The 144179-nt window shown below is 35.8% G+C and overlaps 8 protein-coding genes and 1 non-coding gene across 17 annotated transcripts; 5 read left to right on the top strand and 4 right to left on the bottom strand.

Annotated features, from left to right (window-relative positions):
- Window positions 1-735: 735 nt before the first annotated feature.
- LOC127801861 (zinc finger A20 and AN1 domain-containing stress-associated protein 5-like) lies at window positions 736-1673 on the bottom strand. Its single transcript, XM_052337349.1, has one exon. The coding sequence runs from the start codon at window positions 1506-1508 to the stop codon at window positions 1002-1004; it is 507 nt and encodes a 168-aa protein (XP_052193309.1). The 5' UTR covers window positions 1509-1673; the 3' UTR covers window positions 736-1001.
- A 24680-nt stretch (window positions 1674-26353) lies between these two features.
- LOC127801860 (E3 ubiquitin-protein ligase makorin) lies at window positions 26354-45404 on the top strand. Of its 4 annotated transcripts, XM_052337346.1 has the most exons (10): window positions 26358-26656; window positions 27528-27615; window positions 27715-28508; window positions 37387-37456; window positions 42156-42244; window positions 42367-42426; window positions 43322-43387; window positions 43614-43668; window positions 43807-43881; window positions 45000-45404. In XM_052337346.1, exons 1-6 carry the CDS (start codon window positions 26646-26648, stop codon window positions 42401-42403), a joined length of 1089 nt encoding a protein of 362 aa, XP_052193306.1. In that variant the 5' UTR covers window positions 26358-26645; the 3' UTR covers window positions 42404-42426; window positions 43322-43387; window positions 43614-43668; window positions 43807-43881; window positions 45000-45404. The 4 variants fall into 4 exon arrangements, with proteins under 4 accessions (XP_052193308.1, XP_052193306.1, XP_052193307.1 ...); XM_052337347.1 differs by lacking the exon at window positions 43807-43881; XM_052337348.1 differs by lacking the exons at window positions 43614-43668; window positions 43807-43881 and having other exon boundaries at window positions 26354-26756.
- A 2885-nt stretch (window positions 45405-48289) lies between these two features.
- Window positions 48290-51366, bottom strand: LOC127801859 (zinc finger protein WIP2-like). Its single transcript, XM_052337343.1, has 2 exons — window positions 50662-51366; window positions 48290-49195 (listed from the first exon to the last, which is right to left on the bottom strand). Exons 1-2 carry the CDS (start codon window positions 51196-51198, stop codon window positions 48746-48748), a joined length of 987 nt encoding a protein of 328 aa, XP_052193303.1. The 5' UTR covers window positions 51199-51366; the 3' UTR covers window positions 48290-48745.
- Window positions 51367-58833: 7467 nt separating this feature from the next.
- On the bottom strand, window positions 58834-71134 carry LOC127801858 (uncharacterized). 5 transcript variants are annotated; one of them, XR_008023207.1, is made up of 6 exons: window positions 70844-71134; window positions 62360-62457; window positions 62216-62271; window positions 59612-59721; window positions 59285-59408; window positions 58834-59036 (listed from the first exon to the last, which is right to left on the bottom strand). XR_008023207.1 is itself a non-coding variant. In XM_052337341.1 (5 exons), the coding sequence occupies exons 1-5, from the start codon at window positions 70927-70929 to the stop codon at window positions 59396-59398; spliced, it is 363 nt and encodes a 120-aa protein (XP_052193301.1). In that variant the 5' UTR covers window positions 70930-71134; the 3' UTR covers window positions 58834-59395. The 5 variants fall into 5 exon arrangements, 2 of the variants coding, with proteins under 2 accessions (XP_052193301.1, XP_052193302.1); XM_052337341.1 differs by having other exon boundaries at window positions 58834-59408; XM_052337342.1 differs by having other exon boundaries at window positions 58834-59757.
- An 833-nt stretch (window positions 71135-71967) lies between these two features.
- On the top strand, window positions 71968-75547 carry LOC127801857 (ADP,ATP carrier protein 1, mitochondrial). Its single transcript, XM_052337340.1, has 4 exons — window positions 71968-72202; window positions 73775-74296; window positions 74378-74749; window positions 74932-75547. Exons 2-4 carry the CDS (start codon window positions 73787-73789, stop codon window positions 75226-75228), a joined length of 1179 nt encoding a protein of 392 aa, XP_052193300.1. The 5' UTR covers window positions 71968-72202; window positions 73775-73786; the 3' UTR covers window positions 75229-75547.
- A 7647-nt stretch (window positions 75548-83194) lies between these two features.
- Window positions 83195-114417, top strand: LOC127801856 (ATP synthase subunit O, mitochondrial-like). The gene is made up of 6 exons (XM_052337339.1): window positions 83195-83423; window positions 84279-84329; window positions 102383-102626; window positions 112656-112768; window positions 113941-114027; window positions 114109-114417. The coding sequence occupies exons 1-6, from the start codon at window positions 83292-83294 to the stop codon at window positions 114235-114237; spliced, it is 756 nt and encodes a 251-aa protein (XP_052193299.1). The 5' UTR covers window positions 83195-83291; the 3' UTR covers window positions 114238-114417.
- A 4242-nt stretch (window positions 114418-118659) lies between these two features.
- On the top strand, window positions 118660-120884 carry LOC127801855 (transcription factor MYB83). Its single transcript, XM_052337338.1, has 2 exons — window positions 118660-119260; window positions 119747-120884. Exons 1-2 carry the CDS (start codon window positions 118950-118952, stop codon window positions 120402-120404), a joined length of 969 nt encoding a protein of 322 aa, XP_052193298.1. The 5' UTR covers window positions 118660-118949; the 3' UTR covers window positions 120405-120884.
- A 4673-nt stretch (window positions 120885-125557) lies between these two features.
- TRNAS-GCU (transfer RNA serine (anticodon GCU)) lies at window positions 125558-125639 on the bottom strand. The gene has a single exon. It is a non-coding gene; the product is annotated as a tRNA-Ser (tRNA).
- A 10220-nt stretch (window positions 125640-135859) lies between these two features.
- On the top strand, window positions 135860-141795 carry LOC127801854 (uncharacterized). Of its 2 annotated transcripts, none has more exons than XM_052337335.1 (3): window positions 135860-136709; window positions 140851-141045; window positions 141252-141795. In XM_052337335.1, exons 1-3 carry the CDS (start codon window positions 136140-136142, stop codon window positions 141543-141545), a joined length of 1059 nt encoding a protein of 352 aa, XP_052193295.1. In that variant the 5' UTR covers window positions 135860-136139; the 3' UTR covers window positions 141546-141795. The 2 variants fall into 2 exon arrangements, with proteins under 2 accessions (XP_052193295.1, XP_052193296.1); XM_052337336.1 differs by having other exon boundaries at window positions 140860-141045; window positions 141252-141793.
- The last annotated feature ends 2384 nt before the right edge of the window (window positions 141796-144179 follow it).

Here is a 144179-nt window from a genome sequence, read left to right as displayed (position 1 = left end):
ATTTTTTGGAATTATCATTTTTACATATTTTTTTGTCACTTGTGTCTTTGATTTCAATTCTGTCATTGATTTCAATTGAAGAGATAAATTTCGAACAAACTTTTAGTCCATACTTAGACCGAATATCGAACTCGTGATCTATTAATACTAACTCCTAACATATCACTTGTCTACTTAACCTATATCACCCCAATACTTTATTAACTTCTTACATAAATTTTGCTTTGCCTTGCTTTGCTAGATTAAAAAAAAGGTCTTACATGGATTTTTAACTATTACTTTAAAAATTCTGGTTAGATAGTAAATAATTAAATATTAAAATAACGTTAGTAATTCACAAAAATATTCAAAAAAATTAAATAATAATCTTGACTCAGTCGTCGTTCATCAGAGAAAAAAAGATAAAAAGGGATTTGTCAATATGCCATTAAAATCGACAGCGGACGCATTCGTCTCAACTAACGGCGCGCGGACGGCCCACTCACGGCTCAGTGGAGCTGTGCAGCTTTCCAACCTGTCCAAATGATAGCTAAATATTTAAATTGACAAATATGCCCCTAAACTTTCCCCGAGTACACAACGCACCGCGTGGATGCAACTCGTCTTCGGAAAATATCAGGATTTTTCTCGGGAAATCACGAACGCAGAACATCCATTTTCATTTCCGTCGTTTCATGATGAGGAACCCAACACGGCAAGAAGAGAAAGTTTTTGATGAGCCAAAAGCAAATATCATCAGCTACAAATCCACAATTCTCTTTGATTTAAAGAAATAACAGAAACCAAACAGAGACAATTATACATAACGATTAGACAAACAGCAAGTATTTCATTATCATTTGATCATCACCACAATAATCTTATAACATGGCTCGACAAATCTACGCTTTCTCTCTCTATCTCTCTCTCTCTCTCTCTCACCTGCGGAGAGAAACGCGAGAGATCGAGAGGCTCGCTCGATCTTTGACTTTCATCTTCGTATCCGTATGCATATCTGCGCTTCAAACTCGGACGATCTTGGCCGCTTTGACCACCGGATTCTCCCTGCAGATCGCCTCGCGCCCGGCCGCCTTGTAGTCGTAGCTGCAATCGTGGCGGTCCGAGTAACGGTGGTTGCCACAAAATAAATCGCCGCACCGGCACCGGAATCCGGTCAACCCTACCTTCCTCCGGCAGCCGGAGCACCGATTCACCTCCCTCTTGGCTACAGCCGCCAGAGACCCGTTCGGCACGGCCTCTCGATCCTGCGCCGTCGGAATCCGGACGGCCTCCGCCGGAGTAAAGGACCTTTCAGGTGATCGCGAAGGCGTAGATCTAGATCTAGGACTCCTATCACCGCCGGAGGAGGAGGAGGAGGAGGAGGAGGCCGGGGTAGAGGCGTTGAAGCAGTTCTGGCACATGTTGTTGGTGGCGGGGTTGCCGGTAACGCCGCAGTTGTTGACGCAGGGCGTTAGGGTTTCGGGGACGGCCTTGAATTCCGTCTCCTCCTTCTCCGTCCTCTGAGCCATATAATTTTCAGAAATTTGATATCTACTTTTAGAGAGAGAAAGCAAAAATTCGTAGAGAGAGAGAGAGAGAGAGAGAGGAGGGGGGAGTTGGAATTGATTCTGGTGTGGGTTTGTGGGGGTGGAGATAATCGAGGGTGTGGGGGTGGAGAGGTGTTTTATGCAGGCGAAGAGCCCCCGGGGAGGGGGGGGTTTTAATGGCGCGATGGAATATGGACCCTGTTGAGACGCGTCTCAAACATGTTTTTTAGAGTTTCCAGTCTTACCGAAATGCCCTCTCATTTTACTCGCCTCCTTTTCCTCCACATTATTTTATACAAAACTTTATAAACTCGCTGTAATTATTCAGGTCATTGTTTTGTCGTCGTGTTACACTGCCAAGGGGCCGTTTGGATTTTGGAAAAACTTAAAAACGTTTCTTATTCAACTATTAATATTATTATTATAGCGTTTTTTTTTTTTTTACTGATATTTGATAATTATTATCATTGAAGTTATAATAATAATAATAATAATAATAATAATAATAATAATAATAATAATAATAGAGGGTAACATCCTTCCTTGATTTGAGAATTTATATCCCATTTTGGTGAGGTTTAGTATTTTTTTACTTGTTAGTCACATAAATTCTATTACTTCATCTTGAAACTAAATTAAGCCCCCCAAAAAACATAGATTAACCGTGTTAAATCCAATCGCGGATAATTAAATTAAATTAAACCACCACCACGACCAGCAGCCTCGCTTAACTCCAAAATTTTTCCAACCCGCAAGTTGGAAGGCCTTAGTCAGCTCCAGCTTGATTTGGGCCGCCCTATCTGACCCCCCCCTAAAGTCACTGTCTGTCATGCCGTCCCCACGCCGTGGCGTACACGTGTACCGCACACGTGGTTCGTACCGCTGTACACGTGGGATGTCTTCATTGGCCCAGCGGGAACACCCAACCACATAGAATCAACCAAACCGAACGCCACCACTTTTTAGCATCTGCTGCCTTGTCGCTTCGTCACGCGCCCCCCCCCCTCGTCCGCCATTAAAAAAGTGACCGCACGGAGTTGAAACGAACTCGTTTCACTTTCAGACACACGGCTGAACAAATTATCTTCCATCACCCGCGTTGTAGACGATTCATTCCCTCCGTAAAGCTGATTGCGAATGGGGCTAGGTGGGTCCCACTTGGCTCCAACTACCGCCGTTCATGCTTTTCTAATTTAAGTAATATTTATTAAAATAGGTAAGATAAAATTATATGAAGATAAATTATAATATTTTTAAAATTAAAATATAAAATAATTAAGATAAGATTAAAAAATATTTAATTTTTTTATTAAATTATTTATTAATTTTTTAAAATATATTGAGTAGTTATTTTTTTATTATTTATAAAATTACAAATAAATTTTTATAGATATTTGAGAGATAAATTTATTTAAATAATTCCAAATAAGAAGTTACATGATTTTTTTAGTTAATTATTAGATAAATTTAATAAATATAATAAAAAATATTTTTGTCTAAATTAATTTTTATATTTCACTTTTTCTAATCTTAAGACATAATAAATAATAAATTTTTTATTATATTATGAATTATATGTTATTAAATAAAAAAATTATTTTTTATATTTGACAATAATAAGTTGATGTTTCTACTAAATTATTTAATAATTATTTATGACTTTTTTATTATGTTATATATAAAATATTTTTTTAAATTCTATTTTATGAATATTACACAAACTTTTTTTTTATGTTGCACAAAAATGAAAACGAAAAATATTTTCAATATGAAATGAAAATGAGAAAATGTTATTTTTCTAAAAAAAAGTAAAAATAAAAAATACGGGGTAAAGTGTAAATTAAAAAAATAAATGAGTTTTTTTAAATATAATTATTAATATATAAAATTATAAAAAATAATTGTTTAAGAGATTTTAAATAACAATACAACATGTTAAAGTTAATATATAATTTTATTTTGATAATACATACACAACTAATATTGTCGACGTTTAATTTTAGTCGACTGTTATTCGTTTTGGGCTGCGGTGAATAAATTCAAAAATACCAAGAAGAAAAAAGGAAAACCAAAATTCCAAATGTGAGTTAACATCGAAATTTTTACGTGGTTCGGTCAAAACGATGCCTATGCCACAACTGCACTCTGATTATTCTCTCAGAATGGCGGTATCTAATTATTCTCCCTGTCCCTCATGATATCTACGGTTCTTATTTATACTGAGGGGCTTTTACAATTTAGATAACATAAAGAAATACAATGATTGTATAATGGGGGACAAACAGCCCTTATCGTTTATACAAAATCGAGAGTGGGATCCTCATTACGAGGGGCATAGGCTGCTGCAGATAAAGTGAACGGACTCTACTTCTGATTTTTCAGCAGCTTCACCACCTATGCGACCTGATGGTTTTAGGCCAGCGACCTGGGTGGTACAGCGAACTGAGGGTTTTATAGCAAGTCCGTTAATCGATCGTCGAGAGCTCGCCAGGGGTTTTACCAGGAGCTCGCAAGGTGTTTGCTTTACGGGTTTCGGGATTTGGTGGTGTATGGATTTCATTTGACGAGGTCGTCGGGATCTTCCGAGTTCTGGGTGATTGGGCCGGCCTATTGGGTTGAGCCTGGCCCATAAAGGGGTGATGCGAGAATAACGCATAACAAATATTAATATGATCATAAACAAACACAACAATCAAAGTAAGTAATTACTTAAATTTATAACTTTTATATCATAATAATAGAGCAAAATACTAAACTCATCTTCAATGATCTTTGTGTAAATACAAATTAAATTATAATAAGTCAAAACACTAAACATATATCAAGCAAGTTGTGGACAAATATTTTAAAAGAAAAATTACCCACAATCGGAGGTGATCGAGGGAGGGAATGATCGCATTTGATGAGGTTTGATCTTCGAGATTCGACGATGAGGGAACGACGATTTTCGATCAGGGAACGACTAGAAGCAATGGCGATCAAAAGTGAGGAAATGATGAGGGAGCAACAAGCTCTAATGCACAGTAAAAAATTTTGAGATTCAAAAACACAAATAATTAGAAAAAGAATAAGATCGAATATTGAAACTTGTGGCTAGTTAGAGAGGGAAGCAATTTCATCTTTAATATAATTGGTCGTCAGAAATGTATTTTTAAAGAATGATGAATTTTTATAAATTTAATATTTTTTATTTGTGATTTATTAAACTAATTTAAAATAAGAAAGAATGTTCTTAAAGAGTGCCTCGAAGACATTTGAATGATTTAAAGATAGATGTATTAATAATTTATTCAAGCAAATAAGTATGGGTGTGAAGTTGGATGTACAAATAACGTTCTCAAAATCCATTAATTTTCCCAATCATTATCAATCAAAACGAAACTCAATCTCAATTGATTTCCTTCACCATCCCGAGAAAATCTTGAAGGCATGCATATAATTGATATTCCAATCTCTATTCCCCTTGATTTTCTCGAAAATCGACTTTCGAAATCAATTTAAATCATCAATACATATGTATGCCTATATATGTTGCCGAAGTAGGGTTTCGTACGTGCGCGGATTTAATTTGTTTCTGGACGCGGAGCGAACTGTATCTAAATATCGAGGGCTAGCTAGGTAGGTAGGTAGGTTGCAATTCGAAGGAGTTATACAGTCGCCTGCGGCCGTTGCCGTAGTTTTTGTTTCCGGTTGTTTGAATCAGAGGGATAGCAACCGCAATGGACGGTGCGGATTCAGGTGATAATCGGATCATTCCGGCCGGGTAAATATCTCAGGCGATAGGGCGGGCGGCAAAGCTGCGGTAAAGACCTCCAGTTTTCTAACTGCTGGTTAAATGTTTTCCCCTTAGTATGATGTTCACGTGGCTGGGGAAAGAATAAGGTCTTGTAACTCTCTTGTTATATAAACTGGGAAGAAACTTGGCAGCTTAATTAGATCCAAATTGTGTTCCTTTTCCTTTCTGACTCGATCGGGGACTGTAGTAGTTTATAGTTCTGTCTCTTGTTTGCATGTGCTTCCACTCTTGTTAGATGGAACCTGGTAAGCTCGTTGGCTCAGGGCAGGAACCTAGTGGAGTCCCAGCCAAGTATAAGAGCAATAATGTTGCAGCTGGAGTTCCAAATTCATCATTTACTTTTATGTTAGCATTCTCAAAGCTGTGTTTTAATGGTTTGGTGTATCTTGATAACTTTATTATTATTGCAATGTTCATTATTCTTGAATGAATTCTCTGTAAGTATTGAAAATCGCCTTCTTGTTTCTCGGGATGCCCTCCCTTGTGGGGACTCCCATCGCTCGATACAAATTGCCTTCTTATTTCTGTTATTTGGAATGTTGGCTTGTATTTTATGCTCAATATTTTAAGATTAATCACTATTGCAATGTAATATAAGTGATTGGAATTTGAATTTAATTCAAATTCCTTTACGTTTTAAATTTTAAAAAGATATATCTATACATATTTATATTTGTGTTATATATATATATATTACATAAAAAAATTAAGTATTGACATTCAATTTTCTGATTACTCATACATTATTTTTGACATCACCATTTCGAGTCTTGAAAAGAAGAGGTAGACAAAAAAAAAAAAAAACTTTTATAGTTTTTTTTATTAGAGATTATTTTAGACAAATTGTGATTCGATTATTGCATTTCGATTTAAGTATATTTACATTCCATATGCTATTTTTATTAAGATTCTTAAGCTATTTTACACATTATTTGTATAAGCTTGTGGTTGTGAACTAGTGTGATCTACTCTCTTAACATATATTTCCAAAAAATAAGAAACATATTACATGTTCCAATGTCTAGTATTTGATGAGTTTTTACAAATATTGAGCTGTAGAACAGGGAATTGACAACTTGACAATGCTACATGGAAATGAAATGGTCTCCACATGACCAAAATCAGAGCTTGACATTAGTACCAAGTCAATTTCATGTTGCCCAAAATTGTCAACCTGAACAAAGGCATGCCATATGAACTTCTTGTTCTTGTAGTTAGGCACAAAAATAGTTTTGTGGGTACAAATCTTGAAAAACAATTTCATGTAGATTTTAGTGTGTGGATCGTCTTTTGTAGTTAATTAATCAGCTATGGTTGTGGTTGTTGGGAAGAGAGCTTGTTGAAGGAAGGAGTTGAATCAATTTGGAAGGATTTCAAGTGGGCTGAACATTTCCATGGGCTTCTCTGCAATGAAGGCATGACTCGTGTTCTTGTCAAAATTCTCAATATTTTGATAGTGAAAAAAAAAAAATGCTAGAGATTAGCATTAATGAACCTTTTTAATCTGTAAGCAAGTTCTATTGAGAATATTTGGTCATGATTTCCCCATATGATCAACATAGGCTATAATGAAATGCATTAGCTTTTTATTTGTTCATGGGATAATTACAAACCAAAGGATGGCAAGTGCTGGATGTGAGCTCACACTGTAATATATGAAATAGAAGAAAGTTCTAGAGTGAAACCGAGTGATGTTCGGAACCGGGGGGGGGGGGGGGGGGGGGGGGGGGGGGGGAGGGGATGGCGGCATGGGTCGGGCCCCAACTAAATAGTAAAAATATATATATAAATAAAAGCTCAGGCACAGTCCAACCCCAAGCCCCTCTGCATCCACCCCTAGTTGGGACGAGCTTTCTATCCTTGGAATGGCTTGAATCAGTTCTTTCTTCTCCTACTATAGTTTCTTGATTACAACAATAAATTTTTAATGTGAGAATAAGGCGTGCAAGGTTCAATGTGTTATTTGAGTGTCAAGTGATCATGAGAGTTTCAATTCTACTGATTCTGAGAGTTTCAAATCTGGGTGCAAGTGATCTTGAGACCTCCAAATCTGAGTGTAAATGATCCTAAGATTTTCAAATGATCCAATGGATTTAAGATGACCAAGTGGATTCAAAATGACTGATTGGGTTCAAGATAGCCAATTGGGTTTAAAATGACTTACTGAGTTCCAAATGACTTGAGAGACCTGCTAAGATAGAAGCCGATTAGGATAAGAAAGCGCGTGAGTATCCTCGTGTAGATCTTTTGATGTCTAAATTAGTCTCTAGAGAACGTTTGAGTGCAATGAGAATTCAATATTAGAGTGAGCATACTTAACACGCACGGCTGGCTTCTTGCAACGGCTCGCCCACTAGTTGCTGCCTTCCGCTTGTTCAGTTACACAAGTTGCTTGCCACTCGGTTATATATAACCGAGTGGGTTGCCCACTCATGGCCAATTTGTGCTTCCACACTTGAAGTTTGCGCGTACAACACCTTCATCTATTAATGACCGTTGTGCTATTGCCAAATCGCTTGGCACGGTGGCCCTAGCTTATCGGCCCATACTCGGTCCCTTCCAGTCATGAGTTTTTAAGATGGGTTGACCCAACGCATTGGCATTGCAGACCCATCTTGTCACACTCGAGCTTATTTACTTTGGACATAACACCTACTAAAATAGTTACCAAAAAACGTACACTCCTTCTTCATTCATTGACGTTTTACAATTATGCGTTTTGAAGTAGGGCAACCAACTACCATTGACAGTGAGTGGTAAGGGGAGCGACTCAATCGGCCACTTCAGGGATACGTAGGTAGGTACATCTATTTTCTATACTCAATTTTGCCTTAATTTTTCTTTATATTACTTTATTCAGTCTCTCATAATGCATGTAATGTAGTCATTATTTTCAGGAAATCATGGCAGTTGGCAGCCACCAGCCTGCACTATGTAGCCCAACAAGTCAACCAGTAGTTAACTAACTGTTGGGCTGGGTTTCCATCAATGTGAAGATGGCCCATTAGTTATTATTTAATCATTAATTAATAAGATAAAGTTCTAGGCATATGAAAGACTTAGGGGCATTTTTATCCAAAAAAGTATCAAGTATTAAAGGGTTTTAACCATTTCTAATGTTGTTGTCATACACATCAAAAGAAAAAAGAAAAAGAAAAGTGTAGAATTTTAAAAAAGAGGTGTAGTCCAATTTTTGGTTAGTTATTGTTATATGTAGCTAGTTATTGACAATTAGAAAAGACTTTTGTATATTCTTATTATTTGTTTGATAGTGAAAGATTTGGAAAGATTTCGATCATGTGGTTTTACTCATCGCATTAAAAGAGTTTTTCACGTAAATTTTTTAGTGTTATTATGATTGATTGATTGTTGCACTTATTTTAAATCATTCTATATCTGCTTAATTTAACTTCTTCTAGGTTCACATAAGAAATGAAATAATAAAATATTTAAATATCTTTATATTAAGTTATTGATTTGACCTTTTTTTCTTCTAACACTAACCAGATCATATGGGAGTTGTTCATACCCCAAGGCAGCACTTTTCAGGCTTTGTTGTTTTGCTGACAATCATTTTGTGTAATGGTCTAAGCTATGTTTTGTGTAGGCAATGTAAATGCTTTATTCTGTACAGGCAATGTATATGACTTCTCTTGTGCAAACAATCTACATGCCTTCAGTCTCTTGGAAAAACCACAATCACACATTGATTGGTTTGCATAATATGGTCCATTTGGTTAATGCTGTCATAGAAATTTGAGTGCACGGTGTGGTACATTAAGTGTGATTTTGTTAGTTATATTACCATAAAACCCATAAGCTAGTGCTCAAATTACCAACTCTATTATAATCTCAATTCTAGGAAACCTATATGGAATTATGAATGAATGATAGGATAGCGACCTAGACAGGTTCACTAAGTTGATTTACAAAAGGCAAAAAAGACAAAGTAATATTCACTAGTATGATATTCGGTGATGAAAATACAATTTTAAAACTATTTTATATTATGGTTTACTTCAAAGCAATAGTTATAAATAACAGTTCAAGTGCAAAATAGAAAACGAATGCCTCCAAACAACATTGTTTGTGCTAACCATGCAAGCCTTAATTAATTCTCAAGTCCATTACCATCATTACTTGCACCATTAGGTATTTCTTTCCCTGCACTGTTATTGTCAGCCTAGCAAACCAAAGATATTGGCCTACAGTACACCATTAATAAAATTTGCAAGTTCCTTCCTGACAATAGAAAGTACAATTTCCCAGGCTCTTTTGTAGACTCAAAAATTCTAACAACTGCTCTTGTTGCAAATGTTAGGAATATTTTTTGTGTTTACATTAAATCGCAGAGGTACCCCGTAAAAGTTTTCCCATTAAGTATTTGTTCGTTTTTTTTTAACTGCTAGAAGTTGTACAAAGTCTGAAGAGAAAAAGGAATGAAATACACACACACACACACACACACAAACAAACATATATACTTGGGACGAAATACTTTGATATGTATTCCCGGGTGATCCTAATGGAATCTGGTTGTTTATTTAGCTACATTTTTTATTCAGATTGGCTGCTGTTAGGTACAGATCTTGAAGAATTAGCGGGTACCCAATAATTCAGGCAACATTCTAGTATCAGTGCGAGTTGCTAAGCACATGGACCTATCTATTTTAAAGTGGGTGGGAGACCCACGGGCCTGCTAGGGTGGTCGGCAGAAGTGGGGCAGCCCAACATGCGCCCATCAAAAGATAGCCGTTTTAGAGACTAAATTACTCATCGTCATCGACAAAAATGGAACTAAAAAAGCAACATATATCTCTTTTAGTTACTCAGAATCATTGCATAACGATGCAGCAATGGTGATTCTGAAACTTGTTATTCATTTCAAAGTGGTGAAATGCCATTATTTTCATTAAATAAAATATGATTAATCTTGTTTTATTTGCGTAGAAGGATCACTGCTAATTACAATTCACACCAACCCATTGATCATTCAGAATTAAAGAAGATGCGAATATATTAAATTAGAATGAGGTACAACTGTAAACGTAATATTTTAATGAATATTGGCTGTCTTGATAAATTTTTGTTTCCAGATAAATTAATATATATATATATTCAAGTAATATCTTTCGATATGAAATTTATATAAAAAAAATAATTATTTTTATAGCAATGAATGTCTTTATTAAATTGATTACAAGATCTGAATATAATGGAATGCAATTGTATTGTGATCAAAATAAAATATGGATCCAAGAGGGAGGAAATGATGCCCACTAAATGAGAAACATGCAAGAAGAAGTGTATATATATATATAGAACTTGAGCAAAAATGCTCTTTTATTGAAATAAAAAGATATGAATTCTTACATCAGAAGGATTTTGAAAGCACAAATTAATCAATGGAAGAGAAGAAGAAGACAGTATATAAAATTAAATCTTGAGCTCAGCCTTATTCTCTTTCTTCGCGTCCTCTCCAAATATTTCTTCAATTAGTGCATGTAGGAGGCAAAGAAGGACAAGATTGAGGCTCCAACCAGGGCTCCTACGGCCGGCAAGACCGCGGTGGCGGTGGCGCCGCTGACAGGAGCGGGAGCCGGTGCATGGACGTGGCCTTCAATATTGGCAAAGGCTGCAGTCATGGAGGCAGCTGCCACGAGGGCGACACAGGCCATCTTCTTCATCTCCATGGCGAATCGAACAGTGGTAATTGATGAAGATGGAGACGAAGAAGAGGAGGAAGATTTAGAATGAGAGAATTAGTCGCTGGATTCCGCTGTGCCTTGGGGTGGTGGATGAAGGGGGTGCTGCATGGCCTTTTTATAGGGGGTGGGTCGAGGTTGAGAGGGCATATTTGGAGCTGGTAGAAGCCAGCCAATGATAACTGTCATTTTTCCATTATTATTATATTGTTAGAAAATATATATAAGTATATTATACGTGGCCGATTCTGAATGGGTTAAATTGGCTGCCTTGAGCGGGTCTTTTGCTGGTCTTTGCATGGCTAGAGTTTTCTTAATTCACTAATGGCCCAATGGGCAATTGGAAAAGAGAGAAAAAAATACTAATGGGTAATTAATTATATAAATCATCTTAATTAGTAAAGAAAAAGAACTAACTAAGATAACTCATGATCACCAAACTACTACTTGCTTATATACATTCTGTACAAATATAATTTAATTAATAAATAAATGCTAATTTTTGCACCAAACTGTATCTAGGCTAGCTATATAAAAAAATATGTAAATATCACTTGGTCATCCTGAGTTGATGTTACTAATTTAGAATATTGAAGGGGCAGAAAAAATCAACTCAAATTAATTAGTTATGTCTATTTGTTTACCTAAAACAGGAAAATAATAATAATAATAATAATAATAATAGACTTGGTAAAACCTTTGGACGATGACAAGGCTGTTTGGAATCAGAGATATGAAGCGCTAACATGGGACGCGCAAGGAACAATGACAAGTTATTAGTGCTTGGCATGTTTGGTTGAGTGATAATTTAATGGATTTATCTTCTAGAAAAGTGTATAATGGTGATTAGGTATCCAAACAAGACTTATGAATGTAAACAAAGGGAGAAGGAGTCTAATCTTTTGAAGTTGTCAGCCTCTCTACAGCTCGAGTATTGTATCAACTCTACTTAAATAAAGACCATCACATGGCCTGGCCTTCATAATTAAAGGACACACCTAACATCTTCCAGTACAGCTTACGGGGTCATGTCTCTAATCTCTCATTATTATTATATCCTATTTTCCCAATAAATAACAGTAATAACACTTTTCAATCTCATTACCCCCCCCCCCCCCCCCCAACCCAAGCCTACCAAATGAATTTTAATTTTTTAACTAATTATTATTATATATTCTATAAGGTCATTATATTATTTATTATTAAATTTTATTTAATATTCTTGTATTTCTTTTGATAAATTTTGTGTTACTTAGGCTGACGTGGACGTGAAACAATGTGAATTAATATCAGTAGTTATAAAAAAAAAAAAAAAATCTTCTTGCCATTGACTCGTACCTTGCCTCGTGGGTAATTTGGTGGGTGCTTGCTGAATATGGAAACAACCTTTGTCTTTGGTTTTGCATTTCGGCGAAGCAGAGGTTAGGTGGCGTCTCCATTTGACATCTGTTGTGTACTTGTAAGTTGAAGCTTTCAGACCTTGTACTATCGTGTTTACATATACATATATATAATCGGTGGGCCTTTGGGCCTCCACTTATATGACATTTGGCCCATTACCATTTATTAAGGGTCTGTACAGTGTACTCAACAATAATGCACAGTGCATTGAATGTTCTTTCACTAAACAGGGACTAAAAATTGAATAAATATTTAATAATGGAGTAGCTTATTAGCATGCATAGAAATTGGGTGAATTTGCAGAAAAATACTTCAAAAATCTCACAACAGAATGCAATTTAGAGAGAGTTGTAGCTTTAGGGGTCGCTCAATTCTCTTCACAAAAGTCTTTTTTTTTTTTATGATTAAATTGTGTAGGACCATAATTATGTGCCTCTTACTAAATGGAATAATTGACTCTTTAATTAATTTATTTACTCAAAAGAAACCCTGTTTTTGATATTAAGAAAGAAAAATAAGAACCATAAGAGGCGTGCGTGCAGGGGCAACAGTTTCCCTCTTTATCATCTTCTTGTCCGCGTATCAACGGTGAAAGCGTGGCCGCCCAAGTCATAGCTAGAGAACCTGAGTATGAAACAGCCTATGATTGATTATGTATCAATGCATAGACCATTCATGGCCATATCACAAGTTAGATTCAAACCGACTTTCCTAAGAAAAGAAATTCATTACAACGCATCCAACCAACTTCTCATTATTATTGTAACAGTGACGCTACTTATTTTTATCTGATGGGTGGTAAAAGTTAATTGCTTTATCGCACTAAAGGATTTAAATGAGTCTCTAATGGTTCGATTAACATATTTATTTTGGTAAATTTATGAATAAATCTTGCAATAAAAACGCACAGTTACGACCTGAATTCTATGTCAATTCAGAGTAAAGAAGCGTTCTATCTTGTGAATTGACATTGAAGATAAATCTTTAATGAAAATGTTATTTGAATATAAGATTTTGAGATATTTTACTTGACATTTAATATTATTAGTTAAAAAAATTGGTAATGATTATTTATTACGTAATAAATAATCATTACTGATAATTTTTTTAATATTAATACTAAATATCATACAAAATATTAAAATTCTATATATCCAAATAGTATTATGCATGAAACTTAAATTGGCAGCCAAGACAAAAGGGTTTAGGTTAGCCAACGCGTGCCAGATTGGCCGTCCATGCTTTGTGTTGGGCCAACGAAAACTAGCCGTTTCCTTCTTGGACTCCAGCCAGCTGCCTACTTTTCCGCGGGACCCACACGCCTCCACCACTCTCAAAACCCTTTCCCCCTCTCTATAAATTCCTCCCTCGGCACCGCCTCTTAGCACCACGCTCTCCGCCTCTTCTATCACTCGTCGGCGATTCAATTCACTCTCCCTCTCCCTCTCCCTTTATACATCACCGGTTTCCGATCGGGGATCTGCAATGGCGGTGAACACGAGCTCGCTCATGGCCCTGGCCGCAGTCTTCCTCGTGACGATCTTCACTGCCGCTACCGCTGCTTCGGCGCAAGGCTTGGGGATGGCGCCGGCGCCGGCTCCGGACGCCGGATCGGCGCATTCGTTGCCGATCTCTGGAGCCGTCGTGCTCTCGTCGGTGGTTTTGTGTCTGGTCGCTCTCATGAAGCATTAGATCTTGGAGCGATCGATTATGCATTTTCGTGCATAGGCTTGTATACATGTCCGCGTTTGTGAGGTTTTTGTTGTGGATCTGAGTTGTGAGGCTTTGGCTTTCTTTATTGGTTTGGCAGACTTTATTTGTTATCATTATACTATTATTTGTTACAGATTACATGGAAATAATAGCGTGATTTACTGACTTGGCGATTTCTCATCGACTGTTTATTATATTATTATCATGGCAAAATGAAGATGTGCATGAGTGTGAAATTTTGGGCAAAATGAATGATGACTATTGCCCCCCAACGATGTGAGGTTCTTGTTCTTTTTTATTTAAACAACTCATTTATTTAATTTGATCAAAAGATTCTTTTTTTATAATTCTCAACTGTTAAATTTAAAACATTGGTCACCTTAAATTAAACCTAAAATCACATGACATTTAGAAGGAATTTTTTTTCTTATTATTTTTTAATGACATTGGTTGCGCTTGGCCCCACATAAAACGATGAGTTGTTTGGTAAAAAGAACACTAAATGACAAAAGCCTTCAACGCTAAATTAGATCACAAAAGTGGTGGATGAAAATTACTAGTTTTTCTATCAATGATAATGATTTATAGTAGTAATTTATAATTATTAAAATTTATACTCTTATATATTAAAATGAAAAACAAAAAGAGATAGTTAATAGATAACCATTGGTTCCCATTTGTCACTTCATGATGTGTTGGTGTTATTTTTGTGTATTTTTCATATTCGAGTAGTCTTAGTAATCCTTGGATTGGAGCGTGTACTAAACTAGTTTTTTTTACAAGAAGATGAGAGGTAATGTGAATGATCAAGATGAGAACTTTAGATAGGTTAAGTGAACCATTTATGGGCCCTTGCTTGGGTCATAGGCTCTTATTTGGGGTGCCCTTGGGCTTACTATCGCAGGCCTTGAAGGTAGGCCTAGCTTCCTCTGGATCTTTTCTGTCTTGTGGCTTTATTCTCTATCTTGGGTTCATTCTGAGCTTTGTAATAATATAATAATACCCATTATTACATTATATTGATAGTGGTTTTTGGACATAATTTTCATACCAACGAAAGATAGTTCGAAGAGAAGTAGAAAAGTTGTGGAAAGAATTGGAAAAATGAAAGAATTTTATTATTAATCAACTGACCCTTACTAATCCAAAGTAAGTCTTTTATAAAGACTCTTACAACTGTCACCTAACAAATAGGAATCAAACTAGGAACAAGAAACACCACAACTCCCTTAACGTTAACATGCAACAATCGCGCAGCAAAAACGTAATGGAGCAATTTATTCGTAACAAAACAAACACATGCTACTTAACCAATTTAACAAAAGAGATACCTGACCAATTCAACAAAGTAGAAGACCAGGCCTATCACCAACCAAGATGCATGGCTTGCACGTAATATGGTGTATCACTCCGTCCCCCTCAAATAGTACTTGTCCTCAAGGACTAAAATCAAGATAGGTTCGCATGAAATGCCCTTTATTTTCCCAAGTTGCATCCTCAGTAGGGGTGTCCATCCATTTGGAGGAACTGGTTTTTGGCTTGGAGGAGGCCCACTATTGTGCTGGATTGGGTTCGCTGAAAAGGGGTTGCCTTTCGGGATCGAAATGCGTTGTTGTTGATGTTTTTCTTTTGCAATAAGTTACGTTCCTCAATTAAGTGTGCAACTCCAATTGTATTTGTCAGATTCTTTGGTTGCTTTACCTTTCACATCTACCCGAATATCATCTCGTAGGCCCGCAATGAAACATCCAACAAGAAACTGTTCCGAAAGATTGTTGAATCGGTGAGAAAGTTTTTCGAAGGCTTCTTAGTAGGCTTGAACAGTTGTAACCTGCTTGAGTCTGGAAAGCGCCTTTGACAAATCGTCATACTCGATTGGTCTGAATCTGTTGAGAATGGCCTTTGTGAATTCTTTCCAGGTGAGTGGTCCTCTAAACTTACTAAACCACCTATGCCATTGTAAGGCGATTCCCTCCAAATGAAAAGAGGCAAGTTGGACTCTTTGATGAGGAGCAATATTTTTAAAGTTGAAATACTGTTTTGCCTTATAGATCCACCCTGTTGGGTCTTCTTCTCCAAAAGTTGGAAAATATAGTTTCAATTGGGTTTGATTGCGATCTTGAGTACTAACGGTAGTGAAAATTTGGTTTGGATTTGAGGAAGGGTAGTTTGATGGTTCCCGTGAAGCAAAAGGATTTTCATTTGTGGTGGAATAGTTGGCTAGGGGATTGATCCAAAGCGTTGTAATTCTGCGCGGATGGCTTGAAATTAGAGATATCAAAAGGGCCGCCCGACCCGGGATGGACCAGGCTATGGCCTAGCCTGTCACTGTTTAAACGGGCTTGACCAAAAAATTTGGGCCTACGGCCTGGCCTGTGGCCCATTGGGCATGGCCCGACCCGTTGGGACCTTATAGGCATGGCCACTTGTTGGGACCTTGTGTTATTTTTAACGTTTTTTTCTCATTTATTTTTTTAACTATGTTATTTTTTTTATTAATTATTGATATTAGATGTTAAAAAATTTACATTTTACAATATATATAAAAAATAATAACCATCAATATATTTAAAAAAATTTATATATTTAAATTATAAATAAACATTCTCCTTCTTATATGTACATTATTTTTCATATCAATTCACAAGAAAAATTATAAGAGATATAGAATTTTGAAATATAAAATAATGAAATAATATTTAAAACTTAAGATAGAAAATTATTTAAAAAGAAAAGAACTTAATTTTTATATATGCATTATTTCGATATTTATATATGTATTATTTTTTAAAAAAATATTTAAAAAAAGAAAGAAAAAGAGACTGGGCTTGGTATGCCCGGCTTACCAGGGCCTGTGGGCCAAGCCCATTGAGCCCGACCCGTTAGGCCCTGTGGGCTAAGGCCCACGAGCACGCTGGGCCCACGGGTTGGCCCGGCCTAGCTCCCTACAAGGGGGTCGTGGGCGGCCCGTTTAAAAATCTCGTGGATCGATCCGGACTATGCACTTGGTCGAATCTATTTGTTAGGTAGTCAAAATTTGTTTCGTGTCAAGTAAGAAGTTCATTGACTTCGTTCTTGCATTCAACATTTGTTTTGTCATGCGTATATATGGAAAGAAATTGCGTTTTGATACCAAATGATAGAGGTTTTTCGGCATAATTTTCAAACCAGCAAAAGATAGTTCGAAGAGAAGTAGAAAAGTTGTGGAAAGAGTTGGAAGAAGGAAATTTTTTTATTATTAATTAGCTGATTCTTACCAATCGAGAGTGAGTCTTTTATAAAGACTCTTACAACTATAACCTAACAAATAGGAATCAAACTAGAAACAAGAAACTCCACAACTCACTCAACGTTAACATGCAACAATCACGCACTAATAACGTAATGGAGCAATTTATTCGTATTTCGTAACAAAATAAACACACGCTACTTGACCAATTCATCAAAGCAGAAGACCAAGCATATCACCAACTATCACCAACCAAGAAGCATTGCCTGAGCCTATTATGGTGTATCATATATATTGACTATGTGACTACCACTTCAAACATTTAAGAGTTTGTTTTTTAAGAATAATTATTGTTGGTCCCTTTTAAATTTTTTCTTAATTTTAATAAATATTATTGATTAAAAATTTTATTGAAAAATATATATTTGATAAATATATTAAATTATATTTGAGATTAATAATAAATGTAACCTACAAGATATAATAAAAATAAATAAAATAAGATATAACACAATTTATAGTGGTTCGGTATTTTCACACACATCTAATCTACTCTCTCAAGGTCTAACCACCCTTGGGATTTCACTAAATCAAAATCACTAAGGTTTTCACACTAACTCACATTGGAAACTAGATACACACCTAGATTACAATGGGTTCTAAACAACTACTACACCAAGATTTTGTTCTTAACTTATATTGGAAACTAGATTCACCTAGATTTTAATGATTCTAAAAACCTATACAATCCACAATGGTAATTTAAATGTTATAAATAATTTGTTTACAAGCAATTAAGAACAAATTATATAAGATGATAATATTTAAATAAATAAATAAATTTATAATCTCAAATGGAGAAGTTCTGATTTGTCGTATAAGACTTAAAGAACTTTTCTCCTCTTACTTTGTGGCTGTTCGGTGGATGTACAATAATACTTCGAGAGTCTTGAATTGCTTGGATGTTTTGCTTGAAAGTGTTTGAGAACTTTCGGGTGCTTTGGATATGTAATGGAAATATTTAGATACTCAAAAAATGAGTTTATGGGGTATTTATAGGCATTTTAGCTAGTTTTCTGACGATAAAGAATCTGACCATTATAGTAGAAAACTTAGTATAATTTAAAATTAATATGTGCACTCAAATACTTCAAAGAAAGCTTGTAGATAAGCTGGTAAGGGAAGGATTGGAACTTGTTGAAGACATGGGAGAGATGCCAGTAGTTTGTTATATTTTTTTTGAGTTACACATGGTATAAAAATATTATATAAATTAATCTAATATATATTTAAAATATTTTTAATAGAAAATAATATTTTTGATAATACATATGATATAAAAAAATATTTAATAAATTAATATTAAAAAATATTTTTAATAAAAAATAATATTTTTTATAATCCATATGCTATGAAAATATTTTTAACAAAAAATGATATTTTTGGTAACACATATATTATGAAAAAAATATTTTATAAATTAATAAAAAATAATTCGATACTACAATTAATATATTTAAAAAAAATACTCTTTTTATTAATCATCACAAATACTATTATGTATATATTAAAAATTTTCTTTTTATTAATCATCAAAACTTAATTAATATGAGTAAGTTGGCTCAATAATTACTTTTATAATAATGATAAAAATTTATAGGCACAACTAACTAAAGGTAAAAATAATAAAAGTATAAATTTATCGAATTCCTGTAATAATTTATAAATTATGTATATATAAACTTAATTTTTTAAAATATTTTTTTATATCTGAGAACACGATCATTAATTTTTGAGTGTGTTAGTATTTTAGCCTTATCTCTTGCCAGTGGATAAAAAAGTTATTCTGTGTTTGAGAAACATTGTCCCCCTAAAAACTTTGATTACCTCAGGTCCTCAACTTAAAAATGTCAGATGGGCCAAGCCATACCAAGCATGACTGGCCATTATTCCAAAGTCGTGCCAGGCTGCAGGCCTCGTGGCTTGCGTTCCGACTCCGACCCAACAAACACAATTGGCTGGCATGCACCGATGGACGGTCCTTCCCCACCCTCCTTTTGTCTTTGTTGCATAATAATGTAGCAAACATATTAAAAAAAAAATTTAAAACAAGTTAAGCGAGCTTGCAACGTGGATCAACGTACTAGTAATTGTAACTCATGTCGACTCCATATTCTCAAGGATTGACCCGGTCTAACTTATCCCAAGCTAACCCAAATAAACTGACTGTGCAGTATGCCTCTTTGGCACGTCTAGCTCGCACCAAAGATCTGGTGTCACTGGTACAGTACTTGGAACTCAGAAGTTTTTATTTATTTATTTATTTTTTTGGTTGGGGCTTACTTTGCAGCGAAGACACCCACGTTAGCTGAGCCAACAGGTGCCACATGCCCTAAAGCAAACTTGCCAGCCGGCCCTCGCCGTTTTCTAGTTGGACTTGGCTCCTGAGCTTTAACGTGCCATGCTTCGCAAGCCATGGCAGCTGTCCGCGCTTTCTTGGGCCCCACACGCCCCCTCTCTCTTCCTATTTATACCACTCTGTCCACAGCCAATTCACCCACCACTACATTCGTCGGTCTTCCAGATTCATTCACAGTGTCTTCACCTTGCGAGCCTCTTTCTCGACCTCTCAACATAATTTACCGGAGATTTTCGCTTCAATGGCGGTGAACATGAGCTCATTCAAGGCCATTACGGTTATTTTCGCCATGGCGGTCCTTTCCGCCGCCACTGCTTCATTCGCGCAAGATTTGGGGACGGCTCCGGCACCATCGCCGGACGTTGGATCGGCATCCTTGTTGCCGATCTCTGGAGCAGTCGCGCTGTCGTCGGTTGTTTTGTCTCTTCTCGCGCTTATGAAACATTAGATCTTCGCATCTTTCATTATACACACATACCTACCTGTCTGTACAAATACGATCATCTCGTATACATAATGCTTGTGCGCGTGAGTTGTTTCCTTGTCATGGATCTCATATGAGTTGTTAGGGATTCTTTATTTATTGTTACTGTTTCCTTGTCATGGATCTGATCTGAGTCGATAGGGATTCTTTATTTATTGTTACTGTATTCTCGTTACACTGTATCCATATTACACATATACGGAAATAACAGAGTGATTTGATATGCTTTTTCCATTTATTACATGAATTTCTCGTAGATTTGTCTATAACTTTGACTACTATCGCTTACTTTGCTTGTTTCATTTGCCATTCTCTACGATTTGCATCAGCGCTAGCGTGTGAATCATGAAGAACACTTTCGGCAACATTATTGATTGTATTTACATCTAATTTTTATATTTGTTGATGATTATAACTGTTTCAAGAAATGGAAAACTAATTTGTATGTCAATTTCCTGATGTAATTGAACTTGACAATGTTATGGTTGGCAACAGTATTTCAATCAGGTAAGAGCGAGGTTATACGAATCAGACAGAAGATTACGATTGGTTATATTTGCGGACTAAAATTAGTGAATGGGAGTGAGGTACAACAATAATAATCATTTGATTTGGTGAGATGGATCCGTGAAAATTTCATCTATTTATTAATTTCATAACGAAGCAAAATCAGGCTTGAGAGTTGAGCCCTCGATTCCATATTTGTGCCGGGCTTGGGAAATGGGAATGGCAAATTGGCAATGGCCGGCGATTAAACGAAGACTTCTTCTCGTCTCTCGCTGTTTCTGGTCCTCGGTATACTTTGTGTTTATGAGACATTGGGTAAATCCTTGGTATATTTTGTGTTCGTGAGGTACCGAAACTAAGGTGAGGGTTTAGTTATTTCGTCTTTGGGATGACCGCCCAAAGACTGAAATAACTAGAGCCTCACCTTAGTTATTTCAGTCTGTTATATATAATGAGTAATTTTGGTAACTGAACCAAATTAAAATTTTAAAATATGAACTTAAATCGTTTTCACTGAAATGGGGTGATATATCAATGCATATTCATTGAAATTACCGAAAGTAACTAAAATAATTAAATTTTATTGAAAATAACTAATATTAAGAAAGTTTAGTATGCATAAAAAAACAAAAGATTTAGTAGAAATTTAAAACATTTTACTGAGTGCAATTATAGTGATGAATACCAACATAAATTTACCAACATTGGCGATTTGTATATTAATTTTTTTAAAATAATTATATATTTGGACAATTTGATTAAAAACTGAAATATTGTTGTCAAAGATGAACCAAAAATTAAAAATTAATTTTTATTTTATTATTTTTCAAACCAATACCAAATTAAATTAGTTTAAATTAATCTGTTTGGTTTAAAAACTCAGTTTTAATAACCCCCAAGTCTTATAAATGTGAACTGGACCGGGCTACAAGGCCCCGACTCCCCAAGGCCTTGCTGCATAAATGTGGTAGATTCTGTTGCAACGGTGCAACTACTACATACATACATGCATATATATATATATATAGCACATTAATTTGGTTCCGTGTTCTAGCCCTAGATAGGAGATAATTTAACAGACAAGGAGCGAGACCCTAAAAAATAAAAAATACTTGTCGCCTTTACGTTTGCGGTTGTGTTAAGAGTCGAAACTTATTTGCTAAATTTCTTGATTTACTTCTTATATTAAAATCATGAGACCGAACAACGGGGACGTTCGTGATGGTGTGTTAACCAAAAAAAAAAAAAAAAAAACATTAAAAAAAAATAAAAAATAAAAAGGCCCACTTGGAAGGCCTGCAAGTGGATCCCGGGAAGGCCCGTCTTACGAAGCTAACTTAGCCCAACCCATTTGACAACTATAACCCAAGGTAAAACCCTCACAACACCCATAAAGCTATCTCGCATGCAAATGAGAAATCACATTGAAGGTACGAAACACTGTTTTTGCATTCTCATTTTTAAAATCTTACAAACAAAAGCAACAATACGATGGTTTAGCTTCATTATTGGCTACACGAATTATTCATCTTCAATAATTTTTATTTATATGGTTATCTTTTAAACCTTCTTTATAATTCACTTCATATTTAAGACTAAAAATAAAAAAAAAAACTTAAAAAATAGAAAGGATTTCAATTTTCAAACGGGTCTTCATCTTTAACTATGTCCACGTTAAGATTTTATATCCATCCCTTTCAAATGGATAAGAAACTTTGCCTATTCATAGTTATTTTAAATGTAAATATATTCAAGCACGATTCTAACATAAAGACATACAATCTTTAAACTAAAACTCAAAACTCAAAACTCAAAAGGAAGTTTAAATTAGAAAATTTTCTATGTATAGCCCATGGATCCCAATCTTTTGCTAGGGCCAATGTTGCGATGACATTAAGGGCTATTTGATTGCACTTATTTTTTATGAAAAATAAGTATTTTTCACCTAAATTCTAATTTTTGCAGTGTTTGATTGCACTTTATCTTCTAGGAAAATTAAGTTCCCATTTTCAGTCAAGTGATGTTATTTTCTCGCTTTTGCGGGAAATAATTTTTCTAGAGGGGGCTTGTTTTCCATTTTCAGGCAATTCAATCACCGCGCGCACAACACATTCGTTTCTGTCCATCTCGATTTCTCTAGTTTCTCTCCCATTCAAGCCGGCTTCGTCCCCTTCCTCTTCGTCGCCATCCATCGCCGAAGTCGAGCCCTAACTCAGACTTCGTCGCATCTCCGACTTCCTATGAGTCGCCATCCATCGCCGAATACGAGCTCCGTATTAGGCTTCGTCGCCATCTCCACAGAAAAGAAAGAGAGAAAGACTAACAGTGACGTCGACAACGTTGCGGCTAACCTAGATGGCGACGATGGGGTTGAAGGAGTCGATGGTGCAGAAGATCGACAATGGGGTTGTCAGCCCAATCTTCTACACCTTCAGAAATGCCTAGTAACAGCGGTGGCATGAGGGAGATGCAGGAGGGAGACAGAGAGGGTGAGAAAGTAGGTTTGGGGGTGAGAGAGGGTGAGAGAGTGGGTTTTGTAATTTTTGGGTTTATTTTATTTTATTTTATTGCTATATCTCATCACAAATTAATAAATAAAGAGTGTTTATTATTATTTTTAATTTTTTGTGATAAATATAAATGTATAGAAATGAAAAATAAAAATTATCAAATTTTACAGAAAATATTACCAATCAAACAGCAGAAGATGAAAAATAATATCATTTTCTAGGTATAAAATTATACCAATCAAACAGTTGAAATTTTTAATTTCAAGTAATTCATTTTCCCTATAATTCAATTATCTAGAATTTATTTTCTTTCCACCCAAATTCCAGCCTTGCAATAAAACACACCCTAAAAGTGATGTATTTAACACCAAAAAAACGTCAATCAAATATTTAGGAAACATAATTTTGCCAAATTTTTAATTAATTTATTTAGTGTATGTAATTCATAAGTTATTATATATATTCAAAATTTATCAACTGCACACTAAACAATAGGGCCTATTAATATTAGCAAATCAACCACAATGAATAACTTTCCAAGCTCAAATCTAATTTATATGAATTTATTATCTGAAAAACTATTTTCTTGTTAAATTATAAATTATTACAATTGAAACTTGTTGAGCTAAATTGCTCTAATCAACCTACTCTGTATTTTGATGTTTAACAAAACATAATTTTAGTAAAATTATTTTTGGTATATTTAAATCTCCTAATGAATTTTTGATATAACTTATGGTAGAAAACATATTTTAAGTATTATAGTATTTTGTGTATCAAAATAAATCAATAAATGTTATTTCTCTAAATCTGAAAGATTAGCGTATTATAAGAAGTCATATAAGAAAATGTTTTCATTTTGAAAAACTATTTTTTGGTATTTTGATATCTAATATTCATTGTTGTTAAAATGATTTTTAATGAATTTTTAAAAAAATAAAAGAAATATATTTTGAAGGTGATAAAATCGTTAAATTCCAAATTTGTACTTGTTGACGTTCAGAAATGGTCGACCGAGATTCGTCGGTTTGTACTGATCTAGTAATCACGAATACGAGAGGAAGAGAACAATAACACCATCAACAAACAATGCGCAAGAGTTTTTTACGTGGTTTGGCCAAAATGATGTTTAGTCAACGACTGTTCTTTGATTTTTTTTACAGAGTAACAGTATGTATATTTTTTTATGCATATACAATAGCTTTTGACACCTTATTTATAGTGTGAGATATTGATAATTTACACAAAGTTCAAAATAGTGGGGTCATATCGTGAGGGACAATATGTCATTATCTCCATAAAACAGGGAGTAAAAGTTCCGCACCATGTGAGGACTGGTTTCCACGGATAAGGACAGGTAGACATCAGATTCGGTTATTCTTCTTTGTGAGTTGATCGAGTTGACTAGCGAGCTACAGATATCATCAAGAGCTTGCTTGCTATCATAATCAGAGCTCGCGTTTTAGCAATCATGCGACCTCGCAGAGATAGCTTTGGCTTTAGGCCCATTGGGCTTCTAGAGGTCAGGCCTTGTTATCGAACCGTTTCCATCCCACTTTAGCCTCGTCAATAGCCCAAGGTAGTCCAAAAAATGACCGTAACAGTACTAAAACCAATTTTTTTTTTCTTATTGTTTTGGATTTTGATTTTTTTATATTTTTATTGAATATAAATGAATGGTATTTTCTTATTTATATTTATGTATTAGGGTGTATTTGATTGCATTACCTATAATTTAATTCTAGGTAATGATTGCCTAAAAAACAAAAATCACCATACTTTCTTGGAAAATGAATTTCATAAAAAAAAGCTTTAAATGCTTATACCATACACATTTTTTCATAGAAAAGTTAAGAGTGTTTGATTATTTCTCTATAAAATATGTGTAATAATTACACATTTTCTATGGTAAATGTGTGCAATCAAACACACTCTTAAAGTAAATATTCATATTTTCTTTAATTTATATTTTACGACATTTACTTAAACTAAATAAATATAAATATCTTGTAATGTATACATGTTATGGATTGTATCATCAAACAAATCTAATTTTTCTATAAAATTGGTTTCAGAAGTCGACTCTGGATTCAATAGAGTCGACTCCCTTTAAGCTAAAGTCGACTCTTGCAAAGTTAGAGTGAACTCAACCGAGAGCATGTTATGCAGAGTCAACCTGACAGCATTGGTATATTTCGAAGAGTCGACTATAGTAATAGATAAGTCGACTCTTATATTTGTCTTGTAATATTTGTTCTTGTATTTATATCTATATTAGTCCAAGTTTGTTGGACATATAATTGTTTATTTGTCTTAATTGTGGATTGTGAGTGGCCTCCTAGAGCCCAAGCAATCTAGATGTATTGTTGTAATAATTTTCGCGGTGAGCTAAGAAAAAAACCTCAGTGTTGTATAAAAATTTTCTAGGTGAATTTATTGAAAAACATAAATGTAGTTACAGTGGAACCTCAAATGTTAAGTTGACATTGAGAGAGTGGATATAGGTGTTAGAAACACCGAACCACTATATATCTTGTGTTAATATTATGGTTGTTTGTGTATTTATATTGCTATCATTTCCAAATAACATAGATATTTATAACAAATATTTTTTTTTGTATAAAAAAAACTCAAGAGTTTGAAAAATAAAGAATTCGATTTAATAAATTTTTATCATTCAATTTACCTCCCTCTTTAACTGCCATTGTGTGTCAAGAGACAAACAAAATTAAATGCTAAAAAAAGTTATGGCATGGGTTGCTTAAACTAATGTAAGGACTAGCTGGTTTGGTATAAATGTTTCATTATTATTAATAATTCAATTTAAATAATAAATAAATCAATAATAATATGATCATCTAATTGGATGTCTTGTGGGTGTCACAACATGTGCCCTAGGAGTAGATAGAGCCTAATCTTGTGAGAGGCTAGGAGTAAAATTTGATATCCTCTGCCTACAGAAAAAAAAAGAAAAAAGAAAAAGAAAAACATACCATAGTATATTCTGTCCAGGAAATATTCTGGGGTGTAATATGTCTCTGGAAATTCTACCATAGATTGCACTCAAGGGGTCTACTTCTTTCAATCAGGGCCTTTCCTTTCAAACTGGTTCCTATTCAGGCAACATTATTTGACACAAACACCCTCCAATTTCTTCGAAATTGCAGGGCCCAACCATTCGTACATCCCCGTGGAGGAGTGGCATTTCGGTAAACTCGACCCCCATTGCCTCTCCCTCCGCACACCTGACAGCATACCAACCGCCCAAAACCCTAAAAGTGGGTATCGGGACTGTTGGTTTACGTTTCCCCAGCTGAAGCTTTTAGGGTTTCAATCGGTTCTATTGAAACAATCCATGTCAAAGAGGTGATTCTCGTTTCTCGAATTTGATATGTTTGAATTCTTGGTTTTCTTGCCTTCTCAATCCTTTCGGTTCAATTTGCCGGCAAACCGCACAAGTTTCGATGTAGGTGGTGTTTATCTGATTGTATTCATGTTGAAAAGGCTATAACTTTTGGTTTCAATCTCGTACGTATGATATTCTGGCGGTTATTTGTCTGCAAACGAAATGCCTTTCAATTTAATCTGAATCGCTGGGGATTGGCTGGAATTTTTTATGCTTTATATGTTTTCTTAATTTTGTGACCTCCTCTTCTCGATTGCAAGTTGTTAGTGAATCGAAGGAGCTGGTTTAGGCATATCGTTTGATGATTCGATTTTCTCGGGAAATTTTCAATGGAGACTTCATTAGGTGGGATGTTTCCCGCAATTGCTTTTGCAAAAATCTTTTGCGATAGAGCTCCGTTTGGTTGACGAGAAGTGTAAGGAAAGAGAGGAAGTTAAAATGGTAGATGTCAACGAAGTCCTTGTTTAGTATTTGACCAAAAATTATGTAAATATCCCAAAGATTTTCTTGCACACTCAAACCTGCCCTAGAAGTTTCAATTAAGGTGTTACTTTTGCATAACTTCTTCATAAGATACTTGTGAGCAATGAGGTTGCAATTCTTTTGCCAATAGTGTATTTCCTATGCAGATTCCATTGTCAACTTGGCATGGATATGGCCCTGATATTTGGTTTACATAACTATTTTATTATTTCAATAACTAATTTTCATTTAGACCAGAAATCTTTCTTAATAAGTAATTTTAATTTAGACAAATATCAAATTTCTTGCTTGAGATCCTGTGTTTATGGTCAGGAATTATTCATAGTTTCCTGTGTCTATTTTGATCAGGGTTCTCTGCAAGTTCTTTGCACATGGAGCTTGTTTGAAAGGGGATCATTGTGAGTTCTCGCATGATTGGAAGGACCCGCCTAATAATGTAAATAATCTGCTACCTGCTTTGATGCTCAATTTATTCCATTGGTGACATCTTACTTTTGCTTCCTCCTCATTGATCCTTATTAAAATGCCATTTCAGGTGTGCACCTTCTACCAGAAAGGAGCCTGTTCTTATGGAGGCCGTTGCAGATATGAACATGTTAAAGTTTCTCGTTCACAATCCTCCACCACATCTTCATCTGCAAGTTCTCACCACTTTTTGGTTTCTGATTATGCTAGTCTAAATCGTCCTTCTGGGACTATGCCTGTTGGGTCAACTGCAGTTCCTGGAATTGCTTCAGAGCTTTCTGCTACAAGTAAACCTTTCGTTCCCCCTGCTGCACCGGCATGGGGCCAAACATCTGGGCAACAGTCTTTGTTAGATACCAATGATGTTTTTGAGACTAGGATTATTGATCCAGCCGATCATTCGATATGCTCATTTGCTGCTGCTGGTAGTTGTCCTCGTGGAGAAAAATGTCCTCATATCCATGGGGATTTATGCCCCACCTGCGAAAAGCAGTGCTTACATCCTTACAGACCCCAGGAGAGGGAGGAACATATTAAAACATGTGAGAAAAAGCAAAAGCACCTGGAAGCTTTAAAGCATAGTCAAGAAATAGAATGCAGTGTGTGCCTTGAGCGTGTTCTTTCAAAATTGACAGCAGCTGAACGGAAGTTTGGATTGCTATCAGAGTGCGATCATCCATTTTGTATATCATGCATCCGGAATTGGCGTAGTAGTTCCCCATCCTCTGGTATGGATGTCAATTCTACATTGAGGGCATGCCCAATATGTAGAAAGGTTTCATACTTTGTCATTCCCAGTGTCATCTGGTATTTTACAAAAGAAGAAAAGCAGGAAATTGTTGAAAGCTACAAGTCAAAGCTCAGGTATTATTTATTAGTTCATCCGTTCCTTGAGTCTCTTTGAAAGAAATAAGTAAGACATTCTTATTTCCTTTGCTTGTTCATCTGATCAACTTGAATATTTTGGTTGGTATGGACCTTCAAAGTATCGTAACTCCAAAATTAATTGATACAGTTACATATTTATTGATTGTGAAAGAGCAGTTGCATGCATGTCTCGATTAAGGCACTGATCTCTCTGCTTACTATGTCATATCTATTTATTGAGAGCTTGCGGTTTGTAGTTTCTTAAAGAGAACTATGGTAGAAGGACCCATTTGAATTCTTTAACATTTGCAGTTGCTAATGTGAAGTCTTAAACAACTTCTGTTATTTGTGGCCCTTCCAACAAACTCTCAGGCATCCTCCTGGTCCAAAAATATAAAAAAGAAATAAAGAAAGAGTAGAAAGAAATAAATAGGATGGGAAAGAAAATTATATGTGGCACATGTTCATTTTTTTTTTTGGAAAAAAATTATTTGCTTCTAATTTCATTAATTTTCTTGTGTGATTTATTAAGCAAAGCTCATCAATCATCATCAAATGCAGAGTACTGATCTGCATAAATTTCCTAATGATCTGAAATACATGTACTCCACTGATATGCACTGGTATATAGCTGAGAAAGTTGGAAGCATCTCTGTACCTCTTTTGCAAAATGAGAAAATGGCATTTTATGTTGTTTCTTAAATACTTTTTATGTGTTAGTGTGGTACTTTTTTAAGGTTTAAAAGATTTACACATGTCATATTATAAGGAATCCTTGACTGCATGGTATAAGGGGCACTACTAGATATTAGACTTTTGGGAGTAGATGTCTTTCTTTTGTTAGAATTTAGGTAATCTCCCCCTCCCATAGAATGTCCACCAACCTCATATGTTTTGTCTGCTGATAGACCTTAGAAGTTCATACTTGTTTATGGCTTTTATCCATTTTTAATGAGCTGTTTTGGTAGTTGAGGGGCAATAGGCAGAAATTTTAGGGTGATCAGGCTAATAAGCTATACTCAGAAATTTTGAGAAAGAATGATTGAATAAAGGTTAAGAAGATAAATCAGGGTTTTTGAAAACCAATTTTGTTTCGTGCCTTGTAGGTCAATGATTGAAGCTATCTAGTTGTTAAGGTGTTTGTTGGAAAGGTTTAAAGATTAATTGAAGGATTTTATATGATGTTTAGAGATGTCTTGTACCCACTGCTAATAAAAGGTAGTACCTTGTATAGGTAGTTATAAGCAATGAGTAGTTGTATCGGGTAGTTATAGCATTAATGGTTTGTACTCAAGTAATAGCTTAAGGTGGTTGTACCCTTTTGAATTTTGGCGGACTGTTGGCGCCACATGGGTGATGGATCAAAATATATACAAACTGACCACACCCAATTGTGATAATCTAATGTCAGAATTAAGATCTCTAATTTCCCACCCCTCTCTCTCTCTCTTTCTATCCTTCTACTATTCTTTGTTCTTCTCATTCTCCCTACATTTCTCCTATAATCTCCCCTCATTCTTCACGGGTTCTCACCACAATTGGTGAGAGTACCTTGTCAAATTCTTGGATTTGATATTTTGGTATCAAAGCAACGTCTGGGATGGCGATCTCCTTCAATGACTTCTCCACAATAGCCGATAGAACAAGGATGAAACAAATGGAGTCCCAATTACAACAAGTGACGGCGGTGGTAGCAGATAAGTAGATTTGAATGGGGACTTTGGAGGCGTCTGTAGAATTGGTGGCGGAGAGGAGGATAGAAGGAGCTATGGATTGATGGTGCGAGGACTAGGAGAATCGCAAACAGAGCAATCAATTGCGCAATCAGATGCTTCATCAATTGCACGAGCAAAACATGCAGTAGCGAGATTAGATGCAACAATTCATGAGGATGTTTATTAGCCAACATCCGGTAAGACTCTCTCCCGAGTTTCCCCCTACATAGAGGTTTGATCCGATCTTGTCTAGGCAGGGGATGGGCCATTGACTTGTAGGATCTTTAGAATTGAAGGTTGATCTGGAGATTATGGGTGAAAGTACATTAGATTGGAGGTAGGAAACCCAGGCTGCTCGTAATTAGCCCAACTTTCTTATGTCAAAATTGGAGATACCATTATTTGATGGTGAGAACCCGAGATGGTGGGTGAGATGCTGTGAATGGATGTTTAGTATGTATGTTGTGCTCAAACAATAGAAGGTCACTCTGGCCTTTGCCTATCTCAATGACGTGGGGGACACCTGGTTAAGGAGGGTGGTCAATGGATAGATTTTGTTGAAGATTTGTGTGAGAAATTTGGAGATAAAAACATGATGGATGTGGTTGAGGAATTCAACAAACTCGAACAAAAGGGGTTAGTGCAAGCCTACCAACTTAAGTTTAAGGAGCTAAGATCATTAATGTTGATCCATAACCCACACTTAACGGAGGAATACTCTGTCTCAAGTTTCACTAGTGGATTGAGTGATGAATTGAGATTGACCGTGAAGATGCTACAACCCCGGACTGTTAAGCAAGTCGTAGAAAGTGCTTGGTTATGGGCCTTAATGAGGAAACAAAGAATGCAAATGAAGGGGATGAGTTCCAATGTTTGGCAGGTGGGAAGCAAGGTGTTTAATAGGGTGACAGGGAAGGTTGGCCAGGGTTTAAAGGGACTTCTCACCCTTCTCACTCCCAACCTTGTGCATTCACCAAGAGGAAAGATTATTGAACAGAGGAGACAAGTAGGGTTGTGTTTCTGGTGTGGAGACAAGTATACACTAAGGCACCAATGCAAGAGGCAACTGCTGCTGCTAGAAGGTGAAGAGGTGGAATGGGAGGAGTTAGCAAACCCCTTAGAGATAGAAGGGGAGGATAATGAAGAGATTTCCTTACACGCCCTTACAGAGTTAGCCAACAACAAAAAATATCAAAGTGGAGGGTAAGGTACAAAATTGTAAACTAGTGGTCCTTATTGACAGTGGGAGCACCCACAGTTTCCCTGATGAGGCAATAGCCAAGAGACTGAACTGCAATTCATTGGCACTCACCCCCTATCTGTGATAGTGGCCAATGGTAGCAAAGTCCTCAACTAATCAGCTTGCATGGGATTCTGTTGGGAAATGCATGAAGAGGAGTTTGAGGCTACTTAAATTAGGGGGTTGTGACATAGTGTTGGGGGTGGATTAGATGAAGGAGGTGAGCACCATCAGTTTTGACTTCAACAAGATGGAAGTAACCTTTAAAAAGGATGGAAAGAGGAGAACCCTTACAGGCACCTTAGAAACAGGGCGTTATCATAGTCTTCCGCCTCACTTATTCAAATACTCAATTTTCAGGAATAATAGGAAACTCTCCACACATGAAAGAGAAAATAGAATAAGAAACGATAGACAATAGATGGACACACACAAGAAGACATAGAATTTATCCTGGTTCAGTTCTCTTGAAAGGAAACCTACATCCAGACTGCCTTAGGCCTCTTCTCCACTATCTTGAATCACAAGAATGATTACATGCACTGCAGAACACTCTCTCATAGCCCTATCCTCAGGCAATACAGAGTTAACACAAGAGTATAAAGTACTCAACAACTTTTCTCTCACACAGTACATACTTGCATAATTCTCTCAAGATACGATAAAAAAACAGAATGAGAATGAATGACCCCCGACCCCTTATTTATTGAACATGAGGGGCGGATCAAACAAGACATAACCGGCCGTTACAACCTTGGTTGTTACAACTAACTAATGAAATACCAAATACATCCTTGATCACATGGAAGAAACTAATACAAATGATTTAACACAGGGGTTTGTAAGATGATCACATGGAAGAAACTATAGAAGATGTTTAAGAAAAAGCTTTCCTGAATGGCATAGTTCTCCATCCATGTTGTTGACCACCTGGGAGAGAATTGGGAGCAAGAAGGGGATCTAAGGGTGACAGTGAGCAGTCAACTACATGATTAATGAGAGGTAAATGAAATTGACTCTCTTAACATACTTTTAATTAAATTTAGGGACCTATTTGTTGAGCTTGACTCCTTACCCCCTGAAAGGCCTTATGATCATTCCATTACCCTCAAATCAAATGCTGAACTTGTTAACATAAGATCCTACTGTTACCCTCCCAAACAAAAAAATGAGATTGAAAAATTGGTGAAAGGTATACTACAAAAAGCTATCATAAGGCCAAACCACAGTCCCTTTGCCTCACTTGTGCTACTTGTTAAGAAAAAAGATGGGACATGACAGTTTTGTGTTGACTACTGTCAACTAAACGCCATTACCATCAAAGATAAGTTTCCCATACCCATTGTTGAAGACCTACTGGATGAGCTAAAGCACGCCTCAATTTTCACCAAGCTTGACCTTAGATTCGACTACTGCTAAATAAGAATGAAGTTGGAAAATGTCCCCATAATTGCTTTCAAAACCCACCAAGGGCACTATGAATTTACAATGATGCCTTTTGGACTCATTAATGCCCTAGTCACCTTTTAAGCACTGATGAACCAAATTTTTGAACCTTACTTACGAAAGTTCATCCTAGTATTTTTTTAATGACATCCTTGTATACAACTCCTCCTTTGCCCAACACCTTGACCTCCTTAAGGCCACATTTGAGGTTCTTAGATTCAACAAATTGTAGGTCAAGAGGTCAAAATGTGCTTTTGCGCATAGACGGTTGGAGTACTCGGGGCACATCATATCGAGTGCTAGGGTTAGTACAGACCCAAGAAAGGTGGATGCCATGGTTACTTGGCCTAGGCTTACTACTGTCAAGGCTTTAAGGGGTTTCTTGGGGCTAACAAGCTATTATAGGAGGTTTGTAAGAAACTATGGAGTGATCAGTTGACCCCTCACTGAATTATTGAAAAAGGAAGGGTTCCATTAGGGTCCCAAGGCAGAAGAAGCTTTTGAGAAACTTAAGAAAGTTATGAGCGAATTACCAATCCTGGGTCTACCTGACTTCAACAAGCCTTTCACATTGGAAGCCAATGCTAGTAGCATAGGTATTGGGGCAATCTTAATGTAGGAGGACAGACCCTTGGCATTTCTTAGCCAATCCCTAGCCCCCTGGCACCTAGGCTTAAGCACCTACGAGGAGGAGTTGTTGGCTGTTAAAAAATGGAGACATTACTTGGAAGTAGGCTAGTTCGTGATTAGAATGGACCATGAAAGTTTGAAGTTTTTGTTACAACAGAAACTACATACACAATTGCAAAAGAAATGTATGGCCAAGCCTATGTGATTAGATTATGTGATACAATATAGAAAAGGGAAGGAAAATATAGTCGTAAATGCCCTATCCAAACATTTTGAAGAGGGAACCTCGGTTGCTATCACCTCCATTGTCCCTCATTGGTATCAGGAGGTCACAACAAGCTATGACAAGGATGACAACACTAAGGAGCTGCTGGAACAGCTGGTAATGAACCCCTCAAGCAGGCAGGGGTAGACCCTAACCAATAGGCTAATCAAATCAGGGAAAGCTGGTGATTGGGGAAAGTGATATGCTTTAGAGGAGGATCCTAGAGGCTTTGCATGAGTCTCTGTCAAGTGGGCATTCTGGTATACTGAATACATATTTGTTAGAAGGTTGTCTTGAGAAATTCAGAATATTTATAGTTACGATGCATTGGAATTTGGGGGTATAGATAGGTGATTTTTTTCCAGCTTGTAAATAGAATTGAGTTGGGGGTTAAAACCGGAAATCTCTATACCGGTTATAAATTTCTAGAAGTTAATGCCCTATTCTCTATAAATAGGACAACAGTCTAGGAATAAGGGTGCATTATTCATTCTCACGAGAAGCAGATAGAGGAAAGGCTGTGTGAACAGAATAGTCTTTTTAATCTTGAAGTCTTGTAATCGTGAGGGTGAGGGATTGTACTGTGATCATTCTAGACCAGAGAAGGCTGCTCTCGGGAGGTTTCAAGGCTAGATGTAGTGCCAATTCAATTGGCATGAACCAGGATAAAATTCTGTCCCCTCATGTGGTGTGCGAGTTTTCTTTCTTGTTTAAATTCTGTTCTTTATTACATGTTTGTGCTGTGGTGTGTTGGCCGGTGAGTTGTGAGTGTGTTGAGGGGTGTTTGATTGGTTTCTTTAGAGGGTTAAAGGCTACTAGTGCTCCCAATTTATAACAATACCACAAGGTGAAATAGCTTTTTTATTGGCCACTACTGCAGAAATTTGTAATGGAATTTGTGGTGGGTTGTGATGTTTGTAAGAGGTGTAAACACGAAACAGTAGCCAATCCTGGACTGCTGCAACCTTTGGCTACACCTGGGTAGTCATGAGAGAGTGTATCTATGGACTTTATTGAAGGGCTGCCCAAATCGGAAGGGAGAGCCTGCATACTGGTGGTGGTGGACCAATTCACTGAGTATGCCCACTTCCTAAGCCTAACCCACCCTTATACTGAGTGGTGAAGTTCCATGGCACCCCACAGTCAATAATATTAGATAGGGACAAAATCTTCACATTCTTACTGTGGAAGGAACTGATGAAATCCCTAGGGACCAAGTTACACATGTCCTCCACCTACCATCCAGAATTTGACTGGCAAACGGAGAGGGTGAGCCAATGCCTTGAGACCTACCTATGTTACCTACCTATGTTGCCTCTGTTTCTTGCAGCCTAAGGGGTGGCACAAGTGGCTTCCCTTGGCTCAGTGGTGGTACAATTCCAATGGCCACAATTCCATCAAAATGTCCCCCTTCGAGGCTCTATATGGATACAAGTCATCCCTCTTACCAGCCATCAAGACCCAACTATAGTGGCAGCCTTGGATACCTATTTGCAACAAAGACAACAGGTCCTATAACTGCTGAGGAATGAGCTAGCAACTTCCAAAAATTGCATGAAGCAGTTTGCAGATAGAAGAAGATGTAGAGGGAGTTTGCTGTGGGAAATAATGTGTACTTAAAGCTGAAACATGCCCACCTCAGGACACTATTGCAAGGGCCAGTTTCTAAGTTGAGCCCTAAGTTCTATGGTCCTTTTCCTATCACTACGCTAGTTCCTCTCTACCCCCTCTGCCTGCAGCAAACAATGTTCCCATGGAACCCGCAGCCATAGTCGACAGAAGGATCATCTATAAACAGGGAGCCCCGAAAACTCAAGTTCTAATCAAATGGTCTCACCTGCACCCAGACAACACATGGCAGTACCTCCCTAACCTGCTCAAGCAATTCCCTTAGGCCGCTAACTTACTCTGCATTTCTTGAGGATAAGAAATTTGTAAGGGGGGGGGGGGGGATTGTCAGGTACCCACTGCTAATAAAGGGTAGTACCTTGTATAGGTAGTTATAAGCAGTGAGTAGTTGTACCAGGTAGTTAAGCATTGATGGTTTGTACTCAAGTAATAGCTTAAGGCGGTTGTACCCTTTTGAATTTTGGTGGCCGCATGGGTGATGGATCAGTATATATACAAACTGACCACACCCAATTGAGATAATCTAATATCAGAATTGAGATCTCTAATTTCCCGCCTAACTCTCTCTCATTCTCTCTCTCTCTCTCTCTCTCGATCCTTCTACCATTCTCTGTTCTTCTCACTCTCCCTACATTTCTCCTATAATCTCCCCTCATTCTTCATGGATTCTCACCACAATTGGCGAGAGTCCCATGTCAGATTCTTGGATCCAACAAGAGACTTCAAAAAAGATTATGGTAGAGTTTCAGAGGAGTATTCTGGAGTGTTTTAGACAAGAACGGAGTTGACAGTACTTATATATAGGTTATTAAAGACATATTAAGGAGAAAAAAATTGTGGTAGTCCTTGCGAAACAGATACTAAGGTTTTTATAGTTACAATTGGATTCCATTAAGGTTCTGTATTGAGTTCTTATCTCGTTATTTTAGTGAGAAATCTACTTACAATGTACATTCAAGATGAAGTGCCTTGTATATTTTAGTTGCTGATGATATATATTGTTATTGTTTTGGGTGGATGAGACAAAAGGAGTGAGTATTAGAAATGTAATGTGGACTTCAACTCAATCTGGTTTTAATACGTTTGGAGAAGTTGAATGGGATGAAATATGGAGGTCAATAACAAACAAATTGTACTGTGCACCATAATCAAATCCATGACAAAGATGCTACATGAACATTTTTTGTTGGGATTTTTTTTGTCCCTGTTTTCTTTTTGTGATAGATAAATGTAATTTAAGCTGATGTTACTTTAGTTTGATTTAAAGATGATGAATTGAGTGTCCATTTTATGTTTTAAGAGATTCATGCCCATTTGTCTCTGTTTTGACTTGGGTAATTATTGAGGGGAATGAGAGATTCTTTCGAGGTATTGAGAGTTCAAATTCTTATCTTAAGTAAGAGACCTATTCTCTTTTCCTATTTTCTGTGGGCTAGGGTGGCTACTCTCTTCCATTTAAGGGTCCTTAATATATCTTTTTAGATGTTTATCCTTGTAAGTTATTAATGTGTTTCTCTTTTGTATGGTTTTTAGTTGCTTATTAAAAAAAAACGAAAATAAATAAAAAGAAAAGGAAGATGTATCTCAAGCTTTTTGTGTGCTCTAACCAGTAACAAGTGCATTCTACCAAGTTTGTTTTTCCTTCACTCCTTTCCTGAAGATTTGTATATAACTTTATCTAAGGTTTGGGTAGCCTCTTTCCATAGAGGAAGTATGAACATATATGTTGCATAATATTGGTTTGGGTGTATACCTTGTATATGCTTTCCTTTGATCATCTCGCAAGATTTATCTACAAAGTTCATTTTATTCATCTGCTCTTTCAGTTTGCTTGGGGGGCTGGGAAGGTTGAGGATTTGACAATATGGATATTATAATAACTGAGCATCTTAAGAAATATTTTTGTGGCAGTCTATTGGTAAGATCATTAAGATAAACTCCTTTTTGCAGGTCTATTGATTGCAAGCACTTTGACTTTGGAAATGGGAGTTGTCCCTTTGGGACTAGTTGTTTTTACAAGGTAAACCTATTACAGTTGTTTACCATATGGAGTTTTAGTTTTTGATTTTTTTAGTTTATGTTTTCTTTTTGTTTTACGTTGGATTAATGTTATAATCTTGTATGTGTGGAGTATTTTTCCTCATTTGTTAAGGGGGAAAAGAATAGCAAAATGTATGAAATACAAGGGACATAGCCGATGAAATACAATCACAGAATAGAAACAATCTAAATTCATGCTACTCTCGCAGATGATCCATTTTTGTCAATCCACCCATCGAACTATATAGAGAGCCCATTGCCTACCCATGCCCACAAAGATAAGATTAATGCTATTTTAGATTAACAGATTGTATTCACTAGGGATGGAAAGGTTCAGCCTTTCCTTATTCATTAGGTTGATTGCCCAATTCAGACTGTATATGGATTTACTAGATAAGAATTGCAGCAGACTGATCTAGATTTGTTGGAGTTCTACTGGAGTTATTAGGATCTTTAGCCAGCAGACACTGGATTTAGACCACCCTTTGGTATATAGTTGGTAATGGAAGAAGGCCATTCAACTGTTTACTTTACAATTGGTTGATCAAGTTAGGGATCAAGGAAGGAAACAGAGTATTATGGAAGTAGTGAAGAAGAACAACAATCCAAAAACAATTAGGATTTGGTTTATTTTATTTTCTATTTTAAATATTTTTAGTAGCATATTGTAAGAGAATTCTAATATTTGATTTTTAGTAGGATTGCATTTGTTTTCTGTATAGTAGATGAACAGTAAAGAGGAGAACTTAGGTTGATATTTAATGTTAAAAGTTTGAGTTTCTTCTCATTCGGTTTCTTCTCCATCTCAGATTCTTCTCTTCTTGTCTTCCCTGCCCCTATTTCTTCTTGTTCTTCCCCCTCTAGATTTTTTTTCTCCTGTTAGTTTTCTTCTTGTGTCTCAGTTCCACATCACTTTTGGGCCAGGTGTTTTAAGGCAGTTTTCCAAGCTAATCTAACTGCAAATGCCTCAATTTGATCAGGAACCCTAATTGTCTTTCATTCAACAGCTTTTGAGATATTGGGATGCAAGTGAGGCGGAATGCTGTTTTAACTCCAAAAGTTCTGATCAGTGGAATTTTTATTTGGCTAGTTCTAATGGTTATTGCCTGACATTTTGACAAACTATGGCCCCTGTCACCTGCGAGGGGGTAGATAGAATGAGTGAATGACAGAAACTAGAAGTCATATGAGACCTTGATACCATCCCCAACTGGGTATTATTATGTTCTCATTTTGACTCTTATTCTCAGGATTTTCCTCCAAGTACAGGAACTAGCCCAAGAGAGAGACTTTTGCAGGCCTAAACTGGTTCTTACCCAGGGGGTTTGATTTGTTCCAGTTTCCCAGAATGAAGGCTGATACGTCTGACGTAACAGCCAAATTCATCTGTGCTTATTGGTTTGATTCCAGTCTTGAAGCCTCTTGATTCCTAGCCCACCCTCATGTGAAGTTCTTGTGATCTCAGCCTGCGGTACTTGGATTTTGTTGACTCAATGCATCTCCATAGGAAGGCTCTCATGACTTGATTAATTCGCTGCAAAGCTTGATGGGAGTGTTCATGATTCCTTTTGATATTTTATTGCTTGATGAATTTTATTTGTTGGTTCAAGTTGGTTAGGTTTTCAATTCAGTGACATTTGATGAATTTGGAACCTAACTCTGCACCCTTCCAAGATTATTTTCTAGGAAAATTACCCATGGTTTGATAGCTCTATGTGCCTGCTTTCCAATTAATAGTTTTACTGCAATTCTAGCCTTTTAGAAGAAGTTATGCTCATTTTTCTTCAAAGGGCTGTGACTACCAAGATTAAGGTTTTTAGGGGTGCATTTTTATTTCCTAGGTTCATTGACGAGTCAAATAAGATGAAATCTGTAGATTAGTGAAGATTTGATCTACTCGTTGAATAGTTGTCCTGAACAGTGAAGATTTAGCTTTAATTGTCTTGAAAACTAAAGATTTAGCATTTACTCATGCTTGGAGGGTAGTTCCAAGTTTGTCTCATTAAACTTCCAAAACCATTTTGTATAATACAAATTTGAAATATTGAATGAAAACTAGAGTCTTTTTTACTTATTTATGGGTTCCAGTTGCTTTGATGGATTCCAATGAATGGTGAACTACTTTTAATTTCCTCTATTTATTAACATCCTAGACTGGTAATATTTTGATCACTTAGGTTTGGTTATAAAGTGTTGAATGTTGTCTTGTATCACTAGGGTTAGAGAAGTCAACAAGTGCACGCTTTCTTTTCTTTTTTTGGGGGGGTTTACTTTGAAGAGGTAGATACTGATAATGTTTCACCTATAATTATTGCAGACATTCTATAGTGCATGACAGGTGTGTAAAGGGTAATGGTTGAACATTCCAGTAAGTTGGGTTTCATGAGTTCAAGCAGTGTTAGTGCAAGAGCTATTGGAGTGGAAACATTGGTGCACAAGGACTGAGAAGTAAGGTGGATGGAAATTGTAGGAAAAAGGTAGAATACTCTGTATATATATACCACACACAAAGAATACAGCGTTTGAGTTTAAAAAAAGGGGTAAATTCTACCCAGACCCCTTGTCTTGTAGGTCATTTTTATAGAGACGTGGTTTAAATTTAGCATTTTTGATCTCTGCGTTTTGCTTTTTTTGTTTTGTTTTGTTCATTTTCTTAGATCAAGCTGCCAATGACATTAAAAAAGAGTAGGATAAATTCCACTCAGAACCACTATGATTTTGGTTTAGTTACAAAGACTTATGTGGTTTAGGTTTAGTTTTATGGAGACCCCTTTCCAGACTAATGGTATGGATGTTTGGAAAAAAAAAAAAAAAAGGAAACCGCTGGGATCTCAAATGCTAGATTTAAACCACAGGGAGTGTATGTAAAAAGACCCAAAGTCTAAGTGGAATCTATTGTAAAAAAGGGCGAGTAATGGCCATGTGGTAGATGGCCAAGGAAAGCCATTAAATAGCGAAAAGAAGCCTGGTCAATTAAGAGAAAAGCAAATTAAAAAAATATATATAATCAAGGGGGCCATGCAACTGAAAGGCACTAGACGACCCTTAGTGCAGATGACTGTTATTTATTTCTTTTTTCCTTGGAAGTTATTTTAAATGGCAAGGCACTCCTGAGGGAGGGGAGCTATGCCCCTGGATGTTAGGAGGCCTAGAGGAGGGGGCTATGCTCTAGAGGTGCTGGACAACCCCCAGGTCTGTTAGGTGCTCCAGAGTAGGGGGCTATAATCCAGGGGGCCCTAGGTGCCACATAGGAGGGGTTACACCCCAGGGGATGGCTAGGCAGCGTCAGGCCCTCAGGAAGTAGAGCACTCTAGAGGCTAGGCAGTGCCCCAATTCTAGCTGGGAAGTGGGGAGAGACAGAGTTGGGGGGTGTGACACCAAGACTCAAGGGCTGATATAAGTACCCAGTAGGATTTATTACCACCTCTACTCTGTTGATCTGAGTGATAGACCATTCTTGTTGTGGTACACACCAGAAGTCAAACAATGGGGATCATGGATTCCCAGTCACGCTATTCAATCCCCATGGATTCCCAGTCACGCTATTCCATGTTGCAATTATCCAAGTAGATGATATCTGGTCTAGACAAGATGTGAAATATTGGGTGTAAGGAATTAGTATCAAGGAATTAGTTAAAATAAAAAGAAAAAAATTAACCCTGTAATTTCGATAGAAAATTGACTATTTGTAATCAGGGAAGAGGTACCCCATACTTCAGCACTTTAATCATGCTGCTTTGGTATTTGTGAGGAAACTTCCTCTAATGATGCTAATGGCTACATGCTTTGCTTCATTTCCTGCATAGGTCCCACCCTGCAGTAGTAGAACTGGAGACCTGTAATGTTGAAGATTTAAAAAATGAACTCTCAATTGGTTAGGATATTGCTTTAGGTTAAGGCAGCTTGAGATTGATACAATTGTGCAGTAGTAGAACTGGAGACGTGTGATGTTGAAGATTTAAAAAATGAACTCTCAATTGGTTAGGATATGGCTTAAGGCAGCTTGAGTTTGATACAATTATCTCCACTTAGTTATTTGAGGATATATGCTTAGCATTTGTTACTACTTTGTCCATAGGACCTGTCTACTTAATCTAGTTTGATAACTTCAGAATTTGCTTTCTGGCTAAAATTTTGTGCCCAACCACTTTGTATGGTTTGATCTTGGCTCTTACCAACGTCAGAATTTTTGTGTGCTGTAACCAGCTTTTTTGATGCTATACTTTTTTTTTTGTGAAGCTGGGGATCTTGTGTTTATGATCTATTGGCATGGAATATATGTTGGCAGGCCTACATATGTATTGTGCCAGTTACTCTCTAGTGCCAATGGCTCGCATAGTACCTTCTTTGGGTGAATTTGGCTATTGTTATTCTTTTGGTGGTGGTGGTGGGGGGGGGGGGGCGTTAACTAACAGGTTACTCTCATGCAGAAATATGTAAATTGTTGGGCTCTAGCAGAAGTACTAGTTATAAGCCAATTTCTTTCCTGCTGAGCACCATGAAGTGAACATAAGTCTATTATTAAGGTTTTATATACCAGTTTTATATTAACAACTAGATTCCATGTCATTTCAATATGAAACAGAATCTCATCTTCACTGGTAATGTATATTTTTGTGGAGTCCTTTTAAATTAAATATGAAGGAATCTCATCTTCACATGATGTTCTGTCATTGCAGCATGCATATCGTGATGGTCGTTTGGAGGAAGTGGTTTTGCGCCATCTTGGGGATGAAGATGGACATACAGTGATTGCTAAGAATATTAGGTGTTGCCTTTTGCCTACTTATTTTTCATTTTTCTTATTTCACCTTCCATATTGAAAATTTCATTTGGTTGTGGAATTTTTTATTCATATTCTTTTCTGTTTCTTTTTGAGTGTATTTTTAGGCTCTCAGACTTCCTCAATAGTTTGCGTATAAGGTGAAGAAAATGTTTAGAGCTTCCAGGGTAAGTTTGAGATGATCATTCTGCTTGTTCCTTTTGCACAGGTATCTAGAGATGATATGATTTAGAGGCTGTTTATCTTATCTTATTTTATTGTCAAAGGGAGCTCGTAAGTTCATTGAGAGCTTAATTTTTTTGTTACCTGTTTGGCAAAGTTGGAAGAGCTTATAAGCTGGAGTTGGAAGAACTTATAAGCTACAAAGCTTATAATCTCTTCCAATAGCTTTTTCGAAAGCTGGTATGGCCTAGCTTTTTTGGGGGATAGCTTATAATCTGTCTCAAAAAAAGCTATAATTGATCAAGTAAAAGACCAAAATGGCCTTAAAATCTAAAATTTACGACAAAAATCGCTAGTGCTTAAAAGCTCAAAAGCTTATAAGCTCCCATAATTTTAGCTAAGCCAAACACCCTCCAAATCTAATATGTGTTTCCATTCTGTGATGTTATCTGCTACTAATGGATGTATGACGGTTGATTCCTCCCCTTTTGCTCCTCACCACTTAAAGTTCCCATATATCACTTGATTATATGGAAGATGCTAGACATCATGGTGCCTGCAGCTCTTGCCTCAAGCTCTAAGCCTGACAGCATATTAATTCACTTGTAGTCAATTTTAAGTATCCTTTCTGCTGTTTCTGTGATCTTATGACATGCCTTTGATTAGTGAATGATTTATTGATAGCCTTTTGATCTTAGTATGAGCCAAACCTTCTATAGGCATAACTGTAGTTCAACATTGTTTGGCACGCTATTGTGTGCCCAAACCATTAGCTATGTTGAATTCTGTATGGGCTTTATGGGCATATACAATTTTATTATCAGCTGACTGCTCATCAAGTTTATTTGTAAAGATATGACATCAACATGGTATTTTAATTGTGCATGCCCATAATTGCAGGTATTGCAATTTAATGTTGTCCCAGTTTAGGGAGCCAAAATCTTGAAGTTGGGTGATGAAATCCAGGTAATTTCTGATATTTTTTGATAAGTCATTCCAGGTTCTGTAATGTACTGTTGAATATAAATTCTGCTTGGTTTTTCATCTTTAATTTGGTTGTTTTTGAGTTTTTAACAAGATAATATCATTTAACCCTCAATTTTGATATTTCCATATGTATGTATTTGAGGTCATTTATCCACAAATTGCTATAGAAGTTTTTGTAATTCAGTTGTCCTCTGGGCATTTGTAGGCATAGTTTCTTCTCTGGCAGCTTGCCTGCTCAATTTGTGGAGAGGTTTATTAATGTAATCTCTATCAAGCTATATACAAATTTTTGGTTGATTATCCTATTTTTGCTGCAGATTTATTGTTTCATTACTTAAAAATGTGCCTCTTCTAAGAAATCCTTGCCATCCTTTCTCTTGCATGATCTCTTGTTCGAGTTTGCCAAATTCCATGTTGGAACGGATGCAAATAGTATTCCTATTGCCTTAGAGCATCAGAACAATTTGACTTGGGTTAGGCTCATACTGAGTTAATCATCTGATCTACACATAATTATTGTCATTGTTGAATTGCTTATTTCTCTACCTATATTGTAATGTTCTGATGTTGTTGCCTATTTATTTGAAGCCTGAACCCCTTATCCTATAGAAGTCTACAAAGGCCAACTGAGAAATATTGCTTAGCTGGGAAAACATGCTGATCATGTGCAAGTCAATTGAAAGAAACATATACCTCTGAGATTTTGGTCATCTTCATTATTTGTTTATTTTTCTGCTGGAGGCCCAAAGGAAATATAAGTTCCCAAGCTAATTGTATATGAAAAGCTTAGTTTGGCAAGACATTTAGAACGAAATAATGTATTGCATTTTCAAAAATTTTGTGGCTTTTTCTTTCTTTCTTTCTTTCTTTTTGGGTAAATTACACCACTCCCCTAAAATTTGGCAAAAAGACACCAACACCCTTGAGCTATCAGAAATGACAATGATCATGCATCATTTTCCCCCTTCCGTGAGAAAAGGACTTTAAATTTTTACAAATGCACCCCCCCCCCCCCCCCCCTCTCTATAATTATAGGAAAAAAAAAATTTGGTGGTGGCTGGCTGCCATTGACACTGGAGGAACCTAGATCCCTTCAAGGAACTCAAATTTGTGTTCATGTATAGGTAGAGAGAGAGAGAGAGAGAGAGAGAGCTTCATGGAGGGAACTTCATGACGGCCAACGATCCTCCTCCATGGCAGCGGTAACTCTCTCTCTCTCTCTCTCGGCATCATGTGGGGTTCTACAACCGCATTGATTCAGCAATGGCCAAACATTTTGCTATTGTAAACCATCGGTGTGTGAGAGAGAGAGAGAGAGTTTAAAAATTGGGGTAAAATAGTCAATTTGCACAATCTGTTAGTGGCTGGGGAGGTCATTGTCATTTCTGATAGCTCGGATGTTTTTGCCTTTTGGTGAAACTTCATTGGTGCCGGGTGTAATTTACCCGTTTTTTGCTTGTAATTTTCTGCCCTTTTCTGCTGCCTGGTTTTTTCTGTCACTCTCTATTTGGTTTTTCCATACCTTGCGGATTTCATCTGGATTCTGGTATCACTGATTTTAAATTTTGTGGTGTTTGGCTGTTTTTCACAGAACTGCTTTTGCTGTTGTGGATTCCAGGCGTTGGATGGAGGCTGGGAGCTAATGAACATGTGAATAAATTTGCATCTTATATTTTGGAAAAAGAAAAAAGGTTTTGAAGGGTTTGTATGATGGATAAATGAAGAATTATCGGGTGAACAATCATTATGTAGTAAATAAATAGTCGATGAAAATAAAGGATGTAAAATAGTCGGAATGCTATATTACCCCCACCCAAATCACAGCATCAGTGTGTTTGAAGAACTGTAAATATTCGGGCAACGGGTTTTATGATGATAGTTTTATATGTTTGTATCGAGTTTGTTGGGTTTCAATTTTGAGCATTGGGTAGAGATTGGATTTGTATTGTACTTTGTAAGTTTTTTCTGGTTAAAGTTAGCAACTAATTTGTGGTCACTTTCCTTTTGTGATCTGGAATCTGCCTTGGGTGGTTTGTAACTGAAAGTAGATGATGTTTCCAGCTTGTTTATGCTGTTCTGGGAACTGTATGCTTAGTTTCTCTACTCTATGTAGATTAAGATTAATTTAGGAAAATCTGACTGATTACTGGGTGTGTTTTTCTCGTAGAATTTAGGAACTAATTGTGTTCAATTTCTTTTTACCGTATGGTGCTTTGTGTGGTTTGCAACTGAAAGCAGGATGGCTTTTCAGCTTGTCTATTATGCTGTCCTTGAAAACTATAGGCTTAGTTTCTGAAAGCAGATGAAGATTAGTATATCTGAAATGACAGCTAAATGGAACTCCATTTAGTATATAGGTCATGACAAGGTCTCAAAAACATTAATATTTATTTCTCTGAGAATATTTTGCAGAGGTGTCTTGCACTTGGATTAGAAATTGAACATCTATAACCCCGAGGTTGGCATGATGATAAGAGCTGGCTTTTGTGTTCAAATGCATTACTCGTATGTCACCTAATACTTAAGAGGCACTTTATGATGGGTGCTTATGTCATTGAGATACCAATTAAATGATTAGTGATATAATCCACACAGATATGTGTGTAGATTAAAATTATATATAATTAATCATTTAGGGGTATCCTTTCAAAACTCCCTATTATATACCGTTATAATTGTGGATGCTAAACAAAATAAGGTACCAGGTGTATTATCAGTACAATATAGTACAATATCGGTATTGGAATATCATTTGGAAATATCATTATACACAAGTTAGTAATATTTATTATAAATAATATGTATAACTATAACAAAAATTTCAATACTAAATAACATGACAAATCCTAATTTTTATTTTGTTCTATTTGAATGAAAATGCTCAATTCTCCAAATCCAAAGATCAATTTTCAGTGTTAGACGATGAATAGTAAAATGTCATTTAGACATTTAGATGAAGAGATCCCTTAATTCTCTAAGTTCACAAATTAAATGTTAAGCAATGAATAGTGAAAGGTAATTTAGATAAGGAAACTTACACTTCCCCAAATTCACGGATTATTTTTTAATGTTACATAATGAACAATGAGGTGTAAACCAGTTACGTAAAGGAAAAGAAAGAAAATGCAAGAAGTGATATTATTTTAAGAAGACAATTTGATAAAACGATCTTTTGGATGACAAAAATTTCATCTAGGGAATCCGGGCTGATTTGGGCATTAAAAAAATAATAATAAAAGTAAATCGAAGACTTTTTAATTTTCAGAACTTGATTATGGACTCTCTACATTTTTTGCTCATTCGACTCTTATATTTTTAAATCTTTTTCTCTTATTTATATTATCAATTGAAAAAAAAATTACTTTCTAAACTTGAATATAAAAATTTAATCAATAATTTTACATCTTAAAAGACAAGTAAAGTAAATTTTAAATAATTTTTAATATCTATTTTTATTATTAAAAATTACTAAAATAATTTTTGTTTAGAATTACAAATATTCTTAGGTGAACCAAAATAAAGGCCACGGATAGGAGAGAACATTGGCACAGGCCAGTAAGGCCACGGATTTGATTTGATTTGCGGCAAGCAGATGCTATTAGCTAAGGGACTTGAATAAATTTTGCTTTGAGAAGCCCGAAAAGGAGCAAATTGGAGGGTTCACCAAGTTGCCTAACCAAACAACAAATTAAGCCATTACTAATTACTAAAGAGCCTCAAATTCACTGCCTTAATGTTTTGTGGCCATTCGATGAGAAATAGAATATACATTAATTTGCCAAAATTGGAGTTTATTGGTTAAACTCATGATATCTAGTATTTATTGAAATATTTATGGTGAGATATATATATATATATATAGTTGACCTGTAAATAGAAAGATTACTGTGAGATTTACTATTTTATAAGGCCAATATATAGGAAGCCGACATACATACTTAAACAGTAGAATGATTTAAGTGCATGCTCTCTCTGCTACTACTTACAATGTTACAGGATTTTACTCAGAAGTATTGATAATGTTTTCTTAAATTTATGAGATTAAATAATATATACTATAGACATATTCAATAATTTTGAGACTTATTTTTGTCTTTTTATTGAACACTTATACCTAAAGGCCATAAGGGCAAATTAAGATGCAGCAGGAAAGGGATTACATGTGCTGAGGCATATCTCAAGGCACACTCGCCAAGCTATCAAGAACTAGAGAATGGATCCAATGGGGGAGAGGGGATGATGACACCAAACATAAGTGCGACAGTAACAAAGTCAAGCAAGCAAGCGATCTATTGAAGACGCCAAACAAAATCTCTAACCCTAGAGAGAGATCATAGGCTCATGTTCCACTCTCTCCCTCATGTCCTCAGCTTTCTAGCTAGTAGATGGGTTAGTGACGTTAAATTAATTATATCTTGATAAATTCTTATAGTTTAATTTTTGATTTTTCATCAAAACATAAATTACACGTTTATATGTAATATTAATTGCGTAAGCCAAATAGGGTGAAAGATTTTTTATTTTTATTTTTAGCATCGGGCTAAACACGTACATTTAGCACCCACTCATCAATATTGGTGACTCAACTAACTCTGATGATAGCACCACGAGTAGTCTTTCAGCTAGCTGAAAATAACTATTGGATTTATATATAGGGGGATGAAGTAACGTTGCAAAACTATTGGATTATAGTTGAATATATATATCAAATGATTTTGTGAACCACTCGCAGTGCAAAACCTAAGAAGCCCAGCTATCAGTGTACAAGGAACTGCAGGAGATTAATGTACAAATAGTATTCAAATCTTTGTCAACAAGTTATAAGATCAGTACTTATTAACATATTATTTGAGTGGCTCGTGATATTACAATCTGAAATATAATGGAGAAAGTCTTATTAGCAAGAAGAAGAAGAAGAAGAAGAGAAATACAAGAGAATTGTTTTGCTGTATAGAAGGCGAGGAGCACCACACACCCACACACACACACACATATATATACACCCACTCCTAGCTAGGGTTTCTCATTTTATCAAGAAAAAAATTGGAAGGGGCAAATTAAGGAGCAGAAAAGATGACCAAACCCCAGCATATTTTTTTTCCCAATACACAACCAAATGAGTGAAAATTTCACACAAGAACACCATCAAATTCATATCAAATCCCTAAACCTATATATAACATCTTCAAGAAGATCATACAATATGAAGAAACAGCTTTAAAGGTGTAGGAGGAGGTAGAAGAGAGCAAATAAGATGAACTACTAATTAGCTAAATGGGCATGAATAAGTTCCCAAGACTAGCTAGCTAGTCGAAGAATAAGATTTTACATGCATGTTCAAGTGGACCACATGGAGGACTCACCTTCTTGTTCGATTTCGGAAGCGGCTTCATCCTCTTCCTCCCAGCAGTAGTCATCACCCACAGCGCCATGGCCATGGCCAAAGGCCCTGATGTGGTCTTTGAGGGACCTCTTGTGCTTAAAATCAGACCCACAAATGCAGTACCAGATCTTGCCACAGTTCTTCTCATGGGTCCTCCAATCGCCTTTCACTGCAAATGGCTTCTCACATTTTCTGCAGGCAAAGAGCTTGATCCCATGCTTCCTCTTGAAATGAGTTTGGAGAGTCCGAAAATCCTTGAGCGGCCTGGACCTTGGATGATCAATGTTGTGCTTGCAATCTGGCGCACAGCAATAGCAAGGCAGTCTCAGCATTGCCGTCGGTTGGATTCCCCTCAATGATTCAGGCCCTTTCCTGTACTGAGATCCGTGCCCCCACATGTGCATCTGCAACACAATCCACGCAAGATCTAGCTCCAATGGGGAAAACTAAATTTATAACCATTACTTCATCTGAAGTGTGAGAAAAAATGAGAATAACAAAATTAATTAATTTCATAGGGCTCTGTAGCCTATATGTATATATATATATATATAGTCACCAAACAGGAGAGCATCTAAAAGAAAGGATATATATATATATTCATATATATAGTACTTGTTCTTAAGCCCATAACCATTTTAGACCTCTTTTGTAGAGGTAATGGTATATATAAAGAGCTGTCTATATAATTACTTCTTGTCAGCTTTAGCAGCTACAGCAATCATTCTGACCGATCATGTATAATATTTACAGCTTAATCGATTCAATAGATATAAATAAATATATATATATCTGAGTACTCATGATGCAGATATAGTTAAAAATTATATCAGTTGGATGTTTAATTATGTACATGGCAAGAGACAGTTTACACTATATTGCAGACTGCAGGCATGAGATTTGTCTCACTAGGCTAGGGCTGCTGCAGCTTGCTGCCTTCAGCAGACCGGAAGGGGTTCATTATTAAAAGGTTAGTGAGGCATTGATATGAAAGTTCGTCAAAACCGCAAAGCTCTGTAAAATAGTATTTTACTTTCCCTTTTACCTGCCTGCAAAATGGGAATTTCACAAATTTCAAAGCACCCGCAAATGCACGAGACCAATGCATGAACAGTTAGTTTAGTCAAGTAGGAAAGCAACTCATCATCTCACGAGGAAGGGAAAGTATATCAACTTTTCATTCAAAACCCCCAACCCCCAAGGAAATAAAAGGAATTGGGAATTGGGAAGAAGAAAGAAATTAACACGTATAATATTACGGGAAGAAAGTAGAATAACTAAATAAGAAACCTTCAAAGGAAATGAAAAAAATACAAGAAGTAAATAGATTACCACAAGAGGATACCACCTGGAATTTTATATATCGAAGGCCATGACATATAATTAACTGGTGTTGAAAATGATTTTGAAAACCATCGAACCATTCTCAAATAATGCTAACAGAATTAACAGTCACCCAGCAAAACATTAATAAAAAAGATATAACATACTCTCAAGATCAAACTTAACCCTAAAAGATATAACACAGTATCCGTGAAAAGTCTGTGTAGAATGAATGGAAACCCTCGAAATTATGTAAAATTAAGACAATATCTCGCTTACTCCAAGACTAGAAGACTAGAGATTTGCCTTAAAAAATTAACTTTTGGTTCAATTATCCATGTGAAAAATAATAATATTCGCACTTGGTTTCCATAAAATATAGATCAATATCTGGACAATCAATTTGGATCGAGGAGACCTAACAGATAAATGATCTATGCACGCATCCACTTTCTCTGGAATAAGAAGCAAAATAAATTACAAAAATAAACTTAATTTTTAAGAGCCAACTGTTGGGCTTAGGGATTTACACATTATACAAGCATACCTGCAAGTTATTGTATCTGTTAAAGGTCTTAGAACAAACAGGACATGGGAACTGTGTAGGACCAATAAGAATCTGGGTGGCTGTAGGAATCCAGTACTGACGCTTGTTTAATCTATTCAAAGGGCACCCTGAAATTGCACCATCTGCATCATCTTCCTTTCCTGCCACCGCTGTGGGAGAGATCTTGGAGGGTACCTGAAATTTTGAACTAGGGCTTGGTAGCCCTAAATGTAGGGACACTGTCACACTCTCCTCCTCCTCATCACCACCACTATTCGAGAAAAAAACCCCCATATCTCTGGACTTGTTCCTTTCATCCACTTCCATGGCACTGCATGCTGAGGATTCTAATTGGTCTGGTGCTGGTGTTGTGTTTAGGTTGTTGAGAAGAGGAAGAGCTTCTACGAGCGGAGGTGAGGAAGGCAAAGATTTGTTGCTTATAAGGTTGTTTGAGTTGTGGGATTGATGGGAAAAGGAAAGAGAGTCAGGTGTGAAGTTGAACCAGTTAGTGTGGAAATTTGAGTAGGGTTCTGCCATGGAAGGTGGAATTAAGGAGCTAGATAGCTAGCTAGGCTGAAGAATTGTTGGAATACAAGGTTTGTCGTAAGATGACACAAAACATAGACACACGGAAATATGTACTGTGTGAATATGATGTATAGAGAGAGAGGGGGGAGAGAGAAGGGGATGAGGGAGAGAATATAAGGAGTGTACAAGAAAATCTTTCAGGATATTTAAAATGAAAAAACAAAGAAAGAAAGAAAAAGCCTGTACTGGAATGTGAAAAAATAAAGCTACTATTCACTGGCTTTGTTTGGAAATCAAGAAAATTACCCACTGCGAGACAAGAAGATAACCAAGGTAGAAAGGAAAAGCCGAAGGCAAAGTCTTTGCCTGCCACAGTTAGAGAGAGTGAACATTCTGTAACATATATCCTTTCCTTCATCAATTTATATTTTTGTTTTATTTTGCTAAGATGTATTCATTTATTCTTACTTGAAGAACAAATTTATTATCAAAAGTACTATTCCTTTTGTATTTTTTGACAGAAAAAATACACGTGATAGCGGCATTTTTGCAATAAAAATGTGTTGATTCTTTTGATTAAGTACATAACAGATGCATATAACTTATATATCCCTGGATTTCGCCATTAAAAAAAAAACTTATCGCTGGATTATTTGTTAAATGATTTATCAGTGTTTTCAATAGCCTTGAAATGATTGGGTTAGCGAACTTTTGGACTTTTTTTTTTCTCACATTAAGGCCAAAGCTTAAAGGAGATACAAGAGTAAATTTTTAGACTTTTAAGATTTAATCACATACCCAAACTCTTTTTTATGCTGCTAAGTTACAGATTAAATTATGACAACTAGCCTATACTTCTTGAAATATGAAAATTTGCCTTTTTGGTAATGTCCTCAATATTTTTTTTTTTTTTTACTAGGTAGGCTCCTTCCCATTTCTTTTATTTGCCTTCGAGTGAGGAAATATTAGTTGATGAAAGCATGTGCTTTGGAACTAAAAAACTCCCGTTTACATTATTGGTACAAAACATCTCATTTTTTTTATATTAAGAACCCAATACAACATTTGAAATAGAAATAAGAGAAATGTTTGTTTTTTTTTACATTAATTAATAACAAGGCCAAAGCTTAAAACAAATAAGAAGTTTAACTTATCGCAAAAAAAAAGGGGGAAGTCAGTCAAAATAAAAAAGAAACAACGTACAAGATTATTGGCTTACATATATATATATATATATAACCCAAATACTCCTGTAGGTAACTTGGTGATCTAGGGGAGATAAGCAAGGGATGGAACCAAGTACCAAACAAAGAGACTAATTAGATTAGTTTTGAAGTCCCATCTAAGATTGAAGAGAGAAAAGATGACCTAAAAGGTATTAACTAGCATAAAGGAGGAGATCACCTCGCTTGTCCCTTCAAGAGGTTCTAGAGATCACAAGCAAATGATAAGAGAAGGCACTTATAAGACCTTAAGAAAACAATAGGAGAGATATAAAATTATACACACAAAACTTTACATCAACATAACACAAACCAAAAAATCAAAAATTAAAACTCAACCACTTGCTGAGCTCAAGCAAAAATAAGAGAACAACCAAACATCAATTAGGATATCGTTCATTGTCTTTTGGTACACTATGCTGAAGAACGACAAACGTTTTAAGTCTATTTTCAGCGTTTCATGACTAATTGGAGATGACTAAAACTCATGTGGAAGATCAAAATAAACAGAAATGTTACTAACTTAGCTTCTATAAAATAAATTAAGTTAACTTTTTTTTAAAAAAATGGTGAGAAATGTTATTAAGAGCAAAAAGCCCTTAGAAACCAACCCTGATAAAGTCCCTTACAGCCAGTGAGTGAGACCAGCAAGTAAAGGGATCAACCCACAACCCTGATAAAGTCCTTTACATTACTCAACATACCAACACCCTAAATCTAATGCAGTAAAAGACTTTACCACTCGTCATAGCTGGAAATATCAGTAATGTAAAGGAAATTAACTCCCAAAAGCAGTAAACTTCCAAGAAGACGAGTGAGTTTTACTATGATATTTAGTTTGTCCTCCTAGTCTGACTTGGGGGTCTGACTGGACAAATGCTCAATATATATGGCCCGGCGTTGAGTATTTTGCTCGGTCGCATCACCTTAGTCGGACTACAAAAGTGGATTAAATATTATTTTTTAATGTTAAAAAATCTTCAAGAAAAACAAAGTAAATCTTCCAGAACTCCACCTCCTGATTTGCTTTAAGGAAGCCAAATCATCCCCAGGAAGGTTTCTTTGAGATTGCTGCAGAATCTCAACTCGTCTCAAATGCAGATATTCTATTTTTCTTTTTTTACTGAGTTAAGCAGCAAATTAATATTCTTTTTTTTTTTGGGCTAAAGATACTCATAACCAACAAATATTCATGGGAGCTGTTTCGCAGGTTCTCCTTTGTGAATGAAAATCGTTTGCTGAACAATAAAATAAAGAGTACACCTAATTCAATATGCTCCCAAGGTGTAGGAGTTTTGATTTTCTTTTTTCTTTTTTTTTTTGCTGAGTAAGTTTCTTTTCTATTTTCTAATATCTTATATTTATGTAAATTACATGAAAATACTAAAGTCGAAAAAAGGTTTTTATTATCAAAATATTTGGGCACTAGTGAAGTAAAGGATTCAAACATATATAGAATTATCATATGTATGTAAGAATAGAGCTGTCTTAATCTTCTTCTTACAGTGATTGGAGTGTGGTGCCTATTAAATTAGGTGTCACAACTTGTCAAGCCTTATACAAGAACAGTATATTATATGTATATATATGTATTCTAGTCTTCCGACACAGCTGGTAACTGTAGGGCTATTCTTCCACACAAAAAAAAGAAAGAACTTAAAGGCTATTATGCAGTGGAAAGCGATATATTTTAAAGGGGAAACCAAAATGGGATGTTGAGGGGTGACTCGGTTGAAATAGCTTCCACTTATTTAGCATATAAAGCAAGTAGATGGATAAAATTGACATCTCACCTCGACTTCTCCTCTTCCCAGAAAAAAAAAAAAAAATCATCATCTTTGTGTTTTTTTAATTTTTTTTTTGTTAATAATTAAATTAACCTTGTGCATATGACTGCTTAATCTGCAGGCTTTGATCATCCGTTAATTTGTATTGTCCAAAACCTCAGTTATAATGAAGTGACATCTCTCTAGGATCAAGAGCTCCATGTTCATTAACAAGTTCAATATGAAATTAATTATTCCTCCTCATGTAAGCACAATATTCTCTTCTAGTTTAAAAGGAAATACACATGACAAAGAAAGACATCATCCTATATATGTACCTGCTGTGCTTAGCAAAAAATAAGAAGAAAAGAAAAGAAAGATATATCAACCTTACTACTCCATTTAGGTTCATCATAAAAAATCGTCTTCATAATCAGTATATTCAATTAATGTTTTTAATTTCAATGTAGGGTCTCTCTCTCTCTCTCTCTGATATTGATACATAGAAGAATACAAAACATGAACAGTGCTTAATAAATGAAAAGGCAAGAGAAAAGCTAGAGTGCGTTCTCTTTATTTTTCAATTTTCAGTTTTCAGTTTTGAATTCATTTTCAGTTTTTTATTTTGGTAGTCTATTTTTAGAAAATTAAAAACGTGTTCTCTTTGTCATTTTGAAAAATTATTTTTCAAAACAGAAAATTAGAAAACGCGTTCTCTTTGAAATTTTGAAGATATTTTTTTAATAAAATTTTATTCAATAAATTTGATTATTAAGTAAATTATAAATATTTAATGTTAATATATTATTAAAAATATATATACATTTTAAAATTAATAAATTTTATAATATTTTTTCCATTATAATAATAAAATATGAATAAATAAATAAATAAATATGTTTTGAGTTTTGATTTTATTTTGGACGAAAACACTCAAAACAACTTTTTGTTGTTTTAAGTTTTCTTCACAAATTTTTTTTTTGTTTTCAAAAATGTCATTTTTAAAAACAGTAAAAAGAACGCATTTTCATTATTTTAAAAAATTGAAAACTAAAAATGACTTGAAAACAGTGAACACAACCTAATGGTTATGAACAAAATGCTGGCGAGGATAGTGAACGCTAAAGCATACATACATATATGCTTGTTCCATGATAAAAATATACATGTATATGCAATCTATATTTGGGCATAGATTGGACCAAAAGGACTTGATCATAAGAAGAAGATTTTTTTTTTTTTTTTACTGTTTAATTGTAAGTTCATATTCTACTGTGCTGACCTGGATTTAATACAAATTGCCCGGACCGACCGAGATTGAGAGGAAGGGATACTAGCTAGGGATTATTCTTAATAAATGCTATTATTGTGCATGCCCGCTTCATGAGAGTGGGGCAACAATCCATTGTCAATAAATGCAATTACTCTCTATATATATATATGTGTGTGTGTGAACAGGAAAAAAGAAAAAGAAAAAGAAAAAGAAAAAAAAGAGGGACTTGAACAAGGTGGACAAAATATATATATATATGGACATATATAATCATTTATGCTATTTTAAGCTTCATTTGGTCCAAATAAACCGACGAACAGAAAAAGAAAAAGAAAAATCAGAGAATTGCATTTTCATTATCCTCTCAACTTTTCACCTTTAATTTATTTATTATATGTGGTAAGTCAAATCCATGAACCATAATGTTATGTTGTAAGAATGCATCTTTGAGAGAAAAAGATGAAACCTTCAACTATTTTTATCTATTATATTTCATGATATGAAGGCCAAAAAATGATAATCATTACAATAACTATATATTGGCCTGCAGCCAACGAAAGGCTCATACACCCAAAATACACTCAGCCCAGAAACCATTAATTATTTTGAATGAAACCAACGCGTAGATATAGATAACGCACATTATAGACTGACTGATTAAATAAATCTATTGACTTCAAATCCATCTTGGTATTGATAGAAATCCTAATGGAACAAACCAAATACTTCGTTTTGCTCAACCAACCCTATTGGTACACATACTAGAGTTACGAGACACGCAGAAATTATATATATACTAGAGTTTATATATATATATATTAAAAACTGATCATCAACCTTTTTTGTAATTACAAAAATATTATTTTATGACATATATAATTTCCTTTAACCATACTCTACACCATGCTAGCTTGCTTAAAACTTGTGAGATAAACAATGGAATTGGAACCCAGTTTGAGGCAAAGAATGGTGGAACTAGCAATTCCTTTCCCCAAGTGAATCACATTGAACTTCGAGGGTGAATTGATCTTAAATGCATCCATAATTGCAGCTTGAGACTTGAGTGCAAAATTAAATGTAATAGACAGTCTATAATAAAACAGATAGCGAGGAATTCGAAAAAAAAAAATTAGAAAGGAGGGTCAAACCTACATTTTGAAATCCTTGTGTCTAGCAAACTGTTCGTGCATGTCCAACAAGGAGAAGACATTCCCCACATACTACAATAATAATAATAATAATAATAATAATAATGGTGGTGGTGAAAAGACATTTATACCCTTTATTAAACCCCATAATCAATCATATGCGCCTGCTTACCTCCTAAAATATTGTCTCCATGAGAAGAGATGGTAGTTTTATTTACAGTTACAATCCAAATTTTAGTAATATGGGTTTAAACTTTTATTTAACGCATGTAATTCATAAAATTTATAATATGTGTACATGTATTCATTATTCAATGTAATCATTCAGGGTAAACTGAAAAACTAATAACTACAAATCTTTATAGAAAAAAAAAAAAAAAAAATAGATGCTTGCATTGCATGCATTCGATCGTTTCCCTTGCATGGACGATTGTGTCAAGAAGCCCTTTTACTTTTAGAGATCTCTGAGAAAAGTGTGTTTATTCCTTTTGATCAGAGTTGATGACTGTGTTTGTTTTATTATTATTATTATTATTATTATTATTATGAGTTTTGTTAATAATTATGTTTAGCGATACAAATATATAATTGTTACAAGCATTTCTTGAACCGCATTGGACTATTGACAAGACTGCTCTGGGATAAGAGTGGTCCAATGATAAAGCTCAACCTCTCAGAGTACAACGGGGCCAACAACGAAGATGATTATGCAAGGTCGCATAATTGCTAAAGTGCAAGCTTCAATTACAATAGCAAACGAGCTCTTAACGATGGCTCTAGTTCGTTGGTCAACCTAATTAGCTCGCAAAGAAGATCACGAAGTAGAATAATCGGATTTGATGTCTACTTGTTCTTATCCATGGAAAACCAAATCTCACATGGTGCGAAACTTTTACTTCTTGTTTTAAGGAGATAAGAAGGGCACTTTGTCCCTCACAAGGTGACTCCATCACATTTAATTTTGTGTAAATTATCTATATCTCACACTATAAATAGAAGATCAAAAGCTATTGTACAGGAATGATAAAAAAATATATACGATGACTCTATTAAAATTGTCAAAAAACAGTCATGGACTAAGTATTGTTCTGTCCGAATCACGTAAAAAACTCTTGAGTATTATTAGTTGATGGAGTAATTGTTTTCTTCCCACGTATTTGTGATTACTGGATCTGTAAATGAACCTCGATCGACTATTTTGGCAAGTCGACAATAATATATTAATATTTAAATAATATTTTTTTATTATTATAATATATTTCTGCTAACTTGCATTAAATGTCCTAGAAAATGGTTCCCAAGACTACACGAATGTTCCTCTGGGTGCGAGCCTCCTTCTAGTTTTAAATCTCTCCGTTCAAGAATGAAGAATGGTCTAGTTTTGGCGTTTTCAGTCATCCCATGGACCAATTCCAATTCCAAAGCCTAATATTTTAATTTATGTAAAAACAAATTTTATTATTAATTCTCTTCAAAAGCAAATTATTATTATTATTATTATTATTATTATTATTAAACGTTATTTATAACTAAAATGGTAACCCAAATATGACCTTTTTTCTAATCTTTGAGCCATATATAATTATTTTTATTTTTTCAACCACTTGTATATCTATCAGTCCCGATAGAGATTTAGTACAAATTGATCCCCACAAAAAGATATGAGGTTGAAAGCCCCACGTGATGTGTTTTGACAAAAAGATAATAATTACACAAGTGAATTTATTTTATTTTTTGATCACGTAAAATAAAATAGACATAAAATTTATTATCTTAGAAGGTAAAATTATTATTTTTTAAATAAAAAAGTTTTATTATATGAGTGGTCCTCACCTCTATGAACCTCAACTAGATTTGTTTGCCACCGCATTGAGATAAATTTTGATGAAATATTATTATATATGTTGAGATATGAAAAGAGAAAATAGAAAGTAAATTTATAAGTCTTTGTATTTGAACTTTAACTAGTATCTAGACCAACCAAACTAAGATAAATTTGGATATAATATAATTATGAGTTGAAAACCTCACATGTTTTGAGTTTTAGCTAGAAAAAAAAGAAAAAAAAAACCCACATACTGTTTGGACAAAAAACTACTAATTATCATAAGTGAATTTTATTCTTCAATCATATAGAGAAGAAACGCACACTAATCAAATCTACAATCTCTTAGATATTATAATTTTTTTTGTATAAAACGAGATTGGTAGAGAGCAATTACAATAGCTCAAGGTACTTGAGTGATTTGTATCTTCACTAATTAAACACAAGAGATAATGAAAACCTCTTATATGGTGCGGACAAAAAAAAATTATTACTACAAGTAAGCCAAACTTACAATATCTCAAAGTGATGTTATTAATTACACTTATTTGAATAAGCTACTATAGATAGTCACCTCATATGATACCAAATCCTATAACTTGCTTCAACAATCTGTAGAAACACGAAAAGTTTTACAAAGATTCAGGTAGCTAAAATAGTGTTGACTGAGGTGCAAAGGAATGGGACCAATTTCTTTCTTAATTCGTTCGCTTATCCTGCAGAGAGTAGAAAAGTGCTTTGTTTTTTGGGGGGATGGGGGGATGGATGTGGAGATCAATGCTATTTGCAAAATGCAAGGTCTACAAAATAAGAAAAAAGAAAATTGAGCATGCAATTATAGGAACTCACTGTTCACCTACCAAATTGATGTCATCCGCACTTGAATAGTTCTGCATGCATGAAAGCGATTGCACTCTCTCTCTCTCCCCAGTTGGATACAATTCAGATATAGACAGTAAGCCATCATACCGTCATGAACTTTTCCTGTAATTTAGAGCCTTGCTCTTAAAAGCTCGAGATTACAAGAGATAACTCAGCTCCTGTCCTTTCCTTCACTATTTTTTCTTTTTTGAGTCGTGCTTTCTACTAATGTTTAAGCTTTCTGTGTGCTACAGTATAGTAAATGCCAGCATCCACAAAGAATAAATAAAAATAGATAAAAAAATATTGAAAGGAAGCAAAGTTACCTGAAGAGGATCAGTCTGCCATTCAACTTTACTGTTTTGCATTCTCTTAGCAAACAATTTCTAGTACTCGTTTCTTCTTCTTTTTTCGTGGTTGGTGCTTGGTGGATGTTCTAGGAAAATACCAAATTATGTAGAAGTCACCCCCCCTTCACCAACAAGAAGTATGAACTAAAAAACTCATTAGCAATGAGGAACGCATAACAACAATGAACATTTTATTCATTTCTAAGAACATCCTACAATGTCAATTATTATATGAACCAAACTTTAACAACTATAACTCAAAACTCACTCCCTGAACAGTCATCGAGGAGTTGAGACTCATTATACTTGAGACCAAGTTATGCATCACAAGAACATCCTACAACACTGATCACTATATGGATCAAATTTTAACAATGATAATTGAAACTCATTGCCTCTATAGTCATTGAGAAGTTAATGCTCGTTATACTTAAAAACACAGTTTTCACAGTAAATAACAAACTTTGTTGCAGCTGAATGTTTTTTCTTCCAATTTTCAAACTGACCACGCAAACCATAAGGGACCCTGATCAGATGATCCTGTAAAGGGGAATATATATCTCGGTCTTCTGCACCAAAAAGGGAAACCTGGTCAGATGGTCCTAACCATATTAACTTTCCAGGTTCTCCAAAAGCTGGCACCAAAAATTCTATCCAGAACATTCGTTTTGGTCCAGCAATATATAATTGCTTCCTTGTACACGCTATCCAGCAAGCAAACCATTGGTTTTGTGTAAAAAAACACAATTGAGGTGTTTAAATGTCTATGAAACTCTCTCTTTAGGTACGCTAATTGATAGTAAGAATACACATTATCGCCAAACATGTCCATATATATGCATTCAATTAGAATGCAGTAAAAATACGAAAGAAACACAAATTTGTTTAGGTTTACCTCTAAATAAGTATGTCAATTGATCTCAGAAGCACGTGAAGAGAGGTCTGATTAGAGGATCGATTTTCTCTAAGAAGAAAAAGTTAAAAACAAAAAATTTTCCTAGTCTTGTCATTTTGTTGAAAGAAATGGTCAGAAGCAGCAGTTTTAACTGTCAATAGCGACAGTAAGCTACTAAGGTTAGTTGTGGAAAATGATTTCCAGTTTTTTATCTCCAATTTTCTATAAAATCTCCAGATTTCATTTTCCATAGAAAATTTGAAAACATGATTAAATGTTAGAAATACTCCAAAAAATGAGAGATGTTTGTGGAAAATTTTAGAAAACCATATCTTCCGAATCTCCCAATTAATAAGGAAAACTCATTTTCTGAGTTTTCCAAATCTCCATTTCTATTTGGGAAATACTTTTTGTACTTGAACAAGTTTTCCAATTTTTTGTTTTCTGTGGAGTAATTTTCTGGAAAACTAGGGCAGTCTTCCACAACCAAACAGCCCCTAAGCCTTCCTAGGGGAAGCAACTGTAGTCTTTTAATAATAGGTGGCAACTTTCTACAGGGTTGCCTCAATGATAATGTGGCAAAAGATGGACCTCATAGTGAGCACCAATGCAGGGGATGATAGGGACAGCTTCCACAAATTTCGAAGCTATTTTAGCATTTCATCCAGCAGCCACTGTTGTGCTATACATATTTCTGCAAATTCCCCTCAAAACTTTCAAGCAAAAAAGTTTAGTTTTTCTTCACAAACCCCCCAGCACGACACCTTTCTATGCGTAGGAGGAAAATGACCCTAAACAAAGTATGCTTTGCAAGAAAATGCACTGGAACACATTTTTCCGGTAGTGGATTGATTCAATGCATCACCTTGAATTAGGTTGCCTATGAAATCTGATAGCTTAGGGTGCGTTTGGGAGAGTGTGAAGTAATGGAATTAGATGGAATGGTGAAGGAAATATATTCTCTTTGTTTGAGAGGCTTTTAAGTAATGGAATGGAAAGGGATTGGTTCCATCTAATCTTCTTAAAATGAGCACTTTCAGTCTCCAAATTGGAGGAGGTTGGGTGGAAAGGAGACTAAAAGTACTCATTCTATCCATTACTTCTATCTAATTCCATTACTTTTGATCCTAACCTCTCCCAAACAAGGAGAAATAACCTTTCATTCCATTTGTTTCATTTCCTTTCCACTCATTTATAATTCATTCTATTCCATTCCATTACCAAATCACCCCCAAGCACAGCCTTAATCAAAATGCCCTAAATTGAGATCCACCTTTAAACATTTCGTGATCAAACCCCACAGGGACGGATCCAGAAATCTATGTAGTGGGAGGCTAATATTTTTTTTTAAGGTATAAAATTACACATCACAAATTTTGGGGTGGGCTGGAATTTTTTTTGACTGGATTATTAATAAAATTTATTATTTTTTATATTAAAAATTTATTTTTAATTGTGAGCTGCCCAGGGCAGCTCATGCATACATCCGCGCCTGACCCCAGTTCTCCAAGGTTTATCTTAGTGATAGTATTGACCTGGAGCAAAACTAAAAACAAATGGCCCCATTACATCAAGGAACATTTATACAGGCCCTCGGCAGGCATCCTATATAAGCATTACTTTTGAAATTCATATAGCTGCAAGCGATGGAAATATGTGGAGCAAAAAATGTAGCATAATTTTACCTTCTTTAGCCATATGCCATGTTGTGTCCATTGAGAGAAGGCAAATCTCAGAGATCCTGAACAAAGTGGATATCCAATAGGAATGAATAATTGCAGCTCATAAGTAAAAAGCAAAATGACAAAGCTAAAGCACAGATCGTTCACTCTTTGCCAATTTGGATGGTTGCCCATCACCATCCAGTTGGGTGGTTGTCCTTCCCAATAGTGATGCTAGTGGCATTGAGTTCAAACACAATCCCAACCTGGACATCAGAATCAACATCAAAAGAATAAAGCAAATGATGTAGCATGCAAGAAATGGTCCTTTCTTGAGCCAGATGGAATGTTGCCAAGCATTGAGAGAAAATTCCCAAAAATCCAGTGCTGAAGGAGATTTCTAGAGAAATTAATCAATAATTAAGTCCCTCATAGATAAAAGTAAAATCAAAGTCATAAAATGCCAACCCTTTCTGTCCTTCGCTAAATTGGATGTGTAGTCTATCGCCAAATCTATATCAGAACTTTTGTTGATCTTTAATCCAGCCAATGTCCAAGTCTGCCCACATCTTTAAACTCTACGAGGTTCCAAACATTAATTTTTATCTATGGAAGTGTCAGGACATCATTAAAACCATAAAGAACTGCTTTATATTTCCATACAATAATTAACTGCACAAGGAAAAAATTCATCCATCTTGAAAGTGCTACAAGCCCAACCAAAAAAGGTAAAGAAAAATGACGACAGTGAGCACTACAAAAATATTCACTACAATTTAGGACAAGGAATTCTCAGTTCAATAAATAAATAGTCATTTCAAAACTTAAACATCAATGAAGTGACACTTTCTTGACTTCTCACCCTAGTTTTCTGTAAATCCAGAGAAATCTGTGGCCAAGGCATCCAACACCTTTCCCTTTCCCTTCAAAATTTTTCTGGCAAATAGAACCAGACTGACTAGGACTTTCATATCAAGCAGTAAACACGAAATGAATTTTCACAATGCAAGAAAATGAACTGAAAAGATATTAAAAGAGAAGAAGAATAAGATACATCTGTAGATAAAGGTTCCTCGAATATAAATTACAGAAGGAACTTAAAAGCACATGCACGGACATGTGGGACACAGCATGGAGATGTTAAAACTATGATTCTCAAAAGATGAAGAGATGGCATGGTGGGAACATATAGAAAATAAGTAGTTCCATATATTCTTTATAGAACAGTCACAACGGCAACATACCAAGAAAAAAACATCTTTCATAGCATAAAACTCAGCATGTCAGTCACCAGTTAGACAATGATTATTCTATCATCCATAGATTAAGATGTTAATATAATTCATAATGTCTGTTTTTAAGTATCTGATGATGTCAAAATTGGTCACCAATTGAATTTGTAAGACTTCCCCCGAGATCTGAACCTCGTCCCTAACTAACCTGGCCTTGAGATTCCTGCACGCGCAAGATAAGAGTAACTGCCCCAAGGCTCAACTGGGAAGATACCACTCTAATGCTTAAGTCAGCAAAGAATTCTGGAGATAGCTTGTAAGCTTGAAAGAGTAGTGTAGAATGTCATACCTTTTGCTCACCTCTTGAGGTCTTTTTATACCTTTTGGGTTGAGCTTCATGATAAGGATCATGATGAGAATTAGTTAGCCCTGCTCATGTCATGGAGGATTAGGTGATTCCTCCTAGTTTCATGAGTCCATGAGTGATTTGGGTTAGGATTATTAGATGAGAATGGAATATCTCATCCCAAGTTTGTGGAGATTAGGACACATGGCACCAAGAGGACTTGAAATGTCTATCTTGTATTTTTTCCATTCTAGGCTTGGATTTGTCTATTCCCTAGATTATAGGGATTGCCTCCTGTTGAGGGGTTATCCTATGGGAATTGCCTCTAGAGGAGGGCTTAACGGATATTCAAGCCTTCTTTTGTTTGAACCATGCTTTGTGAAGTTTCTCTATCTTAGCCTAGAGAATACTTCAGTGCCCATTTTCTACCCAGATTAAGTTCTTTCAGATTGCTTATCTCCGAGCAATTAGGGAGCATTATCAGTCCGGATTCTGGAAACCTCATTGTGGCTAGGCCTTCACGGTCAACCCATGTGTTAACTAGGTATTTTTGACTTCTAGCGTGGCTTGGATGACTTGACACTTTGTCTTATGTGGATTTATCTATTTTCCTGGACATCATTAGGACTCTCCCACTTCCTTAGTTTAGATGTTAACACTTTTGGACTTAAGAAGCTAATGCTATGTCAATCGTGGCCATTAATTTCATAGGTGCATTTAGGACATGTCCTCCATTGTTGGTGCATGCGATGGTTTTTTTGATTTCCTATGTGGATGGTGTGCGACTAGGAGATCTCCTGTCATCATTGCCACCTTTGGGGCTTTCCACCTTTTTTGGCAGTGATTTCTCCTTAGCAATTAAACTGTCTCCTTCTCCTTGTACCTATATATACCTTTTTCTCTATTGCATTTAGGATTTTTCTACCTTTCCTCCTACCTGTGCTTTTCGTGTTCTTCCCTTTTCTGCAACCTTCTACTCCTTGCAAATTTTCCCTCTTTCATTCATTTCTTGCTTCCTTTGCTAGAGAGATGGCTCTCGAATTTAGTTAGTTTAATGCCATTGAGGTTGAACTAGTGAAGTACGAGATTCACCTTGCTTCTCTCTCGTCTTCAGTTCATCTTTCGTAGATTGAGAGAAAGGCCTCCATTTAATAAACATACAACATCCCAAAGGACTCGATGGTGGAGGGTCAACACCCACCTCAAAGCCTATCATCCCATCTCTCGAATCTACTTCCACGAGGCAACCTTCAAGTGGGGTTTTCGCCATCTGCTAAGAAGAAGAGTGATGGACCTACTCCGACACCTTGACACCGCCAATTGTCTCCCTTCAAATGGAGGTACCTAGTGGGGTTTATCGTCATTTACTTTGTTGCTTTGTTGTTCGTGTCAAAGTGTGGTAGGCCCATAACACATGGGAGTTCTTCCACCCAAAGGGATTTTGCTGCAGAGAACCAAGTTTTGAGATCTTGCAGGATGGTTCTATTAGTGACTTTAACCTAAACATTAGCTTGAGGCTAGCCTACTGTTGAAAATCACAGCTTAGTGTTATACACCTCACAAATGTCCTAGAAAGGTCTACAATTAAACTGTGCATCATTGTTTGCAACTATGATTCTTGGGACCTTGAATTGGCAAAGGATCAACTGATTTAGAAAGTCTTTGGCCTTCCACGTGATGATTTTTGCAAATGGCTCTACCTCTATCCACTTAGTGAAATAGTCAACTGTCACTATCAAATATCACCTCTAACCTGTTGGCAAGGGGGAGCCCCCACGAGATCAATGCCCCATTGATAGAATAGAGATGGCAATAGTAAGTGCTTCATTGACTGCGATGGTCGATGGATCCAATTTGATTCTTTGAATGTCTCTGATAGCTATCACACTTTGAAACTAATTTTTTAGCGTTTGCAAAAAGAGTCAACCAGTAGTAACAATGCTGAAGTACTTTGAATACGAGAAGCTAACAAGACAACTCAATATGCTAACAAAACAAAAGAAACTTACTCAACAAAAAAATAAAAGAAAAAATAAAATCAAAACTCCTACACCTTGGAAGCATAATGAATTAGGTGTACTCTTTATTTTATTGTTCAGCAAACGATTTTCATTCACAAAGGAGAACCTACAAAACAGCTCCCATGAATATTTGTGGCTTATGAGTATCTTTAGCCAAAAAAAAAAAGAATATTTGCTACTTAACTCAATAAAAAAAGAAAAATAAAATATCTACACTTGAGACAAGAGTTGAGATCCTGCAACAATCTCAAAGAAACCTTCTTGGGGATGATTCGGCTTCGTTAAAGCAAATTAGGAGGTGGATACTTTTAAGTACCTGGCGAGACAAGGGAATCATGGCTAACAAGACAACTCTACATCCTTGCTTCCCTATAGACTTCGTTTAAGGTTGCAAATAACATCGCAAACTTCCCGCTCATTTAGGCTTCAACTTTGAGATAATGATTGATTTTGGTGGCTGCAGCGATTTCGATCTCTTTTGGATTTGTCCCTCTTGGTCTAAGAACGACGTCTTTGGCTTCTACAATCTCAGTTGTTCCATCACTAATCTTCTTGGTCATGTGGTGGGATTTCCTGAGGTGCGTGTTGTCATGAATGATTCTTCTTTCTTCTATGATATTCTCTTGGTCTCCACTGATATAATTCCAAAGGCTACCATCCCTCCCGATGCCTTGATTAGTTCGAGATTGATTATTGTTCCTGGTATTGCTTCCTTCTCCTTGATTATTAACAAGGATTTGGACTTGCCTGCTCAACTTGTCTAGCTGTATAACAAAAACCAAGGGGTCCATAGCTATAGGATGATCATTTGGTTACCTTTCTTTATTTTGAGTTTATGGATCGGATAATCATTGATAATGGGGTGATCAATCAGGTGGTCTGTCATCTCATTGTGTCAAGGGAAAACCTTTGTTCCCACAGACAATGCCAAATAATGATGTTGAAATTGGTCACCAATTGAATTTGTAAGACTTCCCATAAGATTCAAACCACATACTGAACTAACCCAAGCTTGAAATTCCTTACACACCAAGAAAAGACTAACTGCCTTGGGGCTCGACTGGGAAGATGCCACTCTAATGCTTAAGTTAGCAAAGAATTTTAGAAATAGGTTATAAGCTTGAAAGAGTAGTGTAGAATATCATATCTTTGGTTCACCCCTCAAGGTCTTTTTGGGTTAGGATCAAGATGAGAAGTGGTCGACCACACCCATACTACAAAGGATTAGTTGATTCCTCCTAGTTTCGCAACTCCATGAGTAATTTGGGTTAGGATTATTAGATGAACAAGGAATATCATGTCCCAGATTTGTGGAGATTAGGGCACGTGGCACCAAGAGAATGTGGAAAGTCTATCCTATGTTTCTCCATACTAGGCTTGGATTTTTCTGTTTCCTAGATTATACGGATTGCCTCATGTCGAGGGCTTATCCTATGGGAATTTCCTCTAGAGGAGGGCCTAATGAATAAGTTCTTTGAGACCTTTTGTTTAAACCATGCTTTGTGAAGATTATCTCTATCTTGGCCCAAAGGATAACTTCGATGCCCAGCTTATACCCAAACTAGGTTCTTTTGAATTGCTCATCTTCGAGCAATTAAGGAGTATTATCAGTCTAGGATTTAGATTCTTCATTGCAGTTGGGCCTTTAGGGTCAACCCGTGTTTGACCGGGTGCTTTTGACTTCCAGAGTGGCTTGGATGATCTAACACTTTGTCCTATGTGGATTTTCCTATTTTCTTGGGCATCATCAGTATCATTCTAGGACTGACTCTAGGTAGCCAATACTCCACAACTCAACAAGTCACCACTCAACTTTACAATATACAAAATTAGGTTTTTTAAGTTAAAATAGAGTCCACAAATTGGACTAAAGATAGTACAATGAGAGCACAAATACAAAGTAATAGGAAACATTATAGACATTATTGATGAAGAATTGAAAGCAATTCTTAGATCTACACATCAGCACTTGAAGAATGGCTTTTGTTCTCTAGGCTCTAGCAAAGGATAAGTCATTTCATACTTTGAAACTATTTGAGGAGTTAAGAGAAGAGTATGAATGTGTATCAATGATGATCATTAACTTCAAATCTTCTTCAAAAGTTTTATTATAAACTTGTGGCGGGTGATTTTAGGTCAAATCTCCCAAATCAATCACCAATGGCTTGATTTGATTGAGAATGGAAATTTCCAAGATATTCGCAATCACAGAAAAACAACCGTTATGGCCTGTCAATCAACTGATGGATCGAGGAATCAACTTTTAAGTCCATTTTCCATAAGGGCAGTCAACTGTTAAGTTGACTCATGCATTAGAAATATGTAGCATTTAAAATAAAATGGAAGGAAGATCGATTGTTCCCTGAAACAGTGGTCTGTTAGGTCTATTGTGCAAAATAATGACCATCTTACCTGAATTGTCGCCTTCCACAATCAACTATTGATAGACTGTGCAAACAAGTGAGTATCTTACCTTGACCGGCTTTGGAAGATCGATTGTTATGGTTGATTAAAGGCTCTAGAATGTTAACCCATACACAATTTCAACTGGTTTATCCATCTACAGCTTTGTGCTTGTTTGCATTTACCATTATTTAAGTAAATGTCCAAATTTTTCTTTTAAGTTATATTTTATTCTCTATTTTCTTAAAACACAAATGTAAATAAAGAAGTATCTCACCCCCCATTTGAATTCAATGAAAATATCAAAAACAAAATCAAACTCTTTTAAAGATAAAAAGTTAAAATTAGGTTCCTAGCACAAATTCGCAACATTCTAAATTTAGCATCTTTTCACATCCAAGATAATAGATCTCTTACTAATAAAAAATTCATTAAATATCATTTTAAGAACAATCCATATGAAATAACAAAAAACAAGGAATTGATTTAGAAAATGAAATAATTTTCTCGGTCCTCCCACTGTAAAGTTCGATCTCTTAGACTTTTAGAACAAATTTCAAGACCTTGATTGTCAAATACACTAAATTTCCAAAGACATCTCATTTTTTAATATCAAAACTAAACTAGGCACAAGCTGCTTAACAATTTTTTGGTTAAAAAAATTATTTAATGTGAACCTTAAATCAAAAAGGATGTTGGATGAGATGCTTAAAGTTGTGACAATTATAGAGGGATCAAGCTAATGAGCCGCACTACAAAATTTTGGGCAAGGATGACCAAACAAAGATTAGGGAGAGCAACTAAGGTCTCTAAGAACCAACTGGTTTTATGCTAGATGGGTCAACAACAGAAGATATTTAATTACTAAGATACCTAATGGCATGGTCTAAAAATAATAAAAAAGATTTGCATATGCCATTTATAGAATTGGAAAAAAAAACTATAGCAGAGTCCCCAAAGAAGTCTTGTCGAAGGTGTTGAAGAAGAAAGGAGTTGACAACTTCGAATTACTTATATATAGCTTATTACGACATGCACCATTAAGTAAAAATGTGTGTCAAGATTGATGTGAGAGATACTTCCCAATTTCAATTGAATTACATTAAGGATTTTCATTGAGCCCTAACCTCTTTGCTCTTCTGATGGATGAACTCAAAAAGTACATCCAAGAAGAAGTGTCTTGTCATATGTTATTTTCATAGGCATGAAAAATAAACTTGAATTATGGAGAAGCTTCTAGAATTAAGTACGTCAACAACTGAGTATGAGTATTTGGAACTTGAAGACCAAGTTACTCCCCGCAAAAAAAGAAAAAAGAAAAAAAAGAAGATTAATTTAATTTGATATCTTGTATTAATTAATTGTTCAAACAAGAATGGGGGATTATGGAGGATGTTACTCATAAAATTAAGACATGATGGTTAAAATGAATAAGTGCATTAGCATTTTATGCAATTGTAAAATCCCTTAAAAGATAAAAGAGAAGTTTTATTGAATAGCTATAAGACCATCTTTATTGCATGGCTTAAAATGTTCGATAATTAAACATGAACGTATGCAAAATATAAGATGAGAATATTACAGTAGATGAAGATAGATATATATATATATAAGAAACAACAAAATAAGAAACAAAATCATATATAATAAAGTTAGAATGGGTGTCACGTTTAAGATGGTTTGCATATGTGAGAAAAAGACCAATAAAACCACTTGAGAGGTGAATGAATGAAATGGAGGAAATTTGTAACAAAAAAGGGAGAGGATGACCTCATGACATAAGATATAAAAACGTTATACAAAATGTGGCTACGAATAAAAATAGTTAGAGGTCCAAAACTCATATAGCTGGCCCCGCTCAATGGGATTAACATTTGAGATCGTTGTTGTACCTTAGAATATGAAGACTTCAAATTGAGTAGGTCAAAGACTAAATATATGGAATATTGGTTAGTTTTAAAAGATAAAGTTACAAGGGGGTCATGGTGGGACTTTAAAGATTAAGTTATTTTTAGAAATATTAGTTTAGATATCTCGAATCAATTATTTAAAAAGAATAGGAGATTATCGAGAATATTACCATAAAATCCAGGCTTGCAATGATGATGACCACGACTTGTCATAGTTCAACATAGTCAGGAATTAGTGTAAAATAATATATAAAGATAACCATGAATGAAAAGGAGTGAAGTGCTAGAATTAGTGTAGACAACCCACCCCATCAATTGGGATTAAGGCTTGCAATGATGATGACGACGACTGGTCATAGTTCAACATAGTCAGGAATTGTCATATTTCAGTATCTAATCCTATCATGCATCTTTTTCCTTCAATGCCTGCAAGGATGTAAATTTTTTATCAATCTTAAGCGTCTTGATATCAGTTTCAAGCTTAACCTACGAAAGCTGCATGGATCCTTGGATGACTACTACTCCATCATAGACAAGGTAAAAGTTGGGGCTGCTATGCTACGGAGTGCCTACTCCATCATAGGCCGCTGTGGCATTTCATCAAACATTAACGATTCAAAGAGCACGGACAAACAGAGCACCTTCTTTCCGTCTTATTGTCAACGGCCACAAGGTCGAGAAAAAGGCATTATGTGGACGACAACAATAGCAAAGAAGTTTAACATAAGAATGGGACTTACCAACACGTAATTCGTCGAACCGTGAGAGTTAGCAAAGGATCTGGCATGCTCGGGAAACCATTAGCGAGTGAAGTTGAAGAACACATTGGAAAGGCATTTCGATTGTGTTCTTGGGAATGAAAAGCAACCCAAAGACATGTCAAAACCCGCCGTCGCCCACCAGGGCTTGAACCTGATCGGAGAAAGAAAGCGTCGGCGACAAGCAGCCAAGGACCACCATTATGATATCGAGAAGATGAATGAAAAACAACTCAATTTTGACTGCGTTTTCAGTGTAAATGGTGACTAATAATGTACACCATTCTACATGAAATTTTTGTTTTAAATTAGAGTAATGTTCATGTATCATATTTTTATTAAAGAATATATTAGACAAAAAAAAATAATAATATATGATCTTCCTAATCTCATCAAATGAGAAAGCGTCGTATAACTAATGATATCGTTATCGATCATGACTTTTAACATTATTCTTAAAATTAATATTTTTATTTATATAAAATTTATAAAAATAAAAATAAAAAAAACATGTTGGATGTAGTTGGGATGATGGACACTGCCACCGATCAATTTATTTGTAGTATTAATTATATAATTTTGTAATTATAATTTATTTTAATGAATTTGATATTCATATTTTATAATTATAATATTTATATTAAAAGGCCCAAAAAAATTCAGGCTCACAAGATGTTGGTAATCATCCTTAGAGACAATAGACTTTTGGGGAGGGGCTTTGATATTATTTATACATATAAAATCACAATAAGTTGATAGATGTTGATAATTTAACACAAATCTAATTTGAGGTGGTTAAATTCAAAATAGATAATCAAAGCCCAATCAAATTAAAAAAAAAAAAAAAATCTAAACTACATTGACCAATGTTCATATTAATATGAATAAGTTGTGGAAGTCTGAAGTCTATCCAAACTGGAAAGCACCATCAAGTGCTATGCTTAAAATTGCATGGCCATATTCAAAAGCAAATTGGGTTACTTAAAAGTGTTGTAAATATGAAAAACTTTGAAAGGGCCAGTTGATTTCGGTTAGCAAAGGGACGTTGGATCTTCAAAAGGCCGTTTTTTTTCTTTCCAAACGTCTCTCTCTCTCTCTCTCTCTGCTTGGCCTTTCGCTTCCTAGATTGGCTCTCCACCTTTCGCCCTCTCTTTGGCTCCGCCGCGAGTGGCGGAGAGCCACCCACGAAGCCACATTTCGTCACTTCCATCGGAGCCTCAAAGCTAATATAATACACTGCATATCTGCATCGCTTTCTCTCTATATGCTTTCTCCAGATTACGTGATCTACCTTACGCCATTTCCTTGTTTTTAGTTTAACGCCGAAGGAACTTATTGCAGGTGATTGCATCTGGACTCAGTCAATCTGCCGGCCTCTGGTCGATCCTGTCGTTTAAATTTTCATTCTGTGTGCCTATTTTATGGATCGTTGGTTTCTGATGTCTCTGATCTGTGCTTCTGTTTGTGAAATGCCTCATAGTTAGTTCATTTGTGAAAATGAGACAAAGAAGAAAGGATATTGTTCTTGTTCCACTTATGTTACTGAGTTATCATTTCCAGGTGGCATATCTGTTGTGATCTGATCTGATGAGCCTTACCTCATCAACCAATCACCACTCACCTGTTATGAGCCTAAAGTACGTTAGTGGGGTGTGATTTTTAATCAACCTATCAACTGTGGATTTTTGGTCTAGAAGAGCTTTCCATGAATCCAATTTATTAAATTGATTGGTTATTTTTTGCAGTACATAGTTAAATTGCATATGAAAATTTAGCCAATTATTTGTCACACGTTTGTTTTGACTTTGTCCTTGTTCTCTCTTGGCTCACTTCTGGCACAGTGAATGCTATTCTTACAGGGTCCTCTGACTCTTGTTTCCTTTTATTTTCACAGATTTGTTAATGATCTTTGTGACTTTGTCCATAAGTGCAGCTGAGGCATTTGCAAGTTAATAAACTAAACAACATATCATGCCCTACTCCCACTATGTGGAGTCAACTACGTGAATTCTAGCTCAATAATCATTTCTATCTATGGCATTATGGCCTTTGCAAGTTAATAAATTATCTCTGACAGTTTGTTAAAGATATTTGTCTATAAATGCAACTGAAAGGGTAAAATTGCAAGGGAATGAAACAACTTTGCGTTATATTGGCAGCTTCTTTATTAGTTTTGTATCCAATATTCACTTTAATTCATTTCACTGGAGTCCAATATTAAACTAGAAGTACAAAATATACTGCTCTGGAGTGTTCCTACTTTTCTTGATCGTCATACCTGATATTCTAAATTTTGCCTTTGATTGGAGTTCTAAGTTATTCTGTGTTGGTGAAGATTTTTAAATATGAGCAATTCATAACTTCATTTGCTAGAAAAGGTACTGATCTGTCAGTCGAGTTGGTCAAACTGGGTTCAGTATCTCTTGGTCTGATTAAATATTTCCCTGTTTCCTGGTGTCTCCATATGTTAGGAGGGTTTGGAAGTGTATGTATGAATTTCCTTCACTTTTTGATTCCGAAGTTGCGTGAAGAACAATCCGGATGATTGAAAATTCTCTTCTATTCTAACATTTTGAGGGAGCCATAATATTGTTGGCCATGAAGTCAGGCCGACTGGTGCTGGGATGTATTCAACAGACTGAATTTTCGGGCCAAGGACTGAAAGTCTACTGCACCAATAAGAAATAGAGATGAAGGAAATCAAACCTGTAGAAAATTAATTGCATGCTTGACTATTTGGACTATACATATATAGTTTTTTTTTATTTTTTTGCTGATTCACATATAGTTTTTTTGGTAGAGCAACCATTGTTTTCTTCTGGTCGTCTAAAACTAACTGTAGAATATAGATGAAAGGTTTGTTAGGCTCCTGTTTCTTGGCAGTCTCCTTGAGATGATTCTTCTTCCTTGTAGGCATAATACATCATGATTGAGCAGCCACAACAACCCACTGTTGCTCAGAAGGTAGCTGGTCAGCTCCTTCTCAGATCAAACCCAACTCAAGATCTACAAGCATTTGGGCGTGGTTTCCAGCAGCCATCTTTGTACCACAGAAGATTCCAATATGGGAACTACACCAGTGCTGCACTGCAATACCCTGTGTTGCAACCATGTGGAGGGGCGCAGGACTTGTCCATGGTTGCCTCAACCAAATCACCTGTTTTTGTCCAAGCCCCGTCAGAAAAGGGCTTTGCAGGCTTTGCCATTGATTTTCTTATGGGTGGAGTCTCTGCAGCTGTATCTAAAACTGCAGCTGCCCCAATTGAACGTGTAAAGCTTTTGATCCAGAATCAGGATGAGATGATTAAAGCCGGAAGACTCTCTGAACCATACAAGGGAATTGGTGATTGTTTCAGCCGGACAATGAAGGACGAAGGGATGTTTTCATTGTGGAGAGGGAACACCGCTAATGTCATCCGTTATTTTCCAACTCAGGCAAGATATTTATTGCCTTCCCCACATGTTTTTTTTTTTTTTTCTGATTTATCCAATTTTAACTGTTGTAAATTGTACCAGGCCTTGAACTTTGCCTTCAAAGACTACTTCAAGAGGCTTTTCAATTTTAAGAAAGACAAGGATGGTTACTGGAAATGGTTTGCAGGCAACCTGGCATCTGGAGGCGCAGCCGGTGCTTCCTCCCTGTTCTTCGTCTATTCACTGGACTATGCTCGAACCCGTTTGGCAAACGATTCAAAGGCTGCCAAGAAGGGAGGAGGAAGGCAATTTAATGGCTTGGTTGATGTTTATAGGAAGACATTAGCATCTGATGGTATTGCTGGGCTATACCGCGGATTTAATATCTCATGTATTGGTATTATTGTCTACCGTGGTCTCTACTTTGGAATGTATGATTCTCTGAAGCCAGTGCTTCTAACTGGAAAGTTGCAGGTTAGTTACTTGTTATGACTCAATTTCTTCTCAGCAAGATCTAGGGTGGGTTACTTCGGTTAGTCATCAGAAAAACAATTTTTTGTTAATATTTGACTCCATAAACATGGAACCAATCTTCTTTCTCACAATCACCATTCAGCATATGGACTACATCTGTTTTCTACTTTTGATGCTTTCAGGATAGTTTCTTTGCTAGCTTTGCCCTTGGTTGGCTCATCACAAATGGTGCCGGACTTGCGTCATATCCAATTGACACAGTCCGGAGAAGAATGATGATGACCTCCGGTGAAGCCGTCAAGTACAAGAGTTCCATGGATGCTTTCTCCCAGATCCTGAAGAATGAGGGTGCCAAGTCTCTCTTCAAGGGTGCCGGTGCAAACATTCTCCGTGCCATCGCTGGGGCTGGAGTGCTTGCCGGTTATGATAAACTGCAGATGATCGTCTTCGGGAAGAAGTATGGATCTGGTGGCGCTTAACTTAAGGCTACATACTTGGTTGCATAATTAAGGTTGATGCTGATGACAAAATATCAAACTTTGCAGAAGCTAACCGGCCAATTTTCTTCTTCTTCTTCTTCTTCAATAAGTCAGAGCCCAATTTTCCATTTTGAGTCTATTTTTTCAGTTGCAAGCTAAATTTTCAAAGCGGCTGATAATGGGAATGTTGTTAATTAGTTTCAGTTAGGTGATAGAGAATAAGATGTTTCTGGAACTTGTATTCCAAATGTGAGAGAGATATGATTCTGTATGACTCTCGGGGATATATATATATATATATATATAATTATTTTCAACCCTCTTTAGGTGATGACAGAACTTTGCATTGATATGAAAAATGCAATTATGTTTTAACTTTGAAGTTCTACTGCAGTAGATTATTATTATGGTATCATCATTGGAACATATTACATAGGACTGTTTCTTTTAAGTTAAAGGTGATTGTATCATTGGATGCTCTTACTGTTTGAATTCATAGTCTCAGCTGGGTCACACGGCAACTTTGACATCACAATTTGAAGACTTGATGTTATGATTCACAATACTTTTATTATTTTTTCAAAAATTACTACTATTTAAATATTTCTTTTCTAAAATAAATTAAGGGAGGTTAAAACTTAAAAGTTGGTTATCCACTAATTGACAGGACAAAAGTGCACAAGACTCCTTGTTTTAAAGAAGTCAATATTTGTACATAAGCTTTTTTTTTTTTTTCCTGTAAAAGGGTGGTTCTTATAACACAAGGACATTTCAATCACAAAATAACATTACTATTAAAAATATCATATTCATTGACCAGTGTATATAAAATATTGTATAATATTATTAATCTCATACAAATTAATGTGCCCCTCTATCCAAAAAAAAGTAGATTTCTAAGCGACCCTCTCCCGGCCACTGCAAAGCAAAAAATTATTTCTCACCAGTACATTAAAAATAACTCTCCCCCAGGTGTCGCAAAGTAGAGAGTCGAGAAACCTGTAGTTCAGCAGATGCTTGAATACTCTTCTACTACAATAATAGTTGCCTAAGGTGGGATCTCTGAAAAGAAAATCGACCAAATTGAATTTTCCAGCTCAAGAACTAGACAAATTTGACCCTCAATTCGGTTCGGTTAAAAATCCAATGACCAGATGATCGGATTGTGTTAATAGAGAACCGATCTTCTTGTAATCTGCATATATTAGACAGACCGAATGATTTAGGCAACTGATTATCTATTAGACATATTCTTTCTTAACCCACTTGATATTGATATAAATTGTAGGTAAAAGTTCCATCATTCAGTATCTGAATTCAAAACCAAGCTGAATCAATAAAGTGTTACAGTTTTATCTTCATTTTCATCTTCATTGCAATTGTTATACGCAAGAAACTTCATTCCATTTTCCACAAAAGTTCAAAAGGAAACTCAGTTCTATGCATAAAAAGAAGGAAAAAGGAAAAAGAAGGAGAAAGGAAATTTCCCATCTCTACTATAATTGGGCATGCTTGTCTCAAATATTCCCCTTTTGGTTCAACCCCTTGACCTTGACTTGCTAGAAAATAAAATTGAAAGAAGGTGTCTTTTAGCCTCTAAATCACAACAAATTTAGAATGAGCTAAAAACTTTTACTTCTTGAGACTCATATCAGTTTAGATTAACATTCAAGAAATACCAAAATATTCGATCAATCGGGTGCTAATCCTGTGAATTTAAGTAAATAGGTGAGCTTAAAGCCATTTATCAAATCAGCTTCTATGAACATTTCAAGTTGCAAGAAGCCAAAAGCAGCTTTGATCATTGACAAACAAAGAAAACATCCCACAGGCCCTGGATTTATGCCCTAACTTTCAGATTTCAGACAGACAAAAGCACAAATCAGATTGGAAAAACAAAGAAAAATTAAGGGCATAAAGAGGAAGAAGCAGAGCCAAACAAGAACCCTAGATCCAGAAACTTTCAAACTTTATTCTTGGCATTAATCCATCAACATAATTCCGCAACACCACCACCAAACTCACCAACAAAACACAGTTCTCACATATAAATCTAAAAAGACCAAGAAAGAAAAACCAAACCTAAGGAATATTTACAGAATCAAAAGGTTTACAAGATTTGGTACAGACTGAAACATTAACTTCCTTATCTGGCCGTGTTGCAGAGCATACAATCGAAGATTCTCGAACAAACATAGCGAAGACGGGGATAGAACCTTCCCGTGTGCAAGCTCGATTCCCGGAAAATCTCCTCCATCGTCTCGACGAACAGGTTCAGGCTCCTCACCGGCGGCACGTACAGAGTCAACGGCACGGCGGAGAAGGCCACTGCGAAGAACAGCTGCAGCATCGCTCCGATGAATCAAGCAAAGCGAAAGAGGGGATGGAAATTTGGGGGATTTGGAGAGGCCTTTTGAGGGTCAATTGCAGGCTTGTCTTGAAGATATAAGAGAAATGTGCGTTGGTGTGTTGTGCATATATATGGGCTGTTGACCGGTAACGAGGAACGGAGAATGGATTAAGATGGCGCGTGGGGATTAAGCGAGTGATTAAATGATGAACAAAGGAGGAGATGAAATTGAGAATGGACTTTTCACCCTGCAATGGAAAGTCAACACTTGTCCGCCATTGACATGCGATGAGCTCGGTGAAAATGCTTTCTTTTTTACTTCTCAACAAACAAACAAACAGGGTTTTGTTGGCTTTTGGCTAAGATGGGACTGCAATCGCTTCTAGCATTATGAATAATAACATATGGTAGTGACAATGTGTCAATAAACTTTGCAAACCATATTATAATACGATTGAAGGAAGTATTTGGTATTTACTAGAAGACATTGATTCCTGCACATGATGAGATGGGTGGGAATGGAGTGGAGTGGGCCCGTACCCCCAAGAAAGAAAACCATGGGCTCCTTCTTCAAATCTTTTTACTTTTCTTCTTTCTTATTTTCTTTTCGTTTTTCTCGAGAAAGTTCAACACCCAGAAACAGGAAGAAGAGCCAACAGAATTCCAGAGAAAACTGAGAGCGACCGTTCCCTCGCCAAGCCAACCCTCAATATTTCAAAACTGGTGCCTGGGGGTACTTGCTTGCTCTTGCTGTCCCCATACTATAATAATAAACTAATAATTAAAGAATGGGGGTTGGGTTGGGTTGGGGGATTGGGTTGGGGACCCGACCCAACCCAACCCCCGAGGAAAATGAAGTAAGCTAACTACTACCGCCGCCCAATTCTAATTGACTCATTGATGAGGCTCATGTTTTGAATACAGGATTCCAACTTAAACAACGCATTACTGAGACAGCCATTGGTTGACTTCACTCGATTAAGTATTTTATTTGCCCAAAACCATCTTAATTCACTTTTTTATCTTCAATATTATATTACAATTTGATGGCACCTTCATTTTCTGTCGGCTACTCAGTATCCTGATGTTAATGAAGAGACTTGAGCTAAAATTCAATCTGGAGTCCCGTAATTGAAGAAAGGACTTATCGAGACTTGTCCCAGTGGATATCCAGAAAACTTCTTGGGTGTTTAAATTTAAGGTATGGACGAAAGAGAGAATGAAAAGAAACAGAATGCATGGGGATGTGGAGAGAGGGAGTCGCAGGGTGTTGTGTTATATGTCGTCTCTTTTACGAATTGAAGTCAATGGCTTTTATATTTTCAATTGTCTTCTTCACATTATGCGTGATCTTTTTATAGTGGATTAATCTACCCTTCGCAACAATTTTATTGAATAGTTGATCGAAAGGCATAAAGTGATAGAAATGTATCATCCAAATTAAAAATTTGTTTTCCCTACTCCTCTCTTGTTCGTCTCTTCTTTTATCTTCCTTTTTATGGTCACCTTTTAACAAGTATCGATCGTCGCTACATTGCCTTTGCTGCTATGAGATAGCGAGGCGATGCAATGGTGATCGGCACTTGCTAAAGGTAGCCATAGAAAGGAGAAAGAGAGGAGAAGATACGGGCATGGGAGCAAATTTTTAATTTAGGTGAGGGCATTTCTATTATTTTTACACTCTTCAATAAGCCTTTCAGTAAAACAGTCGGACTATATAAAAGGGTCTCTTCATAGTTTATCTACATATATAATTAAATCATCTAAAATAAAGGATCATGTGATTAAGATATAGTGACACAAAACCCTCACGGTATGGCATAAATGATAAGTTTTTTATTTTTTTTAGGAGTAACGAGGGATTAGTTCTTGGTAGAGGCATAAATGCCCCATTTAATGAGAATTGAATGCGTGTCCGTTTGAAAATGTATAAACTTGCGACCGTATATAATTTAGTTGAAAGTCGAATTAGGGGAAAGATCGATCTTCTCTAAGACTAACACACACACACATATATAGTGATATGAAGGTATATTTAATTATATATGTGAGATGGGTAAATTATTTTTTTTGATAAAAAATCATTTTAGCCGAGTCACATATTTAAAAAAATCTTTCTTGTTACAAATATTCTATCTTTCTCATTACAAATAAAATTATAAGGTATATGTTAAAATTATAATAAAATATAAAAAAAAATTCTTATAAAAGTCCAATCTATTATCAACCAAAACATTAAAAAAAAAGCAAAAGATCAAGATAGAGACGTAAATTCAATCCCATTTTAAACCATAATCGCAATAAAGTGAGCATCTCTCAATAAAAAGTATGGGCATCATAACTCTAACAACCAAATACTATATTTAGGTCGAATCTACTGGCGAAAGATTGTTTGATATTTTAACCTAACGAAAACAAATAGGTATAACGGAGACATGGGATAACTTAACAAAGCAAAATAAATCATTTAAAATTTAACCATACACTATTATAGTTGTGGTTTAACAATTCGAAAGTTCTCCTATATTCTCTTGATTTAAAGTCTGAACCTTCATTTTGGTGCCAAAATAAGTAAGTAATAAATATAAGGTCTAGCTTTATATACTGTAGTGGGCTAATGTGATAAGTTTATTTTCTCAATAATAGTTATGACCTAAATTAAATATTTTTTAATAAAAAAAATCCTTATGATTATGCTTATAAAAAGTTACCATGTTAGCTATCTTGTTTTTTTCTTTTGTCCAACTATCTTAAATGATTTTTTTTTTATTAAAAAGTAAAATTCCTCACATTAAGAGTTTTCGAACCTCAGCCATAATATTTTTACAGAAGAAGTAAATCACAGAATTCAACAGCGAGATTCGAACATGGGACCTGTGACCGACTATATAGCAGCTAGAATTTATGACTCTTTGAAACCAACACATATACGGTCCCAATTGCTCGGCTATGCCATGGAGACTATTCTAAATGGTTTTGTTTTGTAAGAGGTGGGAGGGAGATGGATGATAAGGATTATTATGCAACGACGACGTATGCACATTTATGGATTCTTCCCTCTTTCTCCATTCGGAATGTGGATGCTGCTTTAATCTTGGCATTCAACTGACGCATGAAGTCCTTTTACATGCTAATTTGGGTGTCATTTTAGAGGTAGGCGGAAGTGTTGGCTGAGTTCAGAATTTTAAGTTTAAATTTTTTTATACCTTTTTGTTATGAGTATGTCTTGATCTAAAGGGAAAAGTATTAACGATGTTATAAAAATTTAAAAGGGAGTATTTTTGAATTTGTAGATGGCATCTAGATATAGTTGTTTTTAACAAATAGGATAAGGAATAAAACACTCTTTTGACTCCTCTATTTATAAGTGCCTATTGATTTTTGTTATCATTTTTAATAAAAAAAATTACACCTCGTGAGTAATAAATTAAAAATATAAATTTTTATATATTAAAAAAATATTTCTTGTACATATGACAATAATTGAATTTGCCGTTTTACCATTAAATTAGGACTTCATTGATAAAGAAAACACGCCTACAATTTATAGTTTTCGAATACCATTGACATAGACTATTGTGTCAAATGGAGCAAATTATTTCAAATTCATCCTTCAACTCTAAAACTATTGGTGAATAGCTTTTCGAACGACTTCTCAAATTCCAAATTAAATAAAAATAAGACATTGGAGTAGATTTAAATCCCATATTAATCAAGGATACGAAATTCCTAGGTTGCACGAAAATGAAATTGGGAAAATGATATATATTTTTTTTAAAAAAAAGTAAGAAATGAAAACGCGTGATAAAGTGTAAATAAAAAGATAAAGATTTTTTTTGTAAATATAATTTTAATATATAAAATTATAAAAAATAATTATTCCATCTAAATAACATAATTTCCTTCCATAATACATTTAAGCAAACATAAATATAAATTTAATAATACATTATACTAAAACAAATATAAACATAAAATCTATAATACATTCAAATAAATATAAATATAAATTCTATAATGTATTTAAACAAACTTGGAATCGAGCATGAAAATAGAAGCGACACTGAGCATGGAAATGAGCAATCGATCAATTGAGCAATCAAAGCAATTGACGACGAGGGAGAAGCGAGCAATTGAGTAATTGACGACGGTACCAACATCGAGCAATTGACGATGAGGGGGAAGCGAGCAATTGGCGTTAGAAACGACGACCTCATGAGCAGTCATATCGGGCAACTGAGTAGGCAAGCATTGAACAATTGAATGAACGACATCATGAGCACTGAGTACTAAACAATCGATGACAAAAGAGAATTAAACAATCGGGGTTGAAAAAACAATGACCTTGTGAGCAGTCGTACCGAGCACCGAATAATTGGCCTATAAAGGAACAATTTTCGACGACAAATGGACGATTAAAAATCAGAAGATTTGGTCGAGCTTTGATTCAGACTTCAGATAAATTAAATTTAGGGTTAGGGCACGAAGACTAAGGTAGGAGTGAGGATAATATTATATATTTATTGATTAGAGACGAAATAAATTTTGTCTTTAATCGACATTTGACATCGAGAACGTGTTTTCAATAGTTTAACTTTATTACGAAACGTCCTCTAAAACATTTATGAGAATATAAAAATTGTCTAGAAAACATTTTTTGTCATTTTCAAAATTAAAAACATTTAGAAACGCTAAAACAATATCTCCAAACTATTTTCGTGCATCAAAACATAAATTTAAATAGATTATTCTCTATTAACAATTTTCTTGATGAATTTCTTTTGCTTGCATTTTAATTCGGATGAAACATTGGACATCCCTTGTCAAATGTTAATGATCAATTTGATCAATCCATATATAATTTATATTTCTATATAGAAAATGTTATTCTCATAAATATTTTTTATAAATTAATATTTTTTATAAAAGTTCATAATAAATTTATCTTTAATCAATAATAGTTCATATAAGTTTTATATGTATCATATTAATTCATAAGTGTAATATCTTTATTTCTTTAATTCTATCCGCATCTATAATAACATTCTTTTAGCTCTTCTACACTTACAATCTTAAAAAATAAAAATAATCCTGAATAAAATAACTGACGACACGACACATGGGGCACTTTGACATGAGGTGTTGACTGGTGCCTAGGGAGGGGATTAATAGAAGTTTAAGAAAATGATTTAAAACTCTGTTTTTACTTTTTAGACTACAAATAATGTAACTTTTTTTCTTTTTCTTTTTGGCTTTCTTTTCATTAGTTACTACCAAATTAGACATATAATTCTTCTCTAATATTTTTTTTTAACTTTCGTGTAAGGTCAGTTTGGCAAAGCAATAATTCTTTAAACTAATTAAAATATTTTTATTATTTTTAAAACTAAGAATTTGGTAATGAACTAATTGTTTGAAAATAATTACATAATTCTAAATAATCCTCAAAATTGTAACCAAATAAACCCTCATAAAAAACCATTTCAATACACTTAAGCAAGCCTTCTAAAAATTAGAAATAGTTTTCACAAATAAGTTCACCAAAAAATATTTTTCTAAAACAATTTGTGGAATTTGGCCCAAACACAACCTTAGCCTTCTCTATAAACAAAACTCTTCATCTTCACTCGGCATCCGGCGGCGAAGATACAATCGCGCTCTCTTTTTCCTTTTCTATCTGGGAACAAGGAAGAATTAGGGTTTCATTTTGGCTATGGCAATGGCTGGGCGTCTCAGGTCAAGCGTTCCTCTTTTCCAGAAGATTCTCAGATCCGATTCCCTCTCCGCTGCAGCCGTCTCCATCCACCGATCCGCCACCGTCGAGCCGTCTTTGGCTTTTCCTAAGGTATGTCGGAGCCACTATTAGCGCAAACTAGTTACTTTCTCCCCTTTTTTCTGATTCTGATTTTTGGGCGATAATGTATATTTAGGCTTGCTCGTTTCTTTTCGTTGTATGTTGGGCTTAATGAATTTGATTTTCTCGGAATTTTTGTTTTGGTCGATTGGGAAAATAGTTGGAAAGATGTGATGACAAGGTGGAAAACGTAGTGAAAAACATAACATCAGCTTCGACATTTTAGCCATTCAGGCGTCCTATAAATTTGTGCTTGTTTTCTCCGCTGGAGAACTGATGTTAGGGATTTAGCAAGCATGGGAGAACTGTAACACCCAGCCAACACCCCCCCCCCCCCCCAAAAAAAAAAAAAAAAAAGCCCCAAACCAAACACGCCAAAAAAGGGCTTTAGGATCTGTCGTGTCTACTTTATAAGATAATCATTTTCTTGATTTCCCTCTTATTTGATGTTGGGAAGTGAAGAACATAAATCGACAACAAAAGGTTTGGAAGCGTATGTTCATATATGCATATTGCAGGAATTCCTATTTGTCAAATATCAAAACCAAATTGACAAATGACGACAAATCTTTTATGCTTACAAATTCTCTGCCAAATCTGAACCATCAGCAGCACGGTGTTGTTGTTTGAGAACTCTTCTATACATGCTGTCTATCAGAGGCACTAACTCTCCTCTCCTGTGTGTATTTAGGTTTCTATTAGTTCTTATTATGCATGGACTCCAATATCATTTGTAATATTCATTGACTTAAGCATTTCTCCTTCTGTTTGCTGGAAATATCACTTGCGTCCTGTGTACTGGTGTGGACATCTGTTTAAGTGTGGGTTTCTTCTTGTTTATTGCAGTTCTGCAATAACTATGCTACTGCATCTTCATCAAAGGAGCAGAAAGTAAAGGTATGTAGTCTGTTTGAGCTTTAAGCTAATAGTTACTGTTAAGTGAAGATATCATAAAAGAGATTTACATGAACGGGCTGAACCTTTTATGAAAAGAAAATTGAACCTTAAAATTTTTAATGGCTTTGAACATCTTATACAGCGCTATTGCATCCTTGTTGGATTTCTCTTTTTCTTTTATTCTTAAAATTTGGAAGGGGCTTTTGGTTGTAATTCTTAGTAAATTTTGAAGGATCCGTGATGGTTCAAGTAGATAGTACTAGGATGGTTGTTCATGTCCCAAAATGACCTTGAACCAAGTTGGGTCAAGCCTAAGCTTAAGTTTGTCTAAGTAATCAAAAATGCTATTAGATGTACACATTATTATCACATTTTAAGAACAGTTTGCTATATGTTTTTGGTATTTCCATTTAATTAAAGAGTTCAAATCACATAAATAAATTTTACAAAGTAAACGTTGGTGTCATGATCCGCGTAGCAAAGGGGTGGTGGTATAGTAATTAAATGTAATAGGAAGGGAGGAATAGCAAATTAGTAGAATATGTTATAGGGGGTGGTACAAAGTTTGTTGCTGCTTTGGGCAGGTTATACATTCCCTATTGTAAGCTGTTACCCGCACATGGGGAAGAGAATCCAGCTATATATACAGCTGATTCCTTCTGCCTTACGTTTATGCAATTATTCTAACAGATTCTGAATATTCTCTCTTTAATTCTCTCTCTCTCCCCCTCATCCTATCTCTCTTTCTCTCCCTAATTTCTCTCTTGATCTTCCCTTCTTTCTCCTTCGATAAATCTGCTGATGGAGAATTACTGGTCAGATCCTTGGGAGCTGACAATTGGACATTTAATTTTACAAAGTAAACATTGTGCAAGTTCATAAACATTTTAATATAATACATAAAATTTAGGCTAGTTGTCATGACCTAGGGTTTGGATGGGAAATCGAGAAGAGTATGGGGAAGAATTAGATAGAAATGGAGGGAGACAACAAGAATAGAAGGAGAACAGAGGAGTTTGAGAGGGGGAACAGAGAATTGGGGGGGAAATTAGGGAGAATTTGAAAATCAGTTTATCGTTTCATTCAACAATATGACTAATTCTCTAGGTTACAGCCTATTTATAGGCTTTCTTGGTAAAGGTACAAACTATCAAGCAGTAAGGTACAACCACTAACTAATACATGTAATATCCTATACCTAATCTACCCTTGTGGTTGTTAAAATTGGAAGCACTGGCAGTCCAAGAAAATACCCTATAAACCAACGATATGCTCACTCTTGAACACTCTCACAACCCTCTTGATTTGGACACAAACATCACAACAGAAATTAAAAGAAATCAAAACAGAACAGAATGAAACAAACAAGAAACGCAAACCATAAACATGAGACAACATATTTATCTTGGTTCAAACCAATTGAATTGGCTCTACATCCAGTCTCTAAAGCCTCTCGAGAGCAGCCTCCTTTGATCAGTACAACCCTCACGATTACAAGCCTTTAAGATTACAAAGACTATTCTAACATATAGTCTTTTCTCTTCTACTTTATCGTGAGAATGAATGCCTCCTTATCCCAGACCTCTATCCTATTTATTAGGGCTGGCAATTTTTGACACGACTTAATTACTAGGGGTGGCAAAACGAGTTGGCGGGTCATAATTGTGTCGTGTCGAGACACACGTATAACACGATTATGACAAACACGAACATGACACGATTAACTAATCGTGTCAAAACCCTCAACCCTAGCACGAACATGTTTATTAAACGAGTTATACGACACGACACGCGTAACCCGTTTAATAAACAAGTTAAACAGATCACACACAACATGACACGATAACCCACTTATTAAACAAACACGACATGTTAACACGAATAAAAACCTATTAACACGAATAAAACACGTTTAACTTGTTAAAATAGGAATATCCTCAACAATCAACATATAATAAAAGTCATCTAACATGCAAAAATAAAATACAGTCATCCAAGAAGAAAATAAAATACAATCATCCCAACAATAAAATAAAATATAGTCATCCAACAATAAAAGAAAATGTTCTAAATTAGATATTACACAATCTAATCAATAGTGAAAGAATTAGAGCATTGAGTTGAAGGAGTGTTTTCCTTAGAAATATCCAATTGAATGATATCTTCTTCCACCATATGTAACTTGGCATTTTTTGCAAGAAAAATATTTATATAAACAATCATCAACATTTTTCATTCATTAAAAGCAAGTAAGAAAATAAAATAAATAAATTTTGTAAAACAAACTAGAAAGAAATATCACCGATCTCTCCAAACATCCAATCTCTAGCGCATATGAGTGCCCCCACTATTTCAGGTTTGAGAGAACTGCGATACTAATCAAGGACTCGACCACCAGTACTGAAAGTGGACTCAGAGGCAACTGTGGAAACAGGAATACTCAAAATATCTTGAGCCATAGAAGCAAGTTCTGGATACCAATATTGATTTGCTTTCCAAGAAGATAAAATATCCAAATCTGCTTCTTTATCAATGCTTGCCTCTTCCAAATACAAGTCCAACTGTGATTTTTGAGTTTGAGTTTGATCTTTACTTCGAAATGGATCAAATTCCTAATAAGTTAAAACATGAAAATAATTAATAATAAGTATTTCCAACCACATGTAAACAAAAATGAATGGAAGCAACCTAATTAATGAGTAGGAAAAATAATATATTACCTTAAACAAACCCTTTTTACATGATGACTCTTCTTGGTTGGAATCACTATCTTTGCTTTGAGAGGCTGGAGTAGGAGATGGAGACACTTTGTACTCATCATAAATTTCATGCAACTTCGAACTGATATTGTCAAATTGTGGTGAGTCAACTTCATACTTTTTTTCATAAGCCCAATTCACAAATTTGAAGTTTGTATCGGGGATCTAGTATCACTGCAATGGCTAAAATCATACTAAATTCAAACCAATATTTTTCAAACTTTGCTGTCATCAAATTAGCCATATTTTTCAAGTACACATTTTCTGAATCCATGTGCTCTTTCAACATCATGTATGCTGTAAAGACAGAAGGAAAGTACAAGTTAGCAGTAGGATACTTTATCCTCAAAATCACACAAGTAATGTCATAAAAGACACTCAAGAAATTGCTGATTTTCTTGACTCTATCCCATTCAAATTGAGAGGGACAACTCTTATAATTTGAATAACTTATTTCTAAGTGGTTGAAGGCCCATCTGTAGAAAAGAGCACTCTCAAGCATAAGATCAGTAGAATTCTACCTTGTAGGAACATCTTTCCTCAAACCCTTCTTAGCATTCAAAGACAAAAACTTCACACATTCTAAAAATTTCTGCTTTCTCACTTGGGATCCTCTAACATACTTGATACTTTCCCTAACTTTGTGAATAGAATCATCAATTTCTTTCAATCCCTCTTGCACAACCAAATTCAAAACATGAGCACAACATCCAAGATGAAAAAATTCTCCTTTACAGACAAGTGGCTTTTTTGAGTTCAAATTCTTTTTTAATAAGCTAACAAAAATATCATTAGCTAAAGCATTGTCCAAAGTAACACAAAATATTTTCTTCTCTATTCTCCAATCTGATTCTAAAATCAAACCAACCTTTTCACTCAAAGCTACACCACTATGTGGAGGTGGCATAAAAGAAAATTCAATATTTTTTTTCTGTAAAACCCAATCATTATCAATAAAATTGACACTAACAGCAATATACCCATCTGTAGTGATAGAAGTCCACAAATTAGAAGTCAAACACAACCTTCCTGGTGCCTCTTTAAGTACACATTTAAGTTTATCCTTCTCCTTCTTATACATTTTTAGCAAATCAGACTTCAAAGTATTTCACGATCAAGGGTGTAATACTCTTTGTAGTAGCAGTCGTTATATATCGTATTAACAATTGAAATATGGTCGAAAGAAAAAATCTCTATTTGATAGGGCTTCTTCCTATACCTATGAATTCCATTGGACCCAGAAATGATACATTGGAAGACTCCTTTAGGTCTTCCAATATCAATAGGTTGATTGTTTCGCTCCTGTATCTTCCAAAAGGAAAAAAAGATCTCTGAGAGTTGTTTCCTGAATCCGAAAGAGAGTACTTGGGTTCTCCCAATAACTAAAAAGTGTAACATGCTTGAATGTAACTGGGGTTCGTGGTGGGGGAGGAATTGGATCGGAAAAAAGAGGAATTCTAGTTGTAAGATATCTAATGAAACCGTCGCTGGAATTGAGATCTTATTCAAAGAGAAAGATATCAAATATTTGGAGTTTCCTTTTGTATATTATATGGATGATCCGATTTGCAAGGACCATGATTGGGAATTGTTTGATCGTCTTTCTCTGAGGAAGAGGCAGAGGCGAAATAGAATCAACTTGAATTCGGGACCGCTATTTGAAATCTTAGTGAAACACTGGATTTGTTATCTCATGTCTGCTTTTCGTGAAAAAATACCAATTGAAGTGGAGGGTTTCTTCAAACAACAAGGGGCTGGGTCAACTATTCAATCAAATGATATTGAGCATGTTTCCCATCTCTTCTCGAGAAACAAGTGGGCCATTTCTTTACAAAATTGTGCTCAATTTCATATGTGGCAATTCCGCCAAGATCTCTTCGTTAGTTGGGGGAAGAATCCGCACAAATCGGATTTTTTGAGGAACGTATCAAGAGAGAATTGGATTTGGTTAGACAATCTGTGGTTGGTAAACAAGGATCGGTTTTTTAGCAAGGTACGGAATGTATCGTCAAATATTCAATATGATTTTACAAAATCTAGCCAATTGAAAGGATCTTCTGATCAATCCAGAGATCATTTGGATTCCATTAGCTGTAATTAGAAGGTATAATGGCATTGATGTAATAAATCAGGTCAAAAGGCGCGCGCATGGGCAAGCTTCCTAACTGCCGCACCAAATCTTGTAATTCCTCTATAAATACAGATAAGCTGAGGATGGGGAGTTATGTGAGGATTATACCACAAATTCCTTTTCTTCTCATTTCTCAATTCACTCTTCTCTTGTCTATTTCTTAATCTCTCTCTCTCTCTATCTCTCCCTCCTAATCTTTCCCGCCTAAATCACTTCCTTCCAGAATTACAGAAGGAAACCTATCTTCAGATCCGAGCCTGATAAATGGTATCAAAGCCTGCGACCTGGCAGTAGAGATGGTCAACAGAACATGAGTGAAGCAGATGGAGATTAGACTAGACGCGATCGAGTTGGGATTGCGACAGTATCAGGAGTAGGTGGATGATAGATTGGAGACGATGGAGTTAGGAATTCGGAACACTCAAGAAGAGATCCACCGAAGTAGATCAGAATACACAATCGCATTAGATTGCGCCGTGAACGGAATTTGAGAAGAATTCTTCGGACTCAGTCAGCAATTGATGGCAGCCTTGAGCATGTTTGCTCGGCAGCTGAATGTCAGTTTGCCAATGGATTTTCCCCCAAGGTCAACGTCGGCACCAATCCTGACTGCACCGGTGACCCGATTGCGACCTCAAGAGCCATGGTGTGGAGGAGAACCATCGGAATTGGGAGATGTTGTGAATCAAAGATATTATGGAGGTATCAATTTAGCTCATCCTGGTTTTAGGATGGAGATTCTGGCTTTTGATCAGGACAAGCCGAGGTGGTGGATACGTCGATGTGAACGGATATTTTATCAACATCGAATCGCTGAAGGTGCTAAGGTATGTATGGCTGCTTCCTACTTAGATGATGTGGCAGATGCGTGGTTTCAAAATTGGAGCCATGGAAGGTTAGATTTGAGTTGGCCAGAGTTTGTTACCCAACTGTGTTGAAGGTTTGGAGAGAAGACCAGATCTGATGTAATTGAGGAGTTTAACAAATTGAAATTGAATGGAATAGTTGAGGACTACCAAACCAGATTCGAAGAATTGAGGTCCTTACTCTCATTGTCACATCTCTACCTAGATGAGGAATATTTTGTTTCAAGTTTTATCAGTGGGTTGGAGGAGTTAATCAGATTGACAGTTAAGATGTTGTACCCCACAACGGTGGCATAAGCAGTTGAACAAGCTTGCTTACATGAGCTATCGATGGAAACCTTTGCTAGGAGACATAGGTTGTCGTCTAAAAACAACCGGGAGGATCACATCTACAGGGGGTATCAAGGGAATGAAGATATTCCTGAGGGAAACGAAGGGGGTGAGATCTCAATCCATGCCTTGCAGGGCCAAGCAGCGGATAGGGTCATTAAGGTGAAAGGGTTGGCCCGAAAAAGGAAAATAGTAGTGCTGATCGACAGTAGCAACACTCATAGCTTCCTAGATGAGACAACAACCCAAAACTTGCAGTGCGACCTACAATAGACTCCTGCTCTATCAATCCTAATAGCTGATGGGACCAGGATGGTCAACCAACTCAGATGTATGGGTTTCAAGTAGTTAATGAGTGGGCGTGAATTCTCGGCAGATTTGAGAATACTCAAGTTGGGAGGGTGTCATGTTGTGTTAGGGGTAGATTGGATGAAGACAGTGAGCCCCTTGGTGTTTGATTTCAATACCATGGAGGTGACCTTTAGCTTGGAGGGCCAACAAGTTACTTTACATGGAAGTCAAGAAACTGGGGAGTGTAGGGCTGTTTCAGGGAAAAGAATTCAGAAGCTGCTGGAACAGGGAAGTACTATTGTGGGACAACTGCATTTAATTTATGCTATGGACGTTGGGGTAATGACAACTGGAGATCAAAAGCTTGTTGCACACAGGGACACTTCCTTGATAACGAAGGACACTAAGGTACACCTCCCTACAACCATTCACAATTTGTTAATGGAATTTGAGGATCTGTTTGCCACGCCCCAAACCCTTCCACCTCATCGAATCCTTGACCATTCCATTCATCTTAAACCCAATAGTGAACTAGTAAATTTAAAAGCCTACCGATACTCTCCCATACAAAAGGCGGAAATAGAAAACTTATAAGAGAAATGCTGTCCAAAAACCTAGTACAACCAAGCCAAAGTCCATATGCCTCACCATTCCTCCTAGTAAAAAAAAAGATGGCACTTGGAGGTTTTGTGTGGATTATAGGCAACTCAATTCACTAACCATCAAGAACCAATTCCCTATACCCATTATTGAAGACCTCTTAGACAAATTAACAGGCGCATCCATTTTTTCTAAGCTTGATTTGACCTTCGGTTACCACCAAATACGAATGAACCTAGCTGATTGCCCTAAGACCGCTTTTAGAACCCATCAAGGGCATTACGAATTCTTGGTAATGCCCATTGGCCTCACCAATGCGCCTGCAACCTTCCAAGCATTAATGAACCATATTTTTGCTCCCTATTTGCATAAATTCGTGTTGGTTTTTTTCGATAAAATTCTCATTTACAGTTCCACCTTAGACCGGCATCTATCCCACCTCAAATTGGCATTTCAGATCCTTAGATTCCATAAGCTGTATGTGAAAAGGTCTAAATGCTCATTCGCAGAAAGGAAGGTTGAATACTTGGGTCATATTATATCTGGCTAAAGAGTTAGTACTGATCCTCACAAAATTGAAGCTATGAAGGCCTGGCCCTGGCCTAAAACCCTGAAGGAACTGAGAGGATTCATAGGCCTTACTGGGTATTATAAACGCTTTATAAAAGGGTATGGCATGATTAGCAAGGCATTGACCAATCTGCTAAAGAAGAATAATTTCGGTTGGGGACCAGAAGCAGAGGAAGCATTTGAATCCCTTAAAGCCGCCATGACACAGGCCCCAACACTGGCTCTACTAGATTTTTCCAAGGAGTTTATTCTAGAAATGGATGCGTGTGACACCGGTATAGGGGCTGTGCTTAGCCAAGAAGGGCGACCGATGGCCTATCTAAGTCAAACATTGGCCCCCATACACATGGGCCTAAGTATATATGACAAGGAGTTGTTGGCAGTCTTAATGGTTGTGGAAAAATGGAGATATTACCTAGAGGGCAAGAAATTCACCATTAAGACAGACCATGAGAGTCTTAAATTCTTATCCTAACAAAGAATACATAACCAGTTACAGAGAAAGGGAATTACCAAACTCATGGGATTTGACTTCATCATTCTCTATCGCAAAGGGAAGGAAAACAGGGCAGCCGATGCTCTGTCAAGGAGAGATGTGCCAGCCTCTTGTCAAGCCATCTTAGCCTTGGTTCCAGATTGGGTGCAAGACATTACCCATAGCTATGACCAGACTCCTTGGGTCAAAGAGCTGCTTACTAAGATTTCAGTGCAGGCAACTGCTGACCCTAACTACCAATTAAAAGGGGGATTATTGAGGTTCCAAAGCAGAGTGGTTATTGGGGATGATGAACAGTTGAAGAAGACAATACTCTAGAGCCTGCATGACTCCCCCATAGGTGGGCATTTAGGGCTCAATGTAACCTACCGACGGGTCCGACAACTCTTTTACTGGAAGGGGTTAAAGAGGGATGTGACCATATTTGTCATGGAATGCACTACTTGTCAAAGGTGCAAACATGAGCAAATTCCTTATTCTGGCCTCCTACAACCCTTGGAAATTCCGTCACAAGCCTAGGAACTGATTTCAATGGACTTTATTGAAGGCTTATCAAAATCTGAGGGTGCTGACACTCTATTGGTTGTCGTGGACAAGTTGACTAAATTCAGCCATTTCATCACGTTGGCTCACCCGTTCACAACCACTGAAGTAGCAAGGAAATTGATGGACTCAATCTTTAAAATACATGGTTTGCCTTTAATATACATGGTTTACCTAAGGCTATAGTTTCTGATTGTGATAAGGTATTTACCAGCCAATTTTGGAAGTCCTTATTTCAAGGGCTCGGCATCAAGCTTCACCTCTCTTTTGCCTACCATTCTGAGACAGATGGGTAGACTGAAAGAGTCAACCAATATCTCGAGACTTATCTTAGATGCTTGTGTGTTTCCAAGCCAAGGAGTTGGAGTAGATGGGTAGCTCTTGCCCAATGGTGGTATAGCACCAACTATCATACAACACATAAAAGAACTCCTTTCGAAGCTCTGTTTGGGTACCTGCCTCCCATCATTCTTGCTGTAATGCACTATTCGTCCCAGGAAACATCCGCTGATTAGTACTTGAAGGACAGACATGACGCTCTACTAACCATTAAGTAAGAATTGGCCCTAGCAAGACAACGGATGAAGCCGTTGGCTGATAAACATCGAACATAGAGACAATTTGAAGGAGTTGAGGTCTATCTAAAGGTTAAAAGGTTCCAACAACACCTTTTCCACAAAGGGCCAATCTCTAAACTCAGTCCTAAATTCTATGGGCCATTCAAGATTTTGGCGAGGGTGGGCCCTGTAGCTTATCATCTCCAGTTGCTTGAGGGCGTGGGACTTCATCTAGTGTTCCACGTTTCCATTTTGAAGAAATCTATTGGACCAACAGTTGCCGCCAGTAGGATACTGCCCCCCCCCCCCCCCCCCCCCAGCGGAAGACATCGAGGAAGAGGGTGAGCCCGTGGCAGTGCTTGACAAACGAGTGATCTACAATGATACTGCTCCATTGACTCAAGTCCTAGTGCAATGGTCTCACCTACACTCGGACAACACCACGTGGGAGTATTTGCCTGATCTTCTGCAGTGTTTCCCCAGGATGACAAGTTTACTGTAATTTCTTGGGGACAAGAAAGGCTTTAAGGGGGGGAAATTGTCATAGACCGAGGGTATAGTTGTAATTAGAAGGTATAGCATTGATGTAATAAATCAGGGAAGGTTAATTCAAAAGGTGCGCGCATGGACAAGCTTCCTAACTGCCCCGTCAAATCTTGTAATTCCTCTATAAATACAGATAAGCTGAGGATGGGGAGTTATGTGAGAATTATACTACAGATTCCTTTCCCTCTCATTTCTCAATTCACTCTCTCTCGTCTATTTCTTAATCTCTCTCTCTATCTCTCCCTCTCAATCTTTCCCGCCTAAGTCACTTCCTTCCAGAATTATGGAAGGAAACCTATCTTCAGATCTGAGCCTGACAAAGTGTAGCATTAGGATTAAGGTAAGAACGAAATGCCCCAACACCAACATACTCAACAAAGGACAATGGCAAATCATGCATAACAGTGGCAGCCGCAACCAACTCTCTAAACTTATCATGATCAAATTTAGTGGATCTTATTGACATATCTTTGTTCAACAGCAATTGCCCAATATCAGCAGTGTCTTTTCTAACACAAATTTCACTATGGCATCTAAGATTACCTGTCCCATACTTGCTTTCACAAATAAATATGACACCGCATTTCTTACATTTGCACCTTTGCTTCCCATCCACCGATTTCCTCTTGTGCTTTCCTTGGAGGTTAACTTCACAAGTGTGGATGTCTTTCGATTGTACAAACCTACATCCAAATTGTACAAACCTCTTCTTTTCTGTTTTAAAAGGTGTTGCATTGTGAGATTTACTATATAGGTGATCAATTATCAAAAGATGTGGACAGAACTTGAAGCCGCTAAGGAGGCGATTTCTAAGGGGATCCTTAGAAGCTGATCAAGAAGCTATTATAGAGGAGAATTTGCAAGGATTTGAATTGAGAAGATGGATACAGGAATTGCAAATACTTGGGACATAATTGATAGCAAATTGAAAGGCCTATCAAGTAAGTTTGATGAATTTTTGATAAAGTTTACCAAGAAGGATCAGGTTGGAGACAAGAGTTACAAAGAGGAGCTCAACAAGCTCAAACAATAGGACTCGGTTATGGAGTACTTGGTAAGTTTGAGAAATTGAAAGTACTGGTGCTCAATTCCCATCCAACTTTGACTAAGTCTTATTTTGTATCAAGATTCATTAATGGTCTTAATGATATGCTGAGGCCTATGGTGAAAATGATGTGTCCTGCTATGATACACAAGCAACAGTTGAGAGGGTTAGGATGCAAGAGTGGGCGTTAGAAGCCATTTGTAGAAAGCATGGGCTGCTGTCTAAATGTTATTTTAAGAGTAGCTAACAGAACGAAGGTATTTCTATGGCCACCCCTAGTTTGCAGCATGAAGTTGATGAATTTCCCGCAATGGATAAGGAAATTCAAGAAGTAAAAGATAATTCGATTGAGGAGATCTCTATGGAAGATGAGGAAGTAAAAGATGTGAAATCGAGAAGGGATATGATCATAGCAACTGTGGATTTTGAAAACTTCAAGTCTGTTTCTCTTGAAGAAATAGGTACTCCTCCAATTTCTGATGACAATACAAAGCCAATTTTTGAGGATCTACAGAATAGCGCCAAAGAGGAGGAGGAAAAGGCAGTTAAAAAATGTCCACATGTGGCAAAAGATTTTGTTGATCTTTTAGGCACTACTAAGGAAATCATAGCAAATGATATTGTTGGAGATTTATTAGCTACCAAAAATACAAAGGAGTTTGGTGCTGATTTTAGCATAGGAAAATAAAGGAGGTACTTCAAGAGCATATCTGCTAAACAAAGAGATGTTGTTTTCTCTTTTATCCATAAAATAAAACCAAGAAGGAGAAATAAAAAGAGGCTAAAGCAAGTAACAGAAAAGAACAAGAAAATGCGAAGAATAAATCAAATCATGAAAACGGGAATTGGATGAAGAAACAACGGCTCAGTTTTAACAACTTTGTTGATATTAGGACTATTAAAATAGGATCAAATCGAAGAGAACTCCCACTCGAATCCTTACACACTCATGGAATTAGAAACCAATCAAGTAATCAGACAAAAAACAGAATGAAAAATGAAAATTAAAGAAAGATAAATCAAACCAGCAAGAGACGAGATTTATCCTGATTCAGAATGCCCTTTGGCAAACCTACATCCAACAATCCAACACCCACACAGAGTAGCCTTTTATTCAGATGAAATCGATCAGTACTTCAGCTTCTAACTCTCATCTATATTCCCGAGTACATACAACTCATTCTCTCAAGAATACACAAGACTAAACACTCGGCCTTTCTTTCTCAAGAACGAAAACAATACTCAATCATAGATGAAATAGAAACTCATTGGATTGCCTCTTGACTGCCTCCTATGCCCTTTTATTTATAGAAAAGGCGGACATACCAATATAACTAACTATTATTGGGATATTACAATTAGGTCCCTAAAATACCAAGTCTATTACCCTTGGTATTTTAAACGTAATTGATCTAATCTTCTAGCCGATACAACTCCAATATATTACCGATCTTCTATCGCATAAACTCTAGGAAAACACTTCTCCACCATTTGCCTTGAGTTCTTCACTTGATAGCTTGAAGCTGCTCTCATCTGGAATGTAAGACAAAAACACTGATCATATTAGACACAAAGAACATTAAGAATAGATAAACAGTGCTGTAATTTAGATATAGGGACGGCTTTGGTAAACATGTTAGCTGCATTTTCTTGTCCTGCAACTTTTATTAGAGTTATCTCCTCCTCCTCAAGAATTTCCCTAATGAAATGATACCTAACATCTATGTGTTTGGTTCTTACATGGTTTGAAGGATTCTTAACCAAGTGAATAGCACTTTGACTATCACACATTAGCCTAACCTTAACATCTATTTCTAGTAGTTCACTAATGATTCCCTTAAGCCAAAGACCTTTTATTGCTTTAGTTACAACAATATATTCTGCCTCAGTTGTGGATAATGCCACTACCAATTGCAGGTTCGTTTTCCAGCTAATGGAAGATTCCCACAGTTGGAATACATAACCTGTTAAAGACCTCTTGTTGATATCTGCAGCAAAATCTGCATGTGTGAACCCTAAGATATAAGGTTTTCCTTCTAATTTACCTCCACCATAAACCAAAGCCATACCTAAAGTTCCTTTAACATACCTAAAGGTTCATTTTACAGCATCCCAATGGGCCTTACTGGGATTGACCATAAACCTACTAGATACACTCATAGAATTGGCCAAATCTGGTCTTGTACAGACCATGCTATACATTAGGCTCCCAACCGCATTAGAGTAAGGAATCTTACTCATTTCCTTATTGCCGCCTTCATCATTAGGAGACTGCTCATGTGATAGTTTAAAGTGTTGGGCAAAGGGAACTGATACATCCTTTGCATCACTCATGTTGAAGCTCTTGATCAACTTGCTAAGATAGGATTTTTGAGACAAAATTAGCTGCCTATGTTGCATGTTCCTTTTAATCTCTATGCCCAATATCTTCCTAGCTTTTCCTAAATCTTTCATCTCAAAAACTAATCTCAAACTCAGTTTTAAATTCATGATTTCTCTAGCTGATTGGCTTGCAATAAGAATATTTTCCTCTAAATCTCCATGTAGAAAAGCTGTGGTGACATCCATTTATTCTAAAATTAAGTCTTGATGGGCTGTGATTGCAAGTAGAATCCTTATTGAGGTGTGTCTCACTACAGGTGAGAATATCTCATTGAAATCTACACCAGCTACTTGAGTAAAGCCTCTAGTCACTAGTCTAGCTTTATACCTAGGTTTGTCTTCCTTCCCAGCACCTTCCTTAATTTTATATATCCACTTCCAGCTAACAACCCTCTTTCCTAAGGGTTTTTCTACAAGAACCCAAGTATTATTCCATTTAAGAGAGTCCATCTCAGTTTCATGGCTTCCTGCCACTTCTGAGAATCTCTGGACCTTATTGTTGCTTCATATGAAAGGGGTTCCTCCCCTATTTCTATCACTGTACTTGACAGGGCATAGGAAACTAAATCAGAATAGCCATATCTTACCGGAGGTTTGGAAACCCTTCGTTGCCTATTTCTAGCAACATTGTATCTCTCTGGATCAGGAGGATTTTCTGAGTAGGAGGATTCTTCATAATCCTCTTGCTGCCCAGAAAAGAATGCTTCATAGTCATCCTGCTGACTTGGAGAAGATTCTCCATACCCTTCATTTTCTTCTTGAAGGTTTAAGTCTTGATCTTGAGAATTATTTTGGGCTCTATCTAATGGTTTTTCAGGTATATCTACACCTACTAATTTTTCTATCTCAACAACCTTTGATTCTTCCTTTCTCTCAAAGTCTTTTATGTTAGATCCCTCATCAAAGGTGACATCTCTGCTCACAATGGTCTTAGGCATATTTGGATCTAAACTCCACAATTTATAACCCTTCTCCTTCCGGGTATCCTATAAACAAGCACCTAATTGCTCTAGGGTCCAGCTTGCCTTGCTTAGAGTGAGCATAGGCTATACACCCAAACACCCTAATATGATCTATATTAGGCTTGTGACCAGTCCACATTTCATAGGAGGTTTTAAACCCTATGGCTGCAGATGGTGACTTATTAATAACGTAGGCTGTCGTAGATAAGGCTTCTCCCCAAAAAGATTTGGAAAGCCTAGCATGAATAATCATGCACCTAACTCTCTCTAAGAGAGTTCTATTCATTATGCCAAACCGTTCTGTTTGGGATTTCCTGGAATCGATAGGTGTCTTAGGATACCATCTTGTTTACATAGGTGGACAAATTCCTTATTGCAAAATTCCAACCCATTATCAGTCCTAATGATCTTAATTTTGCTTCCTTTATGATTTTCTATCATAGTTTTCCAGGTTTGGAAAGTTTCAAAAGTTTTATCCTTTGATTTTAAAACATAAACAACGATTCTAGAATAATCATCAATTATGGATAAGAAATACCTAGCTCCACCATGAGATAAGGTTTGGGAAGGGCCCCATAGATCAGAATGAATATATTCTAGAGGGGCCTTAGTGGAGTGAATTGACTTTTTTAGGGAATTTAACTTTTACAGATTTTCCAAACATGCATGTTTCACATTTGTCTATAGCTGTAACCTTTCCAGCACTTAAAATCCCTTGCTTAGCCAATCCCTTTAAGTCGTTGCTCACTAATGTGAGCCATCCTATAGTGCCATAGCCCGGACTGCTCATAGGATTTTCTCTCTCCTAATACTGACTCTCCACACACTGTGGATGCTTGTAGCATATATATGCCATTTTGAAGTATAGCCTTCATGCATATGAGGGACCCCTTCGCTACCTTAAGGACTCCACCAACTCCTTTATAGGAGTAGCCGTTTTTGTCTAATTCTCCAAGGGATATCAGATTTCTCTTCAAGTCTAGTACATATCTTACAACAGACAATGTCCTGATTATTCGATCATGCATTTTGATTTTAACATCCCCAATCCCCTTGATTTTACATTCCTGGTTGTTTCTTAGAAGGACTTTACCCCCATCTATGTCCCTAAAACTTAGGAACCAATCCCTATGAGGAGTCATGTGGAATGAACAACCATAATCTAACACCTAGGCCTGCCTATCCTTGGTATTTGACACAATAAGTGCATCAAGACTGTCATAATCAAATCTACAAATTGAGGACGAAATCTCAGCGTTCCCTTTATTCTAAAATTCCTCTTTTTCTTAGGGCAATTCCTTTTAATGTGACCTTCTTCGTGACATAAGAAACATCTTACAGTTTTCTTGCCCTTTTTAGACTTTGATCTAGACCTTCCCTTAGTTCTTTGGTCCTTCTTTTATGACCTTGATCAAGCTGTAAGAGCATCTCCTATGGAATTCCTGACTTCTACCTTTTGTTGAAGTTCGTTGGAGTTTAAAGCTCCAATAACATCATCTAGAGATAGGTTTTCTCTTCCATGTTTTAATATGTCAACAAAAGTTTCATAAGATCTTGGTAAAGAATGTAAAAGGACAAGAGCCTTATCCCCATCGTCATACTTTATATCAATGTTTTCCAGATCTAAGCATAGCTTCGTAAAGTCATCTATATGGTCTTGCAGCTTCTGGCCTTCTCCCATTCTAAATGAGAAAAATCTGGTTTTCAAGAATAGTCGGGTGGAAAGGGTTTTGGTGAAATATAAGTCTCTAACCTATTCCATAGGGATAGAGTCGTGGTCATCTTGGAGACCTCCTATAGGACCTTATCACCAAGACTAAGAATCAAAGTATTATATGCTTTTTCATCTATTCTTCTCTCTGTTTACTATATTGTTGTTTTTGTTTGGCAGTGCTAGATTTAGGTAATTTTTCTCTTCTTCTAATGCCCCTTTTAGTCCTAGGTTCCCTAGAAGCACTTTCATCTTAATCCTCCAAAGGCCGAAATCGTTTTGGCCAGTGAATTTTTCTATATCGTATCTTGTTGCAGCCATAATCAGAACTAACGACTAACAAATTCAACAAGAAATTATCAACAAAAAATAGCAAGAAAGCTTATCTTGGTTTGAAGGAAGGATTTGATACCAGATTGTTGATATTAGGACTATCAAAACGGGATCAAACCGAAGAGAACTCCCACTCGAATCCTTACTCACAGTGTTAAAACCGAGACTATGATCTCTCAAGAATCACTCAAGAATCTCACCGAATTCAAACCAACATTGAATACTGAAAGTAGAAATGTAAAACATAATTTAAAAGTAGAGAAATCAAACCAGAATGCAGCACACAAGATTTACCCTGGTTCATGCCATTTACATGGCTCTACATCCAACAATCCAAGAAGCAAACAATCCACTAGAAACAAGTCTGAAACCAGTACAAGTATTCCCTTTTTTCCCTCTTCCTTTAATCTCGGATACAATACTCAACTGAAGCTAACAAGAACTTGAAACACACAACTCTCTCTTACGCCTCTCCCTGTACCCGAACCCAAGGAATAAAAGATATGAATGACTGATGATGTAAACCGGCCTCCACACCCTTCTATATATAGACTAAGGGAGGCGGAAATATCTAAGGGAGATAACTAACTTTACAAAAGTCAAAACTACCCTTGCTAAAGCAATTAGATACAATTAAGTCCTATTAACTAACTGTTGCCACATCATCTTTAATTCTTTCCTGGTTTCTTCAATAAATCCAGCTTTTACTTTAGGCAAAACAGTAACACACAGAATTAGAAACCAATCAAGTAATCAGACAAAAAACAGAATGAAAAATGAAAATTACAAAAAAATAAATCAAACTAGCAAGAGACGAGATTTATCCTGGTTCGGAATGCCCTTTGGCAAACCTACGTCCAGCAGTCCAACACCCACACAAAACAGCCTTTTATTCAGATGAAATCGATCAGTACATCAACTTCTAACCCTCATCTATTTCCCTAAGTACATACAACTCATTCTCTCAAGAATACACAAAACTAAACACTCAGCCTTTCTTTCTTGAGAACAAAAACAATACTCGATCATAGATAAAATAGAAACTCTCCTTGGATTGCCTCTCGATTGCCTCCCATGTCCTCTTATTTATAGAAAGGGTGGACACCCCAATATAACTAACTATTATTGGGATATTACAATTAGGCCTCCAAAATACTAAGTATATTACACTGGTATTTTAAATGTAATTGATATAATCTTCCAGCCGATGCAATTCCAATATATTACCGATCTTCTATCGCATAAACTCTAGGCAAACACAACAAAGTTTATTGGGGACAAGAAACCTCTCAAGGAGGGGGGATTGTCTTGATCCCAAGGGCATTAGTTGTAATTGTTTCTTGTTTGTATTTCCCTTAGTGTGTAGTGTGTACTCGAGTTGTTAGTTGGGTAATAATTGCATGGATGTAAACAGCCTACAAATAGGCTGTTGAATAGAGAAGAGGCAGCTATTGATTGATTGATTTGTTCTGTGTCAGATTCTCTCTCAATTCCTCTTCCTTTCTCTCGGTTCTCCCTGTTCTCTTTGAAATTCCCTTCTGTTCTGTTTTCTCCCTCCATTCTGTTCTTTCTTCTTCAATTTCCTCCAAGATCCCATTCTAAACCCTAGTAAACCACCAATGACTCACATCAATGTATGGACATGTTTGGTACTGCCATGCTGTGCTGTGCTTTTTGGGTTCTGCTATGAACAGACTGATTGTGATTATGTACTTATTAATGTTAGAAGTAAGTAACAAATGTGGGACAAAATAGGGAAAAATAAACTTGTTTGTTAAACTGCAGACTGTTTATTTTACCAATAGCACTAAAAGCATGTAATTGATTCTCCCATGACCCTTGTGGTGATTAATGATCAATGTTCACTATTAACTATTTTACAAGTATCTCCTTGTGCTTATTTTTATGCATTGTTTCTTTGTAAATTTCAGGTGCCTCTTACTTTGTTTGGGGTTTCTGGAAACTATGCTTCTGCTCTGTATCTAGCAGCAGTAAAAGCCAATATTCTGGACAAGGTTGAATCTGAGCTTCTTGACTTTGTTGAGGCTACAAAGAAAAGCAGCATATTTTCTCAGTTCATGAAAGATGTTTCAGTCAGTGCAGATACTAGAACAAAAGCCATGAACGCAATTTGTTCTGAAGCTAAATTTTCAGATATCATGAAGAACTTTTTAGGTATGACGCTAGTTAAATTTTGTGGGTGTAACTGAATATTATTTTTCTCAATATGCAAACAGATTCCAATATTTAATTTAAACAATTGTATGTTATACCTAGGGCCGCTGGAACTACTTTCTTGGATAGGAATTCTACCACACTTCCTCTCACATACTCACAGATTAGATCTTAGGAACAGATTTAATAGAATCAACAGAGAATATAAACTGAAATAGAATTAAATTAAACAAGAAACACAAACCACACATGCACAAGAACATCAAGATTATCCTGGTTCATGCCATGTGAATGGCACTGCATCCAGCCTCTAAAAACCTCCCGAGAGCAGTTTTTATTTTCAGAAATCAATCAGTACAGTAGTGGCCCTTCTCTCCCTTTTATTTGTCAAACGCCCCAATTGTTTTCCTCAAGATTACAAAGCTAACAACACCTAGCCTTTCTCTCAGAAACAATCAGCACTCGTTACAAACAGACAAAATGAGAACTCTTTACTCATTTGCTACCCCTTGCCCTCTATTTATAATAGTGGGTGGATATCCCAATGAAGATATAAAATATTTACAGTTTAACCCCCCAACTGAACACTAGTTACAGTTTGGGTTACAACTTCTATTTAATACTTCACTGGCTCTCAAATACAATGCTATAACTGATCTTATGAACCTATACTCTAGACAACATTTTAACAATTCTCCACCATTGTCTTGAGTATACTTCAACCTTCATCCATCCAAGTTTTTTTGGCCTTCCAATAGATGAAATGAACCTGCTCTCATAGGTTCTTCCTGCTGCACCTGATCACTCAAAAACACACACACATCAAAGAAACAAATCAATGCTGTAAAACATAACAATGGACCACTTTTGAATAAAATTCCAGATGCAATAACTAAACCTGCAACTCTCATTAGATATTATCCTTTTCAAGGGATGCAATAACTAAACCTGCAACTCTCATTAGATATTATCCTTTTCAAGGGATTTCCTAATGAATAACTTTTCCTAACATCAATATTATTGATATACTCCATGATGGGACTTAAAGACTAAGCCAAATGGACTGTCCATTGGCTATCCCAACTTTCTCTACCTAGACATTCCTTTTAGGGTTAATACATAACTTTTTGTCTAAGTACACTCCACCATAAACCAAATCCATACTTAATGTTATTTCTTAATCTCAATTCTCAAATTGTCCAAACTTTTATACAGCATCACAACAACAGTGAACCCCACCCGGACAGGCCTTATCACTGCTAGACTTACTCCTAGCTCCCATATTCGGCCTCTTAGGCTTTACCACTGTCTTTCTCTTATGTTTGTTTCAAACTTAAAGAACTGCTCAACTCTCTTGAGACTCTTCTAACTATCAGCCTACTAAGATATGCTTATGTTTGGGAGACCTAGGCTGCCTCAAGCTGTTCATTTCTATTCCAATCTCTATGCCTTAGATTTCCAGCTTATCCTTTCTCCCACACTCTCAAACACTGATCTAAACACTCACCTTGAGAGTTCTATTAGGAGAAAAATTCCAATAAAACTGCCTCTCAATATACTAGGCATACGACTGGAATACACACAGCTTTTCCATGCACTCATTTTTAACCCCTTGGACCATCATAAGAGACTCCAATTCTTATAATATTTTGGCTTAGGAATTACTTAACTCATAGAGAGACCTTCTAAGCAATAAACCTTGCTTACCTTTTCCTCTAACCTCTAATCCCTTGGGCTACTCTATAAGACCAATTTCTCTCTTAATTTTCCATGGATACTAGCTGATTAGTGACACCTATTTGACCCAAATTAAGCCTTCATGTGCTGCTATAACCAATGGCCATGTCTAGCCATTTCCCTAGACTTTTCCCATTTCCCAGCACTTCCTTAATTTACAAATAGACACTACAACAGCACTCCACCCCTTTAACCTAAGGGATATTCCATTTAAGTCCAAGTTTAATTTTTCTCCCCAAATTTACATGGCTCCATGCCATTCATTTGGACAAGAGTGCATCCCTCTTCTATTTTCCAGCCTATTCCTTAGCACTCAAAAACAATGCATAAGACTCCTTAAACCCAACATTCCATACCTCACTGGTAGATTACTTGTGGTTTTATCTTTTATCCATCCTAGGCAACACTAGACCTTCTATTTCCTTGCTCATTATCTACAAGATGATTTTATTTCACTTTCCTTGCTTAATCCAGATTTTGATCAACATGGGCTACTCCATACAAGACAACACTTGCACACACCCTTTTCCCCTCACTGTTCACAAGGACCCTCACTGCAGGAGCCAAAGCTTACACAATGAATTCTGACAATTTTTTTTTCCAAATTTCCCTATTGCTATACCCTGGTTCATAGGTTAGTTTAGGACATTCCTAGAGGATTCTCCTTGCTGTTTTTCTTTACACAGCATTCCAGATTCCATCCCCTGCCCTTGGGATCAACTAATTCCATGTCCTATTAGTAGAGTTTTCCCTCATAGGTAAGAACCCTAGCTTTAGGAGACGTAGGTATACCTATTACACAACTCCACACACCTAACCCTTCACATCAGAAGCAATTTCCAGCAAGCTTCCTAAATTCCAGCAAGCTCATATACGCTTGGGAATTCCTTAGGAACACACCATCTTCACTAGGTACACTTCACCTAGCTCCACCATGAGACAAAGCCCAGATAGGTCACCCTAGATCCTAGAATTGATCTCTAATGGGCTTTTGACATATACAAGGTCTGATTTGGAGATTTCTACTTTGGCGACCTTACCAAACTACATGGTTTCTATTCCCATACACCTGCAAATTTTTCCTCCCCTAATATCTCTACCCTTAGATACCTTTCCTAGTTCTTGCTCACCATTGTGAGCCATCCTCAAGAAATGCCCTAATCTAACTTATCATAGGCTATCCTTAGTGGCTGCAGCTTATCCACAAAACCTGCAAGCATGCACCACATAATCTCTTTTCTTGAGGGTTGCTTCCATCTCTCTAAGAGCTCCTAGCAACTCTTAGGACTCCAATTCTCACTATCTAATTATTCCTAAGGACATTAGACTTTCTTATTAAAACAGGGGCATATTTTATAGCTTCTAATAATCTGGAACAGCTCCACCATGCATCTTAATTTCTCCCATCTCCAATTTCCCTTGACCTTAATTGATGCCTAGACAAAACATTTCCCCCTCCCCCTCCACCTTGTCTCAATGGGTAAATACCCTTTTCCTATGAGAATTACACCCTAACCCTAGGACCTATGCTATTTTACTGCATACCTAGAAAGACTATAGGACATCCACACTCTCGTAGCCAACACCACACATGGTGTTTGAACATTTGGGGGTGGTTTTCTCCTGGCTTTCTTTTTTCTTATTTGGGCAGTTTCTCTTGATGTGGACCTTCTCATGGCAATGAAAACATTTTATTTTCCTCCTGCCATTCCTAGATCTTGACCTAGACCTTCCTTTTTGCTTAGGATCATTTTTATCCGGTCTAAAACTAATCAAGAGGGCATCACTTGCTGAGTTATTGTCTTCTACCTTTAGCTGCAATTCCTTAGAATTTAAAGCCCCTATTACATCATCCAAAGACAATTTATCCCTACCATGTTTCAAGATGTCAACAAAAGTCTCATATGATCTTGGCAATGAGTGCAATAAGACCAATGCCTTATCCTCATCATCATACTTAATGTCAATGTGATCTTGTAGCTTTTGATTTCCAACCATCTTGAAAGAAAAGAACTTGGTCTTTAAGTATAACCTGGTAGAAAGAGTCTTGGTCATGTAAAGGGTTTCTAGCCTATTCCAAAGGTCCTCCGCGGTTGTCATCTTTGACACTTCTCGCAAGACTTTGTCTCCTAGACTTAGAATTAAGGTATTAAATGCTTTCTTGTTAATTTCTTTTCTCTTATCACCGATTTCCTTTTTTTGTTCATCCGTAAGGGATTCTGGTGGTTTCCTCACTGCCTAAGGCCTCTTCCAGCCCTAAATTTCCTAGTAAAGCCCTCATCTTCATCTTCCAAAGGCTGAAATCATTCTGGCCATCAAACTTCTCTATGTCATACCTAGTTGCAGCCATTATTTGACACTATTCTGTGACCGAGAATCAAAACAGAAGAAATCTTGATGCTAGAAATAGGCTCTGATACCAATTTGTTATACCTATGGTCCTGGAACTACTTTCTTGGACAGGAATTCTACCACACTTCCTCTCACATACTCACGGATTAGATCTTAGGAACAGATGTAATAGAATCAACAGAAAATATAAACTGAAACAGAATTAAACCAGACAAGAAACACAAACCACACATGCACAAGAACACCAAGATTATCCTGGTTCATGCCATGTGAATGGCACTACATCCAGCCTCTAAAAACCTCCCGAGAGCAGTCTTTATTTTCAGAAATTGATCAGTACAGTAGTGGCCCTTCTCTCCCTTCTATTTCCCGAATGCCCCAATTGTTTTCCCCAAGATTACAAAGCTAACAACACCTAGCCTTTCTCTCAGAAACAATCAGCACTTTTTACAAATAGAAAAAATGAGAACTCTCTACTCATTTGCTATCCCTTGCCCTCTATTTATAATAGTGGGTGGATATCCCAATGAAAACAAAATATTTACAGTTTAGCCCCCCAACTGAACACTACTTGCAGTTTGGGTTACAACTTCTATTTAATACTTCATTGCCCCTCAAATACAATGCTATAATTGATCTTATGAACTTATACTCTAGACAACATTTTAACATTGTAGATTGATTAATAATGTTAAGAAGGCACAATGAAACTAAGTAAAAGAAAAGATACTAAATCAAGTTGAACTTCACTGCTTAGTGTTGAGGGAGTTTTGGCCTCTTATTTTGTCTATTTTGATAGTAGATCTTTGGTTCCTTTTAGTTGGAGTTGATGGTGCTGGAGACATTGTGGTGCCTTGCTTTGGCACTTCTTTTTGTGTGATGTATCATCTATGGCTAGAAAGACATAGAATAGCCTTTGAAGATGTCATGACCCTGGGAGCAATAGAGGGGCATTGTTGTAATAGGGTTATAGTAGTTGGTTAGTAGGTATTTTGCAATTTGTTAGAAGCACATGGGTACTGTTAGGAATTCAGTTAGTAGCTAGCTATGCCTATAAAAAGGTTACTTGTACGAGAATGGAATATCTTGTGAAATGAAATGGAATCCTTACCCTCTAATTCTCTTTATCCCTCGCTCGGTTCTCTCTAATTCTCTTTCCCTTTCCGCTAATTTATCTCCCTCCTTCAATTCTATCATCCTTATTTTCTCCCTTGATTCCAGTCACAACCCTAGGTAACCCTAGGAATGTGACAAATGGTATTAGAGCCGATAATTCTCGGCTGTGATTTTGACAAAAGCGGTTTGTTCGATCACTTTAAATTGGTCACTGGAAGCAAATTCCGACGTTGCTTTTCGATTATTGAGAGTGAGTTTCTAGTGATTTGGACTAGGAGTGGGTGTCGTGACTTGGACTCGGGAGTGGGTGTCGTGATTTGAACTAGCGGTAAGTTCTAGTGATTTGGAATCGGAAGTGATCGCAAATTGGATTGGGCGTGGTGTTGTGGTCTTACCCATTGCGAGAAGAGATTAACAGCAGAAACAAAGGAAGGATTTGGTGTCATGGTTGTATCAATTGCTATCATTGGCCGAGGCAGCCTTTCAGTGAACCACGCAGTTTGGGCGAACGAGGTGGACGTCTCACCGATCAAAAGTACAAACCGATCGAGTTGGGCAAGACTCAGTCACGAAGGAGGGATATGAACGAAGACCTGGGTCAGCCTATTCCAAGACATCGGAGGATCACCACCATGATCGGAACTACCCACTGATCAAATTCATTCAAGTTATCCAAGCTTAGGTGAGTGGAGCTCTAAGTGACTCAATCAATCAATCACCACCAGGAAGCGTTGATGCATCATTGGCTGGGCTATCATTGGCAAGAGGTTCACCACTGTAAGTGATCACGATTGGAGAGGAACTAGAGGAAGTAAACGAGAGGCTAAGCAAACTTGTTGACTGATAGGTGTGAAGCTTTCCATTAGAGAGCACGAGTTGGACCGAACCCAAGGAACAATCGCTGCACATCGACGATCAATACAATGGACGTGGTTGGTGAACCTTGGTTCCAGAATTGGATTGAGGGCTTGTTAATTCATGGCTATTGGTAGACCCAGATCTTGGCGGACTCTATTTGAGGTAGGTTAAGTCTAGATGACTTCCTGAGGCAGCCAATTATAGGTTGCCAATTGTTTTGAGGAGATCGATTACCTAACAGATCTAGGCGACTTCAGTTCTTGAGGTGTATTAAGTTTTCGTAAGACCTAAGTGACGGCTGGAAGCCATTCATTCTAAGGTGATTAAGGAAGATGAACTCAGTAGAAGTCAGATAATTGTTGATTATTGGTGGTTGTTGAACATAAGCGATACCTAGAGGCTGTTCTCAATTGCTTCTATCCTTTAAGCTTAGGCAGTTTCAGCAGGCTGTGAGGAAGGAGATCTCAATTGTGGAGGACGATTTTCAAATGAAATTAAACTATGGAGATGGCCGCAGGACTTAGTGGAAGTGCATAGTCAAGGGAGACAACACTCAAGAAGGAGTAGGTCGCAACGAGAAATGAATTCGATAACCTCAAATGAAAGGTGGATGACTTGATGATTCTAGTTTCACAGAAATTTTTGGTTAGTGTTCCTGTTGAATGCTTCTCTAAGGAGTACTCTACTTCCTTAAATTAACTTAGAGATGAATTCAATAACCTAATGCTAGAAGGGTTAGTCACGGATTATAAGGTCAAATTTGAGGAATTGAAAGCGTTGATGCTTAATTTTCAACTGACTTTGAAGGAATTTTACTTTGTGTTGAAATTCATTGATGGTCTTAGCGATGTGTTGAGACCTATTGTGAGAATAGTGCGTCCTACCACGATAGAACAAGCGGTAGAGAGAGCGAGACTTCATGAAACGACATTGGAAGCCATTTCTAGAAAGCAAATACGACAGCCTAACAGTTATATTAAGAGCAACCAGTAGATTGGAGATATTCCTAAGACTGCTAAGGCCCTAAGATCCAGACTGGTGGGTGCAAGAAGTGAGGGAAGACCTGAAATGGAGTAGGGCATTCAAGATGACACAGCAGGAAGGGTAGCTATTGGAGGAATTATTGAGGCTCCAACGGAGGAGAAAGACGTTGAAATGAATCATGTTACAATTGCCAAAAAATTCGAAGGACAACCAATAAATCGTGATAAAGTAGCATGAGAACAAAACATTGATTCATTTGTGATGCTGGCTAAAGATCATGCTGACGATGAGTTGGATCAGGATCCGATGCTACTGAAATGGTTGGAGTTTCTTTAGATCATACTAGCCAAATTGGTACCTATTCTTACGCTGCATTGGAAATTGAGGAGGGGTGGCCAAGGATCAACGAAAAGGCTGACAGGCACAGCTTAAGGGCTGTCTTCTTGGGGCTGTGGCAACCATTTGGAACAGCTATGGAGAGGCATATTGTTCTTTTTGATCTTAAACAGATGGGTGAACTTCCTCCAGCATGGGTTGCTGAGTTACAACACTTAATGTACCCAAGTCCTACAGATCTTCCACCTGCCACTGAACTACTCCAACATGCTTTGCCCAAAGACTACCATGAGAATGTCAGAAGATTAATTTTGGCTAGGAAGGATACTTTCCCTATCCTATACACAGATTTTGACACTGAAGTCGGGGCCTAGGGTGTCACAGTAGCAGTGGAAGTAATCAGATAGCATTGCACTGAGCATTTGGAGATAATACCTATGAGGTTGATGGGAGATTCTCCACAGATAAATAGGGGTGCTGTCAAACTTTTGATTCATGGGGGAGACAAGATTGAGCTTGGCCATGAGCTGCAATTACCCTTTGTGAAGTGGGTTGTTGCTGTTGGACTACTAATTGCTGCCATGCACTGGCATAGTTCATGTACGAAGACCCAAGACATTGCTGGGACTCACAGATTAGGGGGAAAAGAGAACCATTGCATGGAGATCTGCGAAAACACTCTACAAGTGCAGGAAAAGCAAAAGAGAAGGAACACAAAAGCAAAGAGGAATGGGCCTAGAAGGAGAAAGAGAGAAAAAGAGATTAAACAGTGAGAATGGGAATTGGATGAAGAAACCATGGCTCATTGGTAATAAGTTTCTTGGGGACAAGAAACGTTTCAAGACGAGGAGAATTGTCATGACCTTAGGAGCAATAAATGGACATCATTGTAATAGGGTTATTGTAGTTGGTTAGTAGATATTTTGCAATTTGTTAGGAGCACATGGGTGCTGTTAGGAATTCAGTTAGCAGCTAGCTATACTTATAAAAAGGCTACTTGTAAGAGAATGGAATATCTTGTGAAATGAAATGGAATCCTTTCCCTCTAAATCTCTCTATCCCTCTCTCAGTTTTCTCTAATTCTCCCTCCCTTTTCTGCTAATTTCTCCCCCTCTTTCAATTCTATCATCCTCATTTTCTCCCCTAATTCCAGTCACAACCATAGGTAACCCTAGGAATGTGACAGAAGAGTTGAGCCTTCTATTATTTTCTTGAAGGAAGCATTCTTTCCTACCTATTCTCATGGGTGAGGTAGTGTCTTATTTTGGTCTACCTTCTGTTGGGCAGTTTCTGGATGATCTGCAAGTGCCTGCAGAGATATAGTCTAATTATTTTCTTAATTCTTTTTTTCCCTATGTTTCTCTTTGTATGGAGTTTGCCTCCTCTAAAGATGCTTCCTTCCTATGAGTCAAAATTAAAAATGAAGAAAGACCACTGCTGTTTATGTATGACATTTCCTGTATGCTTTGTGCTCAAACTGAATTTTGCTCAATAGGTTCCCATTAGAATATTTGGATAGATCCTACTGTATTCCTAGTTTTCTACATGTTGGCATTGTTCACAAATTGCAAGGACATGTACACGTTGAATTACTAAATAAATTGGCATTTAATTCATTTGCTTGTGTTATATCCACAAAAATACATATATCCATCAATAGTTTTGGAGTCTATATGAACACATTTGATACCTTTTTCTTTTCTCGCTTAGAACTCAGATCACCAAGTAGGTGTCATGCCCCTGGATCTGATAAAACCTCCATTGCAACAACAGCAAAAACCACAAGCCCCTACCCCACTAGGGGGCTGGTTAAACTCTATTATGTCACTCTACTACCAAAAAATTGTCCATGGTTCAGGTCTTCAGAGGCTTCCTATCAAATGCCACTGCAATGTTGCATTTCAAAAAGTTAAATAATGAGAGGTTTGAGGGATTTCTGATGTATAAATATCTTTCTGGCAGTGGCATCTGTTTTATTACTAAAAGCTTTTCACTGATCATGACTAGACATTCTGGGATTGTGGCCTTTTGCCAACTAAATCACATTTTTTTGTTCGTTGGTTGCAATCATTCAACATTTTTGATGACTTTCATTTAAGTCTATGGTATTATGTAATTTTTGTAAGGTATTCTAATTCAACCTTTTTCATTATTGCTGAATGCAACAAATATGTTGAGTCATAAGGCATTCTCTTCTGGAATAAATATCAGTTCTCTATTGTCAAATTAATGCTTCAACTTTGTGGATATTGTCCTCACTATGGGTTTGATCTAGCTGCTTGCCAAGTTCAATATTAGGTATGTGTTATCTCTTTTTACGTGAAACATGACAGCACCTTTCCTCTTGCAAGAGTATAAAAGATGGAGTTGTATTTACACAATTCTTAATTCCCTTCCATTCAACATCCATATAGAGAATTGGGTCAATAATCTGGATAGCCTTGTTTTAAATTAGGACTAGCTGTCGTGTAAAATCTATTGCACCTAATCACCATGCACTAATACTGAAAATACAAACATTGATGACATATTAGTAATGCCCTTGCTTCACTGCTAGTTGTCTGAATAAATTTACCAACTTGCTTGAACTTTCTAGCAGTTATGTTTAAGTCTTACAATAAATTTTTTATTTCATTTTGGTGCTAGGTCTTGTGGCTGAGAAGGGGAGGCTAAGGCACATAGGAAATATGGCAAAGAAATTTACAGAATTAACCATGGCACACAAGGGAGAAGTGAAAGCTATTGTGACAACTGTCATTGTGAGTTCCCCATAAATCTGAAATTATCGCTTTCATGTACAGTATGCAACACCTGTGCATGATAGAACATTGAATGATAAACCTGTGGCCTGTATAAAACCTTCTTGCTGGATAGTCCCCTGGTATATTTCTGTCCCATTGCTCTGACGACTGATGGTCTTTAAGAATCATTTTTGGGCACGTGCAAATTTGATTTTTATTGAACTATCTAGGGTGACATCATTATAGTTCCTTTTTTTTTGGGGGGGGGGGGGGGGTTGTTTTCTTCATTTGTCTAGAACTCATGTAGTTTGATCTGACAATTTACATGGCTATCAGCTACCCAATGCTACCCTCATTTTTACCCCTAAAAGCTTGGTATGTTTTGTTGCTTGTGTCAGTGTTTTTTAGAGGTGATCCTTGACAGTAACGTTAAGGTTGCTCCTTTGTGACTAGAAGGTTACATGTTGAATTGTGGAAACTGTCCTTTTGTGAATGAAGGAGGCTGCTTAGAAAGATGGCATTCCCCTGACCTCACAGGTTGGGGAGCCTCATGCACTAAGGACACCTTTTTTTGTATGCAATGTTTCTTTTTGTGTGTGTGTGTGTGTCTTTGTGTTTCTGTGAACCCTTGGCCGGGGAAGCCAGCTCAAATAATAGAATTGCTATGGTTTGGCATGTACCATTGCAACTTGGTCAAAGCCCCTTCTAGAATCTTGAGTCTGGGCCATTATGACTTTGCTAAGGTTGAGTGGTTACATAATCATGTTTATTCCATCTTGAAGATCTCTTTTAAAATGAATGTATGGACGAATATTAGTTTGACCGGGCTGCCCGGCACTGTTTGTGCCACCAGGACCTAGGCCCAGCGTGACACCTTTATCTTGGTCTTTCTGTAGGTAATCTGCCACTGTTGTCTCTACATCATTTGTGATCTGTACTAGGCATCCTTTGTTTTGTGCCTTATCTCTTCCCTGAAAGAAATATGTCCCTGGAACTTGAAACCTTTTGCGTGATTACCATCTGACTAACCCTGTGTACCCAAAGAAACCAGTCTCTCTAAATTTGTCTCAAAATACACTGCCTGACTCTGCTTGCTATGCATTGATTCAATACATTTTGAGTAGCGGTGAGAAACCAATAACTTTTTCTGTGTCCTAAATTGTTCGTTGGTTTTTTTTTTTTTTTGCCAGCCTCTTCCTGCTGAAGAGGAGAAAGAACTGAAAGAAACCCTCCAGCAAATTCTTGGACAGGGAAAGAAGGTTAATCTTGAACAGAAGGTAGTTTTAATGCTTTGCTAGTAATCTGCCAAGATGTGATTTAGTTCTATAATGATCTGACTTTAGCTGTGCCTATGTCAGATTGATCCTAATATCCTTGGTGGACTAGTGGTGGAATTTGGGCAGAAGGTGTTTGACATGTCCATCAAGACCAGAGCAAAGCAGATGGAGAGATTCCTACGGGAGCCCGTTGATCTAGGGGCCTTCTAAAGGGTTTTTTTTTTTTGACCTTTTCCAAGAACTTTATTTCTGTGTATTCCGGCGGGCAGCTGAGAAAAGAATTATATTTGCTTGGCTTTTGGTTTTGGTGGCATACGCTCATCCCTTTGATATGACCGGATCGATCTTTTTATTGAAAATAAAAGCCATCCTCCAACTCAATTTCTTGCATGGTCTCTGAAGTGCACTTGATTTTATGATCTTGTTTTGATTGGCATGCAATACTCAGCTTGTCCTGAACAATACAGTATGGAAGTTGCTTCCGAAAAAAGGATGGATGAAGAAAGTGAATTATTTGGTGGGTTCGTGTATGCTTTTCTTCCTAGTCTAACAGAAGCCTCTTGGTGCAAGATTTCTAGCCTGAGATGGTTTTCCAGGACGTCTGTTAGTTGGAAGTGCTTTCTTTGACTTGTGTAGCTTGCAGATTCTTTAAATCTTTTAACTGTAATAAAGCTGACTTAGAAAAGTTTTGAGAGTGGTCGATAACTCTGTGGAAATGTTAATTCATTTTTTATAGTCATTTGTCTCGTAATCCGGAAAATGATAATAATAGTAACAAGAACGTTATGTTATAAAAGGAATTGTACAAAAATACAAACATGTATCATCTCGTTTAGCTTTAATGAACAAACTTAAAAATTATATTCACTGAGCTTAGATTTGTTACTTATTTGCTATTTTGATCCAAATGAGTAACAGATTTTCGACTATTTGTGTGGTGGACCTCAATTGGGAAAATTAAAATTTATAACTATTGTTGTTCCGATCCAAATAGAAAATTCTTTTTATACTTGGGACTTGGAATTATTTCGTAATTTAATATATTATTTTTATTAGAACCATGACCCATCCTGAATTATTGATCTATCTCGTCCGTTTAGGAGGATACACAGAGGAACCTGCCACTTCTTAATAATCCTTGATTAAAAAGTTGTCGGCTCATCTGATTGACTATGAACTCCTAAACCAAAACAAAAATTATTAGGAACTTGTTTATTCTTTTTTTCAACCTTGCTGTTGTGGAAAAATTGAAATGCTTGGAATTTATATATATTCAACTATTAGTTCTTGAAGAATTCTTATAGAAACTACAACCCTCCATTTAACCAAATAAAGTAAGATTTTGCCTAATAGAACAAAATTGCAAAAAAAAAAGAAAAGAAAAAGACAATTCAGTTCAGACTAAATATCAATTCTAGAATTGAATAGAAGGGTTTCAAAAAATTAATATCAAAATGTTCTGGAATAAAAAAAAATGCCTAAAATAAGAATTAATCAGGTTGCATGTGCTCTTGCATTTCTGGAGTGGAAGCTAAAAGCAATAATGCCAGGACCCTACTCAGACAAGACCAAGACCAAAGGTACCCAAATGGCAGCCAATGGCCATCCATAATGAGTTTTTTTGTGGCTTTTATTGATTACATCGGAATCATTCACCACTCTTGTGAGATTTTGACCTATCTTGAATTGTTTTTGGTTTTGTGTGGAAATTATTTGAGTTTGGAGATTATTTTGGTGGTTATTTTCTATTCGGATTGAATTTTTTTTAATCTGTTTATCTTCAAGTATCTTAAAAGGTGTTGTTCATTTAGTATCCAAACTAAATCTTTTTGGCTTATCAATCTCTAAGAACTTCATAGTGTAATCTAATTAATTAGAATCTCTACGCCCCAATTTGTTGGGTCATTCGGGATTAATTTGTGCCTTAATTGGTGTCTTAATTTCTCATTTATGTTGTACAAATGTTTCTCGTTCAGCCATTGATCAAATTCCTTTAGGACATCCACGATCTAAAAGGTAAAATATATAGAAATTGGGTTGTCATTTCTTAGGAAACCCCCTGATGGACCTCTACCTTTTCTCTCTATTTCTCTCCTGTCCTTCCACTTCTTAGAGATTATAATATCTTGAGATTCTGTTACCTATCACATATATATGTATATTTATAGTCTGCGATTTATAGTCTTTCTAACAAGGCACTGAACGTTGCTTGGTGCATGGGGCAAAGTTACCAAGACGGCTGTAGGAACAGTTTGAGTAGGTCGGGAGTCTTCTTTAAGCCTTTTTGTCCCAAAAACTTGTGTCTCAATCAGTATGCAGGATCTGGATTTGGGTATAACAAAGTTACCTGATATATATATTCACAAATTGACAACACAAGGAAAGTAGAAACTGATTTGGTCCATGCCATATGAATAGGTATGGGGAAGTGTTCATTGAATTTTTTATTGGGCTAAATTACATACACACCCCTTATAATTTGTTCCCATTTCAAGAACACTCTTGATTCTACAAAATTGACCTTTGTATTGTAAGAGAGATTTGGTGCATCTTTCAAATGTTTAAGGAGATGTCATTTTGAATTAATTAAGGTAATCATTAATAATTAGGTGCGAGTTGAATTCTTTTTTTTTTTCCATCAATTTGTAAAAGAGTCCTATTTATATAAAAAATCAAATTACCACCTGAACGTAATTAAAGATTACTGCTTTAAACTTGCTTAGAAATTTTTATGAGGAAAAAAAAAGATATTTTATAATTTATATATAAGTTTTTGAACTTATATATCTTCAAAGAATTTGATCTTTCATAATTAATGTAAGGAATATACCCATATGACAACCAAACTAGACCTTAGCTTAGGGTAATATATATATGAACCATGTTACTTGTACATAGAGGGTTATCGAAATATGGTAAAATGACAAAAATGCCCTCACACCAATCGCAAAATTGTTTCCCCTTCCCTTGATCGCCTCTTCTCTCCTATCTCTCTCATTTCCATGGTTGCCTCTCGCCACTTTTTACTCACCGCCTTGTACTATCTTATCGCCTTGTCTCTTGTGAGTCGATCATCACTGCATCCTCCTCGTCACGAAGCAAAGAGAATGCAACGATGGTCATCGCGTGAGAGGCGAGGTAATGCAAGGGACGATAAGAGAGGAGATTGAAGACAGCCATGGAAAAGGGAAAGAAAGAGAAGAGAGGAGACGGCCATGGAGTTGCTGGGTAAGGAGAGAGAGAGAGGGCAGTTGTTGGATCAAGTGAATGGACGATTGTGCAACTGGATCCTTAGATGCGTTTGAGTAACAATGCTCATTTTATATTCTTATTTTAATACATAGTTCAATTCTTTTGATAATATTTGACTATACTTTTATAATTTGGTAGGCCAATCACCTAAGCAAAATATTAACTATTTAAAACGAGGAGCACACTCTGCAAAAACACAGCAATTGCTTGGGGATTACTTCAGCAACAGGTGGTTGCTGCTTGCTAGTAAACTCTATAATATGCTTCCATATGGAGACAAATGTTACGTAATTTGAATGTATTACTTTCTTCACAAATTCCACCAAGTTTTGTACTATATATGTGTGTGTGTGTGTATAGGACTTATGGTTTTTATGAATAAATAAAAATCCTATGGAATAACGTGTGCATATTATTTATCATATACGTACGTGGGCAGCTGAGCTGGAAAATTAGTTGAATTGTGGTGTTAGGTCAGAGGAGAGGAGAGGAGAGGAGAGGAGGGGAGAGACATGCTTAGGATTTTGTTCTCCTTTGTCTCATACACTCCATTAAACAATGATTATAATATATATGAAAGCAAAGCAAAATCAGGGAATTGACAATAATTGAATTTCTGGCCACACCAAAATTCTTGGAAATTGGAGTATTTTTTTTATGTAATTACGTACATTTCAATCTAAATTATATATATATATATGTACATGCATCCAATTTATTAAAACTAATAATAAGTTAGATGAAAAATTATAAGAAAATCTGCATGTAACATAATGAAATCTCTAGATTAATTAATTATAATAAGAGTGTCAACTTTGCCATGACGCCAAAATTACTTCATTGGCATTCTTGAAATCTTCAAGAAAGACTGACAAATTAAACAACTGATTCTTCTATTGTAAATGTGTTACACATGTAGGTGTGAATATGTGACTGTGTGCTACATAAGCGACGGCGGCCGGATAGAGACGGAGGCCGCTGCTGGAGGAGGAGGAGGAGGTGGGATTCTGTGAAGTGACTATACATATTACCTTGATGAGAGTGAATATAAATTAATAAAATGCATAGAAAGACACGAAGATCATTGAGTACAGCCCAAGATGACCCCCCCCCCCCCCCCCCACCTCTCTGAGGGAGAGGTTCTCTTTTATTTTTAATTAATTTTTTAAAATATGTATTAAGTAAATTTATCTAGCATATATATATATATATATATAGGATCACCCATAAATCTTGCACATATTAAATAAACATATAAAAATTTATATAAGTCCCTTTATTATGTAGGACCACTTACGATGAAATAAAATTCCACTTTCAATCCGTTTAATTCTTACTCTACCTTCAACCAACTAGACCTCTCTCTCTCTCTCCCTCCATCTCTCACTTCATGCTTCATAATCTAAGCAAACAGCTCAACCATCGCCATCATCATCACTGTTTCCGTTTTCTTAAGCCTTCTCTCCCCACTGATCTCTTGCACTATTTTTATTCCCAATAGAAGCTAAGCCTTCTTATAGCAAGAGAATAATAGAATAGTAAGAAGAACAGGTTATATAAATCAATCTTTCCCCAATAAGTGAGTATAAAGAAGAAGAAGAGGAAGAGGAAGAAGAAGAAGAAGAAACCCTGGTGATTGGAATTAGTGTGTGCGTATATATATATATATAATGGGGAAGCCGGAGGGAAAGCAGGAGAAAGCGAAGAATAACAAAAAAGACGAAGGGATGATGAAAAGCAGCAAAGTGAGGAAAGGCTTGTGGTCGCCGGATGAAGACGAGAAGCTGATGAGGTACATGCTTGGAAACGGGCGGCAGGGCTGCTGCTGGAGCGATATTGCACGCAATGCCGGCCTCCAGCGCTGCGGCAAGAGCTGCCGTCTCCGCTGGATAAATTACCTCCGCCCTGATCTCAAGCGTGGTGCTTTTTCTCCCCAAGAGGAGCAATTCATCCTTCAATTGCACTCCATTCTTGGCAACAGGTTTATCTCTGTCTCTGTTTGTCTCTCTCTCTCTCTCTCTACACACACACACACACACACACACTTGTTCTCTAGTTCTAGCTTTGTTTCATTAGATGGGGCAGATTTCAATGTGGGTGTTTGTTTTTGTTGTCTTTAATTCAAAAGGAAGATGTGATTAATTTGCATTAGAAGGTAAAATACAAGCCAAAACTAGCTAGTAGCTTTGTAAAACATTCTTAGTTTGTCGAGAATAATTCAATTTAGCATATAAGAATTTCATATGTTTTCTTTTAATTAAGTCAGCAATTGCCTTAGTAATAATGGTAATAAATTCAAGAAGTCCAAGCTAGCTTTCTGTAGGACTCGTTTTAACCCATACATGCAAATTCTTCCTTTCCAATTGATCTTTTGGTGACCTAAAAAGATGTCTGCTTTTGTATTTGAAATTTTCTGTGAATTATATATACACATATTTCTGGTTCTCAGAAGTGTTCAAACACGCAGATGGTCTCAAATTGCGGCCCGGCTTCCAGGAAGAACAGACAACGAGATCAAGAATTTCTGGAATTCTACAATCAAAAAGAGGCTCAAGAACAACAACACTACCGATTCAACATCCTCACCAAACAACAGCGACTCATCCGGTCAGTACATGCAGAAACAAGATTTGATCATGAGCATGCGGATGGATAACTCATCGTCTTCGTCGTTGTCGCTGTCGTCCTCGTCTTCCATGCAAGAAATGCTGACAGCCAACTGCATCTCCAACGTTAACCCTACTTTCCCAATTCTACAACATAGCTTTGATTTAACAGCGCCTTCTGGCTTCAATCTACCAACTTGTTTCCCACGGGTTGCAGCTTTAGGAGATGGGTTCTATGGGGAGAATAATGGGATTTTGGGAGGAGGGTTTATGGGTTTACAAAGTGATCAGTTTTCTGTTCCTCCATTGGGAAGTGGGGGCACGGTTGAGAAAAATGATGAGAAAACTAACAGTAACCAGCAGCTGAATAATGACGATGAAGAGGGGATCAAAGTAGGGGAAATGCTTGGTTATGGAGATGATTGGCAAGGGGAAAGCTTGAAACTTGGAGAATGGGATTTGGAGGGTTTGTTGGAAAACGTCTCATCCTTTCCTTTCCTTGATTTCCAAGTTGAATAACTGGCAGCTTTTCTCCCTCTGGCGGGGAATTTTTTGAAGAAAACAATTCTTTCTTTTTATGAGTAGTTTGATTCATTAATTAATTTGGGTTTAATCATTGGCTAGGTTGGTCTTGTTTCTTCCTTTCACAAGACACCTAGTCCCTTTCAAGCCAACAGCGAGAGCCCACCTACGTGAGACAAGTTGTGAATATATATATATATATGTATAGTGGATGGTTGTGAGAAGTTGTAAACAAATAAAGAGTGGATCATGGGCTTACCACCAAAAAAAAGAGTGGATCATGGGTGAATCATTGTACTTTACTATATATAGAAAAAAAGTAGAATAAATAAGGATGAGAAGGTGGAGATTGTTAATTAGTTATGAGTTGCATCCCCCATCGTAGCATTGAAGCCATTAATGTAGCTCTCATGTACAATAGCCAGAATGACGAGTGAAAATTCTTGCAGTGATAGATAAGCAGATTAATAAACATCTTTTTTTCTTTTTCTCAGCGAAAAAAAAAAATAGTTCTCTCTCTACTCTCCCCCTCTCTCTCTATATCCTCTGCGTTTGCATGATAGTGTATACATACATATATATATATATATGCGTGCATGAGATTTATGGGAATTGAGGCAGTAATTAGATCAAAATTGAAAAAAAAAATATTACAATCTCGTCATTTTAATAAGATCCTTTACATCAAATTATCTCTAATAGTAAGCTTTAAGCCCATTGTGTAGTGCTAGCAGCATGAATTTCAACTAACTTTATTTTTATTTACAATTTTTTTTGGGGGGGGTAAGATCCTAATAAATCATATCATATATAAGATTTTTTTTTCTTTTGCTAAGTAAAATTTCATTAGAAACCCAAGCAAACCCACAAGGCTGCTGTGGAATCATAGATATATCTCTATCTCTATCACAGACCAGCTTCCACAAGAGCAAGAGGTAATTAAGTCACTGGATGACATGGTGTAAGTCCTGATCTTTTAGCCCAATGAGCTATTTGATGAGCAAACACATTCACGTTCTTATTAATGTGAACCAGAGACCAATCACAGTTTCTATTTAAAGACCTTTAATATCATGGATTAGCGCAGGCAGAGACAAGTTATCACCTTAGAATTGTTGGCAATCTTGTTGACCAAGGAGCAAAGAATCAATTTCAAACTTGATCTTTTACAGCCCCAAAGACCCAGTCCAACACGTAGCCGATCTTACATCCCCCCCTAGCTTCTGCTGCCAATGCATTAGGAGCAAGGAAGTTGCAAGATCTTGCCATACAAGGTTTCCCGTTACAATGTCTAACAATAATTCCTCCAGCTGCTTAATTGGTCACCAATAAGAGATGCATCCATATTGACCTTTAAATACCCTTATGGGGGAAGGGAAAACACCAATGGCCATGAGCAATTGCCATGAATTCTTTTTCTAATTATGAGCCATAATGTTTCCATCAAAGCAGCTGTAAATATGAGCAAGTTGGGCAGTTTTGTACGTAGCATCTTGGATAATAAGGCTTCTGGGTCTAACCCTCCAAATCTGAAGCTTAAGCTTGTGATGCATATCCACCTCTCTCAAAATCTCCTCCATCTTCTAGAATGCAACATGATCATGGGCCCGGCACAGCTTTGTTCTTGAATCTTGTATGCTCTAGCTAGAGGTACTAAACTCTTGGTCATTACTATTGTTATTAACCCGGCCAAGTCCATGAATCTTCTATGTTTGACTTAGAAATAGGAATTATTGGAGGATATTGGTTACTAATTCCGGGCAAAGTCTTTTAAATATTAATATCTTCATTTTTCTTTTTAAACTACATTTTTAACTAAATATATACTTATTTCATTTCACTGACTCTCTTTAGAGTAATATTCCTTTATTAATTTCCTTCTCACTTATCAATCAGATCACCTTAATCGTACCACTTTGATTCTGTGTTATAAATAATTTTATTTATAATTTCATTTTTTTATATTTACGCATACATTTTAACACCTCCGACTCTGAGCTTTGATGCTTTATCACTAAACATTTTATAACATACAACAGATTAAATTGATTTGATGACTATACATATCTTATAATTTTTTTAAGTACAAAATTTTACCATCACACAAAATTCAGACCTAATTTTTCATTTTAATTGCCATACATTAAATTTATGGACAATTACTTACCTCATTAATTAATCTTCCCATCTTTTAGATGAGTATTGATCAAAAATATAATTTTTTTTTTTCGTTAATGCACCATCACAAGCACCCCTACTGCTCGGCCCCACGATTTCAACATGAGAGATAAATCAAGAAATTCAGCAGATATGTTTCGATCCCTAGCATAACCGTAAAAAATATATATATATATATATTTTTTATTGTTATAAACTTAGCAGTATTAAATGATTTTGTTGTTGGATATTTTCAAAGATTTTAAACATCATTAAATTTATGTAAGTTGCACGTTACTCGCATGTCTTCCTTCAGATTTAAGAAAATAACTAAAACCATGTATAGATTGCAACGAGTTTATTTCAGTTAGGTAACTGATTTTATTTTATTTTATATTGTTTTTCTGGACAACAAGTTAGGTAATTGATTTGACATCATGACTAGTCCCTAATCGTTAGAATGAAGATTTTTCTCATCAATATTATATTGTTAGTATGAGAATTGACAGCATGCATGCATGCATATTCCCAAATGTCATATTAACTAGTATTTGCTTTCGAGGGCCGGGTCAAGGCCAGTGCCTCGCCCCAAAAAGGGGCTCCAAAGAATTTTCAGAGGTCGCTGGCCCTGATACTCAGAAAGAGGCCACCGACGATTGACGATCATTAACCTCCAAAAAGAAGAGTTCCAAAAAATTTGCAGAGGCCACTAGCCTGCCTAGAAGGACTGAAAAAGGCCATTGACAGTCGACCACCCAAGAGCCAAGACTAGGAGGAGGCAGAGCCGAGGAAGAGACGGAGAGACGCCGACCGAACCAGCTGACGGAAACGGAGGAGACAACGAGCGCGAGAGAAAGACAATCGACGGGACGCAGTCGCCGGCGCGCGGGCGCAAGAGTGAGAGAGAGCCTGGGTCGCTGCCCTTGCCGACGCCAACCGCTGCGAGTCCCTTCCTTTATCTGCCTTTTGACGGCGATAAATGTGAGTGAGGTGAGGTATGACACTTTGATTTTTGAGTGACAACTGACGAGAGAGAAGAGCGCAACGATAGAAAATTAAAAATAAAAGAAAGAAGAGAAGATGTTAAGGCTCACACTCACCCGTTCATGATTATTTGGTATTATATATTATTTATTGTTAATAATATTTATAATGTAAATATATATAAATATTACTATTGTAATAGATTATTTGAAAGGTCTTATTTTTTTAAAAAACAAATTATAGAGAATATGATTTTAAATTTTCTATAATTTTGTTAAAAAAATTTCAAAACAAATTAATTATTTCAAAATAGATTTGAACAATTTAAAATTTACAAAGATAATTTTGGTTTCTTTTATAATTTATAAAAGTTAAAATTACTTGATAATGATAATTTGAAGAAAAATTGTTTAAATCTTAAAATTTTTCTAAAACATGATATGTTCTCTAATATTGATGATTTAGATTTATTTTTAGAATTAAAAATTTTAAAAGAGATTATAACCATTGAAATAAAGACACCACTTGTGATACTAAATTTTATAAAAAAAAGGATAATTTTTTTCCAAATGTATGGATGACTTATAGAATATTATTAATCATTCATGTTATTATAGTTTAGGCAGAAAGAAGTTTTTTTAAAATTAAAATTAATAAAATCTTATTTATGTTTAACTATGTCAAAAGAAAAATTAAGTAATTTAGATATATTATCAATTAAAAAAGATTAAAATTTAACTAATAATTTTACATCTCAAAAAATAAAATAAAAATTAAATTTTCAATAATTTTTATTATTTTTTTAAAAACCCCTAAACTGACTATCCCCTCCCTGAATGGTTTCTACCTTCCCTTCCACGTCTACTTCTGATTGGGACATGAGTTTCAGGGATTTATTTACTTTCTGTTCTGATTTTGTTATTTAATTTATGTTCTAACCATCAACCAGAGGGTGATGGAAGTATGAAATTTTAAGTTTGATTCTCATTTCTTTTGGGACATACCTTGTTTTTTATTTGTAAAAGAGTTCCTACTTTTTCTCCATTTTTATATACTGTTGTCTTAGATTGTAAAGAAACGAAAATGGGAAATGTTTCCGATACGAAATAGAAATGAGAAAACAGTATTTTTTTCAAAAAAGTAAGAAACGAAAATGAGGGGTAAACTGTAAATTTAAAAAATATAGGGATATATATGAAAAATAATTAAAAATATAAGTGTTAGAAAAAAATAAATAAAGGTGTATATGAAATTAGTTTATAATTTATATGATATAAATATTATTATAAGTTGCAAACCCTAATCAAATTTGCAGGTTGCAGTTGTTTGTTGAAGCTGAAGGTTTGGAGCGATTGTCGCCGTCGTCGACTCGAGTCCATTGTTCTCGCCGCTGGCCTGTCTCGTCGCTGACCCATCTCGCCACCTTGCCGCCAACTGCCTACCCATCTCGTCACTCGTCGCCAAACGCCTAACATCGAGTTGTCGACACATCGATTCGCCGCTTTGGGCACCACCTTACCTCTCACCGTCGATCCGTCTCGTCTCTCGTCGTCGACCGCCGCCTCTCATCTCTGTCTGTCGACCGCCGCCTCACCTCTCTCGCTGCTACATCCTTTGATCTGGCCGCCGCCTAGCCTCTCAGTGGTCGTTGTAAATCTGGTGAGCGACGACCCTCATCTTCCCTGCTGCAGGCGATTGCTTCACCACACTCGTCAGAAACGCATTTCCAACAAGAAACACGTTTCCCACAATTTTCTATAAATTGCGAAACGACCCCAGAATGTTTCGCAATTTATAGAAACGGCCCGAAAATTTTTTTGGGACCTCAGCATTATTAATGTTCCCTCGTCGATGAATGATTTGTTTAAAAGAATAAAAAAAAATCAAATTTCAACTATTGCTGGTGACTGAATTGAATTCTTATATAAAGAGACATGCAAAAATTACCGTTAACGGCGGTTGTAATTAATCAATGAAATTAAACAACACAAAAAAATTAAAAGCAATAGCGTCGCCTGAGAGATTCGAACTCTCGCGGGGAAACCCCATGTACTTAGCAGGCACACGCCTTAACCACTCGGCCAAAGCGACGCTCACGCTTACAGGGGACTGTCTTAAATTACAAATATCCACTCACAGAAAGTTCCGCCCCGCAATAACGCTAATGGTATTTTTCTAGTTACGATGCATCTATTTGTTTAAATATATTTTTATATAATTACCACACATAATAATCTTCTTTCTCAATATCGTGTACATTATTTTTTATTATGCTTTTTTTTTTCACCTAGAGTGTTCAAACTTTGCTAGACTAATCTCTAGGGACGGGTGACCTTTCTTCCTGATGCACCTCTCGGGTAAATTTAAATGCAAACGCAGTTTATAGACACTTAGAACTGGATATTCAGCGCAATCCATGCAGGACTTGCCTTCCAGTCTTACTATTACCTTCTAACTAATTGCTGCATTTCAAGTCGCCACACAAATTCGAATTCTGATACTTTATGTAAAATTTTAAATATTTTATCATTACACCATCCTGTGAGGGCTTTTTATTATGTTTTTTAGATGGATAAAGCTATTTGTACAGAATAAAGTATTAAGAAAGCTTTACAGAATAATAAAATGACCACTCCACATAAATCGTTAAGTTTAATCTACAAATATAAAAACATTATAAAACGTTAAGGTTCAGAAATTAAGTTAATCCACATAAATCATGATGGTAGATTAAACTTACAAAGCTGCAATTAAGGGTGTTCAAAAAAATCAATAAATCGCAAAAATCGACCATATCAAACAGTTTTTTGGGATGAGCGATTCGGTATGATTGAAAAATTCTCAAACTATGCAGTTTGTGATCCGAGGATTTCTCGATTTGATTCTTTTACAGAACTGGCTGAGTAGTGTATTAATAAAACATTTAAAAAATAAATTATAAAAGGTTCGCTGAAATTAAAAAATGGCCGCTGGTTCCCGAAGAAGGAATTCAAAAATGGCACGTCGAAGAAGAAAATGCACAGATACATGTCGCCTTCTTTATTGTGGGACTAGCGGTGGCGTTGGCTGCTATGACTGCGGTGGAGAACTCGAAAGGCTTGAGCTCAAAATTGGGGGCAACTATGGTGTTGGTGACAAAGCTCCTCGCATCATATTGCATCGAGAATGCTGAATTGGCGGGGTTGATCATGATCATGTGGCTGTTACAATGAGATCAGCAGTTGATATTTGCAGTCCTAGTGAGAGAGTGACTTTCACGGCGACAGCTGCAATAGGTATTCTTTTGATTCAATTTGTTCCTTCCCATTTTCATCTGCTTGCATCTGATTTTGATATGAGGAAGCACCAGACCATGGAAATCACATCAAACCACACTGCATTTTTGTGATTTCTGTACACCAAATTAGATCACACTAAATTAGATCACGTGGTTTGGTTTAACGCCAAATTACACATACGATTTGATGTATTGAAAATTTCCTAAATCGCCTGAACCGCACGAGAACACCCCTAGCTATAGTAAAGAAGTTGATATGAAATGGGGACCGCATAGTGTTGCCTGTGCATTGTAGGTGAAAGACAAAATACTTAAATCATTAAGCCTCACTTCTTGAAGTACCATTGTTTTCTCTTGCACTTGACCCTACAACCATGTATGCATCTCCTTACTTAGAAGTTACTGTATAACTTTTAATAAATATGTAGAAAGTAATATGGAGCTGATAAAGATGTTCCCAAAAAACTTGTAAAAGACTAAAAGTAACACTAGTAAGAGCACTTACTAAAGTTAATTGGTTAAGAATTCCACATTTTATATTTTGACATAATTGTCTGCATTCATCTTGGGAAAAGAATAACGAACCGAAAACAGGTTACCAAAATATGAGTAAAAAATAAACCATTCATGCACAGAAGTAAAGTGTCACTATGTATTAACAAATGCTTCTAATTGATACACTTGAAAAAAGCAATCAAGGACGCTCAAACAATTGTGAAAGATATCATGGCTCTAAAAAAAAAAGAAGAAGATATTTCCATTAATTTTAACCCCAACACGCATCAAGAAAACATTGCTAGAGGTGTAAATAATTCAATAGTATATCAGTAACAAGTAAAATTCATTTCTTTTTTTATAAGCACCAATAAGTAAATATGATGAAAAAATTCATTGGTTGTAAATAGTATTGCAAGTTTGGGTTGAGAAACAAGCAGTGACCAATATAGTAGTTGTTGGTCAAAACGATGATTAGACTTCACGCCTATAATAAAATTTACTCATGAAATAATAATAGTAAAAGGTGATCAGTTTAACCATTATGCATTCATTTCCAATAAAGAAGTGAAATGACTTGTGGAATTCATGATTTAAAAGTACTAATGTGATTCTTTCCATCTTGGATTGGAGTTGATTATTCAGTTAGAAACTAATGGAGAGAACATATAGCCACATAAATAAAATTACATATATCTAAGTGAAAATGGTCCTCCAGATTGTAGCAGTACCCACAGAAAATCATAGCAGCCTGCCCCCAACAACATAAGCCTTAATCCTATTAGATGGGTTGCCTACATAAATTCTACACCTCCAGTAATCACTATGCATCAATTGATATGGTCTCCTTATTGCCCAAATTTAATATTTCCAACATGATGTCCACTGTCCTTTCACCAATGGTGTAGGCACTGCCACCTTATGAGTACCTGAAATCAAAATATCAACATTTAAAAGGGATCGGGTTAGGTCTGTCTTACAAGGCAAATTTGTTGGAGCAACATAAACGAATTTTATGGCATCGGTTGATTTGGTTTGAGTATGGAGTTCCTACCCATTCTTTTATTTTATGATTAGCAATTAGAGGGTGATTATATACTCTTGACCGTGTTAACTTGTTCTTATCTTTTCCCTATAGATGTTTTTTTTGTAGGGTAAATTCTGAGCGGTACAACCATCTATTTTTTGAGTGTTCATATTCTAAGCAGGTGTTGTCATTCTTTCGGTGTTCAAAGAAATTTGGATGGCCCTGGCATCAATTTGAGACAAGAGTTCTATGGGTAACGGCTCGATGAAAAGGTAAGAGCCCATGGCATGTGTCTAATCAATTAGTTTTGTAGGTAATGGTCTACTTCTTGCGGTGTGAGCACAACAATCGATGCTGGTGAGGTACCAAGCGGTCTACGGACTAGCTCGTCCATCAAGTACAGTGTGCCATGTGAACATATATAGTTGGTCACCATCCATTTTCCCCTTTCGCTTAATAGCCATGCATTGCAGCATTTTTGGCGACTTCCAACCGACTAACACTCCTAGCTTAGATAAATCATTCTGCTTAGTAGGTTGGAGTGGGAAAAACCCCTATGCGTCACCTTAGTCAAATGATAGATGACTTCAAACATTAGCCATGAATTGGCGGTGTTGGATCTTTGTGTTGTGTCAGTAAATATCCTGGAGTTGCAAAACTTTGGTGACCAAAGCTAATACTCTCATTCGATCCTAGCTTTTACTTTGTATCTCATGTAGAATGGCTTCGATGCCTCTTGATCTTGCTTGCTTAGGTTTGTCGCCTACTTAGTAACTTGAAGCGGGCAAACCCCCTGTACATTTCCATAGTCAAATGGTATGTCAGCATATTTAGTAATTTAGAACAGGTAAAGCCCTTGTGTGTCTCTATAGTAAAATGATAACTCCTGAGTGAGATTCGATTTAACGGTTGAGGCCCCGAGTGTTTGTTCCAGTTCGTGCCCTAGGATTGGCTACTCAGCAGCAATCTTTGGTGACTCTTACTGTGTCATCTGTCTGATCCTAGTTTCTCACTTTGTACACATTGTCAATTTGGTGGCTCTATCTGTGGCTGCCTACGTGTTCACTGCATAATCCAGGTTTTCACGGAGCTTTACTGATTTGAATGATGTGTTTAAAGTGCCAATGGTTTTGGAGCTGACACTTTGATTTGGAGCTATAACTTAGTATTTCTTTCATGTTGCTTCTTTGTTTCTCTGTATTGTTTTGATCTCGTTTTGTGTAGAGATCTTGAGTGTTTTTTTTATTTAGTTTGTTATGTCATTGTGCGTTAGGGTATGTCCTGATTTGGGTTTTGTATAGACGTTTTCTATATCTATACATATCTTTTTACTAAAAAAAATATTTAAAAAATTTCTTAAAATTTCATTTATTACCCAAATTCATTTATTTTGTTTTTCCTTTTAATTTCATAAAATTCATTTATTTTCTTCTTAAGTAGTATATTCTAAAATTGATTCTGATTATAGTATCTTATTCTTATTTTTATTCTAAATATTCATTGTTATAAAATTTTTATTTTTTATTTTTTGTTACTATCAAGTAGAATTTTCAAGAAACATTTGAACCATTTGGAAAATATGGTTCTTAGCTTTAAAGACATACTAGTGATGAACTCGTGTATCACACGAGAGAGTTTAATTTAAAAATAAAAAATAAACTTATTATTTTAAATAATTTTAATAAAATTGATGATTATAATTTTTTTTAATCTTTAATTATTTATCAAAATTTAAGTTTAATTAATTATTCGTTACTTAATATGTTAATGGAGAATACTTTTAATTCAATATACTACCATTCAATGTGTTAAAGAATAATTAACACATTAAGTAGGTCATTTGACAAAATACTTATAAATTTTTTTATTTATTATATTATATTTATTTATAAATAAATATTATAAAATCTATAATATATCCACTCAAAGACGTTCGTTATTTTCTATTTATTTTATTATAGTTATAAATATAAATTAAAACTCTTATAAGTAAGAATCAATTTTTTCAATAATAACAAAATTTTAAAAATATGAATTTTGATTTCTTTCGTAATCTTAAAAATGTGATACCTTAAATATTAGCATTGAAAAACCCTAGCATTTGACAACTTTAAATAATTTTTTATGAATTTGTTAAGATATCACATTTTCAAGACTATAATATAATTATTAAAGTAATTAATAATTAATTAATCACTATATTTAATTTAATGCAAGTTTTTGAGAGAAAAAATTCACTATTGATTGACACTTGACAAAATATTTTGTTTGACTATCATATTTTAATATTATATAAATATATATAAAATAAAGATATAAAGATAATATTTTAAATAAATAGGCAATTTTCTATAACTTAATTAATAGTTTAAGTTGTCTGTTAATATTTCTCATAAAACCCATACAAATTTAATACAAATTTTAGAGGCAAAAAACAGTTTGACAGATTTTTGGAGGAAACAAAAATTTACAAACTATTCTACTTTAATATAATATATTATATATTATTATATTATACAAAGATAAGATTTTATTTAATGGATAATTTTCTGTGACTTAGTTAATACTTTAAATGTCTATTCATATTTTTCATAAATAGTATTTATTTTTGATTAATTGATGAAAAAATCTAACATAAAATATTTTTTTGATTAATTAATAACATTGAAAAATTCATGCAAGTTTAATATAAATTTTAGATGTAAAAAATAGTTTAGCAGATTTTTTGAGGGAAAAAATATTTGCATACTATTCTACTATATATTATATATGATATACAATATTTATATTATATTATATATAATATACAATATTTATATAAATGAACAATTTTCTGTGATTTAATTAATAGTTTAAGTGTCTATTCATATTACTCATAAATATTATTTATTTTTGATTGATTGACGAATTAATTAAATATTTAATATTCACATAATAATGTATTGAAAAACCTATGATTAGTATTGAAAAACTCATGTATTTAAAATCTATTATTAATTTTACAATAATTAGTACATATTATTTCAAAACAATTGAAAGATTTAAATTATTAATGCAAATTACAAAATATAAATTATTAATGCAATAAGTACTAAATGCAAATCATTGATGCAAGTTTTTGGGGAAAAATTTATTACTACTTATTATTTCAAAGCAATTGAAATATTTAAATTATTAATGTAAATTACAAAATACAAATTATTAATGTAATAAGTATTAATTGTAAATCATTAATGCAAGTTTTGGGGGAAAATTTCTTTTTTCAAGACTATCCTACTTTTTTATATATATATATATATAAAGATTATATATAATATTTATATTATATTATATAAAGATAGAATTTTATATAAATGAACAATTTTCTGTGACTTAATTAATAGTTTAAATGTCTATTCATATTCCTCATAAATAGTATTTATTTTTATTGATTGACGAATTAATTAAATATTTAATATTTACATAATAATGTATTGAAAAATCCATAATTAGCATTGAAAAACTTGTGTATTTAAAATTCATCATTAATTTTATAATAATTAGTACATATTATTTTGAAACAATTGAAATATATTTAAATTATTAATGCAAATTACAAATATAAATTATTAATGCAATAAGTACTAAATGCAAATCATTAATGCAAGTTTTGGGGGAAAATTTTATTACTATTTATTATTTCAAAGCAATTGAAATATTTAAATTATTAATACAAATTATAAAATACAAATTATTAATGCAATAAGTATTAATTGCAAATCATTAATGCAAGTTTTGGGGAAAAATTTCTTTTTTCAAAACTATCCTACTTTTATATATATAAAAATATGTTATAATAATAGATTCTATGTACGTAGAATCCTTCAAAATATTAGTATTGAATCTATTTAATATCTCTTAGTCTTTTTTGTAGATATCATTATTTGAAAATCCTTTTATTTCAAAGGAAAAATGATGATAAAAATTGGATGAATGAACATAGAACTAATAGAAGGTACATAGATGGAGTGGAAGAATTCTTAAGTTCGGAATTTACTAAAGCAAGGATCAAAGGAAAAATAACATGCCCATGTAGTGGAAATGGAATGTGGGCAACTAGGGAGGAGGCAAAAGATCATTTGATATGGTTTGAATTTATTAAAGGATATAAAAAATGGACAACTCATAGAGAAGGGTTCATCATTTGTGGGATTTGAAACACATGCACGTAATGACCTCTTTATGAATGATGAGATGCATGAGCTATTACATGATGCATTTGGCATCCCAAATGAACATGTAAATTAATATTGTAATGAAGATGACCCAATGAATATTGTAGAAGAACCTAATGAAACGAATGAGACATTTTATAAGTTGCTTCATAAAGTTAAACAAAAACTCTTCCTTGGGAGTAAGTTTTAAGTTTTCATTGTTATCATTCCTTGTTCGTCTATTTCACATTAAATTTCTTGGAAATTGGTTGAACAAGTCATTCCTTGTTCGCCGATTTTTAATAATTTAGTTTGATTTATGTCTTTATCGATTTGTAAGCGAATGTACATTTGATAATATGTTGGTCATTTACAAGAGAAGGAAAAATGGAGTAAAATAATTTAAGTATTAAAATTTATTTAATTAGTATCTTTATGATTTAACTATCCTACTATTGGACTAAAACTTGAAATTGTTGTTGGGGACGTTCTAACTTTAGATTTTGACCCATCCGACGGTCTTTTCTTTCTACTTAGTTTCATCTCTCTTTTTCTCTCCTTTTGTTTTCCATTCTTCTATTTATGATGAGTTTTACAAGTAGTGTGCAACTGTTTGCATTTTTGCTTTATGTTACTTTTTTGTTAAGGATGCTGCTACATATTGAACTATAATTTTGTGGATAGGTTCAAAATAGAATTTGTTTGAAAAGTATAAACAACACAAATCAAATTGTAACAAAGGGAATTGTCTAAAGTATTGATCCATTCTCACAAGTTGGTGGATCATGACTAGGACTTAATTGGTGTGAAGTAGATATTCAAGTGGCCGTGGAGTAGGATGTAGAATTGATAAGAAGATATAGAATGTTTGAAACCATTAGAGACGCCATTGGAGCACATGTTGCTTAGTCATTGTCCTTGGTACAATTATACTTTTATATTGTAGATTTCATCTTTTTTTTAAAAAAAATTTATTTTTATTTTACTAAAATATTTTTACTCTCTTTGTGTGGGTTGAACATGATGAAAGTGATTAGAGTTGAATAGACCATGAAGATTAGTTATTTTTTTTGTTATAAAGGGTGACAAATGATGGTGATTGTTACATTTAGGAAAATACTATTTGTATAAATAGTTGTGTTATCGAGAGGATGATCGAAAATGCCAAATGACATAAATGCCCTCACCTAATTTGCAAATTCACCACCCCTGCCCTTGGTTGTCTCCTCTCTCATCTGCCATGGTTGCATCTGGCAAGCTCTACCTCGCCTCTCCTCATCGCCTCGCCGACCGTCGATGCATCCTCTTGTTGCCCTGCTGCAACACCTCACGTGACTACAGCTGCATCTTGTCATCGCCCCATTGCAGCGTCTAGCGCAATTGTCGTTACATCCTATCCTCGCCTCGCCACAATGCCTCACGCTGATCGTTACTGCACCATCTCATTGCCTCGTCGCTACTGCCTCTAGATGAAGCCCGATTTGATGATCGATGATTAAGTTCGATTCGATCATTAGCTCTGTCATCGCATTGGTACAAGTAGAACGGTCCTTACATTTATGGACTTTTGAAGTAACTCTTTTTTGTGACAAATCAATGGTGGATACATTGTATTTTGTTTAATGACTATTGACTTTGACTAGATTAAGTACCAACTCATATTTTATGGTTGGTTTTTGATTATTTGTGTATTAAGATTAAGTTCATTGTTTCAATATAAATTTAGTTTAAATGATGTTTGAATTCGTGAAGTGTCTTGGGTTTGAATTCATGAAGTGTCTTGGGTTATAGATTGATTTGTCATTAAGATGTATGGGATACTATTAAAAATGTACATGATTTATTATATTTTCAAAATACATTTTGATTCATGAAGTGTATTGGTTTTGTATATGTATATGTGAAATGATTTTATTACGTGGTTTGGATAAGTAAATTAGTTGATGATATTTATGATTATATTCATTGATATCAGGTTTTAGTATTCATAAATTTGTTATTCACCTCTACCCTTCATGGAAAAAGAAATTGAAATTTTGGGACGTTTTTAAATGTCTTAAAATCACATATGATAAATTATTTTCGAGGCACTCTAAAATGCTCTAAAAGAGACGAGTCACTTAAATTTGTCGTTGTTTTCAAGATATTTTTAAATATCATTACATGTAAATTAAGGGGATACCTTGATGGATTTACACAATATTTATAAGTGTCTTAATAAAATTTTGTGGTATGATTACATGACGTATTTTGTTAGCATCTTAATAGTTAAAATATCCTAATAAATTATATATTAGAGTTTTTTTAAATGTCTCTTAATTAAATTTATTGTAGTTCATAATTACATAAAATTGTTTTTCCAATAATTAAAGCCATAGGCTTTTACGATTCATTTCCGGCGTTGGAATGCGAAATGCAATTACACGTTGGGGGCGGGGACCGGGGTTTTTCATGATTGTGAGAATGAGAGGAGGTGGTGGAATTCATCATGAAATGTCTTCAACTTCATGTAAAAGAATTCCAAATTGGAATTCATCATGCATTGTCTGTCTTCATTTATATATTATTTTTTGTATAAGTGAAAGCCACTCCTGTATACTACTATTTCTTTCTACAACCCATTCCCCTCTCAATCATCACTGCATGCCCATTGCCCACCCTTCCATCTCAATCCATCTTCTCTTAAGATCCAAGCATTCTATACTTAAACACCAGTAGAGTCTCCAGTTCTACTATATTATTTTCATTACACTTTATAAAACCTTTTTCCAAACCTTCCGTTCACAAAACGTAAACTTTTAGGGGCGATTAATACATGAAAAATGATTTGAATGCTGATTTAATAAGTCAATTGGGTCGAGTGGCACCTGTATTCAGCCCACACACACAAATTATGATGTTTAATACATAGAACCATCACTTCCTTTCAAATTAAAGTTAATAATATGTATATATAGATATTAAAAGCAATTTATATATAATATAAACGTCTTATCTTGTTATATTATTTATATCAAACAATATAATATTTATTCCACACAAATAAATTGAGATTATATATAATATAAATATTATTATTCATATAGAACAATATGATATTTATTGGACACAAACTTGAGAGAGAGAGGGCGGGGGGGCTCACACACCACCCCTATAACCGACGTCCGGCAATAGCATGCAAGCAACATTAGCAAATTTATATAATATAATATAATATAGGTAAAGTTAACGTGAGAGGTTTGGGTCAGCCTTGTTGGTAAAGATACCATATATATAAATATATCTTAATCTAATCTAAGCTACAAAAGAAAAGAAGCCTAAAGAGTGCTAGCTTTGCTATGATTCCTTGAGAGTGAGAGAGCCATCAAAAGGAGTAAAGGACCAACATTCGGCGTAAAGCAAATTCTGCATAGTTAAGTTAATCCGTAATTCTCGGATGGCTTCGTCTCAGCTCGGCTCACCACTTACCACCCTCCGCAATGCAGCTGGCTGGCTCAGCCGGCTAGCTCCATCCGCAAAAGCAACGTCTCCTTTTAATGGTTTAAAAACCCACTCTTTCCCATGTCTGAACATCTCTTCATCACTGTCTCTGAGAATTAATGGCTAACCACCGGATGGACGCCGAGGAGGAGGCACTGTTCCGGGCATATCCCCAGGCTCTCTACTTCGTGCAGAGCCCGTCGACGGTCTCCCACGCCAACAGCTCGGACCTCCGAAACATTGCCGCCAACGACTCCTCGGCCTTCCACTCTCCCCACAATCCCGCTGCAGCCGCCGCCGCCGCCAGCGGGGGCCAAGATGCCAGCCGCCTGGAGCTCTCCAGGTACTCCTCCTCCCGCGGCTCCAACAACTCCTTCTACCACTGCAAGAAGCTTTCCTACGATCTCCAGAGCCAGGGCACGGGAGCCGGAACCGACAACGGGGAAAACGGCCGCCTGGTGGGTAGGGTCAGTAATGAAGAAGACGATTACGAGGATGAGGAGGAAGGGGGTTTGTACTTTGGAAGGAAAGGGGAAGGCGGGTGGCAGAGATACTTCTCTTTCCGGAGGTCGTCGTCGTTGGCTTGGATTTGTTTGCAGCTGCTATGGAGATTACTGGCTAGCTTGGTGGTAGCTGTGCTCGTTTTCTACATCGCCACCAAGCCGCCGCCTCCCAAGGTGTCCATTACGGTACGTAACATAGAACTGCAACCTCAGCATCATCTTATCTGACATGCATAAAAATATAATACATTAAAATACAAAAATATCATTCAAAATATTATAAATAAATATCTAAATATTAAAAAAAAGATAAAAAATCTGTCATATATTAAATGATATAATATAGCAGTCAGATAAAGAAAAAGAACAAAAAAAAGAAAAAGAAAAAGCTATCCCATGTCATATGTAGGTGTGGCTCCAAGATTTGTTCCTTAATTTTTTGGTTAATAAACTCCTATTCTTTTCATTATGGCTTCGCATGCACATGACACATCTGCATCCCCCACCCCCACCCATTATTTTGTCGAAGTTAAATGGACATCAATTTCTACAAGATGCAGATGCTGCATAATTTATCTTAGTGGGCCAAAATCGTTTTTATAGAACATGTGATCGAGATAAGAGTCTAATACTGTCAATATTTTTACGCTTATAATACTGTGATTAATGATTTTGAATTACTTGGAAAAAGAGAAATGATTAATGTTGAACAAGTGCTAATTAAAGAAATCACATCATCATTATGGATGTGTTTTTGTATCCAAAAGGACCAATAATTTTGTACCATTGCTACGTACAAATAGGAAATTGTTGTTACCAATTAACCCATGAAGAGGGGAGTGTATGGGCCGGGCCTAGGCCCATTTTGAACCATCTCCAAACGGACCAACTCCGTTCATGAACTCTGATTAAATTGGAGGAGGATGCCGGGCTCAGCATGTAGGCCCATGGGCCATGGCCTAATAAAAGGCAAAAGGCATATATATGCTCTTCAACTTTACTCTTGGAGTCATTTAGTCCCCTTTAACTTTAAGGTTGACTTTTTACACCCTTAACTTTTAATTTTGGAACAATCACACCCTTCACCTTGTAATTGGGTGCATGTGAGTTACATGCTCTGTGCAATTGGGTCGATAACGAGGGAAGTTAGAGGTGGACCGATGGCAAGGGAAGCGAGAGATTGGTCAGTGTAAGAAAGAGGAAGTAGGGAGGCAATAGATTGGTTGGTGTAAGAAATAGGAAGCACAGTTGTGATAAAAAATTAAAGAAGCACAATCGTGATGGAGGTTGATCGATTCGTCGGTGTGAGGAAAAGAAAGCACAGTCACAATGGAGGTCGGTCAGTCGATTGATTAGCGTGGGAAAGACCAGAGATTGGTTGATCGACAATGACAGATATTTGCGTAGCAAGTTAGAGGTTAGTCAATTCGTCCGCATGAGGAAAAAGAAGCACAATCTCAAGGAAGGATAGATCAGGGTTGGTCGGCGATAAGAAAAAAGGGTCGATGAAGACGAGAGGTTAATCGGGTCAAGAAAAGCAAGAGGTTAAATAGCGGTGGGGTAGGCAAGAGGTTGGTCGGCGACAACCAGGAAGGCAAGTAGGAAAGGCAAGAGGTCAATTGGCAACGATAAAGAAGGCAAGAGATCGACGATAGCGACAAGGTATGGAAGAGGTCGGTCAGCAAAGAGGAAAACAAAGGGTCAATTGGCGACGACGAGGAAAAATGAAAAAAAAAAAGTTGAAAAATTTAGTCATTACACATTCTTCAACCACGAGTGAAAACCACGCACTATGCTGATTAGACAAGAGGTGTGTGATTGTTACAAAATCAAAAGTTAAGTGTGTAATTGTTCCAAAATAAAAAATTCATGGTATAAGAGATCCATTTTAAAGTTGAGGAGATTAAATGACTCCAAGAGCAAAGTTAAGGGACATATTTATGCCTTTTGTCCCAAATAAAATAACTTTTAGAATAGATGAAAGTTATTTTCATTGTTGAACTATATGCTTAATTTCATTGTTTTAAGTTATCTATTCTTGCTTTTAAAATTTTAGAAAAAAATAAAAAAAAGTCATTTTTTTAAAAATTGTGTTTTTTATGTTTATTCTTTCAATTTCTTCTATTTTCATCTTCTCCAACACACTTCATGTTCGTTTGGTAACACTGATATTTCTACTATCATGATATTTACTACAAACTATGACACAATTTTTATATAAAATCATTTATATATATATAGAAGTATCAAAAATAAAATTGCTTAAACACTTTAAAGGTACTTATAAAGAAATAAAAGATCTCTATTTATTTTTTATTATAGAAAACTAAGTAATTATAAAAGTAATGGTAAAAATAGATAAATAATATAACATGTAAGAATATTTTTATAGTTATAAATATAAAATCATGCTTTATTTATTTTAATTATACGGTTAATTGAAATATAACAAATTATTATTAATTTTATGTTTAAATTTCATCAAAATTTTTAAAATTTTTATTATAAATGAAAACTTTTTAAATATAAAATTAATTAAATCAAAAATAAAATTTGGTGCTTTACTTGGAAGTACTAGGCAATACCCCCAATATTCTTAAATTTTAGTTAATACGAGTTAATATTTAGATTACAAGGAAACAATTATTATTTGGTACCATTAGTAATACAATGTATAACAAGCTAATATGGTATGTCATCAATAATTAGTTTTTTTATTTATTTTCTTTTCAATTGGTTCATTTTACACATCTTAAATAAATAGATAAAAATTAACAATAAAATGAATTAATTTTTAAACGCCAAATGTATAAATTCACTAATCAACTTTCATCTTTTTTTTTATTATGCCACCCTCAACTTTACTTTATTCTAATTGCATCCATAAACCAGTCAATATGGCGTAAATTCATCCCTCAACTTTTATATTCTTTAATTGTATCACCTTAACTTTGTTTAATTAGTTTTAGTTGCACCTTTGAACTGACAAATTTCACATTATATGAACACTTAGCCAGCTTGACTCACAATTCTCAATGTGCACTTGCTTGATAGAAAATAATGAGTTATTAGCATTAATAATGTGAATTTTATTTGTATTAAAAAATCTAAAACCAAAAGAAGAGATAAATCCAATTTCTCTCTTTCCTTTTCCTTCTTTTTAAACAAAACATCTTTGTAACATCAAAATTCACTCACCAAAACCAAAAGAATTAAGCAAATCCCCAACCCAATTCCTAATCCAATCACCCCGCCTTCATTATCATTGTCACCTTAATTATTCATCGGAAGACAAAACAAAAATAGAAGCAGTGTTATTTGATTAGGTCAAATTAGGAAGCTTTAAAACCAAAACAAAAATGATATTGAAAGTTTGAATTCTATTTCCATTAACATCGACAATAGATTATACTGTCAATCCAAATCTTGAGATAACAGACCTCAAGTTATTATAAGTGCTTGAATATCATTTTATAGCTCCAAACTAGCTAAGTGTTTATATGGTGTGAAATTAATTGATTCAAAAATATAATTGAAACCAAATAAAATGTGAAAGTTGGAAGGTAAATTTATACCATATTAGCTGATTCAAGAGTCCAATTGAAACTAAACAATCTAACAGTTCTACAAAAATTGAGGGGGGTATATTTTTGCATTTGGCTATTTTTAAATTAATCATATTATCGTTGTCATTTCAATGTATTATCATTATCATCACATGATGTTGAAGCCATATCATCAAAAATATCGGCTTCACAAGTCACAACCTTCACCATCATTATAAATGAGGAAACCATGAATGAATAAAGCCATATATGTACATATGGCATGGACCATTATTGGGTGATGATGCACTCAACCCACATTGCTAAGATTGAGATTGCACTGTCCCTATTTGTTGCCAAGTCCAAGTCCACCATGGAAGCCATAAGAGCCTTTTAAGGCGTGGCCATGTGGTACCAAATTGTCGCGTCCAGATACTGTACATAAAATTGGTGGCGTCACTTCACCCACATCCCAACCCTAACTTTAGCAAACCTGGATTAGGACCAAGCAATTTTAATCTTACCTTCCGTTAATTAATTTGCCTTGTGATTTTTGTGGCTTCATGTTCCTATTTGTTTTGTCTTTTTTTTTTTTTTTTTTTGTCATTTTTTGCAATCTTAAATTATGAAAACTTTTAAACTGTAATTTTGTTTTTATATGCTTTTTTTCACGTATGACAAACATTCTTGAAAATAGTGATTTGATTGCCATTATTATTATTATTATTATTATTATTATTATTATTATTATTCCATAATTGTAGAGTTGTAAATTGAATTAGTTGTTGCAGGTGGCAAGAATAAGGCCATTCCGACTAGGGGAGGGAGTGGATGGGTCTGGGGTCACAACCAAAATCCTCACCTGTAATTGCTCCATTGATCTTCTCATAGACAACAAATCCAAGCTCTTCGCCCTTCGCCTTCAGCCTCCGCTCATCCAATTGGCCTTTGCCACTCTTCCTTTGGCTATCTCATACGTAAGCCCATTCTATTTTACTTCATTACCTTAATTATACGCATGCATGGTCACTAAACTCCGAGTCAATTGATAGGTTAAGTCAAGAGTGGATATAATTACGAGTCGATTATTAAGTTAATATTATTTATAAAAATCAAAGACGTGTATGCTAATAAATTAGTAGAAACTAGTTGAGTCAACCGACCCACTTTGTCGATGGTTCAGGGTCCGAAACTATACGCCGAGAGCGACGGTCCAACCTCGTTTCAACTGTCGGTGGCAACGACGAACAAGCCGATGTACGGAGCCGGAAGAGCCATGCAGGACATGCTGGACATGAAGGGGGGGCTGCCGCTGGGGCTTCGCGTGAGCTTGAGATCGAGCTTTCGGGTGGTTTGGGGGCTTATAAAGCTTGAGTTTCATCACACAGCCGACTGCTTGTTAGTCCTCCAGAAAGCGTACGACAAGAAGCGTCGAAGCCAAGCCTATAATAGCAGCTGCGTTATAACTTCCACTTGAGAGTTGAAAGTTTTATCTCAGTTCATGATTAAGCAAAGATAATTGACTAATTAATTATACACCAAGAGAAGTTAATTTATGTCATGTGGCAGTGAGCTAGCTAGTGTATGAATGGTTTTTCTTGATTTGAACATTCTCGTCAATTGGCTTATATATTTGCACATAGATGTCCACAAAGAAGGGTTCATTAGGGTTCCCGGGGCTCTGCCTTTTATATATTGGCTTATTGGATTGAATTTTAATTATAAACTTTATACCATTATAGCAAAATTTCATAATCCAAATCACGTGACACACTGTTAATGACTTCGCATATGGTGTTGTCACAATCAAGAAGTATCTTTGAGGGGAATGAAAAGTTCAAAAGGAATGTCAATTTTAAGTCTTGTAACTAAAGAAAGTAGTAAAATTACATTGATCGATAGATTTTAGGGGCGGCTCTTGATACTTAAATTAAATTAGGGAAGGATGATTCTTGAGGAAAGATGTAAATAAGGACGAATGGCAAAGATAGAGACAAAGAGTTTCTATATTCTTGTCTTGTGACTTTTTGTTTTTCGTCTTTGTTTAACGTAGTGGGGTTAGTAACATTTTATAATCAAATATAATTTAATTTTTTTCATCCGCTTGATTAGCCCAAGATTTGTCTTGTGTTTATATCTATCCAAAAGGACAGCAAATATTGTCCTTAAATGGGGTTTGCTTGAAACTGACACTTAGTGTGAGATGCAAAGCTAGTTAGTTGCGAGGAACTATCCTCGAGCCAGTGTTCCCCTTTGGAGGTTTGACCACATATATATATATATATATATATGAAGCCTCAGCTATTTCACAATACCCGTAAAACTCTTCCTATACAAATCATCTCTCTTAAAACTCTTATATTAATTTCTATAGAGACCCTTCAAATTGGATATAACCAATCCTATCAACCATAATATTAAAATTACTTATAAAAACCCATAATATAAAAATCCCTTAAAATTTGTTTTTACAATAAATTTTGATAAAAAAAATAATAACACAAGTAAAAAAAAGGAACATAAAAAGTATATTAATAAATAATAGGGCTCTGATATTAATTTTTATAACAAAAATCAAATTAGTTTAAGAAAATTAAAATAAACAAATCTAATTATATTAATTTAAATCGATCCATAGATCTACCTAAACCCACAAACATCCATCGATCATTCTACGATTAAAGATGATCCAATAGACAAAACTAATTTGCGGGTTATTGTTGATGGAATCTAAGCGCTCAAAGACAAACAGGCCACAATATTCAATTTATTAAAGAAATTAAGCGACTAAAATATCATCACCAACCTTCATTTCTAATGCAACACCACACTCATCACGTCCACTCACAGCAAGCAATTCAGTATTGCTGGGGCGGCTCTCACCAGCTTTATCAAGTAAGTACAGAAGATTTGCTTGTGCCTGCCACGCGCACCTCATTTTTTAATTCTTGGTGGCCCTTATTGATTGACATAAATATTATATATTTCCCCTTTCTGGTAGGAAATGTACATTTTTTTCTTTTTAATTCATTTCGATGTCTGTAAAAGCTTAGTGTTAATGGGCTGAACGCAAAAAATTATCATATTAATAAAAGAGAAATGAATGGCTGGAATCAAGGGAATTAATTAAGATTTCCCTTTTTGGAGAGGAGGGAAGTGGGTGGATATAGAAAATCCAAATTAACTTTATCATAATTGGGCACCCACTAAGATGGAATAGAAAATTATAAGAAGCGCATTGAAGCAAAGGTGGGGGAGGGGGAATGGTAGGCGTTAATCTGAACTGCATGAACATGGCAACTAAACTAGAGATTAATGTTTTGCTGAGAAAGATGAAGGGGAGCAACGTTAATGGAGAAGACAAGATTAGGGCAACAATATTTGACGATCCCGATGCCTCTCTCTGTCCATTTCATGGCTCTCTTAATTATGGCTGGCTTGCTTTTAATTAAACATTAGATATTTTCACTGACCACGAATTTAATTTTGTCTTGTACTAACATTTCCCATGGTGTTGTGTTCATTCAGGGACATTGTTTCCTGCATTAAGTTGATGGGATGTTGTTGCATGACGCACCGCCCTGCAAATTCTTGTACCGCACGCAAATATATATATATATATGTGCATAGAAATTCATTCGTTTATTTTTGTATGCAAAAAATAAAATAAAATAAAAACTAATTATTTTCTTTCCTTCTTACAAACCTTAGAAGGTGTTTGGTTGAAATTATTTTTAATAAAAAATATCACATCAATAAAAAAAAATTTATAGTCGCATGTTTGATTGCTTAATATTTTTTATAAAAAAAGTTCATGATATAATATATTGAAGCATGTTTTGATTCATTTTTTATAAAAAAATTGTAATTAGAGGAAGGTGGGGAATTGTTTTACATGCATAGAATTGAAAAATATTTTTTTTTTTCACCTTTTTTTTCAATCAAACACACTCGTATAGGTGGAGACGACTTAAACAAGAGGATATGGGCCAATTGTTTGAAAATTACTGCCAAAAGGAAGATAAGGGGATCAACTTATAAAAAATTATACGACTGTATTATGTATATATATATATATATATAGACTGGTTAATCTCTTGAAGCTACTAAT

The sequence above is a fragment of the Diospyros lotus genome, chromosome 5 (assembly GCF_014633365.1).
Source record: "Diospyros lotus cultivar Yz01 chromosome 5, ASM1463336v1, whole genome shotgun sequence".
In the NCBI taxonomy this organism is placed as follows: Eukaryota; Viridiplantae; Streptophyta; class Magnoliopsida; order Ericales; family Ebenaceae; genus Diospyros; species Diospyros lotus.
Note: the sequence above shows the minus strand (reverse complement) of the source record. Positions and strands in the feature narration are given on the sequence as shown.

Bases quoted from the DNA above. Each gene is read 5' to 3' on its own strand.
- LOC127801858 (XM_052337341.1), bottom strand. From the start codon at position 70,929: ATGTGTTCTTCAACTTCACTCGCTAATGGTTTCCCGAGCATGCCAGAT. The intron at 62,458-70,843 runs GTAAGTCCCATT...TCTGATGTCCAG, and splicing joins GTTCGACGAATTACGTGTTG to GTTGGGATTGTGTTTGAACT. The intron at 59,722-62,215 runs GTAAAATTATGC...GTATTTTCCTAG, and splicing joins ATGGCATATGGCTAAAGAAG to AACATCCACCAAGCACCAAC.
- LOC127801855 (XM_052337338.1), top strand. From the start codon at position 118,950: ATGGGGAAGCCGGAGGGAAAGCAGGAGAAAGCGAAGAATAACAAAAAA. The intron at 119,261-119,746 runs GTTTATCTCTGT...TCAAACACGCAG, and splicing joins CACTCCATTCTTGGCAACAG to ATGGTCTCAAATTGCGGCCC.
- LOC127801854 (XM_052337335.1), top strand. From the start codon at position 136,140: ATGGCTAACCACCGGATGGACGCCGAGGAGGAGGCACTGTTCCGGGCA. The intron at 136,710-140,850 runs GTACGTAACATA...AAATTGAATTAG, and splicing joins CTCCCAAGGTGTCCATTACG to TTGTTGCAGGTGGCAAGAAT. The intron at 141,046-141,251 runs GTAAGCCCATTC...TCGATGGTTCAG, and splicing joins TTCCTTTGGCTATCTCATAC to GGTCCGAAACTATACGCCGA.
- LOC127801861 (XM_052337349.1), bottom strand. From the start codon at position 1,508: ATGGCTCAGAGGACGGAGAAGGAGGAGACGGAATTCAAGGCCGTCCCC.
- LOC127801860 (XM_052337347.1), top strand. The intron at 28,509-37,386 runs GTATTATTTATT...TCCTTTTTGCAG, and splicing joins AGCTACAAGTCAAAGCTCAG to GTCTATTGATTGCAAGCACT. The intron at 37,457-42,155 runs GTAAACCTATTA...CTGTCATTGCAG, and splicing joins GGACTAGTTGTTTTTACAAG to CATGCATATCGTGATGGTCG.
- LOC127801859 (XM_052337343.1), bottom strand. From the start codon at position 51,198: ATGGCAGAACCCTACTCAAATTTCCACACTAACTGGTTCAACTTCACA. The intron at 49,196-50,661 runs GTATGCTTGTAT...ATTGTGTTGCAG, and splicing joins ACAGATACAATAACTTGCAG to ATGCACATGTGGGGGCACGG.
- LOC127801857 (XM_052337340.1), top strand. From the start codon at position 73,787: ATGATTGAGCAGCCACAACAACCCACTGTTGCTCAGAAGGTAGCTGGT. The intron at 74,297-74,377 runs GCAAGATATTTA...AAATTGTACCAG, and splicing joins TCCGTTATTTTCCAACTCAG to GCCTTGAACTTTGCCTTCAA. The intron at 74,750-74,931 runs GTTAGTTACTTG...TGATGCTTTCAG, and splicing joins TTCTAACTGGAAAGTTGCAG to GATAGTTTCTTTGCTAGCTT.
- LOC127801856 (XM_052337339.1), top strand. From the start codon at position 83,292: ATGGCAATGGCTGGGCGTCTCAGGTCAAGCGTTCCTCTTTTCCAGAAG. The intron at 83,424-84,278 runs GTATGTCGGAGC...TGTTTATTGCAG, and splicing joins CGTCTTTGGCTTTTCCTAAG to TTCTGCAATAACTATGCTAC. The intron at 84,330-102,382 runs GTATGTAGTCTG...TGTAAATTTCAG, and splicing joins CAAAGGAGCAGAAAGTAAAG to GTGCCTCTTACTTTGTTTGG.